This window comes from Oncorhynchus nerka, linkage group LG4 (genome assembly GCF_034236695.1).
Source record: "Oncorhynchus nerka isolate Pitt River linkage group LG4, Oner_Uvic_2.0, whole genome shotgun sequence".
NCBI classification, from domain to species: Eukaryota; Metazoa; Chordata; class Actinopteri; order Salmoniformes; family Salmonidae; genus Oncorhynchus; species Oncorhynchus nerka.
Window position 1 is genome coordinate 48,104,666 of NC_088399.1, and position 144,179 is coordinate 48,248,844.

General features: G+C 44.2%; 4 protein-coding genes and 1 pseudogene across 4 annotated transcripts in view; 2 read left to right on the top strand and 3 right to left on the bottom strand.

Moving 5' to 3' along the window:
• Positions 1-23,193: 23,193 nt before the first annotated feature.
• Positions 23,194-76,175, bottom strand: cwc27 (CWC27 spliceosome associated cyclophilin). Its single transcript, XM_029656219.2, has 14 exons — positions 75,924-76,175; positions 75,681-75,777; positions 75,354-75,466; positions 75,013-75,156; positions 74,816-74,914; positions 74,576-74,679; positions 74,384-74,453; positions 74,194-74,273; positions 74,037-74,073; positions 73,722-73,897; positions 55,964-56,070; positions 37,703-37,812; positions 37,234-37,346; positions 23,194-23,922 (listed from the first exon to the last, which is right to left on the bottom strand). Exons 1-14 carry the CDS (start codon positions 75,963-75,965, stop codon positions 23,760-23,762), a joined length of 1,455 nt encoding a protein of 484 aa, XP_029512079.1. The 5' UTR covers positions 75,966-76,175; the 3' UTR covers positions 23,194-23,759.
• Positions 76,176-76,416: 241 nt separating this feature from the next.
• On the top strand, positions 76,417-84,501 carry srek1ip1 (SREK1-interacting protein 1). Its single transcript, XM_029656231.2, has 5 exons — positions 76,417-76,738; positions 78,247-78,294; positions 78,492-78,650; positions 83,580-83,652; positions 83,750-84,501. The coding sequence occupies exons 1-5, from the start codon at positions 76,726-76,728 to the stop codon at positions 83,922-83,924; spliced, it is 468 nt and encodes a 155-aa protein (XP_029512091.1). The 5' UTR covers positions 76,417-76,725; the 3' UTR covers positions 83,925-84,501.
• Positions 84,502-91,907: 7,406 nt separating this feature from the next.
• LOC115128751 (peptidylprolyl isomerase domain and WD repeat-containing protein 1-like) lies at positions 91,908-93,895 on the top strand (annotated as a pseudogene).
• Positions 93,741-112,412, bottom strand: LOC115126595 (E3 ubiquitin-protein ligase TRIM23). The gene is given in 12 exon segments (XM_029656247.2): positions 93,741-94,913; positions 95,011-95,135; positions 96,256-96,366; positions 96,476-96,605; positions 96,711-96,845; positions 97,423-97,638; positions 97,906-98,088; positions 100,304-100,582; positions 100,797-100,918; positions 105,772-105,934; positions 112,304-112,363; positions 112,365-112,412. Coding segments are annotated over 12 exon segments (1,737 nt in total). The 5' UTR covers positions 112,398-112,412; the 3' UTR covers positions 93,741-94,733.
• Positions 112,413-134,965: 22,553 nt separating this feature from the next.
• LOC115128951 (LIM/homeobox protein Lhx5) overlaps positions 134,966-144,179 on the bottom strand; it is a 15,435-nt gene continuing 6,221 nt past the window's right edge. Inside the window, exons 4-5 of the mRNA XM_029659089.2 lie at positions 137,199-137,364; positions 134,966-135,486 (exon numbers count right to left, since the gene is read on the bottom strand). Of these exons, the coding sequence (XP_029514949.1) occupies positions 135,140-135,486; positions 137,199-137,364 (513 nt within the window). The 3' untranslated portion in view covers positions 134,966-135,139. The remainder of the gene's footprint in view (positions 135,487-137,198; positions 137,365-144,179) is intronic.

Genomic DNA, 144,179 nt, shown 5'->3' on the forward strand with positions numbered 1-144,179 from the left:
CTCTACCTGGCCTCTACCTGGCCTCTACCTGGCCCGTGGTGCTATAGAAACGGGTGCATTCACTCCCCACTACCATACAGTGACTATAGGCTGGATCTGTTCGGAGCAATATGAACACTAAGACAGTATCTATGTTTGTTAATGCCGGCAATGTTGCTGTTTGTTTCAAATGATCTCTTCTTACCTCACTCACACTGGCAACTTTCATTGATGGCGAGGTATCCGTGTAGTAACCTCGCACACCCAAACACAACACCGCCACCCCTGACCCCTGACCTCTATACATGGAATTCCAGCCAGTTGTATCCTGTATTATTCCTAGCGGTGTCAAACATTCTTCCAATGTAAACCTCACCCAAGTGACATTGCTGCTGGCGTTGGTTCGGGGGTTTGTGAGAAGGGACCGCCACTTGTGTGTGGAACTGACCCGCGGTTCCAGATGGCCCATATGGAGCCATGCTGCGGAGGATAAACCAGTAGGACTTAACGGGAACCCCCCCCCCCATACCATCGGGAAAGACAATTTAGGAGTCATAAACGGACCACGTGGGGACTGCCACAATCATACGACGAATCCGCTACTTTTGTTTTGCTGCTGCTACTTGTTTGGTAGCCACCTCCACGTTGAACCGGGACGTTTGGACATTAGTGGATACGACGAAAACGAAAGCATTTGACACGTATTGAACTCCACATGCTGGGGCTTCTTCCAGAGCTGTCTCCATGTCAAATCCGGAGGCTTGAAGTAACAGTTTATTGGCATTGGGACACAGAGCCGACAGACGGACAGAGAGACAGACTGACTTGACAGAGACACTCTAGAAGATGCTCATTCCAACTGGTACTCATAGCTGTGAACTTGGACGTTATGAATGTCACGTTGCTTTACCACCTTCAAGGGCAAGAGAGACATGAAAAAGAAGAAGCATTATTTGATTAGTTGCGTATATTTTATATTCAGTATTAATGTTGGTACACTGTTACTAATATTTTTTTTTTTTTACATTGTAAATGAAATGCTAATTTATTGCCATGTGTCACTTGTCATACATTTGCTTCACTGCATGCGAACATAACGTCAGTCTCGTGGAAAATAAATGCAGTGAAATAGGGCCCCTTCGCCGAACTGATTTAACGTAGATACATTACGACAATAAAAAGAGCAGCTTCCGAAGAGACTCTGCGTTAAGATGGCTTCTGTTTTTTCCCTGAAGTGTGTTAACAAACTGCTTGTGTGGTGTCTGTGTTTCAAAGGTCTGAAAATCTTCTAAGGACCTTCTACGACTCTTCCCGAGGCTCTAAAAAATAGTGTGGACAGATCTTCATTCTGAAGGTGCTTAGTGGCCTGAGTTTGACATTTCTTGCTCTGGCCCAGTAGTAACACCCCTGATTCAAGCAGTATGTTATTTCAACTCCGGCTGTTAAAAGCTTTGGCCACCAGATGCAATTTGAGACTGATCAGTCCATTCACCAAGTACTGGGAACCTGAGGCTCTTAACACCTGATGGCAGCACACCAGAATACTGAACCCCCGGTTAATAGCGATTAACAAGTGCATCTATTCACTGCAGTATAAAGCTACAGCAAGCAGAGCTGCGCTAACCAATCCTAGACACCCTTACTTCGTAGTGATACACGTGTGATTTCCCATACAGGTCACTTTGGTTACAATCGGGGTGGAACTCCAGTCTGTATGATCTGGCTACTAGTACCTTCACCCCCCCCCACTGGGACCTGCTGAGGCTTTCTCTAGGCCTCCTTGGTAATGAAGTCTAAATAAACCCCATCTACCCCAATTGGCTCATTAACACCTGCTCCTCATGATAATCCACAGCCTCCTGTTACACAGGCAGAAAGAAAGACGGGCTGTTATGTCTAGCGTGCGCGTCCCAAGTTTAAAATGCCTATGTGTGTGTCTGGCTAGGCTTCTGTCCTGCTGGCCAACTGCAGGGGTCTGTGATTACATTACCCTCGAGGAGGAGAGAGAGGGGGAAAGAAAGGGAAACGAGGAAGAGGAGCAGAGGAGAGCGAGGGATGAGGAGGACGAGGAGACGATTCGCAGAAAGAGGGAAAAAGGTGGTACGGTTCAGGCTGAGGGATTCAACAGCTGCTCTCCAACTGACACGTGATGCACGCCAGCGACCCCGGTTCGGCTGCTTACATGCCTGGGTTGTCAGCAGCCACAACAGAGAGGAGCGCCGAGGTCTACAGACAGAAACAATGACATTCCTCATATCACCATATCACTACAAACACCATATACGGCTCCTACGAAGCTGAAATACGATTGTATGTACAGTGCAGTTCTGGTGGTGCAATATGTTAGAGGGCTAGGGGCAAGCCCAGCTCCATTTTGGGTTTGTTTACTAAAGGACTGTGCTTGTATGAAAGGGATCCACCGTTGAAACAAATATGTGTGTTTTCCAGAAGCAGTCAACTGCATAGCGTGCGTCGTCAGGGCAACAGACATTCTCGACACAGATCCATGACACGATTGGCTTGTTGGTGATCCTTAAAACGTTATGTGCCATTGGGCACTCACCGGTTGAGTCAACGTCGTTTCCACGTCACTTCAATTCAATTACGTTGAACCAGTGTGGAACAGAAGCTGAGGGTGCTGGTGGGGGTGCTGCTCCAGGCATAGTATCGTTTAACATTTACATTACATTTACATTTAACTGGTTATACAGTGGCACGTGAGCGATGTGACATAAATCAACCGTTTTCATTCGACTGCCGGACAAGATGGCGCCTGGTTCGTCTCTCACACACACCTCACCAGATGCCAAGTTCCTCTCCTGGACTCAGTAGCCTGTGTAAAGCGGTAGTCTTACCTGATACAACAGAAACACAAGCATATGTTATGACACTCACAGACTCCCTCACAAACCCTGTAGGATGCCTACGTAAATGCTTCAGAACGTTCTCTCTCTCTCTCTCTCTCTCTCTCTCTCGCTCTATCTGTCCACGCCTGTTGTCAAGGCTATAATATTAGTCCCCGTGACATATTTTGTGTGTGTGAGAATGAACGTGCTGTGAAGAGGGGTTCCCAGCAGGTTGGCTGTCTGAGGTGACAGGGGTCTGTGGGAGATCTCTGGCGGCCGCTGACGAAGAGGTGCGCCATAGACTCCATCCTCATCCACGCTCTGCTCTGTGCATGAACATACAGTTACAGACAGTGAGAAAAGCCATTCCCCCTCGTTAGTTAAAAACACTCTTGGGGCATTTAGACACACACACTCACACCCCCCCCCTCCTCACACACATTGCTAGCACGCCTACAAGTGCATCTCCATCAAAGCCTCCAAGAAGGTATTTGTGACTTTAAGCTGCCTCTCCTGGCAGTGTTTGGATCAAGACCCGTGGCTGGTTCTAAGCCTCCTCACCTCTGGACCTGGGAAACATCCTAGTGCCAGATCCTTCCCTGACAGAAACATAGATCCTAGCCTGGCAGGGAGCCAATTACGGCAAAGAACAGGGGCCTGGATTCCAAAGCTGGATCTAGACAGCCGTCGTTTTCGCTGCTGTGTGTTAGTGGTTTTCTTCTCTACTAGACGGTGTGAGGATTAACATGATGACAAACGGCATCTCTTCTCAGAAAAGAGAGGACAGCAAGAACCCCACCGCCCCCCCCCCCCGCCTGGCTGCCTGCAATCAAAGCTACAGTTGAAGTCGGACGTTTACATACACCTTAGCCAAATACATTTTTCACAATGCCTGACATTTAATCCTGCTAAAACCTCCCTGTCTTAGGTCAGTTAGGATCACCACTTTATTTTAAGAATGTGAAATGTCAGAATAATAGTAGAGAGAATGATTTATTTCAGCTTTTATTTCTTTCATCACATTCCCAGTGGGTCAGGTGTTTACATACACTCAATTCGTATTTGGTAGCATTGCCTTTAAATTGTTTAACTTGGGGCAAACGTTTCGTGTAGCCTTCCACAAGCTTTCAGGTTGAGCGGCCTTTCAGGTTAAGTCGATATAGGACTCGTTTTACTGTGAATATAGACACTTTTGTACCGGTTTCCTCCGGCATCTTCACAAGGACCTTTGCTGTTGTTCTGGGATTGAATTGCACTTTTCGCACGATCATTTCTTTTGATTTCCCCATGATTTCAAGCAATAAGGCACTGAGTTTGAAGGTAGGCCTTGAAATAAAACCATAGCTACACCTCCAATTGACTCAAATGATGTAAATTAGCCTATCAGAAGCTTCTAAAGCCATGACATCATTTTCTGGAATTTTCCAAGCTGTTGAAAGGCAGTCAACTTAGTGCATGTAAATTTCTGACCCACTGGAATTGTGAAATAATAATAAGTAATAATAATAAATAAAAAATAATAATAAGTAAAATAATCTGTCTGTAAACAATTGTTGGATAAATTACTTGTGTCGTGCACAAAGTAGATGTCCTAACCGACTTGCCTAAACTATAGTTTGTTAACAAGAAATGTATGGAGTGGTTGAAAAACGAGTGTTAATGACTCCAACCTAAGTGTATGTAAACTTCCGACTTCAACTGTAGCTGTGATACTCCTGGTGTCGCCGATGAGAGTCTGAAGTGCTTTGGACACGATTCTACTTAAGCTAAACAGCTCCAAAAGGTGTTGGAGACCGGAGGCAGTGCGTGTGTGTGTATATGTTTGTTTCTGTGTGTGTGTGTATTAAGTCCAGCAGGAATGTATTTGGTTCGGGTAGGTCATCTGCCGTTGCCCAAGCCTGGCCTGGTCTCTCCTGGGGTTAGGCCCTGTTCGCTGCTCTCTCCCACAGCAGACAGCCGGCCAGACTGAGTTATTGTACAGAACAGCAAAGGATGGGATGTGGGGCTGTTGGGGGGGACATCTGTCTACCTCGTCCCCTCACCCCACATGCAAGGACAGTCCTGTAAGTTATATTCTATATTCTCAGCCATGAGGTGTACTGCAGGCAATGTCAAGTTTCAAGTTTTATTGTCAGATGCACAAGTACTCTAAAAAAAATACAAATAAAAGAAGAACACGAGAAAGCAAGTGAGCGTACCACACTGAGTGGACAAAACATTAGGAACATCTGCTCTTTCCATCACATAGACTGACCAGGTGAATCCAGGTGAAGGCTATGATCCCTCAATTGATGTCACCTGTTAAATCCACTTCAATCCGGGTAGATGAAGGGGAGAAGAAGGATTTTTAAGCCTGGAGACAATTGAGACATGGATTGTCTCAATTGTCTTATGTTCTTGTTGTTTCGTGCACTCAGTGTATAGGGTCAACACCTGACCCACCTGTTAGGGTCAACACCTGACCCACCTGTTAGGGTCAACACCCGGGGATAAATCTAAAAGCACAGCAATAACAAAGGATGGAAAACATCGGATAAGTGCTTTCTCACTCTATTATATAATGATACCACAGTATAGTATTAAAGTGATGCAGAATGCTGCTGAACAGAAACGTCTTTGTGTGTCTCTGCTGTAGAACCGAAAGTGAATCCGCACACTGGTATAATGTTCCCAAAGTGTTCAATAAGGACAACATTTTGACCCCAAACGGAGTCCTCGTCTCTCAGTGATTGCCCTGGTTCCTTTGCCCTAGCTGTCCGTACAGCAGTTCACCTTCAGAGACGTCCAGTTCCATCATGTCCCCTGTCCTATCATGTCCCCTGTCCTGTCGCCATGCAGAGGCAGCCAGGTAAGTAGATTAGGCCCACAGCGATTCGATAGCCAATCACTTAGCCCCATGGAGTTGTGCCAAGAGAGAGTGTTTAAGCAGCCCCGGGGGTAGATGAGGTGTGTGTGTGTCTGCGTGTGTGAGAGAGTATGTGTGTGTGTGTCTGTGTGCGTGTGAGTGTGTGCGCGTGTGTGCTATAGCCAGCAGTAAGGACTCTGAGTTCCCACAGTAGTAAAGGGACGTTTTTTTTCCTGGCCATCACATCTTTATCCCCATCAGAGATGAGTTATACAGGCCGTCCTCCTCCTCTACACAGCTAATAACAGACAGCAGCCTAATGGGGATGAATGATGATGATGGGACTTGGTGTACTGTACGGCTCTCCCTGCGTTTAGTGCTCTCGATTGCAGTTCTGCTTCACTGTTATGCTGCACTTGATCTGTGTCTAGTCCAAGCTGCAGCTTAGTGAAAAAATGTAGTATTTTCTTCCATCCTGGGAGTCTCAAATGGTTTTGATGAGACTGCATAGATAAAACAAAATGACACCATAGAATAAGCACTGCAGTGACACCATACATGGGGAGTGAATCCTAGGCACGTTTTCGTCCTTTGGAGGCTCCTTTTACCACTTCCATCTCCTTTATCGGTGTCTTTTGAATGAGGCTGATTCTATTGGCTAATAACAGAGCCAAATATAGCCTCCATATATAACTCTGGCTAATACTGTCACTTAGACAAAGTGAATGAGGCCATATAGCAGGCCATATAATTGTAATCAACTGATTAAGTGATTCAAACATAACAGTGGAGGAGTAACACTACATTTTATGGGGTACATGTGGACTGTTACCCTCGGTACTGTGTGTTAGAGATAACACCTGTCCTCCAGGTCTCTCTGGTTAATTCTGTTTCATTGTAATTACGATATATACAAGTGGGGCAAAAAAGTATTTAGTCAGCCACCAATTGTGCAAGTTCTCCCACTTAAAAAGATGAGAGAGGCCTGTAATGTTCATCATAGGTACACTTCAACTATGACAGACAAAATGAGAAAAAAAAAATCAAGAAAATCACATTGTAGGATTTTTAATGAATTTATTTGCAAATTATGGAATAATTTATGCCGACATGACATTTTCATGTATTTTAGAGTGGTCAATTTGCATGAAGTGTTGCTGGGAAAACCAGTTCTGTGGAAGAATATTAGGGCCAAGTGAAGAAAAAAAAAGGGCAAAGGGTGATGGGACTTGGATAGTTCTATTTTTTGCATGATAGTACTTTCAAAAAAGTGGGAATATTTTGAGAACAAACTGAAAATGTAATTTTGAGAATAAAGTCAAGTGGCAGTTGTATTTCAAGATTAAAGTAGGAGATTTGGTTAACTGCATGTCTCCCTGGCTCCCTGTTGCTGTGCCACCACTGATGAAAAATGCCTACAGTCAGATGACCTGGTGAAACTATCTATTGTCTAACAAGGAAATTCTTTATATTTTAGCACATAATAACCATATTATTATGAGTAGGCATATCAGGACCTGGAAGAGGTTATGCCACATATTATTTTCAGGAGGAACCATACTAGTCTTCGATGAGGTATTTCATCCAAGTTCATGTGGTTACATACACACTGTAGGTAGAGACAGCTGGGTTGTGTGTGTATGCAGATGTGTGTGTGTGTGTGTGTGGGGGGGGGGGGGGATTTCTAATACACTTGTTCAAACAGGCATCACACAAACACGGTATCCCCAAAGCGATAACCATTCTAACGGCCATGGTGCGTTGCCAGACTGTGAAGAGACATGGAGTTGCTACAATGTCATCCTCAATCTCCTGCGTATGCCAACACCATGCATAGTATATTTTAGATAGTTACAGCTAGACCAGCAGCCTATATGTCGAAACAAATGGTTAACTTAGACATGTATGCATCATGGCATGGTGTTTTATGTAGACTACGCTTCCGATGAAGTAGCCTCATAGGCCTTACAGATTGCATGGCAAATAATTGCCTATATAGGGGGACAATGACCCTGTTTTGGGTAAATCCATGCATCCATGCATCATTCCTCCCATCCTTGAAGACCAATAGATGAATAGTGAAAGGAGATATTATGCTGGGTTGTCAACCAAGTCATGTCAGATCAGTCAATGTTTCTTTATAGCCTATCATCAATTCTCTAACATGACTATATTAAGATCAATGATTATTTAAAGAAAGGGAGAATACATCCATTAATATATTCAAACAGGGCCTCAGATGAGCTGGTTTGCGCATGCAGTAGTGGTCCTTGAGTTGCCTCTCCTCCCACCAGCAGCCTCCCACAGACACTTGCATAAAACCCCTGCTTCATTGTTCATTCCACCCACCGCTGTTGCATAGGCCTATAATTTATGTTAAAAAAACAAACAAGCACGTGTTCTCAGTTGATGCTGACGTTTATCTCAACGACTAAGATCTCAAAATACGACGGAAACAGAACCACCAAATCCCCTAGTAATTTCCGATAAAGAACATATAAACAGAACATTTCCCCTCTTTTAAACGAGGCATGAAAGGAGGTGATAAAGTCTTGAAGGTGAGCAGGTCGAGAGCGCACTCTTAAGAGGCCGCAGAACGGGTGCTGCAGCGACAGCAACAGGTGACTGTGGGGCTGGCACTTGTACTTCAGTTGGGGCCAAGGGAGCATGTGCCACCGGTAGCGAACCACTCAAGGTGGCATCAATGGCAGAGTGAGGACATGCAGGAGGTGGCACCTTCCTCAGTCGGCTGGCATGCCAGACACATTTTGCTGGGCCCAGCTGACATTGAACTTCACAAGGTGTTGACAAGAAGGTGCAGAGCTTGTCTGCTCGGTGTGGTTGTTGAACCCTTTACATCACTTGGATTCCAGGAAGCTGTGCTCTCTTTTCATGTAGCAGTCCTCACTTTTACGCTGTTGGCTTTGCACTGCTGCTTTGACTGTCGAGGCTGTCGGGTTGCCAATAAAGGGACGGAGTCTGTGTAGGGGCAGCTCTAGTTCACATCCTAACATCAGCTTGACAGGAGAGACTCCAGTGGTGGAGTGGTGGGCAGCTCTGTCGTGCAGCAGAGTTTGTGACATATACTCAGTGTCGGAGCCACCTTGACATGAGCTCTCAGTCCATTTTTCAGGGTTTGATTGAAACCCTAACCCCCCCCCCGGGCCATTTTTCGTGGTCAGAGTTGCAGGCAGTCCCCAGCGATAAAAGAGCATAACCAGGGAGTGTATGTAGGCCCCTGATGTGACAGAGCCTCTGGTCATTTTGAATGTAGGTCATACAGAACCACCAAGAAGCGTTTGTGATGTGGCACATTGTGGAGTTCACCGCAGATGTCCAGTTGGATATGTTCCCATGGACGGCAGCGCCAGGCCAGTGGCTGCAGGGGTGTTGGTGGAGGTCTTTCCACTGACAAGGCATGGAGCACAGTCACGTACGAGCCTCTCTGCTTCTGCTTCACAATGCCAAGGTTTTCCTCATGAGCCATGGCCAACACTCATCCTCTGAGGCTGCTTGGTATGACGGTGCAGTTTCCGCGAGCCTGACATGTTTCATTCCAGCATGCCAGCTCATGTTTGGAACCTGGCATATGGTTGGAGTTCCGACGGGAGCTGTGGTCAGATCCGACGGTCAGATCTTGAGCGACACTCTGTGTGCGAGAGGTGAGTGTGGGAGCTGGATGAGGTCCTCCTCGGAGTCGACCTGAGCAGAGGTGGAGTCTGGGGGAACTGAGCGCGAAAGGAGGTTGGCTACCACATTGTCCCTGCCCAGCGTAAACTGCAGCTTAAAGTTATATTGCTGGAGGCGGTACACGCGGAGGGGCTTGTGACCCGACTCGGAGGTCGACATCAAGGCTGTGAGGGCCTGGTGGTCGGTGCATAGAGGTAAATGTGCCACCGCTCGCAGGCCCAGACGCATGTTAGTGCCTCCCTCTCTCCAACTGAGTACTTCTGTTCAGTGGGGCTCAAAGTGAAAGATGCAACACCGTCCTGAAGCTGACAGAGGACCGCTCCCACTGCTGTGGCTGACGTGTCACAGGTGACCAGGGGAGTTTAAAGTTGGCCAGGACAGGTGAAGTGGTCAGCAGTTATTTGAGAGAGGGGACAGCCTGTGCACAGTCGGGTGTAAAGACCCAGTACACCTGCTTCAACAGCTGAAGCAGGGGGGACGTGATGGCCGAGTACTGGGACAGGAAACGCATGTAATAACCCGTCATTCGCAGAAATGAGGCAAGTTGTGTAGCAGATGTCGGTTCTGGGACATGATGGATGGCTTCCACGCTTGACTGCAGCGGTGAGAGCCCTAGGGCTGACACGCAGAACCTGACAAAGTCAATCTCTGGCACTGAGAACAGGCACTTCTCAGTGTTGAGTGCGAGGTTGTATTGGCTGAGCGCTGCAAAGGCTGCTTGCAGATGTTCATCATGGACGGCAGAGTTGGGGCCATGGATGACGATGTCGCCCAAGTAGACAGCCACTCCAGAGACCCCGGCAAGGATGGTGGACATTATCTTCTGGAAACAGCTGGGGGCTGAACTGAGGTGTATGGAAACTCCCTCTCTGGGTGTAGGGGAACTTGCGAAAGTCCAGCTTTGTGAAGACCGTCCACCCGTAGAAGTGAGTGGTCAGTTCCTCCATAGTCAGCAGTGGGTACTGATCAGGTATGACGGCCTTGTTGGCCGCTTTCAGATCCAAGCAGACCCGCAGCTCTCCAGACTTCTTTTTAGCGATGACCAAGTTGGACACCCATTGGGAAGGCATCCACCAGCTCCATGAATCCATCCTCCAGCTGCTTCTGTAGATCCTTAGTGACCTCCTCACGTAAAGTCAGTGGAATACGGCGTAGAGGTTGAACGACTGGGGTCACCGTAGGGTCGAGGAGGGGATTATGTGTGAACGCTGTCAGGGCACCTACAACGTTGAAGAGGGTGGGTCATTGCTCTTGCTATGGAGAGGTGACGTGCAGGATTGTTGAGCCACTGTTGTCCAACAGAGAGAACCCCAGGCTGGTGAACAGGTCTAGACCTAAGATATTAGTGCCCTGCCGTGGGATGTGGAAGGGGAACCGAGTGCAGGTCTTGTTGCCATACTGCACTGGTGAGTGTATAAAGCCAACGTCATCAATCACTGAGCACCCATATTCGTACAGGCTAAGGCTGGGTGGCTGGAGAGGCAGGTGGGACAGGACCTGGTGGTAGGTAGCCTACATGTTAGAGTGCTCAATCTAGTAAACCGCTATAGTTTTAGTAGGCTGTTGTAGCCCATTATAAAATGTGGAGAGCAGCTTGACATGGGACACACACACACACACATAGCCCCCGGTCTCCAGGATCCCAAGATAATTTGTTAATGTAGCCTACTAGGCTATAGTCGTTAGAAGGATAGTTGTCATAAGGGGGAAACACTACTGTTAGTAAAGCATTATGGATAAGATTGTTAATAGTTGCCCTTATACACACATTTTTTTACAAGGTGTTTGCCTAGGCTACGCAGCATACCGTTGTAGCGAATTTAGGGGGCAGACTGACCAGCCTACGAAATGCTCTGAGACCAGGTTGCAGCGAAAGGGGACCCTAGTTTTATTCACATTCAGTGGCAGTGCGAAGAAGGTTTGCTGATTGTGTTCATAACACACCATGGCAATTAGAAGAGTATATGCCTGTAGTCTGAAATTGCCATGGGGAAACTTGGTGTGTGTGTGTGTGCAAGTTATTAGATTAGATTGATAAGAGTGGGGCGGCAGGGTAGCCTAGTGGTTAGAGTTTTGGACTAGTAACCGAAAGGTTTCATGTTCAAATCCCCAAGCTGACAAGGTACAAATCTGTCGTTCTGCCCCTGAACTGGCAGTTAACCCACTGTTCCTAGGCCGTCATTGAAAATAAGAATTTGTTCTTATCTGACTTGCCTAGTTAAATAAAGGTAAAATAAATAAAAAGAGTGAGTGCGCAGTGACGCCTGTTTGAACGAACGCATTAGATCATTCGATTGATAAGAGTGAGTGCGCAGAGACGCTTGTTCGAACGAACGCATTAGATCATTAGATTGATAAGAGTGAGTGCGCAGAGACGCTTGTTCGAACGAACGCATTAGATCATTAGATTGATAAGAGTGAGTGCGCAGAGACGCTTGTTCGAACGAACGCATTAGATCATTAGATTGATAAGAGTGAGTGCGCAGAGACGCTTGTTTGAGCTAACGTATTAGATCATTAGATTGATAAGAGTGGCAGTGACGCCTGTTTGAACGAACGTATTAGATCATTGGATTGATGTTTGTTTGCCCCCTACTTTTTACACACACACCTAACAACACACCTAACCAGCCCGTCTCGACCTGTATGCAACCACTTTCTCTTTCTGGAAATAATCTGCGGCACAACCTATTCCAGGTCCCAATACTTATAATAACATGGTTATTATGTGTTAAAAGAGCAAGGATTTCCTTCTTACTAAAGCCAATTCTAAAGTTTAGTTTCATCAGGTCATTTAACTCAGGCATTTCAACGGTGGCGTGCGCCAGCAACAGGGAGCCAGGAAGACATGCACTTAACCAAATCCCCTACATTAATCTTGAGATATAACTAAGACTTTATTTTCAACATTTTGACACTTATTCTCGAAATTACTTAGAATTGATTCCCGAAATATTGCCATTTTTTGCCCGTTTTTTTTCAAGTACTATCATGCAAAAAAAATTACAACCAAGCACTACCACCTGCTGCTGTTTATTTTCTCTTTTCTCTTCACTAAGCCCTAATAGTACATTTCAGTCATGCTGAACAAAAAGGTAAGTTCCTAAAAATAATTCCTCAAAGATGTGTCTTCTGAGGTGAAGTATCAATGTCTCTCACCATCTCTCTGAGGATGTATGACACTATCTCCTAACTATTCCAGGGGTGGATATAGGAATGGACCTGCTGCTGTCATGTGGGTGTAAATAAGGAAATGAAATACACAGGAGCTGGAATACATTGTACATTGGCAGGTACTTTCTCTACCTGGCAAACTCATCTTTGTTGATATTGTCTGCTCTTGTTGGACTCCTTCTGATTGTTGCTTCCGTTAGATGTGGAGACAAAGACCGTGGCAGGATGTTTGGTGGTGTCTTGAAAGGACATTAGGTCTTGAGGTTCACAAATGTATTCATATCACAGCAGGACTAGACTTTGACCCCATTTGGTACTGTGCAAAATACCAATAAATATGCATAAGATTTTTTTTAAATAAATTTTAAAAAAGAGATCGAGAGACGGAAAAAGAAAGAGGGAGAAGACAGAGAGCCTTTCCTTTAATGTACCTACCTGAATGAACATGACCAAAATACCACTGCCACACACTTTATGAAGGTGCGCATTCAGTCACAGTCAATATCATGTAGGCATCCACTCGCTTCCTGACCATCAATGTCTTTTATATCCTGGCTTGGTCCACCGCACAGGACTGCCCAGGTTACATACCTTAGATTCTAATCTGGACGGGGACCAGTCACTGGGAGACTGTGAGAGAGATAGAGAGACACCTGGCCAGTGTGCATAGAAAGAAGATCAATACCGATACTTTAGCAATGTTTCCGACTGGACCGTTTCAGCTGGCTCTTGTGAGAGTGACAGGCCCATGACACAACACTAACGTGGAATGGACATCTCCATTCCAGCCCCTGGCTTTTCCTACAAAAACAAGAACTATTTGCATTTTAGAGAGAAAAAGAAATAACAGCACACTGACTGCTGTAGCAATGTTTGGACCGGAAAGGTCAAAGACACCTGGCTGGCTAAGTGGAGAGTGATAGGCCCTCAAAGCACGGGCCAATGACACAACACAAACATCTCCAATTTCAGACATTCCCTGCATTCATGGAAATCCCAAACTATTAGCATTTTAGAGAGAAGAGCCATCGTGTTGGGTCACAAGGTGTTGTTGTTCTGCTAACTAAGGGACAGGTGAAGATGGGAGGGTTGGCCTACAGTACCGGCATGTCATCTATATTTGTTCCAATGAAAGGGTCCATTCCAGCATCAATAAACAGGACAGTCACTGATACAGTAGAGGAGAAACAGTTGAGAAACACAATACTGTGTTTAGAGATGCTTGATTACTAGCGTGGTTGGTGGACTGAAAGGTTAAAGAGAAGGCCAAATGTCATTTAAAAATACATTAAAATCATGACGGGGACAGACAGTTTTACAGGTGAACGGTTTTCTCTGAGTCCTGAGGCAGTAGTCATGGGTGGAGAGAGATCTTGCTGGCGCCACCACCCACACAGTACAAACACACCAAGTCCACAATCTCATTCAATCAAATGTTCAATGCAGTATTTAGGCCTGTTATACAATGTCCTCAACAGTGATTGCTGTTGTTAAAGGTCACAATAGTGTGAACCGATGCAATGATAAATGAATGGTCTCACCTGTTCAGCCGTTGTTAGGGGCTCAGAACAAGAAGGAGTCATCCTTTTCAATGAGCAGGATTCCTTTGTGGGTTCCTGACTTGGCCTTCTCCATTGGGGACCAGAGTCATACTCAGATTCCAACAGCCAGGTCTCATTTCTACAGACTTCCTTTCAGAGTTCAACACCATCCTCACAAAACAGCACCAATATAGTCATGTCAAATATAAATTCCCCTTTCCAAGAATCGTCTCTCGGATTTATGGAATAAATTCATGCATTACCTTAAATGGAAATATTTTTACAGTCTCCAATGGGTGGGTTAGATAACAACCGTCCAGCGTGTAATTTAATGCAAAATGCTCATTCAGTCCGAGGTAGAATATTTCTGAGGTTTCCTTTTTAGAGTTTAACCTTGGTCTTTGGTTGTAGTCTTGGGCTTAATTTATTGTTTTGACTGGTTCCTTTCTATGCTTTAAGATTTCGGGGAAATAGTCTTCATTCCTGATCAGTCTCGTCCAATACCTCTGGTTGTGGGGGTTTTCGTGTGCAGGCAGCCTGGCCTCTCTTGGATCCAGCGTCTGGAAAGGCCTTGCAGGGGGAATGAAGCTCTGTGTTTTTTGTTAAAGCTCCAGTACCCCCCCCCCCCCCCCACCCTCCCCTTTTCGAAGGGGAAACGCTTATGCTATATCACATTCCCCAGGTTGGCATCTCTCCTGACATATATGCCCCTCCAGTGTCACTTCTTTAACAAGGTGTCTGAGTCTCTGGGTCAAATGACACCCTCTGAGCCCTATCCCCCCCTCCTAGTGCATGTAGTCAACTAAGCCTTATAGGGACAATCTGAAGTTAATACAATACATTCTTGGACTTAACAAATTAATTACACAGTATATACCCATTGATTCTTGACGAATATAGCATATAAATGCCTCACGAGCTCAGTTCAACTGTCGTACCCCATCAGAACCCCAAATAGAAGATTGTTCTACTCCAATGTCTGTAAACATTGTACACGTAAACAAACACTATAGCCTCAAAACATGCTTAAAAATTATGTTGATATCTTGGATGGTCAGTGGTTATATTTCTCCAGACTCATCCCTCAGGTTTTAACCAGAAAAGAGGCAGTGGGACTGCTTTGTTATTGTTTCAACTACAGATTGCCCCTTTAAAAGGTCTCTGCTCAATAGTAGTACATTTACAATAGGGGATGTCGTCCAAATTATGTGCACTACAAGAAATAGTGGGCTCTGGTCAAAAGTAGTGCCCTATAAAAAAAAGAATAGGCGGTCGTTTCTGCCCGAGAAGATGAGGAAGGACAAGCAGCACAGGAGCAACAAACCCCAGGTCTCAGTAGCCCAGTCAGGCGTGTGGAAGAAGCCAGTGACTGTTTTCTAATACTTCATCATCCAGAGAGTTTCACCAGCGGCACACGCTCCCTTGGCTCCACTGTAAATGCAAGAACTCAACTCTGCTATATAGAGACTTTGATTGTGTTTGTCTTTAGTAAAAGAAAGTTCATACTATTTTCACATATGTCGGCCAAGCACTTCTGGACATCAGATCGACAGTTACTAATCTTGATTTCGACTTCAACTCCGACTTAGCTGTTCATACCGGACCCTATTCCTTGTTCCGTGGGCTACCAAAACATGAGAGATGAGGTGGAGTCCTGGTGAAATTGAGGCGAAGAGAAGAACGAACGACACTCCCCTCCGTTCGATTGACAAATGTCCAGTCACTTGTAGAACAAGACGAATGAGATTCGTTCAACATTCTCCTGTCAGAGAGACTTGAAAAGCTGCCATATTATATGTCCTACTGAAACGTGGTTGGATGATGGCGCTGTGCACGTAGTACTCTTGTGGATTCTCCATGCAGCGGCAGGATCGGACGGTGGCTTCGGGGAAGTCAAAAGGAGGTGGAGTGCGTTTTTAAATAAATAACAACTGGTGTGCTGCTTCAAGTGAAGGACATCTCAAGCTTTTGATCACCTGATATAGAGTACCTCATGGTAAGCTGCAGACCCTTTAATCTACCAAGAGAGTTCTCATCTGTAAATATCACCACGGTCTACATCCCTCCACAAGCCGTTTATGGAGCCATAAACAAACAACAAACCGTTCACCCAGAGGCAGTGTTTCTGGTGGGCGGAGACCTTAACGCGGGGAGACTTAAAACCGTTCCACCTCACTTCTACCAACATGCCTCTGCGCCACTAGGGGCGCTAAAACTCTACACCACTTTAATTCTACCCACAGAAATGCATACATGGCCCTCCCTTCGTCCTCCCTTCGGCAAATCTGACCATGACTTCATTGCCTTGTTTCCTGTTTACAAACAAAAGCTCAAAAAGGAAGTACAAATGATGCACTCAATACAGAAGTGGTCGGATGACGCAGACACGAGGCTACAAGACTGTTTTGCTAGTACAGCCTGGGATCTTTTTTTTTCTGGGATTCCTCTGATAGCATTGAGGAGTTTACAGTCACGGGTTTCATCAAAAACGTGCATACACGACGTAGTCCCCACAGTGGCGTATCCAATATGAACGTATCCAAACCAAAAAGCATGGATTACAGGCAATATATGGGCTAAAGGCTAGAGCAACCACTTACAAGGAACGGGACATGGGCACATACAAGAAAGCCCACTATGATCAAACATGAAAAAGGACAATATAGGATCAAAAAGGTGGAATCCTATTACACGGGCTCTGATGATCGTCGTATGTGGCAGGGTTTGCAGACGATAACCGATTACAATTGGAAACCCAGCAATGGGTCTCAATTGTATTTCACACTGCCCACTCCCACCTGGACAAGAGGGGAAGTAACTATGTGAGAATGTTGTTCATAGACTACAGCTCAGCGTTCAACACCATAGTCCCCTCCAAGCTCATCACCAAGCTGGGGAACCTGGGACTGAACCCCTTCCCCTCTGCAACTGGATCCTGAACTTCCTGACAGTACGGCCCCAAGTGGCGAGGGTAGGCAACTACACCTCCTTCATGCCAACATTCAACATGGGGGACCCTCAGGGGTGTGTGTTTAGTCCTCTCCTGTACTCCCTGTTCACCCACAACTGTGTGGCCACGCACGACTCCAACACCATTATCAAGTTTGCTGACTACACAACGGTGGTAAGCCAGATCACCGATGATGAATTAGTCTACAGGGAAGAGGTCAGAGACATAGCAGTGTTGTGCCAGGACAACAACCTCTCCCTCAATGTCAGTAAGACCAAGGAACTGATCGTGGACTACAGGAGAAAAAGGGGAGAGAACGCCATCCAGATCAACGGGGCTGTTGTGGAGCGGGTTGAGAGCTTCAAGTTCCTTGGCGCCCACATCTCTAAGGACTTAACATGGTCCGCACACACCCGCACAGTTGTGAAGATGGCACATCACAGCCTCTTCCCCGAGGAGGCTGAAAAGATTTGGCATGGGCCCTCGGATCCTCAAAAAGTTCTACAGCTGCACCATCGAGAGCATCTTGACTGGCTGCATCACCGCTTAGTATGGTAAATGCACGGCCAAAATGCCCCGCCGACACTATATATACAAAAGTATGTGGACACCCCTTCAAATAATTGGGTTCAGCTAATTCAGCTACACCCGTTGCTGACAGGTGTATAAAATTGAGCACACAACCATGCAATCTCCATAGACAAACATTGGCAGTGGAATGGCCTTACTGAAGAGCTCTGACTTTCAATGTGGCACCATTCAACAAGTCAGTGCCACCTTTCCAACAAGTCAGTTTGTCAAAAATATGCAATGCGAGAGCTGCCCTGGTCAACTGTAAGTGCTGTTATTGTGAAGTGGAAACATCTAGGAGCAACAACGGCTCAGCTGCAAAGTGGTAGGCCACACAAGCTCACAGAACGGGACCGCCGAGTGCTGAAGCACAAACGTAGCACTTAAAAATAGTCTGTCCTCGGTTGAAACACTACTACCAACTGTCAAACTGCCTCACAAGAAGTGTTTGTTTGGAGCTTCATGAAATGGGTTTCCATGGCCGAGCAACTGCACATAAACCTAAGATTACCATGTGCAATGCCAAACGTTAGCTGGAGTGGAGTAAAGCTCGCAGCCATTGGACTCTGAAGCAGTGGAAATGCTTTCTCTGGAGTGATGAATCACGCTTCACCATCTGGCAGTCTGATGGATAAATCTGGGTTTGGCAGATGTCAGGAGAACGCTACCTGCCCGAATGCATAGTGTCAACTGTAAAGTTTGGTGGAGGAGGAATAATGGTTTGGACTAGGCCCCTTAGTTCCAGTGAAGGGAAATCTTAAAGCTACAGCATACAATGGCATTCTAGACGATTCTGTGCTTTCAACTTTGTGGCAACAGTTTGGGGAAGGCGCTTTCCTGTTTCATCATGACCATGCCCCTGTGCACAAAGCGAGGTCCATACAGAAATGGTTTGTCGCGACAGGTGTGGAAGAACTTGACTGGCCTGCACAGAGCGCTGACCTCAACACGATCAAACACCTTTGGGATGAATTGGAACGGCGACTGCAAACCAGGCCTAATCGCCCAACATCATTGCCTGACCTCACTAATGCTCTTGTGGCTGAATGGAAGCAAGTCCCCGCAGCAACGTCCCAACCTCTAGTGGAAAGCCTTTCCAGAGACGTGTAGGCTGTTATAGCAGCAAAGGGGGGGGGGCAACCCCATATTAATGCCCATGATTTTGAAATGAGACGTTCGACGAGCAGGTGTCCACATACTTTTGGCCATGTAGTGTATCTACCTCAAAGACCTCTGACCTCTGGTATTCCCTGTATATACTGTAGCTCCATTGTGTATTTTATTCTATTCCTTGTGTTACTATTTTATTTCTAAACTCTGCATCGTCGGGAAGGGCTGGTAAGCAAGCATCTCACGGTAAAGTCGACACCAGTTGCATTCAGCGCATGTGACAAATCCAATGTGATTTGAAGAATCACATTTTCATTACAGAGAGGAGAAGACGAAGGAGGGGAAGAGAGGAAAAACCTGCTGGTGAAAAATACATCTCAGAAAGTGGCAGTGAAATATCGTCTGTGACACGTGTACATTTATACAGGTTAACCCTATTAAAAGAACAGGGGCCCTGTCTACCTCTGTTTGACTTTAACTACCCCCTCTTTTTTTCACCAAGAGGCCATTAGAATACGAAGACTCAGATGAGCAGATAGACTGTCAGCAACACAGCTCCGGTAGTAAGGAACAGGGCACTGTGACAGAGAGGGTCACAGAGACCTAGAAAGACAGACGAGGTAGTAAAAGCACAGTACACATGGCTCAGATTCAGCGAATGCACTCACCGTTTAATTCAGGCTATTGAAATAATAGTGCTGGATGTTGCACCAAGGTCATACTGCTTTATGATAGGCTACAGAGACCTAGAGTGGCATTTCCCCTCAGATCTCGCTCTCTCCTCTTTGAGCTCACTCTCTCCAACTCATGAATAACCCTAATATCAACACAAATGGGCTCCCTTCTTATGGACATGCTCTGGTGACCCTATTCCCATGGCCTATAGCAGCCCCCCCCACACCTCTTAGTTTTTGCCCTGGCACTACACAGCTAATTCAAAGAGCCAACTCATCATCAAGGTTTGATGATTTGAATCAGCCGTGTAGTGCTTTGGCAAAAAACTAAACGTGCACCCAGGGGGAGCCCCAGGACCGACTTTTGGGAAGCTATAGGGCAAAAGAGAAAGACAGTCACCAAGGGGCGATTAGGTAGGGTGCGCTATCCCATCCCTTCTAATTGGGCATGGACACAGGCACACACACACAGCTCCTGCCCCGTACTGCCAGGTTGTTCCTTCTCACACAGGGGACTTGGCCAGGTTGTGAGGACTCATGGCAAGGGGTTAGAGGTCAGACACGTGGCTCACTCCACATCCTGGTCCTCCTATGCCGCTCCACACCTCCCCGGCCACACAGGGTTAAGAGCACACAAGGAGGAAGGCTGTATTTCATAACATGTCAAATGGGCGGGGGTGAGGGTAGATCAGAAGCAAGGTCAAACTAAAATACCTTTACAAAGTCACTGGAAAGGGTGTGTGTGTATTGGGAGGAGGGGGGGTCACAGGTCATTGGAATGCTAAATGTGCAGTAAAACCATGGAGCAGGAGTGTGTGTGTGTTACAAATTATTTACATTATATGCAGCAGGAAATGGGCAGGAAAACTCATCTGAAGGGTTGAGGGAAGCAGCATCAAAGCCCTGTAGAGCCCAAGGTAAACTGTAATGTTATCCGACCCCTCCCCCCCAAAAAATAATAATATAGTAAAAGTAGCCATCCTTCCCAGCCAACCTGATGTAGCTCAGACACACGCATACTGTGTTTTTTAGGAGAGCAGAAGGATTAGTCTGCTAGTTGTAACCTCCGTCAGCCCGTCCACAAGGGCAGAGAACATGGCGGTGGTGGAGCATGATAACGTAATTACCTCAAATCTCATCCCCAGCAGTCACGTGACCGATGGATGGACGTTCAGACAGACAGCAGCAACCATGAGTAGTATTTCCTGCCCAGAGCTAGCCACAGCAAGGCCAAGCCAGGGAATGTTAAGTATTCTGCTGGTGTTGCTGGGCTGGAGAGAGGAGTGGCATCGTCTTGTCCGACCCTCTCCAACCACCGCTAGGATGTCTCCATGTTAAGGCTAACGGATTTAACCATAGTCCAAAACCTGTACACGTATGCACGGCAATGTTCTAGAATGTTGGATTTCATACTTTTCGAATTCTCAGTGCACTCAAGCAAGTATTCTCAGCTGATAATTCGATCAAGCTAATACAGTAGCTAGCTCCTTATATTTCAATGTCTTGACTGTTTCATGTCTATTTGTTTTTTGTTGTTCTGCACAATATTGTGAGAGCTTTTGTAAACAGAAATGATTTCTAGCCAAGAGACAATATTGATATCATCACAAGTCAAAAAGGAATCGGTTGTGACCAACCAGTGGTGGAAAAAGTACCCAGTTGTCATACTTAAGTAAAAGTAAAGATACTTCATAGAAAATTACTCATGTAGAAGTGAGTCACCCAGTAAAATACTACTTCAGTGAAAGTCTAAAAGTATTTGGTTTTTAATATACCGAAGTATCAAAATAAAATATAATTGCTCAAATATACTTAAAGTATCAAAAGTAAAAGTATAAATAATTTCAAATTCTTTAGATTAGGCAAACCAGATGTCACAATTATATATATATATTTGTTTTAATTTACGGATAGCCAGGGGCATGCTACAACAATTTACAAACGAAGCATTTGTGTTTTCGTGAGTCCACCAAATAAGAGGCAGTAGAGATGACCATGACCAGGGATGTTCTCTTGATTAGTGTGTGAATTGGACAATTTTCCTGTCCCGCTAAGCATTCAAAACGTAACGAGTACTTTTAGGTGTCAAGGAAAACATACGGAGTAAAAAGTACATCATTTTCTTTAGGAACGTAGACAAGTAAAAGTAGTCAAAAATATAAATAGTAAAGTACAGAAACCCCCAAAACTTGACTTACATAGTTTTAGAGTATTTTTACACCACTAGTTGTGACCCACCATTGGCCAGCCACTGGCACGGCTACAGTAGGTAGTCTAACTGAAGCATGGTGCCTCTCACCTGTTTTACATTAGCAGCAGCAGCAGCTCAGACTCGGGCCAGGCCGTGGCTGGGCGACCAGGCTCATAGTGGAACATTAACTCTCCTTCCTGTTCCATATGAGAAGTTAAGCATGAACCCAGAAGAGCAGTAAAAGGCGGCTTGCAGGCCAAACTCTGCTCCTGGTCACACACATGGCAAATCTACATCATTTACCCTAACAAAACCACTACATTAAAGCAGAGAGGCTAGTCTGGTCTTAAATGCCACCCTAATCTTTGTGTAGTGCACTACTTTTGACCAGAACCACCTTATTGCATCCCCATATAGTACACTATGACATAAGACCAGAACCACCCTATTTTACCAGAGCCCATGGCTCTCAGTTGATGGAATAGGAAAGGAGCGATACATTCAAAAAGAGAGGCAAGGAGGTTCGATTGTCACTAGTTCGATTTCACCACAGCTATGTGTTCCTTGCGTCAATCTGGTGAAATGACTGTGAAATGGCTGGGTGAAGGCAGATCATATCCTGCCTGACTGTTTTAACTGACAGGGTTGGAATGGAGAAGAGAGGAAGCCCTACAGACGGACTCAATGTGCATCCCAAATTTCACCCTATACAGTGCACTACCCATATGGGCCCTGGTTACAAGTAGTGCACTATATGGGGAAAAGGATGCCATTTGGAATACAACTATGGTGCTTAAATAAAGACAGAGTCAGGGACTTAATCGAGCTTTAATACCAGTTTTCACAACTTCTGCTGGAGAGCTGTTTTTATGATTCCAGTCATGTGAAGTCACACTGGCTGGCTCTGTCTAACTCAGCTGCTGTTATATCAGATATGAGGAAAAGTTGGCTTTGGGCACAGATACAGGATCAGCTTACCCTCTCCAGATACTGATATTAACTATAGGGGAACAACGCTAAACTGACCTTAGATCAATGTAAAGGGGAAACTACTGCAGCAGCTACTGTGTTCCATTGTCTCTCCTCCCTTTTCGGCTTACTGCTCATTCCTCACCATAGTCAAGGTTTTCATAACACATTCTGGGTGGATCTCTCTCAAGTTGTTTAAAGTAACTTCCTCTCATAATCTTCTCTCCTTAAATCTCAAAAGCATACGGTGGCGTGCTGGTTTCCTCTCCATCTCGGTAGTTGACCTTCTTGCATGAACAGTCACACTTGCCTTTGCTTACCAGCGCCGACTTTGCTGACCGCTGCTTTACTAAGGACATTCCTGTTGCTTATTATAACTTTGATGTGTGGTTGTCTCACCTACCTACCTTTAAGATGAATGCGCTAACTGTAAATCGCTCTGGATTAGAACATCTGCTAAATTAGTAAAAATAGTCAAATGTAAATAGTCGGAGTTGGGTTCCTCGCCTCCACGGACATTAAACAACTGGGACACGTGAAAATCCCAGTGTGCATCCTCCATGTTGCGTTCACCTGCCCAAGCCAATGGTTGAGGAGTTCTTAAAACGCAGCAAGCGCAGAGAGGAATACAAACACAGCTGCAAACATCAAAAGGAATTTGTGCCTTATGACAAAAAGGTACATTTATTATCCATACATGTTCACAACATTGGTCATCAGACATGTTGACGTCAATGACTTGGGACCATCATCCATCACCCTTACTACTTTACCTGGATCCCTGGGCATTTCTCAACCCTTTTCGCCTTTACTTTCCAATACTCCCGCAATCACAACATACAGTACTGTACGACAGAAAATTTACCTATTCTTGGAAATGTGGGTTCACATTCCAGTTCAAAATGACACTATGTCTTGATGATGGAAAGTTTTAGATTAGCAATAGCTGTCAGGTCATGTGCGTTTCCTTTTTATTGGAGGGATAACCCTGATGGGCTGAAGTCACATTGGCCCTGTGTTAGCCGTTCCCTTCGTTCAGATGTGAATGGATTCCGACAGCTTCTCACAAATAGCTTTGTTTTGGTTGTTCATGGCATTCCAAGGTTCAAAGTTCGCTCAGGAGAGACAGTTGTTTTGAAGTGGTAGGTTAGAGAGGAAGAGAGGAGAGGCCTGGTCAGTCACATGGCTGGGGTTAATCTCCATGCCTAATCCCTAACCCCTCACCTCTTGGCCTTCTTCTCCTTCATGATCTTCTTGCTCTCCTCTCTCCGCCGTTTGTTGACGGGGTTTCGTGGATCGGAGATCTCAAACGTGTCTTCGTCCTGCATGTTGGCATCCTTGACTTTCCTGGTTTGCTCGTCAAACTGGAGAACATGGGCCATCCTAAAATCAGAGAAAGAGGAGGTTCAAAGAACAGCAAATAGAGCACTGTGATGTGAACTCTGTAAATCACATCTGGTGATATGGAACTCTCCATCTCTCCATCTGTTCCTCTCCATCAATTCAAATAGAATCACATTCCCTTTGAAGCCGGTGTTCTGTCACAACAGGCATTTATGGTATCAAGATGCCATGGTGGTGAGTGATGGCATTGTATTGATGATAAAGGAATAGGCTACAACACAGCAACGCGCGCCCTATCACATTAGTGTAAGAATAAAAACATGGTACAAAATACAGGGTTGAAATGTTCTGTTCTCTTAGGGAGGAGCAGGAAGAGGATGGAGAGGAATATGAGGAGGAATAGGAATAAGAGAAGGAAGATGACTGATATGCATGTGGAAGCATCCTTGGCTGTTCTCTTGTCCTTTGTGGACTAGCAGCAAGCAGCACCTCCGCAAAACAGAGAAAAAGGGAGAACGGCAGAATCTGAAGAGATTGTTGGGTTTAAAAAGGCAACTGACTTCACGATTCAACCTCTATCAACACTGACGAAAAACCCCTGACATGTTACCTAGTAGGCCAAGCGTGTCAGTGTAACAGTTATCGATCAAACTCCCAGTATATAGATACAGTGAGAGCAGGAATCCCCGGGGAGACAGCAGAGAGTGGAGAGAGAGGACTTCAAGAGGGGTGAGGCAGGTCTCCGGTGTCCATCACGCAGACACATCTGCCCGGCGGAGAGGGATTTGCGCTACATGCATAACGCTCTGACAGTGTCTTGACACGCCCCACCTGTTTGGAGGGTTCTGATGAAGGCCATGCGTCACCAGGGGCCACGGGGCTGCAACCCCCGGGGAATTTAAAACAAGATAAAAGGGAAGATGCTATCACCAATTCACAGAAGCCGAGAGACGGAGACAAAGCCAAGCCAGACGAAGAGCTTCAGGCCCAAATCTCTTTGACTGTTTGCGCTATTACTGTGATGTACTACTATTACAGGTAGTTAGTTAAAGCCCTATCTTGTCCGAATCTGCCATATCTATCATTTTTACTTGGCGGGAAGATTATTATTCCAGTCCCAAAAACCTACCGTTTTTTAATATATATATTTTTTAATACAAACTCCCAGGTCCTTTGATAATATTTATCTAGTGTGAATCGTCATCACTGTATTTTGAGGGATATTACAGAGTTTTACGGTACTGCACCCAGTTTGGGCAAGAACATGAGAACAAATTGATGCAAAGAGCTATGTACAAAGTGCTACAAAGTGTTATGCAAACAAAGTCCTATCCGTTTTGTCATATATCAACGTTCCCAGTGACTATTTGTCTTTTTTGAAAGATTAAGTAAATGATAGTGTGCCAATGAATTGATAAATTGCCGAATACATCAGTTAATTAAAATGTCTGCATGCAGTTTATGGTTCTTATTGATACTATTTATACTTTCTCCTAACTGAAAGCCAATATTAGGCTATTCCTAGACAAGTTGGAATACACTACATGGTCAATAGTATGTGGACACTTGCTTGTCAAACATCTCATTCCAAAATCAAGGGCATTAATATGGAGTTGGTCCTCCCTTTGCTGCTATAACAGCCTCCACTCTTCTGGGAAGGCTGTTCACTAGATGTTGGAACATTGCTGCAGGGACTTGCTTCCATTCAGCCACAAGAGCATTAGTGAGGTAGGGCACTGATGTTCGGCGATAACCCCATTGAACAGGGGGCCTGAGGTCAGGGCTCTGTGCAGGCCAGTCAAGTTCTTCCACACCGATCAACAAAATATTTCTGTATGGACCTTGCTTTGTGCACGGAGGCATTGTTATGCTGAAACAGGAAAGGGCCTTCCCCAAACTGTTGCCACAAAGTTAAAAGCACAGAATCATCTAGAATGTCATTGTATGCTGTAGCGTTAAGACTTTCCTTCACTGGAACTAAGGGGCCCGAACCATGAAACACAGCCCCAGACCATTATTCCTCCTCCAAACTTTACAGTTGGAACTATGCATTGGGGTAGGTAACGTTCTCCTGGCATCCGCCAAACCCAGATTTGTTTGCCGGACTGCCAGATGGTGAAGCGTGATTCATCACTCCAGAGAACACGTTTCCACTCTTCCAGAGTCTAATGGCAGCAAGCTTTACACCACTCCAGCCGATGCTTGTTATTGCACATGGTGATCTTAGGCTTGCATGCGGCTGCTCGGCCATGGAAACCCATTTCATGAAGCTCCCGACGAACACTTCTTGTGCTGACAATGCTTCTAGTGGCAGTTTGGAACTCGGTAGTGAGTGTTGCAACAGAGGACAGATGAATTTTACGCGCTATGCGCTTCAGCACTCGGCGGTCCCATTCTGTTTGTGTGGCCTACCACTTCGCGGCTGAGCTGTTGTTGCTCCTAGACGTTTCCACCTCAAAATAACAGCACTTACAGTTGACTGGGGCAGCTCTAGCAGGGCAAAAATGTTGACGAACTGACTTGTTGGAAAGGTGGCATCCTATGACGGTGCCAGGTTAAAAGTCCCTGAGCTCTTCAGCAAGGCCATGTTTGTCTATGGAGATTGCATGGCTGTGTGCTCAATTTTATACACCTGTCAGCAACGGGTGTGACTGAAATGGCCAAATCCACTAATTTGAAGGGGTGTAGACATACTTTTGTATATATAGTGTATTTCATAGCGGTTTAGATGGTACAATGAATCTCTACACATTGCTTGTTTTGTCATATAAACTGACATTAGGCAAACTATTAGAATTTTAGCAACCAGGAAATGGCGGAGCGATTCCTGCATATTTCAACCAGTTTAGCTGGCAGCCGTTTTGCACCGTTCATGCCTAGAACAGCCTCCAGTCTTCCATCATAACAGTACATAAAAAGAATTTTAAAAAGATTTACAGGGGGCAATTTCATAAAAACTAATCCCGTCCGAATCGGACAATGGAAAAAACAGACAAGCCTGGGGTATTACTTACATAATGAACGTTCTATAGTAATAGAATATAAGCCAACCTATTGCTATACAAGTTCTGCTGTATGGTCCTTGGGAGAGATCCCCTTTAAATCAGCCACTAAGATCACATTGAAATGTGTGTCCTCCTTGTATGTGTGTGTTGGATGGCGTGTATCTGAGTGTGCACTTGAGTCTGTGTGCGAAGCGTACATTATGAGTGTATTTTTGTCAGATGTCTTGTCTGTGTGTCTATGTGTGTGTGTGTGTGTCTGCCCATGTGCTTCGGTGAAGCGTGTGTATATAGTGGTCCTTGGTGGCTCAGTTGGTAGAGCATAAAAACATCTGCTAAATGGCATATTATATATACACTGAGTGTACAAAACATTAAGAACACCTTCCTGATATTGAGTTGCACCCCCCTTTGCCCTCAAGACAGCCTCAGTTCCTCGGGGTGTGAACTGTACAAGGTGTTGAAAGCGTTCTAAAGGGATGCTGGCCCATGTTGACTCCAATGCTTCCCACAGTTGTGTCAAGTAGGCTGGATGTCCTTTGGGTGGTGGAGCATTCCTAATACACCACAGGGAACTGTTGAGCGTTAAAAACCCAGCAGCGTTGCAGTGCTTGACACAAACCGGTGTGCCTGGCACATACTACCATACCCCGTTCAAAGGCACTTTCAATCTTTTGTCTTGCCCATTCACCCTCTGAATGGCACACCCACACAATCCATGTCTCAATTGTCTTGATGCTTAAAAATCCTTCTTTGGCCTGTCTCCTCCCTTTCATCTACACAGATTGAAGTGGATTTGACAAGTGACATCACAGCTTTCACCTGGTCAGTCTATGTCATGGAAAGAGCAGGTGTTCATAATGTTTTATACACTCAGTGTATGTGCTTGTATGTATAGGGCTGCACAATACAGGAACATATCTAATTGCAATTTTTGTACCAAATACTGCAATTTTACTTGTGTATATAGATCAAAACACTTGGGAAAACGGTTGGAATCACAGAAATAGAATGATCATTCTAATTTCATGGTTGGAATACTGTGGACACTTGGAATGCAGTTTAGGTTGGCATGAAAACGAATGAAGAAAAATATGGGAGGAGATGGTTGTGACAGAGTAGGAACCAAAGTGTTGGTCAGTGTTTCCCAGGCGACCCTAATTAGATTTAAATAGATATGTATGTTCAGACAAAGATGTTAGAACATTCTTCACCTTGTCCTCTCTGATTAAGAAACAAGTTGTTGCACCACGGGTTCCGGCCTGTATTAGAGTAAAAGTTTGCTAGCAAGATTTGCCGTATCTCACTGGACTTAGCTAGCAAAAATGTGTCTTAGCTCCTAATGCTAATTGTTAGCTAGCTAGCTAACTCCAATGAGATACGGACACATTTGCAAGCTTGCTAAGACCAACTAAGTAGCGTGTTGCAGAGAGCAAGTTACACAAGCGAACAGTCAAATATACAAATGTTGATTTATGTTAAGGAGCAAAGTGGAACTTTGCCCACTGCAGTTCTTGTTTGGGGAAAATCTGTAGACTGCACACTGTGGTTTGGTCAATGGAGGCAGAGTGAATTCCCGAGCACAAGGAGAGTGACATGAAGGGCGGGGATTGAAGTGCATGGGATTGGGAAGCAGCCTTAAGAAGAGAGAGGGAGAGAGAATTGTGCAACCTTGTGTGTTTGTCTGCCTTTTAGTCTGCCTGGGTACATAGGTGAAGCATGTGTGTGTGCTCTGCAGTCCCCCCTCCTGTGTTCATGTGAACTGGGCAGTAGTAGTGACAGCTCATCCAGGACGTCATGGTGGCTCTACTCTGGCAGACTGAGGAGTCCTGCAGCGCGAGGCGGACCGCTACCATAATTTGTCTAGCAGCCTCAGTGATGACAGGAACACAGCCTCATTGCCCAGACTACAGAACAGTGTGTGTATGTGCGTGTGTGTGTGTATATGTATACACACAGTGCCTTCAGAAAGTATTCACACCCCTCAACCTTTTCCACATTTTGTGTTACAGCCTGAATTTAAAACGGATTAAATTGAGATTTTGTGTCAATAATCTACACACAACACCCCATAATGTCAAAGTGGAATGATGTTTTTCTAAATGTTTGCAAATTAATAAAAAATGTAAAGCTCAAATGTCTCGAGTCAATAAGTATTCAACACCTTTGTTATGGCAAGCCTAAAAATAAGCTTAAGAAGTCACATAATAAATTGCATGGACTTACTCTGTGTGCAAAAATAGTGTTTACCAAGATTTTTGAAAGACTACCCCATCTCTGTACCCCACACATCTGCAAGGTCCTTCAGTTGAACACTGAATTTCAAACCCAGATGCAACACCAAAGGCCATGGAGGTTTTCCAATGCCTCACAAAAGGGTACCTATTGGTAGATGAGTAAAAAAAAAACTTTTAAAAAACACAGACATTAAATATCCCTTTGAGCACGGTGAAGCTATTAATTACACTTTGGATGGTGAATCAATACACCCGGTCACTACAAAGATACAGGTGTTTTTCCTAACTCAGTTGCCGGAGAGGAAGGAAACCACTTCGGGATTTCACCATGACGCCAACGGTGACTTTTAAACAGTTACAGTTTAATGGCAGTTACAGGACAAAACTGAGGATGGATCAACAACACTGTAGTTACTCCACAGTACTAACCTAAATGACAGAGTGAATAGAAGTGACAATTAAATACATGGTTATTCCACTTTGTAACAACAAAATGTGGAAAAGGTCAAGTGGTGTGAATACTATCTGAAGGCACTGTATATGTGTATGTGTGCCAGGCTCTGGGCTCCCACCATTCAGCGCTCCAGTCTGCTTATCAAACCCACTCTCTACCCAGAAGCCTCAGAACTCAGAAGCCTTTCCTCCATTTGTTTTTCTTTCGCTTTCTGAAAAGAGGGAGGAAAGAGGGAGGGATGGGGGTGGGGCGACGGGCTCTATGGCTGGCTTCTTGGAGTGAGAGAGAGTGTGTGTGTGTGTGTGTGTGAGCAGAGCGATCTAGAAAGTATAACGTTTGTAGACCCAGACGGAATAGTTTACAGTCCCCTGGCCCAGACTTGACTTGGGGAGTCTGACCTGTAGTAACCCAATAGTTCCTGTACCAGAGCTCGCAGAGTGGCACAGACATCCTACGCTAGTGCGTGGCTGGCGGGTGTTGTTCTAGATTAGGTCTGCGGCCCAAATAACACCCTATTCCCTATATAGTGCACTACTTCTTACCAGAGCCCTGTGCACCATTTGGGACCCGGGGTGCCTTTTGGGACACCGCCTGGGACTGCTAGGCTACTGTGCCCATCTTCCCTCCTCCTCCTCCTGTCTCATACCTAGCTGGCTGGCGGGGGCCAAACAGTGAGACTGAGCTGGGGGCCTGGCTGGCTGAGACTAATAGCAACTACAGGTTTTGTTATTCTAAAATCTCTCACAGACACTTTCCTCGAAGTTCAAACACATGGGATTAATTTCAGCCCTGACTCTCTCTATATATTGAGGTCTGAGAGAGAGGTCTGTTGGTGGAAATCAGAATGGGAAAACACGGATGTAAAAGCTGATTTCCTGACTGTGGCTCTGTCTGCCCACTGAGGGAAATGGCAGAGAGACCAGGCTCTGCAAACACATACACACCGCTGTCTTCATTGCCCTCAATAAACTGGTATATCTGAATTATTGGCACGGCGTCAGGTGCCAATACACAGACACACGGGCCGTGTTTTAACTCCCAGCAGGAGCTGCTCCACAGGGCAATGTGTTAGCTAGCTTGTTTCCTGTAGGCTGGAGCTCGCCCTCCCTCCCCTCCGTGTCTCTGCGTCTCGCTCTCAGTGAGTCGTCAGTACTGCGGTGAGGCTCTCTGTTCTGGTCAGGACACGGCAGGACGTTGAAAACACATCAGCAGCAGAGAGGAGAAACGTCAATCCATCTGAGGAGGTCATCAAATTGAAAAATAGAACCGAAATAGACCATAAATGTGACCGGCCGGGGGAGGAAAAAAATGGAATTCCATATGCATCTGATTTGTCTGACAGAAGGAGCGGTACGAGCCAGCAGACTACAGTACTGAACAGTGTCCTCCTAACTGTAGTGTACATCCCATTCTATAGCTTCAGCCTGCGCGCACTAAAACCTTAGAGAAACATCCCTATACTTCCTAATGTGCTAGTTTCTTACACAGTGGCAACTCAATGTTGTCTTGTGTAAAACACACATTAGGGATGACAAAACCTTCAGTCCTGGTCTAGGCCTAGATGGTAGAGAAAGTGGCATCCACTATTACTGTAGAGCTGTGCGGAGGGTCGGGAACGGTCTTTCCAACACACGCATCCGTAAAGACCCACACACACACAGGTAGTTGCGCGCGTGCGCGCACACACACACACACACACACACACACACACACACACACACACACACACACACCACCATGAACCAAGCCTACTAAGACAAAACAAAAAATGTCAAAGTAAGAGAGAAATAAACATGCCCATGTTAGAGCAATCTTTTCACCTGGCTGGCAGTCTGTGTTTCTCTGAGAGTACGGAAACTAAAACCTAAGGCTGGCACCCAGGCAGGCCATAGCTACATCTACAGTGCGTTGGGGAAACTATTCAAACCCCTGGACTTTGTTCAATTGATTAAATACATTTTTTCCCTCATCAATCTACACACAATACCCCATAATGACAAAAAGTGAAAATGTAGAAAAAAACACCTTATTTACAAAAGTATTCAGACTCTTTGCTATGAAACTCAAAATTGAGATCAGGTGCATCCTGTTTCCATTGATCATCCTTGAGATGTTTCTACAACTCGATTGTAGTTCACCGGTGGTAAATTCCATTGATTGGACATGATTTGGAAAGGCACACACCTGTCTATATAAGGTCCCACAGCTGACAGTGCGTGTCAGAGCAAAAACCAAGCCATGTCAAAGGAATTGTCAAAGAGCCCCGAGACAGGATTGTGACAAGGCACAGATAAGGGGAAGGGTACCAAAACATTTCAGCAGCTCTGAAGGTCCCCAAGAACACAGTGGCCTCCATCATTCTAAATGAAAGAAGTTTGGAACCACCAAGACTGTTCCTAGAGCTGGTCGCCGGGCCAAACTGAGCAATCAGGGGAGAAGGGCCTTTGTCAGGGGGGTGACCAAGAAACCGATGGTCAGTCTGACAGAGCTCTAGAGTACCTCTGTGGAGATGGGAGAACCTTCCAGAAGGACAGCACTCGACCAATCAGGCCTTTATGGTAGAGTGGCAAGACGGAAGCCACTCCTGAGTAAAAGGCACATGACAGCCCGCTTGGAGTTTGCCAAAAGGCACCTAAAGACTCTCAGACCAAGAGAAACAAGATTCTCTGGTTTAATGAAACCAAGATTGAACTCTTTGGCCTGAATGTCACGTCTGGAGGAAACCTGGCACCATCTCAATCTAAAGTGAAGCATGGTTGTGGCAGCACGACAAGTCTCTGAATCCTTGAGTGGCCCAGCCAGAGCCTGACCTTGAACCCAACCGAAAATCTTTGGAGAGACCTGAAAATAGCTGTACACCAACGCTCCCCATCCAACCTGACAGAGCATGAGAGGATCTGCAGAGAAGAATGGGAGAAACTCATCAAATACAGGTGAGCCAACCTTGTAAGCGTCATACCCAAGAAGACTTGAGGTTGTAATCGCTGCCAAAGGTGCTTCAACAAAGTACTGAGTAAAGGGTCTGAATACTTATGTAAATGTGATTTCTATTTTATAGTGTGTACGTAGTGCGTACAGCCCAGTACATTACTGGGGCTAAGCTTCCTGCCATCCAGGACCTCTACACCAGGCAGTGTCAGAGGAAGGCCCTAAAAATTGACCACCGCAACCCCAGTCATAGACTGTTCTCTCTACTACCGCATGGCAAGTGGTACCAGAGTGCCAAGTCTAGGACAAAAAGGCTTCTCAACAGTTTTTACCCCCAAGCCATAAGACTCCTGAACAGGTAATCAAATGTCTACCCGGACTATTTGCATTGTGTGTCCCCCCCCAACCCCTATTTTTCACGCTGCTGCTACTCTCTCTTTATCATATATGCATAATCACTTTAACTATACATTAATGTACATACGACCTCAATTGGGCCGATCAACCAGTGCTCCCGCACATTGGCTAACCGGGCTATCTGCATTGTGTCCCACCCCCCACCACCCCCTCTTTTACGCTATTGCTACTCTCTGTTCATCATATATGCATAGTCACTTTAACCATGTCTACATGTACATACTACCTCAATCAGCCTGACGAACCGGTGTCTGGATGTAGCCTCGCTACTGTATATAGCCTGTCTTTTTACTGTTGTTTTATTTCTTTACTTACCTATTCTTCACCTAAATACCTTTTTTTTTTGCACTATTGGTTAGAGCCTGTAAGTAAGCATTTCACTGTAAGGTCTACACCTGTTGTATTCGGCGCACGTGACAAATAAACATTTGATTTGATTTGCAAACATTTCTAAAACCCAGTTTTTGCTTTGTCATTATGGGGTATTGTGTGTAGATTGATCAAGTTTAGAATAATGCTGTAAAGCATCTAAATGTGGAAAATGTCAAGGGGTCTGAATACTTTCCGAATACACTGTATGTAATCTAGAGCAGTCAGAGTGTGTTGATGCACTGTATAAAGTTCAACAGTGTGTCAAGTCGTTAAGGAGCAGCTCCTCAGGCCTGTGTTATGACTGGGCATTAACAGACATAACATATCTGTTACAGAATAGGGGGGGGGGGGGATGGGCTGCTCTGGCTGGCCTATTAGAACTGGCTCGTCCTGAATGGCACCCTATTCCATCAATATCATGACGTTGAATCAACGTGGAAAACTGGTTGGAGCTGCAAAAAGTCCTCGACGTAAGGGCATTTCCATCTTTTCATCCCCAACTTTTAACCTAAATCCAATGATATGGTGACATTTTTTGTTGATTTCAAGTTGAATTCACATTAGTTGACAACTCATCCAAATGTAAATCAAAACTAGATGTTGAACTGACTTCTGTGCCCAGTGGGAAACTTTGCTTAGGACTTATTGCAAGTAAGGCTGTTCCCGACTAAAAAAAAATCTTGGTTGACCGAGAGTCGTCCTGACAGACCATGTGTGTTTGAATAAAATCAACTACATATGCACTGAGCTTGTTTGATGCTTTAAGCACACGGTTTGATTAAATAATGGAGACACAAAAATGACTCAAGAAAGAGCCCGATGGTCACACTGTGTTAAAAAAATAGTAGCGAGACCTGCGTGCATATTATGTGTGACAAACAGGTGCTGTTAGATTACAGTATTCTTTTTCTGCCTGTTGGGAACAGTGTAAACAACACTAAATAAATTGTAAGTAATACAAGTCTGTTCTAACGAAAAACGTTTGTAAAGCCTTAATTACAGCATAACAAAATCAAAAAATAGCCGAATCTGTACAATTGCTTTATCCAACATATTGCTGTTGTATATTAAACAAACAAAACAGGCAACAGAAGCAAGATCTGTCATATTTATGTAGATATTTGTGACTAATTTCAGGAAACTAGGCATATGCCACGGGTCACTACTTCACAGGAACACATTTGAACTAAAACTTTGTGTTTTTTGGGGCAGAAATGCCTTCTGGAACATGTGAACTTTCATGTGCCTTAATAACAAACTTGTACGCCATCTGTAAATACGAATACAATTGTTAAATTATGAGCCTAGTTGGTTTAGCCACAGAAAAAGCCAGCAACCTTCCCGCTAACTATGATTGGCTGAGATAATGAATGGCTGGACATGCCGAGTTCGGATTGGTCTGCCATATGGCCCTCTTCTGTCTATTTGAGCTGGTAGGTAATCCTGTTTTTTTTTTAAATCCTTAAAAAAAAAAAAAAAAACATATTCTGTAGTGTTGCATAAGTGTTGCTCTTCATAATCATGATTTGGGATTATGGTTCATTGTTTAGCTAACTACATGTCTTATCAAAAGACTCCACTATGCAAGTATTAATTTCAATAGAATGTCACTGTTAGCTACATTTTCAAATATTACACGTTTCTAATTTGGCAGAAAGTCATATTCATTTCAAGTTAAAGTGTAAAATGTACTGTTAGCTAGCCAGCTAAAATTAGCTGGCTGGCTCGCTAGCTAACGTTACGTGTATGATCTTATTATTCGTATCTCAGAGCCATTTGCTTTGCTAGTTATAGCCTAATGTTAACTAGCTAACATTGAACCTGGTTGGTTAGCTACCTGCAGATTAATGCAGGGTAGTAACGTCATGAGTTAGAATTATGGTTCATTGTTTACCTAGCTAGCTAGCGACATGTTTTAACAGAAGATTCCACTTTGCAAGTAACCATTTCAACAGAATGTCACTGTTGATAGACATAGCTGGTAAATTCACTCTGGCTATCTACTCCGATTTCAGAAAACTCTCGTCCGAGTGTGCCAGAGCGCAGAATAACTGATGAAATTTACGAACGCTCAACACCTGTTAAATATGGCCGGTAAATATGTCAGTAAACGTTGACAACAAAAAAAACTTCAATTGTTGCAAGGTCTGGATAACATGAAAACAGCCTAACCAGCTCTGCTAGGGCGAGTAAAATGGTCAGTGAGCTGTTCTGTTGTGTCTGGAAGTACACTAACATTAGCCAGTTAGATCGGGTGCTTGACTGATGTTGTTAGGACCGAACGCTCAGATCAACCCTTCTTGGTGACAGAGGGCAGTATTTTCACGTCCGGATGAAATGCATGCCCAAATTCAACTGCCTGCTACTCATCCCCAAAAGATAAGATATGCATATTATTAGTAGATTTGGATAGACAACACTCTGAAGTTTCTAAAACTGTTTGAATCATGTCTGTGAGTATAACAGAACTTATGTATAAGGCGAAACCCTGAGGAAAAACCATTCAGATTTTTGAGGTCATTTCTCTTTTCATTGGGAATCCAGATTTCTAAGGGACCTTCTTGCAGTTCCCACCACTTCCACTGGATGTCACCGGTCTTTAGAAATTGGTTGAGGTTTTTCCTTTGTGTAATGAAGTAGCCCTGTTCAAAACGAGAGTCACTTCAAGTGTACTGTTTGTTAGAGGCGCGTGACCAGAAAGGTAGCGTCAGTTTGTTTTCTTCCTGTATTGAACACAGATCATCCAGTCTTCATTTTTATCGATTATTTACTTTAAAAATACCTAAAGTTGTATTACAAAAGTAGTTTGAAATGTTTTGGAAAAGTTTACAGGTAACTTTTGAGATATGTTGTAGTCACGTTGCACAAGTTGGAACCAGTGTTTTTCTGGATCAAAACGCGCCAAATAAATGGACATTTTGGATATATATCGACGGAATTAAATTGAACAAAAGGACCATTTGTGATGTTTATGGGACATATTGGAGTGCCAACAGAAGAAGCTTGTCAAAGGTAAGGCATGATTTATATTTTTATTTCTGTGTTTTGTGTCACGTCTGCAGGGTTGAAATATGTTTTCTCTCTTTTGTTTACGGAAGTGCTATCCTCAGATAATAGCATCGTTTGCTTTTGCCGAAAGCCTTTTTTAAATCTGACATGTTGGCTGGCTTCACAACACGTGTAGCTTTAATTTGGTATCTTACATGTGTGTTGTCATGAAAGTTTGATTTTTATAGTAATTTATTTGAATTTGGCGCTCTGCATTTTCTCTGGCTTTTGGCCAGGTGGGACGCTACCGTCCCACATATCCCAGAGAGGTTAAAGAGAGTTTGTATCGCAAATAAAGCTGCATAAATAACTCTAAATTAAGCATATAGGAGGAACTGTTTCTTTGTTAAACGCTCAACAGAGAATAGTCGCTTGTGCGAACTTCCTCGTAAATCGTTTAGAAAAAATTGCCTTTATTTATTCAGCTATGTTCAATTGTATTCTTATTACCATAAAATAATACCACAGGAATTATAAGCAAATATTGCCTGCTAAATTAACTAGTGTAGCCCACAGCCATATGGCATAGCCAGAGCAGGGTCTAACATGAGGACGACTCAGAATATGCTATTCTGTTCTTCTGAAATAGGGTACATTTTTCTTCTTCATTTCTTCAAATCATGTTTCTTTAGACCTGCCTAAAATAAATAATGGTTTTATTGTGATGGTGTAGGCTATATTAAATGGATTTATTAAACTTTTTCAAATGTAGATGTTCCAAAAGGTCCACATCATTGGCTTGTAGGCTATGTGTGGTAGCCCAGAGATGCTAAATGTCTGGGATATTTTATGTTAAATAACGGTCAATTACCTTGAGACCGGCATTGTCATTTGCATGACAATCACCGGCTGACAAAATATCATGACCGCCAGAACGCTAACCATAACGTACCATCCTTTGTCGTCGTCCTCTGCCAGCTCCTCAGGGGCCTCCTCAGGGGCCTCGGAGGTCTCAGTGATGGCTGAAGACAGCTTGGACTTGAATCGGTCCAGCAGCGCCATTGTCTACAAGACAATCAGCTTAACGGTCACTGGGAGATCTGGGTCACTAACAAAACAAACTCTTAAGATCTAACGCTCATCTAAGTCTCAGACTTTCACCTCAACCCCCTGTTGCATCAAGAAAAAAAATGCACTGCTGGTAATTTATATGCGTTTGACTGAAAGATGTCATCATTAATGTCATCAACACTCTATAATCCCAGAGCTCCAATTGACCACAATGAGGACCAGTAGGAAAATGTACACACTAACTACTGATAGTCGCTCTGGACAAGAGCTTCTGCTAAATGACTCAAATGTAATGTGTGTAGAGAGTAAATGACAGCTGACACAGTTTTGAGTAATGACTCCTCTGTTACCTGCGCTTCTCTGCTGGATCCCTTCTTCAGTTTCTGTTTCCTCATGTCTTCATATTTCTTCTTGCCCTCCAGGTACTCCGCCACCGCCTCGCTGCCTGGCTTCTTCTCTTCTATAGGGACGCAGTAAGGTACTAGTTAGTTAACAGTCAGTTAATTGTTAGTTAATAGACGGTTCGCAAACTTGGATATATTAAGGCATTGCCCCGCTGTCTGTCTGTCTTTTTGTCTTCTACATTGAAGTTGATACAGTTAGTTATTTAGCAGTTCATTTACAGTTAGTCTAGTTAATGTATCACATTAAGCAGTGACAATAGCAAAAAACACTATCAGACACAATGCAGAGGAAAAAACATCCAACATGTAAAAACCATCTGACGCTCTGCCTCGTCATTAGTAAGAGATCAGCTCAGAGAGAGGGACCCGTCATCGGGTCACAGTGACAAACACAAATGGAATTGATCTGATTTGAGGGAAAGATCCACTACTGCATGGCTAACAGATCCAGCAGGATGACTGATGGGCTCCAAGTTTAACAAGGAAACCCCTTTCCTTCTGCCATGAGACCCCTCTCTTTCTGCTCTGCGTCAGAGCCAGCCACATCCAACATATTGTAAATGTTCCCAATGAAAAAAACGGGAAAAAAACGTCTGAATTCTTCAACTTCAGCCTTGAGACTGGATAGAGACAGGGAAAGTATACCTCTGGGCAAGGAGAGTTTAAATGAGAAAACCAAGTGGCTCTACATTTTTGCCTCAAATAAGTGGATATACCTTGTATTATTCAAGCACAACAATACTTACAAAAGCACAGTAGTAGGTCTACTTAATACTTTAATTCATTATCTGTACACTGAAATTAACCTTAGTAATTCGCCAAGTGAGGATACAAAATACAACATCAAAACACTGTAGAATGTAGTGCCCTTAATCCACCACCATATTTTACATTAGGTATGGGGTTCTTTTATGCTAATGCATCCTTATTTTGACACCAAACCCACCACTGGTGTGGTGACCAAAGAGCACTAAATTCATGTCATATGACCATAGCACTGTTTCCAGTCCAAGTGCCAATGCCTTTTAGCAAACTCCAGGCATTTACATTTGCTGGATGACATGAAAAGTGAGCTCTTTGGCCACGCACACCAGTGGTGGGTTTGGGGTTGAAATAAGCATGCATAAGCAGAAAAGAACCCCATACATACTGTACAATATGGTGGTAGATCTTTAATGTCCTGGGGCCCTTGTTAAGGCCAAAAGCATCATGAGCTTTAACCAGTAACAGGACATTTTTGCCCAAAACATGGTTGCCTCTGCCTGGAGGCTGAAACTTGGCCGCAAGTGGATCTTCCAGCAATAACCCCAAGCACATATCACAATTCCTAAAGAAATGGTTAATTGATCCCAAAATCACACCTTGATCTGTTTCACATGTCTTTGTGCTCGTCTCCACCCCCCTACAGGTGTCGCCCATCTTCCCCAGTATCCCCTGTGTATTTATACCTGTCGGTTTGTATGTTGCCAGTTCGTCTAATCTTGTCAAGTCTTACCAGCGTTCTTTCCCGCCTTCCTGTTTCTCTAGTTCTATTTCCTAGTTTTTCCCGGTTCTGACATTTCTACCTGCCTGACTCTGACCTGATCACGAACCTCTGCCTGCCCTGACTCTGACCTGATCACAAACCTCTGCCTGCCCTGACTCTGACCTGATCACAAACCTCTGCCTGCCCTGACTCTGACCTGATCACAAACCTCTGCCTGCCCGGACTCTGACCTGATCACGAACCTCTGCCTGCCCGGACTCTGACCTGATCACGAACCTCTGCCTGCCCGGACTCTGACCTGATCACGAACCTCTGCCTGCCCTGACTCTGACCTGATCACGAACCTCTGCCTGCCCTGACTCTGACCTGATCACGAACCTCTGCCTGCCCTGACTCTGACCTGATCACGAACCTCTGCCTGCCCTGACCTGATCACGAACCTCTGCCTGCCCTGACTCTGACCTGATCACGAACCTCTGCCTGCCCTGACTCTGACCTGATCACGAACCTCTGCCTGCCCTGACTCTGACCTGATCACGAACCTCTGCCTGCCCTGACTCTGACATGATCACGAACCTCTGCCTGCCCTGACTCTGAAAAAAACCATCCTGCCCTGACTCTGACATGAACTGTACTATCCGCCTCCCATGTCTACATGATCACGGGTCATCTGCCTGAGTCTGACCTGATAATCTCAGTCTGCCCTGGACTGTGACCTATCCCCTCCCATGTCTACATATGGGTCATCTCCCTTGCCCTGACTCTGACCTGATCACGATAATCTCCTGAGTCTGCCCTGACCTGGACTGGACTGCCTGCCTTCTAAAAAATCATCTGAGAACTGTACGCCTCCCATGTCTATGTCTACATATGGGTCATCTCCTGAGTCACGATGATCTCAGTCTGCGGACTGTACTATCCGCCTCCCATGTCTACATATGGGTCATCTCCTGAGTCACGATAATCTCAGTCTGCGGACTGTACTATCCGCCTCCCATGTCTCCCATGTCTCTCCTGACATCTCATGGGTCATCTTCATGTCTACATAGTCACTCCTGAGTCACGATGATCTCAGTCTGCGGACTGTACTATCCGCCTCCCATGTCTACATATGGGTCATCTCCTGAGTCACGATAATCTCAGTCTGCAGACTGTACTATTCGCCTCCCATGTCTACATATGGGTCATCTCCTAAATCACGATAATCTCAGTCTGCGGACTGTACTATCCGCCTCCTATGTCTACATATGGGTCATCTCCTGAGTCGCGATAATCTCAGTCTGCGGACTGTACTATCCGCCTCCCATGTCTACATATGGGTCATCTCCTGAGTCACGATAATCTCAGTCTGCGGACTGTACTATCCGCCTCCCATGTCTACATATGGGTCATCTCCTGAGTCACGATAATCTCAGTCTGCGGACTGTACTATCCGCCTCCCATGTTTACATATGGGTCATCTCCTGAGTCACGATAATCTCAGTCTGCGGACTGTACTATCCGCCTCCCATGTCTACATATGGGTCATCTTCTGAGTCACGATGATCTCAGTCTGCGGACTGTACTATCCGCCTCCCATGTCTACATATGGGTCATCTCCTAAATCACGATAATCTCAGTCTGCGGACTTGAACACTATTGAAAACCTGTGGTTTGAATTGAAGAGGCCAGTCCATAAGCGCAGACAAAGGATCTCAAGGATCTGGAAAGATTCTGTATGGAGGAATGGTCTAAGATCCCTCCCGATGTGTTCTCCAATCTCATGAAACATTTTAAAAAGGCTCAGTGCCGTTATCGTCGCAAGTTAAGGTATTGAAAACAGGGGTGTCAATAATCCCCCCCCTATTAAAAATACATCTATTTCTCTGAGCAATTGTGTTAGTATAAAATATTATAATTTTCTTTTTAAGCATACAATATAGCTTAGTATTTGTTTTATTTATTGTATACAATCTTTTTTGCTCATCTTTATCAAGGGTGCCAATCATTTTGGACCTGACTGTAGATCATGGATCTAGGTCAAATTCCACATGCAGGCCTTGAGAGTGAAGGAGAATCTCCAAGCAATTCTATAAGCTAAAGTGGGCAATCCGCAGTTGAAACAATAAGCTGAGGGATGGGACTGAAGAAATGTAACCACTCACAAATTCATATACAAAGCTATGGATGCAAGGACTGATCATCCATGATATCAAAATGATAGTTTGAACAATGTTTTAAGGATATATAGTATGCTTACATTTACTTTATTGACAAACATTGGAGTAAAACAAGCTTCTATGTGGGGTTCTGATGGGGTACGTAAGTAGAACTAAGCTCATGAGGAATTTATTAGCAGTGGTGTAAAGTACTTAAGTAGTTTTTGGTTGCATCTGTACTTTACTATTTATATATTTGACAACTTTTAATTTTCTTTAGGAATGTAGTGAAATAAAAATATCTACTTTTCTCCATACATTTCCCCTGACACCCAATTCAAGCTATCACTCCTGCATCTGATCTGGCAGGCTCACTAAACTCAAATGCTTCATTGTAAATACAATTTAAAAAAGACAATTGTGCCGGCTGGTTTGCGGAATATAAGGAATTTGAATTTGATTTATACTTCAGTACATTTTAGCGATTATTTTCCTTTTGATGCTTACGTATATTTAAAACCAAATACTTTTACTCAAGTAGTATTTTACTGGGTGACTTTCCCTTTTTTGAGTGATTTTTTTATATTGGTGTCATTAAGTATGACAATTGGATACTATAAGTTATATTCTTCAATAATCAAATGGGTACATATCATTAACTTGTTCTTCCAATGGTTCATGTCTTTGCTTTGACATACTTGTGGAAATGAACCGTTCCCGACATGAAATCATTTGAAAGCTTTGCTGACTTATGTGACTGACTGGGGAGGTGAAGTGCAAGGCAAGCATAAGCAGGGCTCTGCCAAAGGTGCCTCCACAAAGTATTGGCTCAGGGGTGTGAATAATGAGATCTTTCCGTTTCATTTCATTTTCAAGAAATTTGCAAAAATGTCGAAAAACATGTTTTCACCTTGTCATGATGTTGTCAGGTGTCTTTTATACTGATAACAAGTTCAAACAGGTGCCATTAATACAGGTAACAAGTGGAGGACAGAGGAGCCTCTTAAAGAAGAAATTACATGTCTGTGAGAGCCAGAAATCTTGCTTGTTTGCAGGTGGCCAAATACTTATTTTCCACCATAATTTGCAAATAAATTAATAAAAAAATCCTACAATGTGATTTTCTGAATTTCTTTTTCTCATTTTGTCTGTCATAGTTGAAGTGTACCGATGATGAAAATTACAGGCCTCATCTTTTTAAGTGGGAGAACTTGCACAATTGGTGGCTGACTAAATACTTTTTTGCCCCACTGTAGATGGGTGAGCAAAGAAAAACATCCCTACCTAGTTCATCTGCACACTTATTTCCACAACAGCCCTCTGATGTCACAGATGGAGATGGCAGGCAGGTAGCCTCAGTCACCTGGCTTCTGGAGATATGTTAACTCTAACTAGCGGGTAATGTCCCCAGGCCCCGACAAGACAGGACACACAGAGGGGACAAAACAAACAACGTAACGCGTCATGGACATACCTCCTGCGTCTGGGCCTGTCATCTATTAAGAGCTGCCATAGTACTGTACGAATGCTGCTGGCTGGAACACTGGGCCATTGTCTGAGAGAGGCTGGTATGTTTGCGACTTGATCATCCAGAGGGGAGAAATGGTATTCAGCACGTGTTACACAAGTATGAGGCCTATTCTTCAGAGCAATTTTTTTTTTGTAAACTAGCTCATCTTGAGATCATGATGCTGTAACTGTACTTTACCTTTCACTACTTGGTGTGTATGGCCAGTGGGATTTTAGCATGTAAATCTTGGTGGGGTAAAACAAACAGCATGTGGGATGCATGCCAGCAAAGTCAACACACAACATTAAACAATAAATTCATTGCGCTATATAAACGGTGACAAACAGTGGCCACAAACTGTTAGGACCTACATAAAGCTGTCCCAACACCTTACCACTCCTACACCTGCCTATCAGCGGAGTCGTGTCTGGCAGCGAAACAGTTCATTCAGCCTCATTTACTGACTTAAAAAAAAACATAGCTGATATGGCTGATTTGCTTAAACAAATGTACATCTCAATTGTCAGTAGAAACCACAAACTGTGGCATAAGGGGACGACAAGCAGATAAGAAGGAAATAGGTCATTTCGAATAAAACATTAATGAGCGAGCTAGGATGGACAAAGTTAATATAACTATTTGTTTAGCACTTTTGAAATGTACAGCAACAGAATTCAGAATTTCTCTAAAACAGGTTATAGCCTCTAAAACAGGCTATATGTGCACAACCAAGTCAGAACAGTAGGTGAAATGAAGAGGTGTATACAGACCAAATTATTAGGGGGTACATGGGCTACTAACATCTAACTACACAACATACACTTAATTTACTTTCTTAGCTACAGTATACATACCTCCCTGGCATATTACATCATTTATGCCTCAGCATACAAGACAGTTTTGGACCTTGTTGTGCTGTGCTCACTTGAACAGGAAGGTGGCACAGCAGTCCTTCGTGGGCAAATTGTTAAATGAAAGTCTGGCATTATCTGGATTTATGGTGTTTTCAAGACAACTGGGAACTCTGAAAAAAACGAGGTTGAATCATGATGTCAGTGATTTTCAGGTCGTAGCTCTAGAAACATTGACCTCATCCCGTCAGTTGAGGATGCCTGGTCATTCTTTAAAAGTAACTTCCTCACCATTTTAGATAAGCATGCTCCGATCAAAAAATGCAGAACTAAGAACAGATATAGCCCTTGGTTCACTCCAGACCTGACTGCCCTCGACCAGCACAAAAACATCCTGTGGCGGACTGCAATAGCATCGAATAGTCCCCGCGATATGCAACTGTTCAGGGAAGTCAGGAACCAATACACGCAGTCAGTCAGGAAAGCTAAGGCCAGCTTCTTCAGGCAGAAGTTTGCATCCTGTAGCTCCAACTCCAAAAAGTTCTGGGACACTGTGAAGTCCATGGAGAACAAGAGCACCTCCCCCCAGCTGCCCACTGCACTGAGGCTAGGTAACACGGTCACCACCGATAAATCCATGATTATCGAAAACTTCAACAAGCATTTCTCAACGGCTGGCCATGCCTTCCGCCTGGCTACTCCAACCTCGGCCAACAGCTCCGCCCTCCCCGCAGCTACTCGCCCAAGCCTCTCCAGATTCTCCTTTACCCAAATCCAGATAGCAGATGTTCTGAAAGAGCTGCAAAACCTGGACCCGTACAAATCAGCTGGGCTTGACAATCTGGACCCTCTATTTCTGAAACTATCCGCCGCCATTGTCGCAACCCCTATTACCAGCCTGTTCAACCTCTCTTTCATATCGTCTGAGATCCCCAAGGATTGGAAAGCTGCCACAGTCATCCCCCTCTTCAAAGGGGGAGACACCCTGGACCCAAACTGTTACAGACCTATATCCATCCAGCCCTGCCTATCTAAGGTCTTCGAAAGCCAAGTCAACAAACAGGTCACTGACCATCTCGAATCCCACCGTACCTTCTCCGCAGTGCAATCTGGTTTCCGAGCCAGTCACGGGTGCACCTCAGCCACGCTCAAGGTACTAAACGATATCATAACCGCCATCGATAAAAGACAGTCGTCTTCATCGACCTTGCCAAGGCTTTCGACCCGGTCAATCACCATATTCTTATCGGCAGACTCAGTAGCCTCGGTTTTTCGGATGACTGCCTTGCCTGGTTCACCAATTACTTTGCAGACAGAGTTCAGTGTGTCAAATCGGAGGGCATGCTGTCCGGTCCTCTGGCATTCTCTGTGGGGGTGCCACAGGGTTCAATCCTCGGGCCGACTCTTTTTTCTGTATATATCAATGATGTTGCTCTTGCTGCGGGCGATTCCCTGATCCACCTCTACGCAGACGACACCATTCTATATACTTCCGGCCCGTCCTTGGACACTGTGCTATCTAACCTCCAAACGACCTTCAATGCCATACAACACTCCTTCCGTGGCCTCCAACTGCTCTTAAACGCTAGTTAAACCAAATGCATGCTTTTCAACCGTTCGCTGCCTGCACCCGCACGCCTGACCAGCATCACCACCCTGGATGGTTCCAACCTTGAATATGTGGACATCTATAAGTACCTAGGTGTCTGGCTAGACTGTAAACTCTCCTTCCAGACTCATATCAAACATCTCCAATCGAAAATCAAATCAAGAGTCGGCTTTCTATTCCGCAACAAAGCCTCCTTCACTCACGCCGCCAAACTTACCCTAGTAAAACTGACTATCCTACCGATCCTCGACTTCGGCGATGTCATCTACAAAATTGCTTCCAACACTCTACTCAGCAAACTGGATGCAGTTTATCACAGTGCCATCCGTTTTGTCACTAAAGCACCTTATACCACCCACCACTGCAACTTGTATGCTCTAGTCGGCTGGCCCTCGCTACATATTCGTCGCCAGACCCACTGGCTCCAGGTCATCTACAAGTCCATGCTAGGTAAAGCTCCGCCTTATCTCAGTTCACGATGGCAACACCCATCCGTAGCACGCGCTCCAGCAGGTGTATCTCACTGATCATCCCTAAAGCCAACACCTCATTTGGCCGCCTTTCATTCCAGTTCTCTGCTGCCTGTGACTGGAACGAATTGCAAAAATCGCTGAAGTTGGAGACTTTTATCTCCCTCACCAACTTCAAACATCTGCCATCTGAGCAGCTAACCGATCGCAGCAGCTGTACAGTCTATCGGTAAATAGCCCATCCATTTTTACCTTCCCCATACTGTTTTTATTTATTTACTTTTCTGCTCTTTTGCACACCAATATCTCTACCTGTACATGACCATCTGATCATTTATCACTCCAGTGTTAATCTGCAAAATTGTAATTATTCGCCTACCTCATGCCTTTTGCACACAATGTATATAGACTTTTTTTTCCTACTGTGTTATTGACTTGTTAATTGTTTACTCCATGTGTAACTCTGTGTTGTCTGTTCACACTGCTATGCTTTATCTTGGCCAGTTCTCAACTAGCCTACCTGGTTAAATAAAGGTGAAAAAATAAAAAATAATAAAATAAAATAAAAAAAGAGGCCAGAGTTCTCAATCTACAGTTCCGAGTTGGATGACTGAAACATATTTCCCTGTCGGAGCTTGTTTTTTCCGGAATTCCCAGTTGACTTGACTTCATTGAGTTCAAGACTTCGCAGATCCGAGTTAACAGTGGTTTGTTTGCACAAATCATGCTTCATTGACCGCAAGGCCAATGTTGAATGTTTATCATTTTAAACTAGGAAGAGAGCCACTTAATCCCAGATTTGGGACCACACAGCCACTGTCACTGATTCCTTCCAAATCACTCATTGTTGAATTTGCGATTTCCAACTTGTTTTGTAATGTTCATGTCCAATGGCTGATGAGCATCGATACGTTTTATCTATAATTTCTCTTCATTATTTCTCTTCATATGACAAGGATTAAAAAGGATTTGCCAGTAGACTTGATTCATGATGACTGCTAGCTAAGATTTTGAAAGTATGATGTTGACATGATCAGTCCAATCAAAGCTACTGTACATATAACGTGATATGACGTCATTTTATCTGTCGCCAATGACCTTCAGCTTTCTTGGATGGGCACTTCTAATGTAACTCTATGGCAGCACCCAAGGGGCTAGAATTTTAGAGCTCTACCCTTAGACTTGGCAGTGACGTAGTGTCCCCATGAGAGACGGAACACTGAGCCAATCACGGCGCAATGCTCCGTATTTCCTACTGGCTTGCCCCACCACCACATAAAGCACTGAGCAAGGCTGAAACACCTGCATTTTGTAGCTGCCTTACTCAAGAAAGCAAAAAAGAGACCATGTTTGTATGTGGCTTTGAGAAGTGCTCAATGACAAATATATATATATATATTTTTTTACATTGTTTGCAAACTGATATGTATTAATGTCAAAATAACATGCAAAACAAATAAATAAAATATATATACACTGGGGCAAAAAATTATTTAGTCAGCCACCAATTGTGTTCCCGATTTGTTTGACCAACAGTTGTTCTCAACCAATCTTAAAAAATGATGAAAAAAGTAGAGGCCTGTAATTTGAGAGAGGCCTCATCATAGGTACACTTCAACTATGACAGACAAAATGAGAAAAATAAATCCAGAAAATCATATTGTATAATGTGGTATTACTGTCTGGTCATTATAGTGTTTATAGCAATGCACAGGCATTAAGGTATCACTGTATCCTACCTGGTATAAGCTATTCCCGAGCACTCATACAACGTTATGCAGTATGTGCATGTGCATTATGTCTAGCTGACTAAGCTCAACTCCTCGGCGAAGGAAGTTTGATGAACTCCACCAAAGGAGTTGAGCAGAGGACAGGCTTTGTGGAATTCATCTCCGGCTACATCGATTCGCCCAAGGTCACCTACATTATAGCCTGCCTATACTGCTATTCCGGAGATGCCCTGTATTTGTCATTTCTTTCTATTCCTGCGTAGAACCACTTTTGTACGCTCCCACTACTCTGTGAGAAGTCAGTACTCAACCTCGTGTGGTAAACCCAATATCTGCCATAAACCTGTTCTGAAGACTTCTGATTAGTTCTTGCCGGACAGCCCTGTGGCAGCCGAATCCTGTCCACTGCTACCTATATAGTTCTCTACTAGCCTTTAGTATTATTCTGTAATAATGTTGTCTGTTTAGAGTGAAAAGGCTTTTTTTTTGTCAGTTCACTTTATGAGGAACCTAATTGAGTAACAAAAAGCTTAAGCCCCACAGGGTATTTGGGTTTGGATGGCTATCATTATAAGTCCAGAAAACCATGCAGTTACTCATTTCACAAGGTATTTAGGCCACAAATACACCAAATTTGGAGCAATCGTCTGAATTCCCTAGCAAAGACTGGGGCCACACTCTCTCTCACTCTCTACAGTCCAGGCCTCTTCCCCAGAGTCAACATGGAAGTCTGCTCTGCTGCTCGAGGTGCAAATCTTTCCCTTTGATTTACGATAGCAAGAAGTGATCCCTTTCCATCTTTCCCGTTCACCCCTTGCACTCTGCCCCCTCGCAGCAGCCCGGGACTTGCAGGATGCTGAATGATGATTCCCTTGGGCACTAACACAAGGAACACACGTTGCCCTCTCCAGCTGTTGTCACTAACTACTATCTTTGAGTTTGATGGCCATTCTAACCACATTCTTCCCCCTAGCTATCACCTGGGCCAGAGAGATCTACAAATCACAGGCCTGATGTGGTAGGGGGGGGTTGTTGTGAATGACACTCCTCTTCGTTAGGGGAGGAAGCACCTCCATCTCTCTTTTCCTCTTTAACCAATCAACGCTTGTTCAAGACGAATCAGAGGAGCATCGCTTTCAAAGGCCTGGAGCAGTCAAAGCAGTGTCAAAAGAAACCCTGTTTCACATCGATCAGCACACTCATCAGAAATAGTTCCGAAAATGTGTGTTGTGAAGCCGGCTACTCCTCCCGCTTTCTATCCATCATAGTCATTGCCGTCACAACAATAAAATAATGCAGATTCCAGCTGTGAACTGAGTGATGTGGTTCTGAGTTTCCTACAGATTGCCTCCCAAAAGAGGTCACAACAGGGAAACCCAGCACCACCACTATATCGTCATTGAACCTTAATTTCCTTCCAAACAGAAATTTTGAAATGAAGGTTTCTGCCAGTTTCTTTTTGCTCAATATGCTATGTCCTCTGACATAATTTGGCTTAATAACTTTGACGAATAAATGTGTAAATCTCCATTTGAATGTATTCTTCAAAAAGGCCAAAAGAAATTACAACACAATCCTTGACTCAACAGCCAAATTGAATCCCATTCCAAAATATTAGAAATTCTCGAATGAAGCCACACGATTCATAAAATGTCAAACTGAACTGCCTTTGTCAGAAACGTGAACTGATATTTTGGAGGAAAAAAATAAACCTAACTGCAACATATAATCATAAGTCAATTGACGTTTCAAAGATCAGTCTTTGTTTCTTCCACATCAACAATTTGACTGACAAGGCGCCATTGAAATAAAACACGCTGTGCACACAGGCATAACCTGTATAAATAACTTGGAGTGGTAGAAAGAATGTTGCCACATCATTGAGGGTGGGTATAAAATGGACAGTGTTTTCAGCCTGTCTTTCTTATTTTTGGCTCTCAGAACCAACACTTATGCCAAGAAAGAGAAAACCAGACTAGAAGAACATGCTATAATTTATGTCTTGAAAATGGAAGCGATGTCTGTTGAAAATAATAACTCAAAAGGTAACTCAAATGTCTCTTTTAGCTCTCTGCTGGGTGAGTTCTGAGGTGACAATTGATTTTTTCCCCCTGATTAAGTTGCCGCATGCCAAGTTAGTGGCTGCTGCTGTTGTTAGCGCATGGAGGAGGAATATGTTTGCTTCTGGGACTGAGCACAAAGATGTGTATAGCGTAGGACGTCCAGGGAGACCAGATTCAAGGCCTGCTGCAAGAAACCAAATGATGAAATCAGTTCCCAGCAAACAGGGGACATCCTGAGGACATCCGGCGACGTTCCCATTAGGCCCCTTAAGGGCTTCGGTGCGACGTTATCTTATTGATGTTCTAAGAACGTCTAAGAACATTGCATGATGGTCCCAAAGGGAACGTTCTCTGGTGGACCTTTGTCTAGTTCCCTGTAAGAAACCAGGACATCACTGAGGACCATGTCAGGAACTTTTTAGGACATTCAAGACTTTCCTTTTACTAGTCCTTAGGATGTCACGTGACGGTCCCAAGGGTCCCACATTCTCTGGGGAACCTTTTCATAATTCCCAGTTTGTCCTTGGGGCGTTTTTAGGACGTTGTGTCATGGTCCCCTGAAGGTCCCCCGAACGTTCTTGGGAATTTGTGTCATGGTCCCCTGAAGGTCCCGCGAATGTTCTTGGGACATTGTGTCATGGTCCCCTGGAGGTCCCGCGAACGGTCTTCGGACATTGTGTCATGGTCCCCCGAAGGTCCCGCGAACGGTCTTGGGACATTGTGTCATGGTCCCCTGGAGGTTTTGTCCCGGGGATGTTTTTAGGACATTTTTGGGACGTTGTATCATGGTCCTGTGAAGGTACCCTGAATGTTCTTGGGAAGTTGTCATGGTCCCCTGATGGTTTAGTCTAGTTCCCCGTTTGTCCCGGGGACATTCCCAAGGATTATTTTAGGACATTCTTGGTACGTTGTGTCATGGTCCCTGGAGGTTTTTGTCACATGATGAGCCCAGGTGTCCCAAACCATTATAAGTAAAGTAATGAAATGGTATGGGGCTTTTAAGGTAAGTGATATGCTGTTCAGCTAAAACGGTTTAAAGATATTTAATCAATGACAATAGGATTACATTTGACATGAACACTTAGTACTGTCTATTCAATATGACCCCAACTTGGATTTGAACTCACAACTTCTTGATTTGGGGAATACTGATCTTTCTGTCGTGCCACAAAGTCTATATAATTTCCCAGCCTCCCGAGTGGCGCAGTGGTCTAAGGCACTGCATAGCAGTGATAGCTGTGCCACTAGAGATCCTGGTTTGGGTCCAGGCTGTCGCAGCTGGCCACGACCGGGAAACCCATGGGGCGGCGCACAATTGGCCCAGCGTCGTCCGGGTTAGGGGAGGGTTTGGCCGGCAGGGATGTTCCTGTCCCATCTTGCACATGGACTCCTGTGGCGGGCCGGGCGCAATGCAAGCTGACCACGGTCGCCAGGTGTACAGTGTTTCCTCCGACACATTGGTGCGGCTGGCTTCCGGGTTAAGCGGGCGTTGTGCCAAGAAGCAGTGTGGCTTGGCTGGGTTGTGTTTCCGAGGACGCACGGCTCTCGACCTTCTCCTTTCCCGAGTCCGTACGGGAGTCGCAGCGATGGGACAGGACTGCAACTACCAATTGGATACCACAAAATTGGGAAGAAAAATGGGTAAAAAATAAATAAATAAAATATATAGATTCAACACAATTACAATAATTCAGCAGTCCCCTACACATTCATTAATTATAATCAATCACAGCACTTAATTACAATAGCAGTGCAGATGACACTCTTTTGTTATTAGTTATTTCCGACTATTCTCTCATTGATTTAATTAACTTATTTCAGCAATGTGAGGGTTTTCTGTATAGTTGTCTAATGTTGGTGGGGGAAATATTATTCTGTTTTAATGTTTCTCCTGAATCACTATGATAAATATAATCGTTTTTTTCTTCAGTGCATTTTTTAACAGAGCTGAGATTGACTTTGAAGTACAAAAAGTGTAGGAAAACCCCTACAGATGAAATCAGTCATTGATACAGACGTGGTGGCATAGCAGGAAGATCAGAATTCCGTGAACCAAGACACGAGTTCAAATCCCATGTGAGGAAATGTTAAATAATAATTACTGTATGAATAAACATATACAATGCAATCATGAATGTCAAAGAGAGTCAAATATGTAAGTTGAAAAGACTATATTAAAAGCACCTTTGGTGTGTTAGTTCCCGGGACCAACTGGGAACTATGCTAAATCTTTAGCGGACCATGACACAACGTCCTGACGACTTTAGTTGACAATTTCTTGATGTCCTAACGACTCATTATTGTTTGCAGGGTTAGTGGCTGGGATCAGATCAGTAGCCTGTCAAAATAGCTTCCACTCATACTTAGAACAATACCTCATTTAGAACAATACCTCATTTAGGACAATACCTCATTTAGAACAATACCTCATTTAGAACAATACCTCATTTAGGACAATAACTCATTTAGGACAATAACTCATTTAGGACAATAACTCATTTAGGACAATAACTCATTTAGGACAATAACTCATTTTAGAACAATACCTCATACTTAGAACAATACCTCATACTTAGAACAATACCTCATACTTAGAACAATACCTCATACTTAGAACAATACCTCATACTTAGAACAATACCTCATTTAGAACAATACCTCATTTAGAACAATACCTCATTTAGAACAATAACTCATTTAGGACAATAACTCATTTAGGACAATAACTCATTTAGGACAATGCCATACATGGCAATAGGTTTTTAGCTCATTTCAAATAAACATTAACTTAATATACAATATTTTCCATGATAAATGAAAGCGACAAGTTCAAACGGTTTAAATGGGAATCTTACTGCTAGATATAGGCAAGGCATTTCTGATCAGAAAAAATGACATTTTTATTATATTCTGACAATTACAAACTCAGTGATTATACTTCAGGCTCTCGTCTGCTACTAACATTAACCTAACCGTCCCAGATAGATATGATGGAGCTCCCTTTTCTTGTTTTTTCCTGGTATTTCGTTGGCGATTGCTGAGTACATGGTGAACATGCCTCCTCCAAACGGTCCATGACCTGTCTTGGCCAAGTAACAGAGGGGTGTGCGTCCCAATGGCACCCTATTCCCTAAATAGTGCACTACTTTTGGTCAGAGCCCTTTGGGCTCTGGCAAAAGTAGTGCACTATATAGGGTGCCATTTGGGACGCCGCTGGAGGACTCCATCCAAGCACAACATGTGCACAAGCAGGATCAGAATTCCATCCTCTGCAATTTCATTCTCATAAAAAAATAGGACAACGAGGAATCTAGAGCACTTCAGTCTTCTTGTGTGTATTTATCAATAGTGTGTTTGGCAAGCTAAGAAAACAATCTAGATTAGATGTTTTTTTTCTTTCGCAAACCGTTCGGTCACACTTTAATTAATCAAAAGCGCTTAGAAAACATTTGAGGGCAAACGGCTTTGCAAACACACCAGTCTTCTGCTAACAGAAATTCAAAACGTCTATGGGTCTAATGGTCCTGTCCAAATGTCCTGTCTCTATTGAAAGCGTAAAAGAACAATACCCATTTTATTTGCCACATGAATGTGAGGAATGTTGAGTGTATTGAAGTGCACGTCCGTGTACGTATGTTTTGGAAGTGATGTCTCTGTCTTAATAGCAGACCGATGAGGTAATGATGATACAGAAACACAAAGTCAGCAAGTTTACCCTCTAAATTCCCTTTCCCAAGAGACTACAGTCAAACCTACCACAGCTGCATCTGAGCTTCTTTGGAATTGACCGCTGCTCAGAGGTCAGGCTGTGGGGGGTGAGATTTTTGGCCCCATCGAGGCATTCAATGTGAGGACAGTGACGTACAACAGCCTCCCTATTCAAAGCTGTTTGAAGGTCAAAAGGTTTTCCTGAGCCCACACTAATCCTTAGAGAAAGTAGGGCAGAAACCTGCCTGACCAGGCAGCTTTAGAGTGAGTAGATTTTATTAATAAAACAAGACTTACTGACCTTTACTAGGTCACAGTGATTTCGTTTTTTTAGTAACAGCAAAGTTAAAAGTGAAAACAAAATCTGTATCCGAAATGGCAACCTACGAAATGGCCCTATATTGTGCACTAGACCAAATAGGGCTCTGAGGTCAGTAAACCATATAGGGCCAGGGATCAGAACCGGTTAAAAAAACTGAAAATAATTATTTTTCAAGGAACAGAACCAGAACAGGGAACGAAAGTGATCTATACCGTTCTGGAAAATAACTTATTTTTGAAAGCATAGGATCCGGTTAATAACATTTTATGTTCCGGGTATTTTTTTCTAGTTTCACAAAGAAAAACGCAACAAAGCGCCTATGCAAAGTCATGCCTCTGTCAATCAGAAACGTCATCCAGTGTCTGCCTGCCAGCTGAACATCTTTGCCAGTGTGTGTGTAGGCTACCTGCCCCTCCCACTCTGTAGCCTACTAATGTTGCAAGTTTGATTCAGAATATAGGGAGAGATTTTTAATGAGAGAAGAAAGGGTTTAACTTTTTCAACGTTAGTTAGGGATACTATAGTTATCACATTTCACGTGTTATTGATTCTGGTGCCGCTGTGCACACACAAGCTTGTTAGCTAGATAGCTCTGGTCCAACGTTAGCCGACTCTGAAGTTCAAAGACATTCAAAGTTCCTCCATAGAAGCCGCTCCTCCGTAGGTATAGCTCTGTGGGCCTAATTCAGATAATGCATGTCATAACAAGATTCCCAGCACTTCAAGCCAAGCCTCCTCCTCCACCCTCTCACTCTCCCCACCTGCAAAATGTAAGTTGTATATCATGTTCTACACTTCTCTTTCCATCGCGTATGTAAACAACTCACTGAGCTATAGCTTGCCTGCTCCATAGCAAGCCTCTAATGGGGGGGTTCGAACCGGTTCAGAGCATTATTTTGCTGGTCGGAACAGTATATATATGGTTCGGTTCAGAACTAAACTATTGGAGATTCATTTAGGTTCCAACCTCTGTAGGGCGCAGCCAAAATGTGAAGCAGTAGCTGTTTCACCGCTTTAAACCCAAAGTCACCATCCACCCAGAATGATGAGAATGAGATAAAACCACCTCCTTCCGTATCTAACCCACCACACCACGCAACAGTGCATTCCTCTCCCTCAGCCGAGTCTCAGGATTCAGTGTTTAAGCAGACATCTGCCCCCCTGCAGAGTCCGCTGGCCCGTGACTTCTCTTCTACACATTCCATCCTACTGAATGAAGCCTCACGTCCAACACATTCACGTAATGAGAGGAGCGTTCAAAGAGGCTGCTGCCCAGCCGGAGACACACATAAAGGCCTCCTGGTTAACCCCGGTTACAGCATCCGGGGCTGGATAACCACATCTACACTGACCTACCTGTTGTGACTTACCTGAACTGAAGCTTTTGTGTTTCCCTGTGACCTGCCAAGTAGGCCTAAACAGAAACGGCTCTAGCTGGGATCCAGTCTCAGTTGAGACCTAATAGTGGGTTCTGAGTCGAGTACCCACCATGTGGTAAGCACTGAGTAAGAGGCGGTGTCGGGGGAAAAAAGACAAACAGTGTCTAGGAGATGATGAGAGCATCTCAATATCTCATGAACTTAAACGCGCCTTGCGGTGACCCCCCCTGTTCAGTTGGCATTTATGCCACCACAAGACCACATGGACCATTGGTTTTGTTGCAAAACAACGTTTTGAGCTTCTCAGTCGTACCTAACTCTGAGCCAACGTGGTTTTCATGATTGTCCAAAAATATGTGTTTCTTTATCGGTGGGTGTACCGACAAAACACTCGGGAGACAGGCGGTATTATGGGAGGCTGCAGGACTGTGTGGTAACGAAGGGGGGAAAAAACACCCACTTAGTCGCCTTGTCACTTTAAGCAAAGCTGAAGACCAACCTACGGCAAGGGCTTTGGTTTTTAACCAACGGGGGTAGGCAACTCAGTCATTTGTTGCTCAAGCAATTTACGCAATTAAAAAAAAAAAGAAAAAAGCAGAGCCTTGGGTAGAATAAACTAGACGTTGACGTCCGCCTTAATTGTCAGAGACGAGAGGACTGTCTGGCTACATATACGTAACCATTAGAGGAGAATGTGGCCCAGAGAAGAAATACTGTACCTCATGGAGATGGAGGATATCCTCTGTGTTAGATCACAGAGAGAAAATGACTTTGGGTAACACTTCACATATAAAGAGTATAAAGGGTGAGTAGGTAAGTCGTTTTTTTTTTTTTAACAGTCTATAAAGTCTGTAGAAAATCCTTTCATAAACCATTTAACAAACCATTTATAAAGTGGTACCTGCAAGGTATTTAAAACAGTAGTTGATGTAGTGACATACCCTCGCCTTCCTCCTCCTTCTTTGGAGGATTGGCGATGTCTTCCCTCCTCTTTTTGATGGCCAGTAGGTCCTTCTTCAACTGGCGAGCCTCTTGACGCAGCTCGTCGCTGTAAAGGGAACAGAGGAGTTAACATTCAGGTAAACCACAGATCAAAACAAGGTATACCGCAGGTGACAGCCTCAAAATGTACCCGGAAAATAAATAAATAAACGAAAGTCATCTGAATTACTACAGATGGCTCTACAACAAATCAGACTGACTGAAGAGAGCAAACGCTACTGCGATCGGGGAACCAAGGTGCATTTGACTTTTCAGTGACGTGGTCAAAAGTCATAGCTTAAATTCCTGTTTATTTATCCAGAACTTTCTACAGCAGTCCACTGTTCTGGGTCTTGACAAACAAACACGTATTGTTCCAAGTTACCTACTTCAAGCTTCTCACAACGCAATTAGCATGTGGAGTGTGTGTGAGAGCACTGAGCCGTCGTAAAATGAACATTTAAATGTTTTTTAAAAAACACACAAAAAAAACCCCACAATGATCATAGGCAGCGCTTCTATACAGTTTGAGGGTTGAAATATGTACACTAAAAAACGAGCTCCAATAAATCGAGTGGCGCCTTATTATGAGGAGTGTTCATGCGGCCTTCCAGGCAGGCCAGGGTTCTGGCACCACTAGAAGGGATGTTGTGGTTGAGTGGGTACAACACAGCCCCATAAAACCCCTGCAGAGAAAAGTCCATCTCTCTCTGAGTAACAAGTCACTGATCCCTACTGCGGCCGTGGACCAAATGAACTCGATGAAGTGCTTGAGACTGGGGAAACTGGCACCAAGTTGCCTCCAATTTGTTCCCAGTTTAAAAAGGCATGTCTTCGGTTGGTTTTTAAAAACTGTGGCTGGCTGGCTATAGTCATACCCTTCGCAAAACAATCATTTATTTGAGTCGCTTCCTTTATCATAACTTGTTTCCTACATGTATTTATATAGACTGCAATTACAGTAATACAACACCGAGGGGTGTTACCTTCAGATGGACTCAAATGTGTTTCAATTTCATGGGAGGCTATAAACCTGAAATGACACTTACCAATGATACAGTAGCCCAAAATACTCAGACCTCAGACAGAGGGGAACAGACTTCAAGAAGACATAAGCAGCGGGAAGTAGTGGATCTATAAATAAAGTGTATGCCTCAATTACTGTGCTGAGCACGAATGCACATTCATACACTGCAAAATGTTCAAGTGTGATTGTCCGGCCTTTCTGACCCTGAATGAGGAGACCTGGAACAGTGATTAAAGTCAGGCCATTGAGGCCAAGGCATGTCCAGACCCAGGTCCAGAAATCCTGGGTGTGAGCGGAGGTCTCTGCTGGCTGGCTGCCCAAAGCCCGGCTAGGAGAGGGAGAGGAGAGGCTAGAGAGGAAGTCTGCTCCCCGTGCCAACAATCCTCCTCATACTGTTCTCTTTAACATGACTGACAGACAGAGGCTGCTAAGTACAGACCAGCTATCTGATGTTGGGAGATAATAATATTTATACAAAGCCTGACAGCTCTGTTTGGGTCCTTTTGCAGAGCACAGGTAACACGGGTAGGCAACACAGGTGAACTCCAGCCTGGCAGAAACACGTCCAGGAAGCCTCTCCAAACAATGGCTGCCTTTGTTTCTCTGAACACCTTTTTTTACTCTCTCTCTCTCTCTCCCCACCTTCTGTTCCTCATTCTGTACTTCCCCAGCTCTCCTTCACCCCTCCATTGCTCCTTAGAAGCTCTCGGGGGGGGGGGGGGGGGTCATCAAACTTAGCGACGTCTGATATATTGACCTTGTAAAATGTATTATTGTGTTCGACTAGATCCCGCTGTGTCTCTTCCATGTTGGGCTCCCTGCTGTCTCTAAGTAGGGGCTCAGGTATTGGAGGCCTATAAGGTACTGTATGCGTGACCCAGACACAGCTAGACATGGTGTTGGTTCGTTCAATGTTATTTCTCCTCTTTAGGGGCTTAGGTATGTGAGTCTCAGACACACAGCCAGCCAGACATGGTGCTGGTATGTTTTCCCTTTCTTGGAGCACAGGTATAGGAGGTACTTGAGCTCTGTGAGCCTCAGACACAGCTAGGCATGGGGTTGTTGGTATGTTTCCCCTCTCTTTCCAGCAGAGACACTGTCAGAGCTGAGGTGGTAGACAGGAGACATCCTGGAACTCTGCCGGAGGCCTTTGAAGTCTGTCGCCTGCTCAGTGTCCCGTCTCAGTCTCACATCCACCTCTCTGTGTCTCCCGGTGTCTCAGAGCTCGTCTAAGAGCTCGTTTTGGGGAGCCGGGCTGAGTGGACTACGGCATGAGGAGTTAAGTAAGGGAAGGTCAAAGCTGAGGAGTTAGGTAAGGTAAAGTACTGTATGTAAACAGGTGTAGCTAAGGCAGTGGGTAAGATCAGAACACATGAGCTCAAGATGGAGGAGACGAACGAACAGTATAATTTTTGCTGACCATTTTAACCTTTCGAATTTGCTTTGTTTTGTACACCTCGATAACAATCAGCTTAACTGGGCAAAACAGCTCTGGGCCTGCTAGCTGTTGATATGGTAACTACACAAGCTCAGATTTATCAGCACAGAGATCTATGGAGTTTGAAATGAAGACAGACCATAGGCTATATATTTTACTGGGAGGGAGGGGAGGACACACTTCTGACTGAGTGATCATTTTCGGCTTGCCTTGACACGCTGCAATTTGCAAAACAAGAGAGACATCTCCAAGGCAACTGCCAAACAATGGTGCCGCGGGCAGACCCCCGTGCCAATAAAGGAGAGGGGCCAGAGAGGACGGGAACGAGGAGGGAAGAGAGCCAGCCAGCAACACCTGTTCATTCACTCCTGGGGGCTCAGCACATTCCACACAGAGCCCTCCAACACTGCAACACACTGATAGACTGACACTGGAGATTATATTGTTTCTGTCAGCAGCACAGAGGTAAACTAACTACTCTGCCCCCATCCGCCTGTCTGTAGGGATGACAGTATTGTAGGGCGTGTTCCCGACAAAAATGTTTTTTGTTTGACCAACAGTCGTCTGTTCTTTCAACCAATCGATTGGTCACAATTTTAAAATGTGTATTTTATATACAGTGGGGCAAAAAAGTATTTAGTCAGCCACCAATTGTGCAAGTTCTCCCACTTAAAAAGATGAGAGAGGCCTGTAATTTTCATCATAGGTACACTTCAACTATGACAGACACAATTAGGGGAAAAAAATCCAGAAAATCACATTATAGGATTTTAAATTAATTTATTTGCAAATTATGGTGGAAAATAAGTATTTGGTCACCTACAAACAAGCAAGATTTCTGGCTCTCACAGACCTGTAACAACCTCTTTAAGAGGCTCCTCTGTCCTCCACTCGTTACCTGTATTAATGGCACCTGTTTGAACTTGTTATTAGTATAAAAGACTCCTGTCCACAACCTCAAACAGTCACACTCCAAACTCCACTATGGCCCAAGACCAAAGAGCTGTCAAAGGACACCAGAAACAAAATTGTAGACCTGCACCAGGCCGGGAAGACTGAAATACTGCAATAGGTAAGCAGCTTGGTTTGAAGAAATCAACTGTGGGAGCAATTATTAGGAAATGGAAGACATACAAGACCACTGATAATCTCCCTCGATCTGGGGCTCCACGCAAGATCTCACCCCGTGGGGTCAAAATGATCGCAAAAATCCCAGAACCACACGGGGGGACCTAGTGAATGACCTGCAGAGAGCTGGAACCAAAGTAACAAAGCCTACCATCAGTAACACACTACGCCGCCAGGGACTGAAATCCTGCAGTGCCAGACGTGTCCCCCTGCTTAAGCCAGTACATGTCCAGGTCCGTCTGAAGTTTACTAGAGAGCATTTGGATGACAATGATCCCAAACACACCGCCCGGGCAACGAAGGAGTGGCTTTGTAAGAAGCATTTCAAGGTTCTGGAGTGGCCTAGCCAGTCTCCAGATCTCAACCCCATAGAAAATCTTTGGAGGGAGTTGAAAGTCCGTGTTGCCCAGCAACAGCCCCAAAACATCACTGCTCTAGAGGAGATCTGCATGGAGGAATGGGCCAAAATACCAGCAACAGTGTGTGTGAACCTTGTGAAGACTTACAGAAAACGTTTGACCTCTGTCATTACCAACAAAGGGTATATAACAAAGTATTAAGATAAACTTTTGTTATTGGCCAAATACCTATTTTCCACCATTGTTTGCAAATAAATTCATTAAAGGTCCTACAATGTGATTTTCTGGATTTTATCCCCCTCATTTTGTCTGTCATAGCTGAAGTGTGCCTATGATGAAAATTACAGGCCTCGCTCATCTTTTTAAGTGGGAGAACTTGCACAATTGGTGGCTGACTAAATACTTTTTTGCCCCACTGTGTGTGTGTGTGTGTGTGTGTGTGTGTGTGTGTGTGTGTGTGTGTGTATGTGTGTGTGTATATATATATATATATATTCAGATTAATCAGTATCGGCTTTTTTTAAAATCCTCCAATAAATCGGTATCGGCGTGAAAAATCATAATGAGCGTATTATTCGCCTACCTCCTCATGCCTTTTGCACACATTGTATATAGACTGCCCCTTTTTTCTACTGTGTTATTGACTTGTTAATTGTTTACTCCATGTGTAACTCTGTGTTGTCTGTTCACACTGCTATGCTTTATCTTGGCCAGGTCGCAGTTGCAAATGAGAACTTGTTCTCAACTAGCCTACCTGGTTAAATAAAAAAATAAAAAAATAAATAAAATGGGTCGACCTCTAATAACCATATACAATTGAATGTGCACATGTCTTACAGTGATGGCCCGTGTCATCCCCATGACCTCCACAATGATTTAGTTCACTCAGACAGGCGCGAATCAGACAGGTGTCTTGTACACCATGAAAATACATATTTTCTTTGCTACTGCTCGACTAAAGAAATATTGGTCGACCAGCAGCCTATCAACGGCCAAACGACTAAACAAACGGCCAAACGACTAAATGGAATCAGGCCTTACAGTATTGATGAAGTCACTATTTTTTGACAAGACTGGTTGACTTGACAGCCGTCTGCATTGAGAGTCCTAAGACAAAAGTGCCCGGAGGATACTCCAGTTACAAAGAGGCACTACTGACCCTGTCCCGACCACAGCTTCATGGAAGAAGGACACAGCTAGGCACCGAATTCGCTGTCAGCCTCCTTAACGTTCCCCTGACTGAACAGAGGTGACAAAACCAACTGACAGTACCTAAGTCAAGAACGGATCGGTGAAAGAGGTCACCCGCACTGCTGTCATTTAATTAATGAGTCACTTTGAGTTAAGATCGCTGGAGACTTCTTCAAACGCTCATGGAATTCAGTTTCTATTGACTGCTATGTGAGTGTAATAAAACATTAAATGAATTCTATATTATTTTATGAAAAGTAGAAATAAAATGTAAAACTTCTGAGCCTATACTATAGCCTCATAAACGCAACTGCCAAAATAAAGGAGACACTTGAGTAAACACAAAGTACATTGAAAGCAGGTGCTTCCACGCAGCTAGAAGAAGAGTTCTCAGAGGTCTCAAAGGAGCATAGGGTGTTTAAAGGGTAAGGTAAAGGGGGACACCAAGTCAGTTTGTACAACTGAATGCGTTAAACTGAATGTGTCTTCCATATTTAACTCAACCCCTCTGACTTCATCGGCATCCACCTCATCGGCGCCCCGGGGAGCAGTTAACCCCAAGTTAACTGCCTTGCTCAGGGGCAGAACAAAAGAGTTTTACCTTGTCAGCTCTGGGATTCGATCCAGCAACCTTTGGGTTACTGGCCCAATGCTTCTACCCGCCAGGCTAACTGGTGTGTGTGTTTACACAGGCAGTCCAATTTTGATCGTTTTATCACTAATGGTCTTTTGACCAATCAGATCAGCTCTGAAAAAGATTTGACATGAAAAACATCTGATGTGACCAAATTATGAGGGGGAAAAAAAATCAGAAATGAGCTGCCTGTGTGTCTCAGTCACCAGATCTCAACCTAGTTTAACACTTATGGTGCCTGAGACAGCTTTTTTCACCACCATCAACAAACCACCAAATGATGGAATTTCTCACGGAAGACTGGTGTCACATCCCTCCAATAGAGATCGAGACACTATGTCGGTGCTTGCTTTATATTGGCGGTAACTTTTATCAGGGCCGTGGCTACACATGAGGAAAAAAAGTGAGAATAGTAGAATACACAAGGTGCAATTTTCAAAACTTGGTTGTGCATCAGCAGTCTGCTATTTGTCATTCACTGACAGTCACTCAATTAGCCCATGTCAGTTAAGATGTTTAGATTGTTAAATTAGTCTAGCCAGCCATCTAAACTTGTAATCTTGGCCGAATTACAGACCGGGCAGTCAAGGCACGCGCCCAGGGGCCCTAACCTCCAAGGGGCCCCCATTGATTTTGTTTGTCACGCTCCCTCAGATATCATATTAACATGCCCTAAGTCATGGGAGAATGTGTAGAATTGCAGTAAATCAGCTTTTAAAATAGCAAATATTACTCCCCAATCCATGACAAAACGTGTAGAAATGCAGGAACTTAGTTAAACTGCAACAACAACAAAAAAGTTATGCAAAGCAAACGTATTTGTTTACCTTTTGTTAAATAAGAGTCTAAGCTCTGTCTTAAGCGGGGGAGGGTTCTACTAAACCATATGGAATTGTTTACATTTTGCTCCTTGATTTTGAATTCACACCCCTTGAAGTATACCTTTTTGTATTGAAAAAATGATTTGATGAACATTTATTTTTGGCTCGATGAACATTTATTTTTGGCTTTACTGCTATTAGCCCATTCAAATTCATTGAAGAACAGATTCACTACATGGAACAACAGATAGCCCCCCCCAAAAAATCCAAAAAGAAGTTTACTGTAAAGTGTCTGTCCTATATCTGAGCAATTTTACATGTATTTAACCACTTATTTGACACTAAACAGTTTCCATACTGTATACATTATACTTCCATTCATTTTCTTTCCATTGGTACCAGGGGACCTTCAGAGGAGTCTTGTGAGGCCTAGAGATGTGCGTGCACGTGAGTGTCTCGCCTTTCCACAGAGGGGTCATATTAGTGTGTAGCCCAAACTGTTGGGACGCTAACAGACAGAAGTTGGCAGATTGGCTGTACAGACTTCAGACAAGTCCCAAGACACTTGTGGGGGTCGTAGAGCAGAACGGAGAACACCATCGTCTTCGTGAGAATCTCATCTTTCCATAGAGTCATACTAGTGTGCAGGTCAAACCGTTCGGACGCTACAGACGATTTTGTGAGAAGAACCGATTTTCGGGATGTCTCATGGTCTGAAACGCCGCTCTCGCTCTGTCACCTTCCACCGCAGATGCGGAAGTGAGACCTAGACGGATGCGGTGGACTGAGACGCATGCAAAGCAAAACAAATATTTGAACAGGGATTTATTTTATTATGCTAATTAGATTTCCACTGGGGCGCGGACATCGCCATTAGCAGGAAAAGTATTTTATTAACCCCCTCATAGATCTCTCTGTACGTATTAAAATGATTGATTAAAAACTAAGTGCTGAGTTCATGTGAAGCGGCTAATCGTATAGCTAATAGGCTATGTGTTTGTAGATGGACTGAGGTGGCTGAACGTGATAACGTTACCAATGTGAGGCTCCCATCGGACCTCACTGAAACTCAGACCCTGGCTACGGCCCTGTTGCCTGCATAGAGGCTATATATAAAAGCGGATATAGTCGGAGTAAATACGCAAAATCAGATTTCAAGAAGTGGCAAGCTGTCACAAACGGCCTCCAAAACAGAACTGCTAATAAATGAGAATGAGCCAGAGCAGAGCGGTACCGTTAAAAATAGCAGAAACACCACAAGGTGAGCACTAGTTTCAACCAGCCCAAGGGGAGGTCTCCATGGGTATTCATTTAGCCAGATGAAAAATAACACAGTAGTGAATACAGTGGCCTTCTGTTAGCAGGACCATCCCAGCCTCTCTCTCTCACACACGCACACACACAGAGCGTGTTAATGAGACCAGGCTTTGACGAGATGCTAGAGTGTGCCCTCTCTCTCTCTCTGACTCCCTCCCTCCTTCAGATCTCTCAGCTGGGGGGGCATGGGGGGGGGTCAAGAGACATCCATCCCCTCCTTCCCAACCGGAGCACAATGCCAGCCATTCAGCAGCACCTCCCCACCTGCCAGCAGGGAAGGAGTGGGACTGTCAGGAGGAGAAGGAGGGGAAAGAGAGAGAGACAGAGAGGAGAGAGAGCGAGAGACGCATGTCTAGGACCAGCCTATCTACATTAAATGTCCTCCCTCTCCTCTTTTCTGAGCAGATTGAAGTAGGAACAGGTCTTCGTCATTCCTCTCTGCTGGGCCAGGCGGCTTTCGGCCTCTCAGGGGCTGCCAGCGATTGTCGCTCATTCAGACAATTCAAATAAGCGAAACCCAGGGTGCTGTGGATGATTTACTTTTCATAAAGAAAGCACACAAAGTGACTGGCTACGGCCCAGTCAGTCAGTCACTCGCTCTCTCTCTCGAACCCCGCCAGCGCCGGAGAGGAACCCACAGCACAGCACAGCACAGACAGACAGAGAACGGGAGGGATCCCAATCCCTCAGCGCAGCAGTCTAAACCAGGCCTCTGGTATACCAGAGATATTGGGATGACAGACAGTGGGATGACAACAACATCTAAACCTTTACATTCAAGTCATCCAGCAGACACTCTTGTCCAGCAGACACTCTTGTCCAGCAGACACTCTTGTCCAGCAGACACGCTTGTCCAGCAGACACTCTTGTCCAGGTGCGACTTACATTTAGTGCATTCATCTTCAGATAGCTAGGTGGGACAACCACATATCATAATAAAGTACATATGATGATGTCTTATTTAAAAGATATATTCTTTGAAGAGTTAAGGCTTCGGACACATCCTTAACACGGACTCTGCTGTCCTGCTGTCAGGGGAAAGCCCTTTCCGCCACTAGGGGGCCAGGACAGAGAAAAGCTTGGACTGGCCTGAGCGGGAGCTGACCCCCGTGTAGGGGTTGGACGCCCTAATCTGGTGGTCCCAGCGCGCACGACCCACGTGGAGTTCCAGGTCTCCGGTAGCCTCTGGAACTGCCGATCTGCGGCCAACAAGGCAGAGTTCATCTCAGCCTATGCCTCCCTCCAGTCCCTCGACTTCTTGGCACTGACGGAAACATGGATCACCACAGATAACACTGCTACTCCTACTGCTCTCTCTTCGTCCGCCCACGTGTTCTCGCACACCCCGAGAGCTTCTGGTCAGCGGGGTGGTGGCACCGGGATCCTCATCTCTCCCAAGTGGTCATTCTCTCTTTCTCCCCTTACCCATCTGTCTATCGCCTCCTTTGAATTCCATGCTGTCACAGTTACCAGCCCTTTCAAGCTTAACATCCTTATCATTTATCGCCCTCCAGGTTCCCTCGGAGAGTTCATCAATGAGCTTGATGCCTTGATAAGCTCCTTTCCTGAGGACGGCTCACCTCTCACAGTTCTGGGCGACTTTAACCTCCCCACGTCTACCTTTGACTCATTCCTCTCTGCCTCCTTCTTTCCACTCCTCTCCTCTTTTGACCTCAACCTCTCACCTTCCCCCTACTCACAAGGCAGGCAATACGCTCGACCTCATCTTTACTAGATGCTGTTCTTCCACTAACCTCATTGCAACTCCCCTCCAAGTCTCCGACCACTACCTTGTATCCTTTTCCCTCTCGCTCTCATCCAACACTTCCCACACTGCCCCTACTCGGATGGTATCGCGCCGTCCCAACCTTCGCTCTCTCTCCCCCGCTACTCTCTCCTCTTCCATCCTATCATCTCTTCCCTCTGCTCAAACCTTCTCCAACCTATCTCCTGATTCTGCCTCCTCAACCCTCCTCTCCTCCCTTTCTACATCCTTTGACTCTCTATGTCCCCTATCCTCCAGGCCGGCTCGGTCCTCCCCTCCCGCTCCGTGGCTCGACGACTCATTGCCAGCTCACAGAACAAGGCTCCGGGCAGCCGAGCGGAAATGGAGGAAAACTCGCCTCCCTGCGGACCTGGCATCCTTTCACTCCCTCCTCTCTACATTTTCCTCTTCTGTCTCTGCTGCTAAAGCCACTTTCTTCCACTCTAAATTCCAAGCATCTGCCTCTAACCCTAGGAAGCTCTTTGCCACCTTCTCCTCCCTCCTGAATCCTCCTCCCCTCCCCCTCCTCCTCTCTGCAGATGACTTCGTCAACCATTTTGAAAAGAAGGTCGACGACATCCGATCCTCGTTTGCTAAGTCAAACGACACCGCTGGTTCTGCTCACACTGCCCTACCCTGTGCTCTGACCTCTTTCTCCCTCTCTCTCCAGATGAAATCTCGCGTCTTGTGACGGCCGGCCGCCCAACAACCTGCCCGCTTGACCCTATCCCCTCCTCTCTTCTCCAGACCATTTCCGGAGACCTTCTCCCTTACCTCACCTCGCTCATCAACTCATCCCTGACCGCTGGCTACGTCCCTTCAGTCTTCAAGAGAGCGAGAGTTGCACCCCTTCTGAAAAAACCTACACTCGATCCCTCCGATGTCAACAACTACAGACCAGTATCCCTTCTTTCTTTTCTCTCCAAAACTCTTGAACGTGCCGTCCTTGGCCAGCTCTCCCGCTATCTCTCTCAGAATGACCTTCTTGATCCAAATCAGTCAGGTTTCAAGACTAGTCATTCAACTGAGACTGCTCTTCTCTGTATCACGGAGGCGCTCCGCACTGCTAAAGCTAACTCTCTCTCCTCTGCTCTCATCCTTCTAGACCTATCGGCTGCCTTCGATACTGTGAACCATCAGATCCTCCTCTCCACCCTCTCCGAGTTGGGCATCTCCGGCGCGGCCCACGCTTGGATTGCGTCCTACCTGACAGGTCGCTCCTACCAGGTGGCGTGGCGAGAATCTGTCTCCTCACCACGCGCTCTCACCACTGGCGTCCCCCAGGGCTCTGTTCTAGGCCCTCTCCTATTCTCGCTATACACCAAGTCACTTGGCTCTGTCATAACCTCACATGGTCTCTCCTATCATTGCTATGCAGACGACACACAATTAAGGGTAGCCTAGTGGTTAGAGCGTTGGACTAGTAACCGGAAGGTTGCAAGTTCAAACCCCCGAGCTGACAAGGTACAAATCTGTCGTTCTGCCCCTGAACAGGCAGTTAACCCGCTGTTCCTAGGCCGTCATTGAAAATAAGAATTTGTTCTTAACTGACTTGCCTGGTTAAATAAAGGTAAAATAAATAAAATAAAAAAATCTTCTCCTTTCCCCCTTCTGATGACCAGGTGGCGAATCGCATCTCTACATGTCTGGCAGACATATCAGTGTGGATGACGGATCACCACCTCAAGCTGAACCTCGGCAAGACGGAGCTGCTCTTCCTCCCGGGGAAGGACTGCCCGTTCCATGATCTCGCCATCACGGTTGACAACTCCATTGTGTCCTCCTCCCAGAGCGCTAAGAACCTTGGCGTGATCCTGGACAACACCCTGTCGTTCTCAACTAACATCAAGGCGGTGGCCCGTTCCTGTAGGTTCATGCTCTACAACATCCGCAGAGTACGACCCTGCCTCACACAGGAAGCGGCGCAGGTCCTAATCCAGGCACTTGTCATCTCCCGTCTGGATTACTGCAACTCGCTGTTGGCTGGGCTCCCTGCCTGTGCCATTAAACCCCTACAACTCATCCAGAACGCCGCAGCCCGTCTGGTGTTCAACCTTCCCAAGTTCTCTCACGTCACCCCGCTCCTCCGCTCCCTCCACTGGCTTCCAGTTGAAGCTTGCATCCGCTACAAGACCATGGTGCTTGCCTACGGAGCTGTGAGGGGAACGGCACCTCAGTACCTCCAGGCTCTGATCAGGCCCTACACCCAAACAAGGGCACTGCGTTCATCCACCTCTGGCCTGCTCGCCTCCCTACCACTGAGGAAGTACAGTTCCCGCTCAGCCCAGTCAAAACTGTTCGCTGCTCTGGCCCCCCAATGGTGGAACAAACTCCCTCACGACGCCAGGACAGCGAAGTAAATCACCACCTTCCGGAGACACCTGAAACCCCACCTCTTTAAGGAATACCTAGGATAGGATAAAGTAATCCTTCTCACCCCCCCCCCTTAAAAGATTTAGATGCACTATTGTAAAGTGGCTGTTCCACTGGATGTCATAAGGTGAACGCACCAATTTGTAAGTCGCTCTGGATAAGAGCGTCTGCTAAATGACTTAAATGTAATGTAAATGTGGACGGCCAAGAGGCAAGAGGTGGCAGAACGGAGTGCTCGGGATGGGGTGTAGGGTTTGAGCATAGACTGAAGGTAGGGAGGGGCAGTTCCCCTTGCTGCTCCGTAGGCAAGCACCACCGAGTGGATTCGAGCTTCGGCTTGGCTCAAAGCCAAGCAGGACGGTGAGGAGGAATCTGACCACAGCACCAGCAGCAGCACAGACAAGAATCTGCATGACTGTGCAGAGAAGGAGAGAAGCAATGTGTCTATCCCTCTCCTACCAAGTAGGCTAAATTCCCCACAGGTTCTTCATTCCATCCAGCCCATCAAACACATAAAGAGTCCTAAACACACACAGAGAGAGAGAGACAGACAGATGGAGAAAGAGGGAAGAGAGAGAATGCAAGAGAAAGAGAGCGAGAGAAAAACGAAGACAGAGAATGCTCCGTGCTGGATAGACATGCAAGGTCGGGCCTGCAGAGATGTGTAGACCTGTCAGTTCCAAAACACACAGGACCCTGCTGCCAGGAACTGGATTGTCTACAGCGGTTCTCCACTAGAGAGTCCAGTGCTTCCTGATTCCCATTACCTTTCTCTGAGAGACCCCCTGGGTTATGACCAATCACAACAAACAGGTGCAGCCAATTAGCCACACCGTGTCACTTTTGTGTGTGTGTGTGTGTGTGTTTGGTGTCCAGGGTAAGACCACTTGGGCTTAGATAATTGGTGTCTGTTGTCCCAGTTAATTGCGAGTTCCATTGTCTGCTGAAGGACCGTCTAGTGAAACAACAACGGTCTGGCCAACCCTCCTTTGGGAGAGGTACTGGGTCGTCTTGGTGACCAGGTCGTCAGTCACCTAGTCAGTCAGGGAAAGGCCACATCTCAATCTGTTAAAGATCAACAGTGATTATAGACTTTTCTTCACACACACACACACACACACACACACACAGACACACACAGACACACACACAACCCCCTGGACTGGCTCACAGGCCTAGACCTTAAAAGGCCCAAACAAAGATATTTCTCAGTTAAAACATGATTAAGATTGGAAAAAGACTGGTCATGGTTAAACGTTGGGCCTGACAGGAGTTGTTTCTTCCTGATTTGGGGTTGAATTCAGGGCTAATCTCTCAAGAACAACCAGGCAATGAGAAGAGGGGAAAGACAGGAAGACATAGATAAGAGAGATATACACCGAGTGTACAAAAGATTAAGAGCACCTGCTCACTCCATGACAGACTGAAAAGCTGAATCCAGGTGAAAGCTATGATTCCTTATAGATGTCACTTGTTAAATCCAATTCAAATCAGTACAGATGAAGGGGAGGAGGCTTGTTAAAGAAGGATTTTTAAGCCTTTTTTAAAACATAGACTGTGTATATGTGCCATTCAGAGGGTGTATGGGCAAGACAAAAGATTTAAGTGCCTTTGAGTAGGTGCCAGGCACACCGGTTCGTGTCAAGAACTGCAACAACGCTGCTGGGTTTTTCCCGCCCAACAGTTCCTGTGGAATGCTATCGACACCTTGTAGAGTCCATACCCTGACGAAATGAGGCTATTCTGAGGACAAAATGGAAAGGGGGGGGGGGGGGTGCAATTCAATATTAGGAAGGTGTTCCTAATTTTTGGTAGACTCGGTGTAAATGGAGAGAGAGAAAGGCAGAGAGAGTGCACGCCTGAGAGAAAGAGAAGAGAAAGAGAGAGCCAGGGTCTTGTTGGCAGAGCCAGTCAACTAAGGCTGTGTCCCAGAGCCATATGGAAGCGTTTTGCTTCCCCAGTCATGCCCCGTCGGGTTTTAACAAAAGTGGCGGCTAGTCGGCTACCACATGCACTGCTTTTGGGACTCACTTCAATATATATATATATATTTATTTTTTATTTTTATGAACTCCCGCAAAGAGGCCCCAGGCACTTCATATAGAGACCGGATTTAATCAATAGGAATGGTGACGAGGTGTTGAGCTCAGATCCCTCTCTGGTGAATGCTGTAGAGGTGAGACGGATTGATATATAGCTATATATAGCTGTATCATGGGGTCGATATACAATAACGGATAATGATGTGGTAAGTATATACCGGTGTTGTAAAAACTGTCCGCACCCAACCAAACAGTCCGAGTATTTCTAGAGAGATTTCCAGGTTTATTACCCTCTCCTTTAATGGACGGGACCAAATTACAGTTCCCTCTTCAATTCCCATCCTGTCATAGTAAATATACATTATGATTTGAGATCTCTCGTGAAAACACCTCAGACTGATTACGTCACTTGATGCTGAGGAAAATGGAATGTTGTCTGGTCGCTTGGCACCTACGGGAAACAAATGCCTGGCAATATGGTAAAGAAGTTTTGTGTAGATCTGAAAAATATTTTCCCGCGAGATTCCTAATTTTCGCGGTCGTCTCAGACTTGACTTTTAACGTCTCCACCTGAGACCTGCTGGATAGCACCCACGACCATCCTTCAGTTTTATCCCCTGCAGTTGAGCATAAAGGAATTACTCAGCGGGCCAAACAATAAAAATACACTCTTGTGGTCTGAAACAATATCTCAGAGAGAAAGGGGGAAAGAAAGAGAGAGAGACAGAGAGGAGAGATTCTTCAACAATGCCCCCTTTGTCCCGGCCCAACACTGTGCTCTACCTACCAGCCTTCCCTTTGACTCTGTGCCAACACAAACCACGGTGCTGGGGTACAGGCCTACAGCCAAACAATCTACGCTTGTGTTTAATATACTACAGTCGGTCTGCATCGGCCTTACCTGTCAGTCACATGCACACACGCACGAGCGCACACACAGCTGACTGGTTGGGCCGGTGCAGAGTCCTTATCCCATTGGGTAATTGAGAGGTAACACAACACACTGCTAGATAACAGTTTATGATAAGGCTGGTGCTGTGTGGTAATCAGCAGTGGCATTGAGACAAACATGTCACATGCTTTTAAAAACACTATGTTTCCTCCACCGGTAACTGATTTTGGACGACAACTTTGAGGTTACAAAAACTGTCACAGCCTTTTTCTCTGCCCGGCTCGATCTGTCTGTCTGTCTGACTCTCTTTCAGTCCTGTTTGCTTGCTCGCTCTCACACAGTGTTGGCAGACTGATGCCTCTACTACAGCGGAGTAAGGCATGTGGTGCGGGTGACAGCATTTCTCTTCCACCTAGCGGGTCCTGGCTGCAGTGGACAGGCTGAGTTCATTGATGTGGGGCCAGTGGCCCGAGGTGAGTGCGTGTTAGCAGCGAGGGGGTTCTGCTTGGCTGAGAGGGTGTCACTAGTCCTCATCAACACCCTAGCATGGTGATTCCTCATGAGACTAGAACAACAACAAAGAAAGACCATGATTTGGGGGATTTTCACAAAATGTAATTCCTAGAATGGTCCTTTAGAGGAAGGAATGTTGACATATTTGGCATGTGTATCTTGAAGCCTAATTGAGAAAGAATGAATTTAAGTTTTGTGACCACATTTGGAACATTTGTGACATGTTGGCCTTACCCAGGCCTCCTTTAAAGATTCCATGATGTTTCATCTGTAGGTGCTACAAAGCAAACATTGGTGTCATATGAAGCTTTACCGTAATATGAGTAGCATTTAGACTTCAATAACAATTTTCCTACATGCATTTATGAATATTGAAAAACAAACATGAATCGAAAACACCAAATCTTAGATTTGGCAAAAAACAAAATGATATACATTGTTGAACATAATATACTCTACGGGCAGATCAACATTCCACAGTGGGATCTCTTCTACTTTTAGAGTTACGATCCAATATGTTAAGCATTAACAACAGCGTGAATGTCAAAATGATCATCCTCTACTGGTGATACAGGATGTGCTATGATACGAGTAAGAAGGAGGGCTGTGATTGGTTACATTGTCTACTATGCCAATTTCTCTGTATAAAAATGGGCCACATCTTTAAAACTAGCAGAGATCCTCACTGGAACTTCGATATGCCAATAGAGTCTTTTATGTTCAACAATGTGTAGCTTTTTTCTCTCTAAATCTAATGGCATACGTCTAAATTGCTCATGTTAAATATTCATGTGAATATTTCTCAATGATAATTAATGGAAGAAAATTGTTATTGAACTGAAAATACTACGCATATTACAGAGCAAGAGGTAAAGCTTCATATGACACCAATGTTTGCTTTGTAGCACCTGCAGACGAAAACATTATGGAATCTTAAGAGATGCATTTTGCAGAAATCACTATGCCATTTCCTGGTTGCAAAAATTCTAACAGTTCACTTAATTGTGTAGATAATCATTCACTGTATGTAGATAATCATTCACTGTACCATCTAAAAAGCTGTGAAATATCATTTCCATAACCAAAAATATTGTACTTTCAGCTGGTGTTCAAAACCGTAAGTAAAAGACGCAAAAACTTAACTTAAGAACGGGAAGCATAGAAATAGCACACATAGAACAGATTCACCGCTTCTTAGACTTGCTTTCAATGAGAATGGCAGATCTATAACACACATTTCTATGTTACATATTGCAGCTTTAAAAGGCGGCCTAGGTAAGGCCAAATGTACCAACTTTAATACCTTTTTCCACAATTATGCTATAAATATACAAATGTCAAATATATGTCAACAATCCTTCCTACAAAGGACTCTTCTATGGATTACATTTCTCGAAAATCTTAAGAATCATGATATTTTTTGTTATATTGTCATGAGGAATCACCCAGCATAAGTACCTCCGACTCTCTTGATTCATTCATTCATTCATTCATGGTCACCAAAAGTAATTGCCATTAAAATGTATTTTTACAACAATCAGTGTTTAATCAGAGATGGCGTTGTAATTATCTTGTCAAGACTGTAGTTAGTTACAGTAGTGAGCGAGGAGTAAGGAGTCATTGTTGAGTTATCAGTGTTGGTATGTAGCCTGATATAGCCAGTCCATAGGATTAATGATGGCCATTACATCAAAGCAACTGAATCACACTGCTCTATCTCTACGACGAGGTCCTTTGGTATGTTCAGTCATACTGCATCATCTCAGTTATCACAAGATACCTTCGAAAACCTAATCGGAACAGATTGAACGAAAAGCTCTGTCTCTTTAATCACGGATTTCCTTGTGAACTGAACCAACATGTCACCTAGCTGGACATTGAGTTGGGGCTTTTAAAGCAGTAGTATATCCAGTGCATAGACAGACTGAGCTCCCTTGTCCATGCAGTGCTACAACGCCTCCCCATGACCAGTCTAAAGAATTACAACTACTGTATCACTGATTTGACATCACTTTCTCTTGTAGCTACCGCCACCTGCTGGGCACCAAGTCAGGTTTCTAATCAAAGATGTTGTGGTAAAGAGAAAAAGGGGCCTAAACTCAGAACACTGACGAACGATTAATGTAAACGATAACACCGCTATTAGATTAAACAACAATACCCAATTAAAAAGGTGCAGAAATGGCCATGGATGGCATGTCATTTTAGTGTAATCTACCTGCGGTTGGCCCTCTTTCCTCTGTCCTCCTCGCTGGGATCGGTACTCTTCTTCTCATCCTCCTTCATCTTCTTCAGCTTCTTAGAGATCCTCTCCCTCATTTCCTGCCTCTCGTCAGAGTCATACTCCTCTTCGTCACCATTCGCATCCCCCTCCGCAGCCTCATCATCCTCACCCTGAATACGAGAGAGAGGAGAGAAGGCATGAAGAACGCTCAAGAGAAAAGGTGTTCCCCAACAAGCGGAACGGAGTGCATTATACACGTGGTGCATGGTGTGTTGATTAAACAGACCCCATGAAGGTATAAGAGCATACCTCTGCTGCTTCTCCAGCCCCACCTCTGGCTTTTTTCCTTCAAACACAAGACAAATAGATTCAGAAAAACATGAATAATATATCCATTCATTCACTCTCCAAACAAGATAAGTTGAGGCAGCAGAGCATGGTGTCTCTACGGTATCTTAGTGTTTACTTGTTGACCGCTGGGACAGAGCTCAGCAGCGGATCATCCTTCAGCAGGTCATGACTGCTTTTGCTTTTCCCCTTCAGTGTCTGGGTGAAAAGAAACAATGTGTGTAATGTATCTGATTGACACGGATGGCATAAAGATGGTGAGTTTGATTTGACGTGCAGAATAACAAGACCGCTCATGTTCTAATTACCTGGCTGACTTGAGTTACCATTTCCTCTTCCTCCTCAGCTTCCTCTCCAAATGACAACAGACTGAAGTTCCTGACAAAATAAATAGGTCCAGAGTCCGACTGTTCATAACTGCAGTACCACGCTTCCGAGTCAGCAACAGATTGAGAGTGAGGAGCAGAGAGAGTGTGTATAATAGTCAATTAAACACTTACTTTGTTGCTTTGGACTGAGATTTCTTTCCCTCTTTTTTGTCTTCATCCTTTTTGGATTTTTTTCTTTCACGTGGAATGATGTCATCAAAGGGAGAATGTAACACCTGCAGAGAGACATTTGAAAAAAAAAACGTAAAGTAACAAGAGTCTGACAGAATTGGTACACATGTAAAAACAAATGAATGGTCAAAGTGATAAAATATTACGGTGTGATGTAAACCCATAACAAGACATACATACCTCAGTGGTTCGTATCTTGTGTGGATTTAAAGGTCTTTCCTCCTGATCACATTCCACTTCGGATAACCTGAGCATGTTGTACACTGTATCACCCGTCACCTGCATTGGGGAAAGGAAGATGAACTTACAGGACAAATGCTGCATACTAAAAGCTTTCCAAACATAAAAGATGCATTGATCTTCTTTTGGCATTTTACCTTTCCAAAGATGGTGTGTTTGTTGTTGAGCTCATCTGCCCGACCCAGGGTGAAGAAGAACTGGCTGCCGTTGTCATGGGGCCCTGCGTTGGCCATGGCAACCAGACCACGTCTGTTGAAACGCAGTCTGGAGTGGAACTCATCCTGGGAACGGGGGACAGAGCCAACAGCAAAACCAGAATCAGCCCCACTGTCACATTGTTAGTGGAAGTCTGAAACCATAGTAATGGGTGAGTTGACAAAGGTTCCATGTAGAAAAGTTGAGATTATGTCTAGCCTATAATTTTGGGGGGGTGACCATGATGCGAGTTAATAAGGTGATGGAGACAGTTTAAGTTAACCTTGAATGGGCGTCCATAGATGGACTCTCCCCCCGTCCCGGATCCTGTGGGATCTCCTCCTTGGACAATGAACTCTGGCACCACTCTATGGAATGGTGTTCCATCATAGTAGCCTGTGGAAGAGAACAGTACACATTTACAATAAGCTGGTGTGCAATGTGAAATGGTGAGTATACTAATCTCTTGAGGACAGACTAAACAAAATCGGACAGAATTCCAGTTTCTGGGTTAACCAAGATTGAGTATACATTATAAGTACATCAGTAATGTTGAGTGACCTTGCATTTTAACCTGCTAGTAGATATAAATCAGGCACCCAGTCCTTACCTTCCATGCATAACTGGACAAAGTTTCTGGCGGCCTTGGGTGCCTCTTTGGACCACAGCTCAATATCGATGTCACCAGCTGAGGTCTTGATCAGAACCTGAGAAGGTAGAAGCATATCACTTTATACCAAGGCCACACGTCTGCTTGGCAGAACGTTAGCTAGCCAGCTTACTGTACTTCGTGCAGACTGTGATCTTCAGAGGAACTAATTACAGGAGCCCTGGCAAACAAGCTGGCGCTCACCTTTCCGTTTGTTGGAGGCTCTTGAATGTAAATGTTGCTCATTTTGTTGTTGACGTTAACGGACAACTCGACACCGAAAATCTGTTATCTATCTTTCAGCAGTATGAAAATATATATTTTTCCGAAAATGCAGCACTAAATATTTGGCAAAGACTGCAAATTAGAGATTAATGTCTAAACGTGTCTCCAGCACAGCTCACTGAACCGCCATGTTGTTAAACCATGAATTCGTTGTTTACCTCGAGGCAATGGGGTGTGAGCGGCATTTACCAAGTCGATGCGTGGAAGCAGCTTCCCTAATATTTGTTTGAAGGGTGATATGTCAAATATCAATGAACTTGTTAAATATGTGTATGGAAATATATTATAAATAAACATCTGTTAAAACATTGATGGATTATCATTTTCATATACACCCCTAAAATGTGTGGTTTGGTCCGTGTGTTACATTGCGATCAACCCCCTCTCCGCCCCCCTAAAACGTTACACAGAACAGTAGCTAGCTAGCTAAAGGGAGGCTGACGAATTTATGTCGCGAAAACTCTAATTATTAAAGTTTTCTGAATAAATAAGAGAGTCAGAAATATTAGTATGAGCGAATTATTTATCAAGTAATCAGTCAAATCAGCTCCAAATGTGTTTAACCATTTTTTTTTGTAAATAATGTTTTAACCAAAGATGGTAGTAACCACTAACCATTTTATGTTTCCTATCGGACCTGTTTTGTAGAGGACCCACAGGGAAGTGTTTCGAAATTTATCAACGCAGCAAGGTTGTTGTTTTTTTGCAATAAAGTGTGATAATGGCTGCACCAGGTATGTTTGCTCTAACATAAGACTCATCGGTATTAATATTTTAATGGAAATTGGAGGTAGCTAGCTGTAACTATCTTTTAGTTGCCTTTTGGCAGAACTTATGGACTGCTAGTTAGCTAGCCTAGCAACTATGATCCGATTGGCTAGTATGATTGTGTTCAATGTTTTAAATAGCTAGCTCGTGTTATTTTGATAATAATCTGTGTATGACATTTTAGTCTCTCCATTCGTCTGATAACAGCTGTGTTACGTTATCTCAATGTGAATCATATACACTGAACACAAATATAAACGCAACATGTAAAGTGTTGGTCCTGTGTTCCATGAGCTTAAATAAAATATCCCAGAAATGTTTTGTACGTACAAAAAAGCTTATTTCTCTCATTGTGTGCACAAATCTGCTTGCGTCCCTGTTAGTGAGCATTTGTCCTTTGCCAAGGTCAACCATCAATCTGACAGGTGTGGTATAATAAATAAGCAGATTGAACAGTATGATCATTACACAGGTGCACCTTTGGGGACAATAAAAGGGCACTCTAAAATGTGTAGTTTTGTCACACAACGCCTCAAATTTAGAGGGAGCTCGCAGTTGGTATGCTGACTGCAGGAATGCCCAGTAAAGCTGTTGCTGGAGAATTGTTCATTTCTCTACCATAAGACACCGTTTTAGAGAACTTTGTAGTCTGTCCAACCAGCCTCACAACCACAGACCCTGTGAATGGCATTGTGTGGGCGAGTGGTTTGCTAATATCAACGTTGTGAACAGAGTGCTCCATGGTGGCGGTGAGGTTATGGTATGGGCAGGCAGGCATAAGCTATGGAAAAACAACACAATTAGCATTTTATCGATGGCAATTTGAATGCACAGAGATACTTTGATGAGATCCTGAGGCCCATTGTCATGTCATTCATCCGCCGCCATCACTTCATGTTTCAGCATGATAATGCACGGCCCGGATATGATGCACGGATATGTACACAATTCCTGGAAGCTGAAAATGTCCCAGTTCTACCATGGTCTGCATACTCAGACATGTCACCCATTGAGCATGTTTGGGATGCTCTGGATTGACGTGTACGACAGAGCGTTTCAGTTCCCGCCAATATCCAGAAACGTCGCACAGCCATGAAGAGTGGGACATCATTCCACAGGACACAATCAACACTAGGCGAAGGAGATGTGTTTGCGCTGCATGAGGACAATGGTGGTCAGACCAGATACTGACTGGTTTTCTGATCCACACACCTAACCTTTTTTTTTTAAGGTATCTGACCAACAGTCATGTGAAATCTTAAGATTAGTGCCTAATATTATTTTTTGTCAATTGACTGATTTCCTTATATGAACTGTAACTCAGTAAAGTCTTATACATTTTTTGCATAATGTGTTTATATTTATGTTCAGTATAAGAAGGAATCAGAATATACCGGCCTACGTTTTTGCGAGACTTCAACAAAGCAAAAATTGTCCCATTTCACAATGATTACATTTGTCAATGAATTTGCAGGTCCCAATAAGGACAACATCAGAGCTGGGTGCAAGAAATGTGGTTACCGTAAGTCATCTTTATTGCTTATATTATGTCTCTAGTCTAACTCTACATATTCAAGCCTTGTGAATACAATTCCAGAATGCTTCTTGTTGTCCCCTGACCCCTGAGTGTGCCATAATCATTCTGTGCTAGATACACTTTCATTCTAAAGTACTTCCCTTCTTCACTCACTTTTGTACTTACTCTGGTCATTTTATCAGCGGGCCACCTGACGTTCGAGTGCCGTAACTTTGTGCGTGTGGACCCCCGGAAAGACATTGTCCTAGATGTAAGCAGTACAAGCAGCGAAGAGAGTACAGAGGACGAGCAGGAGGATCTGCCTCATGACAAGCTGGGTCGGGAAGGAAAAGACTCAAAAGGTCTAAACCTCTTTTACATTTTGGAATCTCTGCTCAGCATGTTGTTAGAATGATCTGAATTCCAACTGGTTACTGGTACAGACATGAATGCCATTCTGGACATATGGAACAAATCTAATGAGACCAACTACAATCCATAAGCAACCAAGGCTCTTCATGTACTCTCTGATTACTACCTCATTGATGCCTGGCGAGCTCATAACCCTAAAGCAAAAGAGTACACTTTCTATTCAAACAGGCACAAAACATTCTCCCAAATCGATTTAGTACTATGACGTGCCTACGCTTTTATTTTCTTTATTCAAGAAAATAGAAATTCGACATATGAGCATATCTGATCGTCATGCTTACTACTGCCAGATACACATTCCAGATTCTCCTACAGGAGCCACAAGATGGCGCTTTAATATTTCCTCACTACAAAATCAAAATTTTCTGTGACCAATTTGAAACTGAATTGAATGAATTTGTAATTATTAACAAAAATTCAGTTGAGGATCCTGACATTTTATGGGACGCCATCAAAGGCGTTATTAAAAACAAAAACAATGAATTTGCCATCCAACGAGTTAGACTCAACCAATTTTATCCATGGTAATTGACCCAGTCATCTACTTGCTAACAAGCTTCGCAGCAATGATCAATTACTGGATATTGCAACGATTGAATCTGAATCAGGTGAATTACTATACCCAAAGTCAAATTAATCAACTAAAAAATCTCCCGTTGCTATAAAGAATTGTACACCTCTGATTTGTAAATCCACACCAAGCCAGATTGATTCCCATTTAAAAGATCTAAGAACTCCTCTTCTCTCAGTTGAGGAAGCCAGGCTTTCTGGGAGCCCAAATCTCTTTCCATGAACTTAAAAGGGCATTAGATAACATCAATAGAGGCACATCACCTGGTTGGGCTGGTATTCCTGGTACTCTATTAAAAATGTTGGAACCAATTAGGTCCACTGTTGCTTGAAATGATTAACACAGTCGTTTACAAAGATTCATTTGGAAGGGATGTTAGAACAGCACGAATTTCCCTTTTATATATATATATATATATATATATATATATATAAAGGTAAGGACGCCATTTTCATTTGCTAAATATAGATATTAAACTTTTTTCAAAAATTCTGTCGTCTTGTCTTGCTACTTACCCAAATATTATCTGAAGATAACATCTGTTGTGTATTACATATCTCACATGCTTCATCATAAACCAAAACTCCTTGGGCTGTTCTGTCTCTCGATGCAGAAGAAGATTTTGATAGACTAGAATGGTCATATCTTTGTGACTTGGCTCGAATTTCATTAATATGACTAAAATACTAAATGACAATCCCCCAGCCATAGTAATAACAAGCAATACGTGCTTTGTTCTATTCAGTATAACTAGAAGTTGCAGGCAACGTGCCCTCTTCATGACTATCTTGGTGTGTTTGGACCATGATAGTTTGTAGGTGACGTGGACAGCAAGGAACTTAGATCTCGACCCGCTTCACTACAGCCCCGTCGATGTGAATGGAGGCGTGTTCGGCCCTCCTTTCCCGTAGTCCATGATCAGCCTACTATTGTTGTGTCGTCAGCAAACTTAATGATGGTGTTGGAGTCGTGCTTGGCCACCCAGTCGTGGTTGAACAGAGAGTACAAAAGGGGACTAACCACGCACCCCTGAGGGGCCCCCGTGTTGAGGATCAGTGTTGTTGCCTACTCTTATTGTCAAAATGAATATATAACTCCATAATTTCTGGAGTTCAGTGCTTTCCTTGTCTCCCACTACTGGCTATTGTGAAAAAAAATCCATAGTGCGGTTTCAAAATGTATATGGCAAGGTAAGTGATCCCGAATAAAATGATCAATCTTACAAAGAGGGAAAGACATTGGAGGAATATCCGTACCAAACTTTAAATTGTATTTCCAGGCACTAGCATTTCATCCCATCGTAAATTGATGTGATTTCTTCCGGCCCCTGGCTGAGTATGGAGAGAAATACAGTGTATCCTATTGCCCTGGAAGAGGTGCTCTTCACTGATAGACTATATATACACTGCTCAAAAAAATAAAGGGAACACTAAAGTAACGCATCCTTGATCTAAATGAATGAAATATTCTTATTAAATACTTTTTTCTTTACATAGTTGAATTGTGCTGACAACAAAATCACACAAGTTATCAATGGAAATCAAATTTATCAACCCATGGAGGTCTGGATTTGGAGTCACACTCAAAATGAAAGTGGAAAACCACACTACAGGCTGATCCAACTTTGATGTAATGTCCTTAAAACAAGTCAAAATGAGGCTCAGTAGTGTGTGTGGCCTGTATGACCTCCCTACAACGCCTGGGCATGCTCCTGATGAGGTGGCGGATGGTCTCCTGAGGGATCTCCTCCCAGACCTGGACTAAATCATCCGCCAACTCCTGGACAGTCTGGTGCAACGTGGCGTTGGTGGATGGAGCGAGACATGATGTCCCAGATGTGCTCAATTGGATTCAGGTCTGGGGAACGGGCGGGCCAGTCCATAGCATCAATGCCTTCCTCTTGCAGGAACTGCTGACACACTCCAGCCACATGAGGTCTAGCATTGTCTTGCATTAGGAGGAACCCAGGGCCAACCACACCAGCATATGGTCTCACAAGGTAAAAAACAAGGGGCCTGAGCATCTCATCTCGGTACCTAATGGCAGGCTACCTCTGGCGAGCACATGGAGGGCTGTGCGGCTCCCCAAAGAAATGCCACCCCACACCATGACTGACCCACCGCCAAACCGGTCATGCTGGAGGATGTTGCAGGCAGCAGAACGTTCTCCACGGCGTCTCCAGACTGTCACGTCTGTCACATGTGCTCAGTGTGAACCTGCTTTCATCTGTGAAGAGCACAGGGCGCCAGTGGCGAATTTGCCAATCTTGATGTTCTCTGGCAAATGCCAAACGTCCTGCACGGTGTTTGGCTGTAAGCACAACCCCCACCTGTGGACGTCGGGCCCTGCCCTCATACCACCCTCATGGAGTCTGTTTCTGACCGTTTGAGCAGACGCATGCACATTTGTGGCCTGCTGGAGGTCATTTTTCAGGGCTCTGGCAGTGCTCCTCCTGCTCCTCCTTGCACAAAGGCGGAGGTAGCGGTCCTGCTGCTGGGTTGTTGCCCTCCTACGGCCTCCTCCACATCTCCTGATGTACTGGCCTGTCTCCTGGTAGCGCCTCCATGCTCTGGACACTACGCTGACAGACACAGCAAACCTTCTTGCCACAGCTCGCATTGATGTGCCATCCTGGATGAGCTGCACTACCTGAGCCACTTGTGTGGGTTGTATACTCCGTCTCATGCTACCACTAGAGTGAAAGCACTGCCAGCATTCAAAAGTGACCAAAACATCAGCCAGGAAGCATAGGAACTGAGAAGTGGTCTGTGGTTATCACCTGCAGAACCACTCCTTTATTGGGGGTGTCTTGCTAATTGCCTATAATTTCCACCTGTTGTCTATTCCATTTGCACAACAGCATGTGAAATTTATTGTCAATCAGTGTTGCTTCCTAAGTGGACAGATTGATTTCACAGAAGTGTGATTGACTTGGAGTTACATTGTGTTGTTTAAGTGTTTATTTTTTTGAGCAGTGTACAAAGTATGTGGTATGTCCCTTCAAATGAGTGGATTCTGTATTTAAAGCACACCGCCATGCAATCTCCATAGACAAACATTGGCAGTAGAATGGCTCAGTGACTTTCAATGTGGCACTGTCCATAGAGCTGCCCTGGTCAACTGTAAGTGCTATCATTGTGAAGTGGAAACGTCTAGGAGCAACAATGGCTCAGCTGCGAAGTGGTAGGCCACACAAGCTCACAGAACGGAACTGCCGAGTGCTGAAGCGCGTACTCATAAAAATCGTCTGTCCTTGGTTGCAACACTCACTACCGAGTTCCAAAATATTTGTTTGTCGGGAGCTTCATGAAATGGGTTTCCATGGCCGAGTATTTGCGCACAAAAGCCTAAGATCTCCATGCGCACTGCCAAGCGTCGGCTGGAGTGGTGTAAAGCTCACCACCATTGGACTCTGGAGTGATGAATCACGCTTCACCATCTGGCAGTCCGACGGACAAATCTAGGTTTGGTGGATGCCAGGAGAACGCTACCTGCCTGAATGCATAGTGCCAACTGAAAAGCTTGAAATGTTGACTCAAATGCTGCCCACAGTTGTGTCATGTTGGCCGGATGTCCTTTGGGTGGCGGACCATTCTTGATACTAACGGGAAACTGTTGAGGATGAAAAACCCAGCAGTGTGTCAGTTCTTGACACAAACCGGTGCGCCTGGCACCTACTACCGCACTTAAATATTTTGTCTTGTCCATTCACCCTCTGTATGGCACACATACACAATCCATGTCTCAAGGCTTAAAAATCAGTCTTGAACCTGTCTTGAACCTGTGGTATGGTAAGGATTTTTCTGTGGGGGGTGGAAAACATGGTTTCTGGGTGGGGGGCAGGCGGGAGGTGGGTGGTTGGTTGGAGGGAGACATGTTGATTGGGGGAAGGGGTTAGAGGCAATCTTTTTCCCCCCCCTTTTTTTCTCTTTACTTACATTTGTTACTTTTTTGGCTCTGTGATGCGAGCTAACCATTTAAAGTAGATGAGTTTGTATATTGTGCATTAGCCCCCCCCAAAACTAGAAAATACAAAAATGTATAAAGGTTTGGTCACAAAGAAAAAGGTCAATACAGTACAACCGACAATAGTTATTTTATAACAGACTACTTAGCACTGCTCTGGTCACTGTTATAACAGGCTCTGCTGTGTTACTATGTTATAACACAGTTACATGACCCTGCTTAGTTGTCTATCAATCCTTGGCTTCCATCAACGGTGTTGCTCTCACTTTTATTCAAGTGTTTTTGTCTGAATGGCTTTGTGCATTTGTCCTGATTGCTGTAGGTCCCCAGGAGGACACCAGGAAAGTTAAACACAAGAGGAGGAAGAGTAAAGACAGAAAGTCTGAAAGAAAGAGGTACGTCACATTCGTTTCTCTCCGGTATGTATGAGAAATAATTATGCATGGTGGTAGTGTTATGTTTAATCACTGTGGATGGCACAATCTCCCGTAGGTCTTATTCATCGAGTGACGAAGAGGAGAGCAAGAAGAGAAAGAAACACAAAAGCCACAAGAAAAAAGGCAAAAAGGAAAAGAAAGAAAAGAAGGAACGTCACAAGAAGAAGCAGAAGAAGAAAGGTGAACCTTCCTCGTCTGACAGCTCCAGCGGGTCCTCTGACACTGATTGAGAAGATGGAACGTTCAGGGACAGATTTACTGAAGTGTTTGCTACTCGTCATTTTACGGAGGAATCGATCGAGCTAAAGACATTCGATTGTATTTCGATTCACTTTACCTTTAAGATATTATTCCTTTTTCTTCAACTTTGATTTTCTTTTCTTTGATGTTTTATGTCCTGTGGAAAGTAATAGGTGCAGACACTGAGTATATCTGGCCCTCCTGTGTCACAGAATCAAGGACCATCTGTAAGGCTGGTCAGTATAGCCTCTGCTACAAATGAAACAATGGACCCAGATTTACTGTCACTGGTTTGACTTTGGTGAACACTGAAATGTTTGGATGGAATTTGTTTTTAAAAGGCATTATGTAGATTGATAGCGTCTAGATTTGACCATTTATTAGTGAACCATCTGAACTTTTTATTTTCCAAGTGTTGATCTTTCAAGTTACCAGAATGGGATAGGCAGATGTAGTAAGCAAGACATTTCTGTATTTTCCATTTTTAGGAAGGTATTAAGGTGGTAATGCTTCCAGATTTGATGTCATTCATTTAGTAGAAAACTGTAATAAAACAATCCTATTACATTTCTGTGTCTGAGCTCTTTGAAGTGAAAGTGATTATTATATTCAATATACGATGGGAAAATATATTTTGCTGTTTGAGAAATGCAGAGACATTGAGGAATTGACTTCTTTTCAATCTTCTGATATTTATGAAATGGCTTTTGGAGGCAAGACGTGCAGAAGTGTGTCTCCATCCTACACACAGTACCCCTGGTGTTTTGCGGGTACTATTTAATGAAACTGCCAGTTGAGGACTTGTGAGGCATCTGTTTCTCAAACTAGACACTAATGTACTTGTCCTCTTGCTCAGTTGTGCACAGGGGCCTCCCACTCCTCTTTCTATTCTGGTTAGAGCCAGTTTGCGTTGTTCTGTGAAGGGAGTAGTACACAGCTTTGTACGGGGTCTTCAGTTTCTTGGCGATTTCTCAGTAATTTCTTGCATGGAATATCCTTAATTTCTAAGAACAAGAATAGAGTGATGAGTTTCAGAAGAAAGGTCTTTGTTTCTGGCCATGTTGTGCCTGTAATTGAACCCACAAATGCTGATGCTTCAGATACTCAAGGCCAGTTTTATTGCTTCTTTAATCAGAATAAGTTTTCATCTGTACCAACAATTGCAAAGGGGTTTAGCCTTTTAAAATTATAAACTTGGATTAGCTAACACAACGTGCCATTGGAACACAGGAGTGATGGTTGCTGACGCCTATGTAGATATTCCATTAAAAAACAGCCATTTCCAGCTGCAATAGTAATTTACCACATTAACAATGTCTACACAATTTCTTTGCTTTTCTTTCAAAAACAAGGGCATTTCTAAGTGACCCCAAACTTTTGAACGGTAGTGTGTGTGTGTATATACAGTGCCTTGCGAAAGTATTCGGCCCCCTTGAACTTTGCGACCTTTTGCCACATTTCAGGCTTCAAACATAAAGATATAAAACTGTATTTTTTTGTGAAGAATCAACAAGTGGGACACAATCATGAAGTGGAATGACATTTATTGGATATTTCAAACTTTTTTAACAAATCAAAAACTGAAAAATTGGGTGTGCAAAAAAATTGGGTGTGCAAAAAAAGTATTTAGTCAGCCACCAATTGTGCAAGTTCTCCCACTTAAAAAGATGAGAGAGGCCTGTAATTTTCATCATAGGTACACTTCAACTATGACAGACACAATTAGGGAAAAAATCCAGAAAATCACATTGTAGGATTTTAAATTAATTTATTTGCAAATTATGGTGGAAAATAAGTATTTGGTCACCTACAAACAAGCAAGATTTCTGGCTCTCACAGACCTGTATCTTCTTATTTAAGAGGCTCCTCTGTCCTCCACTCGTTACCCGTATTAATGGCACCTGTTTGAACTTGTTATCAGTATAAAAGACACCTGTCCACAACCTCAAACAGTCACACTCCAAACTCCACTATGGCCAAGACCAAAGAGCTGTCAAAGAACACCGGAAACAAAATTGTAGACCTGCACCAGGCTGGGAAGACTGAATCTGCAATAGGTAAGCAGCTTGGTTTGAAGAAATCAACTGTGGGAGCAATTATTAGGAAATGGAAGACATACAAGACCACTGATAATCTCCCTCGATCTGGGGCTCCACGCAAGATCTCACCCCGCGGGGTCAAAATGATCACAAGAACGGTGAGCAAAAATCCCAGAACCACACGGGGGGACCTAGTGAATGACCTGCAGAGAGCTGGGACCAAAGTAACAAAGCCTACCATCAGTAACACACTGCGCCGCCAGGGACTCAAACCCTGCAGTGCCAGACGTGTCCCCCTGCTTAAGCCAGTACATGTCTAGGCCCGTCTGAAGTTTGCTAGAGAGCATTTGGATGATCCAGAAGAAGATTGGGAGAATGCCATATGGTCAGATGAAACCAAAATAGAACTTTTTGGTAAAAACTCAACTCGTCATGTTTGGAGGACAAAGAATGCTGAGTTGCATCCAAAGAACACCATACCTACTGTGAAGCATGGGGGTGGAAACATATGCTTTGGGGCTGTTTTTATGCAAAGGGACCAGGACGACTGGTCCGTGTAAAGGAAAGAATGAATGGGGCCATGTATCGTGAGATTTTGAGTGAAAACCTCCTTCCATCAGCAAGGGCATTGAAGATGAAACGTGGCTGGGTCTTTCAGCATGACAATGATCCCAAACACACCGCCCGGGCAACGAAGGAGTGGCTTCGTAAGAAGCATTTCAAGGTCCTAGCCAGTCTCCAGATCTCAACCCCATAGAAAATCTTTGGAGGGAGTTGAAAGTCCGTGTTGCCCAGCAACAGCCCCAAAACATCACTGCTCTAGAGGAGATCTGAATGGGCCAAAATACCAGCAACAGTGTGTGAAAACCTTGTGAAGACTTACAGAAAACGTTTGATCTCTGTCATTGCCAACAAAGGGTATATAACAAAGTATTGAGAAACTTTTGTTATTGACCAAATACTTATTTTCCACCATAATTTGCAAATAAATTCATTAAAAATCCTACAATGTAATTTTCTAGATTTTTTTTTCTCAATTTGTCTGTCATAGTTGAAAACACAGCGTGGGAATTGTAGTTCGCATGGCGCCATCAGTGGGCGAATGTAAGCACTGAAAACCCTACATACGGAGAAGGGGTTCTGAGAGTTAAACCCTAACCTTAAAGAGGAACTGCACCCGATAACTTGGCCTAGTTTTTTGGGTTGCTCTTCAAGAAATGCTAGCGGCCATGACAGAAGCCAAACCTGAGTTGGCTTGGGGGAGGAGTTCCCTGATCCTGGTGCAGAATACACAGGGTTTTCCCCTCCCCATATTGACTGATACCATTCAATTCAATAATACAAAAAGATGATACAATAAACGTTTAATGCCGAATGGCAGGTCTCTCTCCATTTAGAGACATCAGCATCAAGCCGTCTGTCAGTCTGGACTTCATCACATCATCTTGCAAGTCTCCATGTTCTGGCTCCATGCATGTTTCTGTGAACACAGTCACAGTTCTAATACCATTGGCAATTAGATTAGATCATATCTGACACAAACAGGTACTTTGTTGAGGTTTGAAAAAGTCACACTAAACCTATATAATTCTGTTCTCCCCATCGACGGCCGTTGGTGAGCAAGCAAGAGGTGAGGCTGGAGGTAAGGTCTTTGCCAGAGCCCCATTGATGGGTATAGCAGCATAAATCAGCTCCTGGCCCCTCGTCAAAGATACTCGTCGGTCACACACAAAAACACACACAGAGCACTGATCATATTATCAATTGTGGTTATGAATAGCCTGGTGGAACCAACCTGATCGCCTTTCTATTTCACTTCAGATATCATCAACTGTGAAGTGAAATAGAAATGGTGAACACAGCGATCAGGCTGGTTCCACCAGGCTAGGTTATAACCATGACGTTATTTGCATCTAAGTGGAAATTAATCAACAAATAAGGTCAGTTTACATAAATTATGTTTCAAATGTGTCAAAGTAATGACGTTACTTTCTGTATTTAAAAAAAATGATGAGCCTGCAAAAGCTGTTGCTGCTGACGGATGAAGGTTGCTGGCTGGACACTTGCCAACATGTGGATGACTGTTCCATTCATGGGAATGCTCACAGTGAGCATTGATGCGGATGAGGGCCCCTTCACTGAATGTTAGGCTGCAGACCGAACATCTCTCGAACAACTGCAGCAGGCAATCTTATGAGATGGTGTTGACCGGAAGGGCCTTTGAAAGGGGGATTTTCACATAACGCGCATTACCTGTTGTTGATGAAGCCGTCTGTGTCATCAAGGCAACAACTCGGGTCATTATCAGAGGCCTCATGATGACGTGTCCATTTCTTAGGAGTCGAGGGAGACTGGCAACAACAGAGGAGGTGTCACAAGGGTACTTGTGTCGCATGACACTTTTCTTCTTGAGGTCTTGCCTGACAAGTTGTGAAAATAGCAGGTAAATAGTGAATGAAATGATTTTTGGAGGTGGCTAAACCATTGCAATCACATTGCTGGACATGTTATGATACCCACCTTTGCTCCTTCTGGTAGGTCCCGGCATCCATTCATGACCAAGGGGATCAGTCTGGCACCCAACGGTATACTTTGTTAAACAGAAAAACAGGGTCAACGATTGTCATCTTTCAATTATAAACATTGTTTGAGAAATAACGTATCTAATTTAATTTGGAATCATATTATATGCTTTACAGATGTAAACTGACTGGCTCCAGATTGGATTAGATTGAGGCCTGTGACGCCGTTACTCGCAAATTGGTATCTCCCTAGCGAGTGGGTATCTCCCTAGCGAGTGGGTATCTCCCTAGCGAAGTTGGTAGCTCTGCTAGGGACGATAATGATCTCACTACCGGTAAGATCACCACCACTGGGGACCAACATATTGGGGTTTTCAGTCTCAAACGGCCGTGATCCTTTGAACGCATTGGTTGGTGACGATGAAACAAAGGAGCCCCATTCAATGAAGGGAAGCGGAGGGGCGATTTGCATGCGGAACTTGGTTGGTGACGATGAAACAAAGGAGCCCCATTCAATGAAGGGAAGCGGAGGGGCGATTTGCATGCGGAACTTGGTTGGTGACGATGAAACAAAGGAGCCCCATTCAATGAAGGGAAGCGGAGGGGCGATTTGCATGCGGAACTTGGTTGGTGACGATGAAACAAAGGAGCCCCATTCAATGAAGGGAAGCGGAGGGGCGATTTGCATGCGGAACTTGGTTGGTGACGATGAAACAAAGGAGCCCCATTCAATGAAGGGAAGCGGAGGGGCGATTTGCATGCGGAACTTGGTTGGTGACGATGAAACAAAGGAGCCCCATTCAATGAAGGGAAGCGGAGGGGCGATTTGCATGCGGAACTTGGTTGGTGACGATGAAACAAAGGAGCCCCATTCAATGAAGGGAAGCGGAGGGGCGATTTGCATGCGGAACTTGGTTGGTGACGATGAAACAAAGGAGCCCCATTCAATGAAGGGAAGCGGAGGGGCGATTTGCATGCGGAACTTGGTTGGTGATGATGAAACAAAGGAGCCCCATTCAATGAAGGGAAGCGGAGGGGCGATTTGCATGCGGAACTTGGTTGGTGATGATGAAACAAAGGAGCCCCATTCAATGAAGGGAAGCGGAGGGGCGATTTGCATGCGGAACTTGGTTGGTGATGATGAAACAAAGGAGCCCCATTCAATGAAGGGAAGCGGAGGGGCGATTTGCATGCGGAACTTGGTTGGTGATGATGAAACAAAGGAGCCCCATTCAATGAAGGGAAGCGGAGGGGCGATTTGCATGCGGAACTTGGTTGGTGATGATGAAACAAAGGAGCCCCATTCAATGAAGGGAAGCGGAGGGGCGATTTGCATGCGGAACTTGGTTGGTGATGATGAAACAAAGGAGCCCCATTCAATGAAGGGAAGCGGAGGGGTGATTTGCATGCGGAACTTGACAAAAGGGGGCATGATTTCAAATCAAATCAAATGTTATTTGTCAAATGTGCCCGAATACAACTTTTCCATGAAATGTAAATAATCCTGTGGCCATTTGGTTATCAGTCTTATGGCTTGGGGGTAGACGCTATTAAGGAGCCTTTTGGTTCCACCGCTTGCCGTGCGGTAGCATAGAAAACAGTCTGTGACGGGAGTCTGAATTTCTTTTGGTCTTTCCTCTGACACCGCCTAGTATATAGGTCCTGGATGGCAGGAAGCTTGGCCCCAGTGATATACTGGGCTGTACGCACGACCCTCTGCAGTGCCTTATGGTCAGATGCCAAGCAGTTACCATACAAGGCAGTGATGCAACCGGTCAGGATGCTCTAGATGGTGCAGCTGTATAACTATTTGAGGATCTGGGTACCCATGACAAATCTTTTCAGTCTCCTGGGGGGGAAAATGTGTTGTTCTGCCCTCTTCACAACTGTCTTGGTGTGTTTGGACCATGATAGTTTGTTGGTGATGTGGACACCAAGGAACTTGAAACTATCAACCCGCTCCACTACAGCCATGTCGATGTTAATGGGGGCCTGTTCGGCTCACCTTTTCCTGTAGACCACGATTAGCTCCTTTGTCTTGCTAATATTGAGGGAGAGGTTGTTGACCTGGCACCACACTGCCAGGTCTCTGACCTCCTGCGGGGCCAGATGGATTACCAGGACGTGTACTCAAAGCATGCTCGTACCGTACCACCTGGCAAGTGTCTTCACTGACATTTTCAACTTCTCCCTGACCGAGTCTGTAATATCTACATGTTTCAAGCAGACCACAATAGTCCCTGTGCCCAAGGAAGAGGAGGTAACCTGCCTAAATGATTTACCGCCCCGTAGCACTCACGTCGGTAGCCATGAATTGCTTTGAAAGGCTCCCGGATACCATAGACCCACTCCAATTCGCATACTGTCCCAACAGATCCACAGATCCACAACAGATCCACAATCTCAATCACACTCCACATTGCCCTTTCCCACCTGGACAAAAGGAACAGCTATGTGAGAATGTGGTTCATTGACTACAGCTCAGCGTTCAACACCATAGTACCCTCAAAGCTCATCACTAAGCTAAGGAACCTGGGACTAAACACCTCCCTCTGCAACTGGATCCTGGACTTCCTGATGGGCCGCCCCCAGGTGGTGAGGGTAGGTAGCAACACATCTGCCACGCTGATCCTCAACACTGGAGCTCCCAAAAGGTGCGTGCTCAGTCCCCTCCTGTACTCCCTGTTCACCCACGACTGCATGGCCAGACACCATCATTAAGTTTGCAGACGACACAACAGTGGTAGGCCTGATCACCGACAACGACGAGACAGCCTATAGGGAGGAGGTCAGAGACCTGGCCGGGTGGTGCCAGAATAACAACCTTTCCCTCAACGTAACCAAGACTAAGGAGATGATTGTGGACTACAGGAAAAGGAGTACCCCAGCCATAGACTGTTCTCTCTACTACCACATGGCAAGCGGTACCAGAGTGCCAAGTCTAACCCGGACTATTTGCATTGTGTTCACCCCCCAGCCCCTCTTTTACGCTGCTGCTACTCTCTGTTTATCACATATGCATAATCACTTTAACTATACATTCATGTACATACTACCTCAATTGGGCCGACCAACCAGTGCTCCCGCACATTGGCTAACCGGGCTATCTGCATTGTGTCCCACACCACCCGCTCTTTTTATGCTACTGCTACTCTCTGTTCATGATATATGCATTGTCACTTTAACGATACCTACATGTACATACTACCTCAATAAGCCTGACTAACAGGTGTCTGTATATGGCCTTGCTACTCTTATTTTCAAATGTCGTTTTACTGTTGTTTTATTTATTTTCTTACCTACACACACACACACACACCTTTTTTTCACACTATTGGTTAGAGCCTGTAAGTGAGCATTTCACTGTAAGGTCTACTACACCTGTTGTATTCGGCACACGTGACATTTAAACTTTGATTTGATTCCTCTGCTCTGTGTGTCTTGTGTAGTTTCCACCCGGGCCAGTGTGAGTGGATCTACAACCCAGATGATGCTATCTGCTGCGTGGCTCAGAGAAATCCACCGGGAAGATCTTCGCCTACGACGGACGGGGAAGCAACGAGAAGCTCCATACCTTCGACAAGATACACTCCTCTCCGCTGTCCCAGGTCCGCCTCAACACCAGATACAGGGTCATCATTTCTGCAGAAAAGGCTGGAATGCTGGAGTATTGGACCGGCCTACCCAGCGAGGTCAAATTCCCCTGGCACGTGGACTGGGAGTATAAGACTGGCACAGACTTGTATGAGTTTGCCAAAAACAAAACCTAACCAACCAGCCTGGTCTTCTCCCACGACGGTAAGATGTCTACTATCGCCACCGACAGGAAAGTCAGAATCTTCCCGCTTCCTGACGGGGAAACCGATGAGGGTGTTTGATGGGTCGTTATCGGTAAGTTCCTAACTTTCACAATCGGGTCTTTACTTTATTTCACATTGCTATTAATAAACTGTGCTATATCTTATAATCAAGAGATTTGTCATTTTAAGTCACAAGATACTGACAAATTGGTAGCCAATTCACTGTTTCCCACATTTCCCAGTGCATTTATCTGAACTGTGGTCATTTCTCTGACCTGGTCCTTTTAGATGGCCAGAGCTGCAGCAGATGAAGCAGCAGCTACCAGACATGGAGTTTGGTCAGCGGATGGCGGTAGAGAGGGAACTGGAGAAGGTGGACGAGATTAGGCTCACCAGCATCATCTTTGACGAGACGGGTCACTTCGTCCTCTACGGAACCATGCTGGGCATCAAGGTCATCAATATGGAGACCAACAGGTAGCGTTTGAATGGTCAAAATGCACTTCACAGTAATACCCTCTAAACACAGTGGTTGTCAGCCTTGGAGAGCTACAGAGTGAGCAGGCTTTTGTACCAGCCCTGCACTAAAAACCCTAAGTCGATTTATCAAGCTCTTGATGATAAATTGATTAGTTGAATCAGTTGTTTTTAAGGCTGGACTGAATCAAAATGTATTTGTCACCTGTGTGTGGTCAGGTGTGTGCGTATCCTGGGGAAGTTAGAGGACAGCCGTGTGGTGAAGCTCAGCCTGTTCCAGGGGGTTGCGTGCAACACAGCTCCCACCATCGAGATGAAGGCATCAGACAACCCGGCCCTGCAGAGCACAATGCCAGACCCCACAATCTTCTGCACTGCCTTCAAGAAGAACCGCTTCTACATGGTGAAAATTCTGTCAACTTTTTTTGTCCTGGAAGGGCAATTGTAGCCCCTGTAAAAGAGAAACGGTATATTACTGTTGCTCTCTTGTAGTTACATTCTTTGATATATTTTGATCCGCATTCTATAATTTGTCACTACAACTTCCTTTCTCTTGGTAGTTCTCCAAGAGGAGAGCCAGAGGACACTAAGTGTGCAGAGTCAGAAACGTGTTCAACGAGAAGCCGTCTGAGGTGGTGATGGCTGCTACCCAGGCTGAGGGCCCCAATTTGCAATGCCAAAGGCTCTGTCTGTTAACTCTCCTCAGAACCTACAGTGTTGCATTTGATTGTCTCACCAGTCGGTGTGCTATTATTACATTCCTTTTTTTAAAGTAAAAGTCTTGGATTATTCAAGAATGCATCTTGCGGTCTCTCATTCCATGTGTCCTCTTTTCTTGGACGTGTGAAATGAATAAAGCAGGGTCTTATTTGGGACCATTCAGGGGAACATTACAGAACGTTCAGATAGAAATATCTAACATGATTCTATCTGCAACTTCTCTGGATGGGTCAGACCATATTCAGACATTCATCAGTTTGTTTTTATTTAATAGCGTCACATTATGAATCATTTACAAAAAACATCAAGTCCGAGTAACAAATGTGCGGCTGTGCACTGTGCTTCTAAACGTTTCAAAATCACATCAGAAATGGAAGATTTCGCAAATCAAGAGATCCGTTAAGAGTAGAGGGAAAGGTTTCTTCACATGTGCATTTTTGCTTTTTTTTTTACACATAGAAGTAGTAAACACTATAGCAATAAGGAAAGTTAATTCTAACCAAAGGATGGTTCCGCGATACAACAAGAGGCATTGAAAGAGCGTTACTACAGGTGGGTAATGTAGTATGTTACTAAAAATGCAGACTGTGCTAAAACAGAAAATCGAACAAATGTTATTACAGAACTCAACCTGGAGTCCTATAGTCGACAGCAGATATTATTTTTCATTTGGTTTCAAACGAAGCCAGGGTCACATTCAGTAGGGCACAAAATTATGGTACATTCAGATAAATATTGTGTGAAAATCATCCTGTCAATTAATGAAGGAATCATGTCAGCGCTAAACATTTATCTGCAACGTTGCACCGTCCTGAACACAACCCACATGCACCAATGCATTCTTCACAACAACAAAAAACACTCCACAAAACAAGAGGCAAAAATTTAGCTCAGATGTTTCACCAGAGATACAATATCTCGGTTGTTTCAATCAACTCAAAATGGATTGATACAGATTTCAGTAAACTGCATTATTTAACGTAACAGACACTTCTCAACCAAAGTAAATAATAGCTGAATCCAAACCTTCACCGCTTGTGTTATTTTCAGACCGTATGCTGCATTACATAAAATCATCAGTCAAGTGCATTGGTACCGAAGATCGGGTAAGCATCAGGTAAGAAGTTTAGGTAGGTATTTGGTGAAACTGGTCTCTAGGGTATCAATGGGTTATGGGGTAGTTCTAGGGTAAGAGGATAAGGGGTGAGACTGGGTAACAGAAGTTAGTCATCAGGGGAGGTTTAGGCCACGTCCAGTACGCCTGCAGCCACCAGTTGTCGGGACAGCCAGTCCAGGCCCTCGTAGAGCCCTGTGCCGCTGCGGGCGTCACAGCCTTGGATGTGCCAGCTCCTCCCACAGCACAGCTTGTGGAGGCTCAGAAGCTCCGTCATCTCCTCCACTGACTCAGCCCCGGGGACATCCTGCAGATGAGGATAGAGGAATCAATGACTTAATCATCTTTGTGTGTGTGTGTGTGTGTGTGTACTTGTTTCTTGGACCAGAGGGCTGCGTGTGTACCTGTTTGTTGGCGAAGATGAGCAGCAGGGCGTCTCTCAGCTCTTTCTCGGTCAGCAGTTTCGCCAGCTCACTGTGGGCCTCCATCAGCCTGTCTCTGTGACAGCTGTCAATCACAAACACCACCGCTGGAGAGAGAAACTGAGAAAGTCAGGGCCCTATTCATTCATAACCTGTTTCCAGGTTTCCTGGATGAGTAAAAAAACAATTTACTGAAAAGGTTTTGTATAACATACTGGATTTTCAAATTCTCTCTCTTCAAAAGCAGTACATTTGTCATATTTATTGATACAGTAAGGGAAGCAGGTAATATGAAAGAAAGAGGATAGACAGATACACTATTTATATAAAGTATGTGGACACCCTTTCAAATTAGTGGATTGGGCTATTTCAGCCACACCAGTTGCTGATAAGTGTATAAAATCGAGCACACAGCCATGCAATCTCCATAGACAAACAATGGCAGTAGAATGCCCCGTACTGATAAGCTCAGTGACTTTCAATGTGGCACCGTCATAGGATGCCACCTTTCCAACAAGTCAGTCATCGTCAGACAAGAACTGTTCGTCGGTAGCTTCATGAAATGAGTTTCCATGGCCGAGCAGCCACAAGCCGAAGAGCACCATCCGCAATACCAAGCGTCGGCTGGAGTGGTGTAAAGCTCGCCGCCATTGAACTCTGGAGCAGTGGAAATGCGTTCTCTAGAGTTATCAATCACGCTTCACTATCTGGCAGTCCGACAGACGAATCTGGTTTTGCGAATGCCACCTGTCCCAATGTACAGTGCCAACTGTAAAGTTTGGAGGAGGAGGGTCTGGGGCTGTGTTTCATGGTTCGGGCCCCTTAGTTCCAGTGAAGGGAAATCATAACGCTACAGCATACAATGACATTCTAGACGATTCTGTGCTTCCAACTTTGTGGCAACAGTTTCAGCATGACAATGCCCCCATGCACAAAGCGAGGTCCATACAGAAATGGTTTGTCGAGATTGGTGTGGAAGAACTTGACTGGCCTGCACCTTAACCCCATCGAACACCTTTGGGATGAATTGGAAAGCTGACTGCGAGCCAGGCCTAATCACCCAACATCAGAGCCGACCTCTAAATGCTCTTGTGGCTGAATGGAAGTCCCCGCAGCAATGTTCCAACATCCAGAAGAGTGGAGGCTGTTATAGCTGCAAAAGGGGGACAAACTCCATATTAATGCTCAACAAGCAGGTGTCCACATACTTTTGACATTGTAGTGTACCTTGTGTGTTCAGGTAATAGTGCTTCCAGAGAGGTCGTAGCTTATGTTTCCCACCAACATCCCAGATGGTGAACTTGAGATTCTTATACTCCACTGTCTCCACATTAAAACCTAGAGATGACAAGAAGGAATGGCTAATGTCAATAGAATTCAGGTAAATGTCATGTAAAAATGCATAATTTGACACATGCCTACATGACAACGACTGTTGTGGGTTTACCTATGGTAGGGATGGGCTGCATAAACTCGTCCTGTTTCAGCTTGAAGAGGATGGTGGTTTTCCCGGCACTATCCAGTCCCAGGGTCACCACCCGGATCTCCATCTTTGGACCAATGTGGACCCGGTTGTCCTGGAACAGAGAAAAACCATGTCGTCTAAAGGAGGTAACTAATTATCTTTCAATGGAGAGTGTGCCAAGTCTTGAATTCCTACAGAGTAGAGCAGAGTGCTGTACCTTGGTGAAGGTGACGGGGATACCAGCGTCTAGCTGGATGTGGTCGGCCAGCTCAGTGAACTGCTGCTGCTGTTTCTGCAGAGTCTCCAACAGTCTGTTGATCTCCTGCTTGGCCAGAACCACCCTGCAGTCATCCTACCGAGAGAGACGGGAAAGACATCAGTCATGATTACTGGGATGTTTTGTGATACTTGCAGGCAAGAATGCTTGATCTTGCTGTGACAATTCTGACATTTTATATGGCAATATGCAATGATTTTGTCCAATTTTTCACAAATGCGCTGACAAGGGAAAGTGGCTTGACGTGTGACTTGATTGAACCATATTATGTGGTAAATGTGCAGTGATTGGTTGAGAATGCGAGCCCTCTTTTTGTGCTGCGGGGGATGAGTCAGTTATGTCCAATAATATTGCGATGAATTGACTGTTTTATGCTGAAATAGTGCAGTGATTAGTGAAACTGGCAAGCCCTCTGATAATATTGTTGATTTTGGGCATTGTTGATTTTGAAGAAGAAAACAAAAACATTTGCTATCGTAGAATCCAGGAGGGACTGTCCAATTGAACACGCACACAGAAGATCCCAGGAAGAACATAGCGGTGCAAAGCTGCTTATTGAAAACGACGGCACCTTCCGGTGCAAGCAAAGACTGCGTTCCTACGGTGTGCTCTAGATGCTATCCCCCATTGGTGCCCCCTTTTTGGCTCCTACCTGCTGCAGAGTTCTCTCACAGTGCAGGCAGGCAGTGGAGACCTGGGAAAGCAGGATGGCCATGTCCTCCTGCTGCTGCCGGAGCCAGATGAGTCTCTCTCTGACGTGGGCGTCCACTACGCTGAGCGCCATCTCCTCCTGTCTGCACAGTGTCTCGTGGAGGTCGGCGAAGTAGGCCCGTACGCAGGACCGGGCGCTCTCTGCCGTGCCTGGGACCTGGGGAACACCCACAGACGACTGAGTCCATCAGGAATACACACAGCATGAGGAAAGATACACTAGGATTAAACGTCAGCTATTTCACAACTTTTTTTTAAGGAAACAACGTTTGAGGACTTTTCAAATGTAGCCATTGTAAATTGGTAAACACAGTAACAGCTTTACATTGATTATACCTCAATTGCCTAGCTATCCTCTTTGACAACTAAAAGTTATTCTGTTGTATAGAATGCAAAAAAATCATCCACTGCCAGCTGTTCTTACATGTTCAGTGTGTGCCATGCCGATGCCGTCATCCACGGTCTGTTCCCCTCCCTCGATCTGCTGTACGATCCCAACCAGCTTCCTGGAATACTCCGACACCTCCTCTGTGAACGTCCGGATACAGTGGGCCATGTCCAGGATGGATGCACGGATCTGATTGGCTTCTGCCTCCAGAACCACATGCTACAGGAAGGAAGCAATCAGTAAGGAGAAATTAATCAAATCATAGCAGTTGAACAGCCTCAACCTTCCTGCCTCAACACCATAGTACCCGCCAAGCTCTTCACTAAGCTCAGGGCCCTGGGTCTGAACCCCTTCCTGTGCAACTGGGTCCTAGACTTACTGACGGGCCGACCCCATGTGGTGAAGGTAGGCAATAGCACCTCCGCCACGCTGATCCTCAACACGGGAGCCCCACAGGGGTACGTGCTCAGCCCACTCCTTTACTCCCTGTTCACCCATGATTACGCACCAGTGTTTCCATTAGCTGGCAAATGCCGGCAAAAAAAAGAAAAGCGGATAAATAAAAAAAAACTGTCGCCGGCCAAATTGTCCCGGAGAAGAAACTAAACTACTCCACTACAGAGTTGTGAGTCTCGCTCTTCCCTTTCATCCTTGAGCTGTTTCTACAACTCGGAGTCCACCTGTGGTAAATTCAATTGATTGCATGTGATTTGGAAAGGCACACACCTGTCTATATAAGGTTCCACAGGTGACAGTGCATGTAAGAGCAAAAACCAAGCAATGAGGTCGAAGGAATTGTCAAAGAGCTCCGAAACATGATTGTGTCTAGGCACAGATTTTTATTTTACCTTTATTTAACTAGGCAAGTCAGTTAAGAACAAATTCTTATTTTCAATGACTGCCTAGGAACTGGCTGTTCAGGGGCAGAATGACAGATTTGTACCTTGTCAGCTCTGGGATTTGAACTTGCAACCTTCCGGTTACTAGTCCAATGCTCTAACCACTAGGCTACCCTGCCGCCCCAAGATCTGGGAGTAAGGGTACCAAAACATTTCTGCAGCATTGAAGGTCCCCAAGAACACAATGGCCTCCAACATTCTTAAATGGAAGAAGTTTGGAACCACCAAGACTCTTCCTAGAGCTGGCCGTCCGGCCAAACTGAGCAATCGGTGGAGAAGAGCCTTGGTCAGGGAGGTGACCAAGAACCCGATGGTCACTCTGACAGAGCTCCAGAGTTCCTCTGTGGAGATGGAGGAACCTTCCAGAAGGACAAACATCTCTGCAGCACTCCACCAATCAGGCCTTTATGGTAGAGTGGCCAGACAGAAGCCACTCCTCAGTAAAAGGCACATGACAGCCTGTTTGGAGTTTGCCAAAAGGCACCTAAAGGACTCTCAGACCATGAGAAACAAGATGATTCTCTGGTCTGATGAAACCAGGATTGAACACTTAGGCCTGAATGCCAAGCGTCACATCTGGAGGAAACCTGACACCATCCCTACGGTGAAGCATGGTGGTAGTAGGGAGGGACACTAGTCAGGATCGAGGGAAAGACGAACAGAGCCAAGTACAGACAGATCCTTGATGAGAATCTGCTCCAGAACGCTCAGGACCAGACTGGAGCGAAGGTTCACCTTCCAACAGGACAACGACCATAAGCACACAGCCAAGGCAATGCAGGAGTGGCTTCGGAACAAGTCTCTGAATGTCCTCAAGTGGCCCAGCCAGAGCCCGGACTTGAATCCGATCGAACAACTTGCCACCCCCATCTAGCCAGCTAACTAGCTGGGTGAGAGTACTTGACGTCATTCACTGAGGGTCAGTGCTACCTGGGAACCTTGGGACATCCCTAGGCAAAACACTGACCTTAACCCCTCCCATAACCCTGAACCTTGCCATTTTAAAATGTCAACTTCAATGGAATGGCGACGTCCCAAGGATCCCAGCTAGCAAGGACCGTTTACTGATGCAACGCGTAGGGCGAGTGCCAGCACCACATTTTGTGATTGATGTTTTTCTTTTCAAATGACAACAAAATACCAATACATTGAAAATGTGTCCAATGCGGTGTTCCAGCTGGCTAGCATGAGGCAGCTCAGTCTTCAGAGTCTAGGCATTTTGTTTGCTGGAATCATTGCAGTTTATCCTCCCATTCGCTAGAGTAACAGTTTTTCTATAAAAAATATAAAAAAGTATTTCTGGTGCTCTTAAATTGTATTTGGTGCTTACATTAATATTCTTTGTAGGGCTGTTTTTAGCACAATCAATACAAAAAAAGGTTTTATTGGTCATCTGTGAATATTGCCACTCTAAAATCGGAATTGTATCGGATCAAAAAATTCCATATCGGTCGGGTTCTAATAAAAACATATTGTTGTCTCTAGTGGGTCTCGTTGCAAGGAATTCTCCAAGCGGACTCATCCTCCTGCCGTACCTTGTGTCCCTGGTGCTTGCCGTACTCTTTGCACACGCAGCACATGAGCGGCCCAGGCTGGCAGATCTCCTCCTGACAGACAAACTCGATAGCGTGGACCTGATGCTGCGGGCACAGAGTCTTCTCGTGGGGCTTGTCTGCCAGGGGTACCCGCCGGTGCTTGGCCAGGGTGCGGGTGGAGTGGGTGAGCTGGGAGCAGTTGGCACACAAGTGGGTGGCACACACCGTGCAGTACATAGATGCCGTGTGGCTCTCGTCCTCGTCACAGCGGATTACACTCTGGAAGGAAAGGGAAGAACATAGGATAGTGTTACTTCCTTAATGACAACGCATGAAATGTATGTTTGGCTGGATGATGAAATGTGAATAAATAAATAAATAAAACAGGCAGATCAAAGCAAAGTCCCATGTTGCCTTCACCTATCCTCTGTGTTTTCAGATAGTTGCAGATGACAGATGGGAGGAACCCAGGGCAGGGGTAACAACTGCCTACCTCTCCCATGCCTTTGAGGGACTCCTCGGCCACGCCCAACTGGCTGGACGCTCCATTCTGCAGCCTCTCCAGAAGTTCCAGCAGAGCAAAGTTCTTCTTCAAACCCCACACACCAGAGTCACCTGGGAGAGAGAGATGGATGTCACATCACCGTCACACAGACCAGAGTATGTGAGCCATTGGAAATCCCACTCATCGCTCGTGGAGCGGTCTTTGCGCACCGCTCCGTGGTTCAACGCCCATTCCCCTGCTCTGCAAAAAAAAAAAAAAAGTGATCAGCGCTCACAATTTTTTTCCTTTAAAATGTAGCTCAGACTAAGACTCCCCTTTTTGTTTAACAATAGCCTATATAGAAACCAAAACGTGCCGCATGGGCTGATTAGTTGTCTTGCTATCAATTACACAGGCTGTGTGACCTATTTCTTTGTTGACTCATAACATCTCTGCGCATTAGTGGTGGGGTAGGCTAAATAAATACAACAGAATAGGCCTTATTAGGGGAATAGTGGTGAAATGAAAAATGCTGGGCAGAGAACGCCCAGAGCTCGTGGCTGAGCAGTACCGGAGTGAAATTGGAGCAGGAGAGAAGGCAGAATCGATCCATTACAGCCAAATTACACACGCTCCACTAACACAGGTAATCCCAAACTGGGGCATGCACAACGCCGTCGGGGGGTTAAAAATGTGATTCACATTACAAAATATATACAGTTGAAGTCGAAAGTTTACATACACCTTAGCCAAATACATTTAAACTCCATTTTTACTCATTTAATCCTAATAAAATTCCTTGTCTTAGGTCAGATAGGATCACCACTTTATTTTAAGAACGTGAAATGTCAGAATAATGGAGTGAATGATTTATTTCAGCTTTTAATTCTTTCATCACATTCCCAGTGGGTCAGAAGCTTACATACACTTAATTAGTATTTGGTAGCATTGCCTTTAAATTGTTTAACTTGGGTCAAATGTTTCAGGTAGCCTTCCACAAGCTTCCCATTGATTTGGGTGCATTTTGTCCCATTCCTCCTGACAGAGCTGGTGTAACCGAGTCAGGTTTGTAGGCCTCCTTGCTCACACATGCTTTTTCAGTTCTGCCCACACATTTTCTATAGGATTGAGGTCAGGGCTTTGTGATGGCCACTCCAATACCTTGACTTTGTTGTACTTAAGCCATTTTGCCACAACTTTGGAAGTATGCTTGGGGTCATTGTCCATTTGAAAGAGCCATTTGCGACCAAGCTTTCTTGAGACTGACTGTCTTGAGATGTTGCTTCAATATATCCACAATTTTCCGTCCTCATGATGCCATCTATTTTGTGAAGTGCACCAGTCCCTCCTGCAGCAAAGCACCCCCACAACATGATGCTGCCACCCCCGTGCTTCATGGTTGGGATGGTATTCTTCGGCTTGCAAGCCTCCCCCTTTTTCCTCCAAACATAACGATGGTCATTATGACCAAACAGTTCTATTTTTGTTTCTTCAGACCAGAGGACATTTCTCCCAAAAGTACGATCTTTACCCCATGTGCAGTTGCAAACCGTAGTCTGGCTTTTTTATGGCTGTTTTGGAGCAGTGGCTTCTTCCTTTCTGAGCGGCCTTTCAGGTTATGTACATATAGGACTCGTTTTACTGTGGATATAGATACTTTTGTACCAGTTTCCTCCAGCATCTTCACAAGGTCCTTTACTGATTTGCACTTTTCGCACCAAAGTACGTTTATCTCTAGGAGAAAGAACTTTCTTCATCCTGAGCGGTATGACGACTGTGTGGTCCCATGGTGTTTATACTTACGTACTATTGTTTGTACAGATGAACGTGGTACCTTCAGGCGTTTGGAAATTGCTCCCAAGGACAAACCAGACTTGTGGAGGTCTACAAATTTTTTTTTCCTGAGGTCTTGGCTGATTTCTTTTGATTTTCCCATGATGTCAAGCAAAGAGGTACTGAGTTTGAAGGTAGGCCTTGAAATACAGCCACAGGTACACCTCCAATTGATTCAAATGATGTCAATTAGCCTATCAGAAGCTTCTAAATCCATGACATTATTTTCTGGAATTTTCCAAGCTGTTTAAAGGCACAGCCAACTTAGTGTATGTACACTTCTGACCCACTGGAATTGTGATAGAACTCACTGTGTCTAAACAATTGTTGGAAAAAATACTTTAAAACAAGAAATTTGTGGAGTGGTTGAACAACGAGTTTTAATGACTCCAACCAAAGTGTATGTAAACTTCCGACTTCAACTGTATATATAAATGTATTTTCTTCACATTTTCAAACAGTCCATTTATATTTATCAATGACAACCTCACATTCGGGTGAGGTTGTTTCTCACCTGAGTAGCCTCGTTTCACTGCCAAAAATTAAACCATCTAGTGTTCAGTGACACAACAACACAATGTCAAATACATGTAGCCTAGTCAAATAACTAACACAATAACCGCTACTCTCTAGCGGGAATTCCACTAACGGTCCGTATGTAGCCAAACGTAGCTGCTGCTCATGTTGGTATCTGTACTGATGGAGTCAAAGCCATGATAGGGAAACATAGTGAAGTGGTAAAGCGCGTGCAAGCAGTTTCTCCCGACGCCACTTGGGTACAGTGCAGCATCCACCAAGAGGCTCTTGCTGCCAAGGGAATGCCTGACAGCTTGAAAGAGGTTTTGGACACTACAGTGAAAAGGGTTAACTTTGTTAACTTCTCTAGGGTAGGGGGCAGCATTTGGAATTTTGGATGAAAAGCACGCCCAAATTAAACTGCCTTCTACACAGGCCCAGAAGATAGGATATGCATATAATTAGTAGATTTGGACAGAAAACACTCAAGTTTCCAAAACTGTTAAAATGATGTCTGAGTATAACAGAACTGATTTGGCAGGCGAAAACCAGAGAAAAATCCATTCAGGAAGTAGGAATATGTTTTGTTGTAGTTATCTATCCAATGCCATTATAGTATCCATTGACTTAGGACTCAAATTGCAGTTCCTATGCCTTCCACTAGATGTCAACAGCCTTTAGAAATTGTTTCAGGATTGTATTCTGAAAAATGAGGTCGTAAGAGCAGTCTGAATGAGTGGACCCTGCCATGCCACAGAGCTTTTTCCATGCGCGCGACAGAGAGAGTGCCTTTCTTGTTTACCTTTTATATTGACAACGTTATTGTCCGGTTTAAATATTATCGATTATTTAGGCTAAAAACAACCTGAGGATTGAATATAAACATCGTTTGACATGTTTCTATAAACTTTACGGATACAATTTGGATTTTTTTGTCTGCCTGTTGTGACTGCGTTTGAGCCTGTGGATTACTGAAGAAAACGCGCAAACACAACTGAGGTTTTCGGATATAAAGAGAGACTTTATTGAACAAAAGGAACATTTATTGAATAAATAAATGTCTTCTGAGTGCAAACATATGAAGATCAAAGGTAAGTGATTAATTTTCTCTCTATTTCTGACTTGTGTAACTCTTCTACTTGGCTGGTTACTGTTTGTAATGATTTTTCTGCTGTGCTATGTTCTCAAATAATTGTAAGGTATGCTTTCGCCATAAAGCATTTTTTAAATCTGACACAGTGGTTGGATTGACAAGAAGTTCATCTTTAAACCTATGGAAAATAGTTGTATCTTTTCTGAATTTTTATAATGAGTATTTCTGTATAGGAATTTGGCGCTCTGCAATCTCACTAGATGTTGGCCAGGTGGGACGCTAGCGTCCCACATACCCTAGAGAGAGGTTAAAGCAAGGCCCCTGAACTCATGTGTATTTTCTGCACTATGCAATGATGTGAGAAGAGACCACGTAATGCTTTTACAACATACAGAAGTGCGCTGGTTATCAAGGGGCATTGACACTTTTTTATTGAGAGACGAGCTGAAAGTTCTTTACTGACCATAACTTTCACTTGTCTGACTGCTTGCATGATGACAAGTTTCTCACACGACTGGCCAATCTTGGTAATGTTTTCTCTTGCCTGAATGATTTGAATCTAACATTACAGGGACTCCGTAACTATATTCAATATGGGGGACAAAATTGAGGCTATGATTAAGAAGTTGGAGCTCTGTGTGTTGTCCTTGTTAATGCAGACACAGGTCTTTCCATCATTGTATGACTTTTGTTGTGCGCAAATGAACTCAAGCTTACGGATAATGTCAAATGTGGTATAGCGAAGCACCTGAGTGAGTTGGGTGCGCAATTACGCAGGTACTTTCCAGAAACAGATGACACAAACATCTGGATTCGTTATCCCTTTCATGCCCTGCCCCCAGTCCACTTACCGATATCTGAACAAGAGCCTCATCAAAATTGCAACAAGTGATTGTGAAAATTTTATTTAAATCAGAAGCTACTGCCAGATTTCTGAATTGGGCTGCGCTCAGAGTATCCTGCCTTGGCAAATCGTGCTGTTAAGACACATATGCCCTTTGCAACCACGTACCTATGTGAGAGTGGATTCTCGGCCCTCACTAGCATGAAAACTAAATACAGGCACAGACTGTGTGAAAAATGATTTAAGACAGACCCTCTCCAATACAACCCACCATTGCAGAGTTGTGCATCCCTTCAAGCACACCCTTCTCAATAACCTGTGGTTAGTTATTCACAATTTTCAATGAACAAATAAGGTTTTATATGAAAGATGGTTAAATAAAGAGCAAAATGATTTATTATTATTTGTGCTCTGGTCCTATAAGAGCTCTTTGTCACTTCCCACAAGCCAGGTTGTGACAAAAACTCACACTCATTCTTATGTTTAATAAATGTATCGTATAGTGTGTGTGTGGCAGGCTTACAATGGCAAAAAAACGATTTTTGAGAGTGTGCTAACCCTGGTGCTAGAGGGGTTACACAGCTGGAGGTGGAATGTTTGAAGGGGTACGGGACTATAAAAAGTTTGGGAACCACTGCTCTAACACATACACAGGAAAACAATAGGCCTGTATAGAAACCAAACCCTACAGAACTCACCCAGTTCAGTGACCTGTCTGTCAAAGGGGCAGCGGACGGCTCTACCATGCAGGGGCAGTCGGGTCAGACAGTCATGGCAGACCGTGTGACCGCAGAGCAGCAGCCGGGGGACCTTGTCCCCTTGGAGAGAGAATACATCCTCACACACACCACACTCCAACACCTGGGAACCACAACAACAATAACACAAAGACAGGTTTAGCCAGACACCCACACACTTGGATGGATCACTCTTCATTGCATATCATCTCAAAATGTATTCATTTGTCCATGGCCTGAGATTAGAAATATGCCTTAGTTATTCTATAATTATCTTCAAAGTAATGACTCGGGATGTCGGGTTTGAAATGAAAGATTATTTTAGTAATACTACTTGTTCACGTTACATTTAACAACTTTAGATTCTACAAAACAATAAAAGAAAGTTGCTAACGAAGGTCAGGATAATCACTTGTCACTTGTACAGAACTGGTGCGTTCTCCCCTCTTTCGACTACCTGTCGTAAAGACATTCTAGAATTTGCAGTCAATGGCGTAATCCAATACAATAGAAATATGTACAGTTGAAGTCGGAAGTTCACATACACTTAGTTTGGAGTCATTAAAACTTGTTTTTCAACCACTCCATAAATTTCTTGTTAACAAACTATAGTTTTGGTAAGTCGGTTAGGACATCAACTTTGTGCATGACACAAGTAATTCTTCCAACAATGGTTTACATACAGATTATTTCACTTTAAATCACAATTCCAGTGGGTCAGAAATTTACATACACTAAATTGACTGTGCCCTTAAACAGCGTGGAACATTCCAGAAAATTATGTCACGGATTTAGAAGCTTCTGTTAAGCTAATTGACATAATTTGAGTCAATTGGAGGTGTACCTGTGGATGCATTTCAAGGCCTACCTTTCAAACTCAGTGCCTCTTCACTTGATAACATGGGAAATTCAAAAGAAAATCAGCCAAGGCCTCAGAAAAATTTTTGTAGACCTCCACAAGTCTGGTTCATCCTTGAGAGAAATTTCAAAATGCCCGAAGGTACCACGTTCATCTGTACAAACAATAGTACGCAAGTATAAACACCATGGGACCGCTCAGGAAGTGGTATGACGCTTTCCGTCTCCTAAAGATTAATGTACTTTGGTGCGAAAAGTGCAAATCAATCGCAGAACAGCAAAGGACCTTGTGAAAATGCTGGCGGAAACCAGTTACAAAAGTATCTATATCCACAGTAAAACGAGTCCTGTATTGACAATAACCTGAAAGACCGCTCAGCAAGGAAGATGCCAAAACCGCCATAAAAAAAAGCCAGACTACAGTTTGCAACTGCACATGGGGACAAAGATTGTACTTTTTGGATAAATGTCCTCTGGTCTGTTGAAACAAAAAGAGAACTGTTTGGCCATAATGACCATCATTATGTTTGGAGGAAAAGGGGGAGGCTTGCAAGCCGAAGACCACCATCCCAACCGTGAAGCATGGGGGTGGCAGCATCATGTTGTGGGGGTGCTTTGCTGCAGGAGGGACTGGTGCACCTCACAAAATAGATGGCATCATGAGGACGGAAAATTGTGGATATATTGAAGCAACATCAAGACATCTGTCAGTCAGAAAGCTAAAGAGATGACTAAGGAGATGATTGTGGACTTCAGGAAACAGCAGAGGGAACACCCCCCTATCCACATCGATGGAACAGTAGTGGAGAGGGTAGCAAGTTTTAAGTTCCTCGGCATACACATCACAGACAAACTGAATTGGTCCACTCACACTGACAGCGTCGTGAAGAAGGCGCAGCAGCGCCTCTTCAACCTCAGGAGGCTGAAGAAATTCGGCTTGTCACCAAAAGCACTCACAAACTTCTACAGATGCACAATCGAGAGCATCCTGGCGGGCTGTATCACCGCCTGGTACGGCAACTGCTCCGCCCTCAACCGTAAGGCTCTCCAGAGGGTAGTGAGGTCTGCACAACGCATCACCGGGGGCAAACTACCTGCCCTCCAGGACACCTACACCACCCGATGTTACAGGAAGGCCATAAAGATCATCAAGGACATCAACCACCCGAACCACTGCCTGTTCACCCCGCTATCATCCAGAAGGCGAGGTCAGTACAGGTGCATCAAAGCTGGGACCGAGAGACTGAAAAACAGCTTCTATCTCAAGGCCATCAGACTGTTAAACAGCCACCACTAACATTGAGTGGCTGCTGCCAACACACTGTCATTGACACTGACCCAACTCCAGCCACTTTAATAATGGGAATTGATGGGAAATGATGTAAATATATCACTAGCCACTTTAAACAATGCTACCTTATATAATGTTACTTACCCTACATTATTCATCTCATATGCATACGTATATACTGTACTCTACATCATCGACTGCATCCTTATGTAATACATGTATCACTAGCCACTTTAACTATGCCACTTTGTTTACTTTGTCTACATACTCATCTCATATGTATATACTGTACTCGATACCATCTACTGTATGCTGCTCTGTACCATCACTCATTCATATATCCTTATGTACATATTCTTATCCCCTTACACTGTGTATAAGACAGTAGTTTTGGAATTGTTAGTTAGATTACTTGTTGGTTATCACTGCATTGTCGGAACTAGAAGCACAAGCATTTCTCTACACTCGCATTAACATCTGCTAACCATGTGTATGTGACAAATAAAACTTGATTTGATTTGAGCTTGGTCGCAAATGGCTCTTCCAAATGGACAATGACCCCAAGCATACTTCCAAAGTTGTGGCAACATGGCTTAAGTACAACAAAGTCAAGGTATTGGAGTGGCCATCACAAATGGCCATTTCACATTCTTAAAATAAAGTGGTGATCCTAACTGACCTAAAACTGGAAATTTACACTAGGATTAAATGTCAGGAATTGTGAAAAACTGAGTTTAAATGTATTTGGCTAAGGTGTATGCAAACTTCCGACTTCAACTGTATGTAGTTCTCTCAATCTCTAATACAATTACATATGTAAATAACTGAAGAAAATATCTTTAGATACAGCTCAATGACTTACCTGTAAACATTAACTCTGTAACCCATTAAAAGTTACAACATTAATGTCCACCTCCTGCCACTATAATTGTCATGGCATACTTTTAAGATTGAAAGCAATCAAATTAAACAAACTATGTTTTTTAACCAGTGGATTTTGTCCATCCTCCACCGATTCAGAATGCCATTTTCATAGTCATGGCACACTGTGTGTGAGAGCCAATGATATATACAGTACCAGTCAAAAGTTTGGACAGCTAGTCATTCTAGGGGTTTTCTTTAGAATAGTGAAGGCATCAAAACAATGAAATTACACATCAGGAATCATGTAGTAACCAAAAAAGTGTTGAACAAATCAAAATATATTTTCTGTTGTGAGATTCTTCAAAGGTAGCCACCCTTTGCCTTGATGACAGCTTTGCACACTCTTGGCATTCTCTCAACCAGCTTTGTGCTTTGTTAAAAGTATTTATTTTGAAAGAAACCACTACTAAAGGACACCAATAATAAGAAGAGTCTTACTTGGACCAAGAAATACAAGCAATGGACATTAGACCGGTGGAAATCTTTCCTTTGGTCAGATGAGTCTGAATCTGGGATTTTTGGTTTCAACCGCTGTGTCTTTGTGAGACGCAGAGAAGGTGAACGGATGAAGCATGGAGACACTGTCAGTGATATATTTAGAATTCAAGGCACACTTAACCAGCATGGCTACTACAGCATTCTGTAGTAACACACCATCCCATCTGGTTTGCGCTTAGTGAGACTTTTCAACAGGACAATGACCCAACACACACACCTCCAGGTTGTGTAAGGGCTATTTGACCAAAGTGGGTGGTGGTAGATGATGCAGGGAGGTCGGCCTCCACAATCACCCAACCTCAATCCCAATTGAGATAGTTTGGGATGAGTTGGACCGCAGAGTTAAGGAAAAGCAGCCAATAAGTGCTCAGCATATGTGGGAACTCTAAGACAGTTTGAAAAGCATTCCACATGAAGCTGGCTGAGAGAATGCCAAGAGTGTGCAAAGCTGTCATTAAGGCAAAGAGTGCCTATTTTGAAGAATCTAAAATATATTTTGATTTGTTTAACATTTCTTTGGTTACTACATTAATCCATGTGTGTTATTTCATAGTTTTGACGTCTTCACTATAATTCCACAATGTAGAAAATAGTAAAAATAAAGAAAAACCCTTTTGACTGGTACTGTATATACACTGGATGACTGATAAGGGGCACTGCCACCGTGACTCCATCTTGGCAAAATATGTTTTACAAATGGTGGGGAAGCTCTAGAAATGCATTTATACACATTCATGCTCCTACTGGGGAGTGCCGGTGGCTTCAAAGCCTTTCAAAAGCCAAGACATAGCATCAGCAATCCAGGGTTTATATACACTGAACAAAAATATAAAAACGCAACATGTAAAGGGTTGGTCCCATGCTTAATGTGCTGAAATAAATGATCCCAGAAATGTCATACGCACAAAAAGCTTATTTTTCTGAAACTTTGTGCACAAATTTGTTAGTGAGCATTTCACCTTTGCCAAGATAATCCATCCCCCTGACAGGTGTGGCATAACAAGAAGCTGATTAAACAGCTTGATCATTAGACAGGTGCACCTTGTGCTGGGACAATAAAAGGCCCTCTGTGGTGTTGTGTTGAACAACGCCACAGATATCTCAAGTTTAGGGAGTGTGCAATTGGCATGACTGCAGGAATGTCCACCAGAGCTGTTGCCAGATAATTTAATGTTAATTTCTCTACCATAAGCCACCTACAATGTCATTTTAGAGAATTTGGCAGTATGCCCAACCATCCTAGCAACCGCAGACCATGTGTAACCACGCCAGCCCAGGACCTCCACATTCAGCTTCTTCATCTACGGGATGGTCTGCGACCAGCCACCCAGACAGATGAAACTGTGGGTTTGTACAACCGAATAATTTCTGCACAAACTGTCAGAAACTGTCTCGGAAGCTCATCTGCGTGCTCGTTATCTGCACCAGGCTATTGATCTGACTGCAGTACGGCGTTGTAAACGTCTTCAGTGGGCATATGCTCACCTTCGATGGCCACTGGCACGCTGGAGAAGTGTGCTCTTCACAGATGAATCCTGGTTTCACCTGTACTGGGCAGATGGCAGACAGCGTGTATGGTGTCGTGTGGACGAACAGTTTGCTGATGTCAACGTTGGGGGGGTTATGCTATGGGCAGGCATAAGCTAGGGACAACGAACACAAATGCATTTATCAATGGCAATTTGAATGCACAGATACCGTGATGAGATCCTGAAGCCCATTGTTGTGCCATTCATCCACCGCCATCCCCTCATGTTTCAGCATGATAATGCATGGCCCATGTCGCAAAGATCTGTAAACAATTCCTGGAAGCAAGCTGAAAATGTCCCAGTTCTTCCATGGCCTGCATACTCAGACATGTCACCCATTGAGCATGTTTGGGATGCTCTGGATCTGTGTGTACAACAGCGTGTTCCAGTTCACACCAATATCCAGCAACTTTGCACAGCTATTGAAGAGGAGTGGGACAATGTTCCACAGGCCACAATCAGCCTGATAAACACTTATTTTTATTTATTTAACTCGGCAAGTCAGTTAAGAACTAATTCTTATTTACAATATCTATGCGAAGGAGAGGTCTCAAGCTACATGAGACAAATGGTGGTCACACCAGATACTGACTGGTTTTCTGATCCACACCCGTACTACATTTTTTTGTTTGCATCTGTTTTCCCTGTCATGTGAAATCAATAGATTAGGCGCTAATGAATTTATTTCAATTGAAGTAACTCAGTAAAATCATAGAAATTGTTGCATGTTGCATTTATTTGTGTTCATTGTACATCAATGGTAATAGCTATTGAAGATTGAAATCTTATGAAATAGACAAAAAAGGCTTGGATTTTTCTCCATCCACCCGATTCAGAAAATACCATATTCATAGTCATGGCAGGCTTGGTTTGATAGTTATTGAGGAGCGTGAACCGAATATCCAATATAAAACACATTTTACCCCTACATTTAACCTTCTTCTTCTTGAACTGCACTGTTTGTTACGGGCTTGTAAGTAAGCAATTCACGGTAAAGTCTACACATGTTCTATTCGGCGCATGTTGCAGATAAAGTTTGATTTGGGTTCAAGAACTGAATAAATTATGCGGTATCAAGCCAGCTACAGTTAATGTTAACATACAGCTATGCTAATATATGCATCCAAGTGACAGGTGAAGTTAACGGATGCAATTAATTGCAGACAGAATCACCATCTGGGTTTGGTGGATTTCATGTCTACGCAGACACAAAAACTGCAGGCCGATCGTTTGACACTGCAGTGACGCCCTGGCCGCAGAAGCATACGAGAAGCCAAGAAGGCAGAATTGAGCGCCCTTGCTGGCCGTTTGAATAAACCGCCGGATTCGACCGGTAATATCGCCCACAAATATTGTTCATATGCTTCTTCAGACGTATAAGTATTCAACCAACCTTCACCGTGTTGCCTGTGGCCCCTCTACCGTGCCGAACACAGACGTCCATCGTTGCTGCTGTCCGGTTTGTTCACACCCATAGCAACCGCCATCCGATGACTAAACCATTCCCACGGTGTCAGTGTGAATCCGAAAATGTCTGTGTGGAATATCTGTAGACCGCCAACTAAATTTGAGAAGTTGTATTTATGAAATGTAACTTTGGTGTTTTGTATCGATAAGAAAAAACTAATAGGTTTGGTTATTTACATTTTAAAAATCAATAATGAAACTGGCGATTATTTATCACCCCTAATATGGACATGGAAGAGTCCGTCAGCTTTTTCCGTCAGTTCCACGGGTTGTGAACTTAGCGCCCTCTTGCGTTCTTTCTGCAACACTAAATTCACAGTTTCTAAACCTGTACAACAATTTCATGCTGTTACTGTCTTTGCCTGTACTGTCGTAACCCAGTCTCTCATTAACTATGTACTATATGTACAAATAAGCACAATGGTAAGTATCTCATTAACTATGTACTATATGTACAAATAAGCACAATGTTTTTATGTACTAATAGCACAAACTCATGATGCATTGCGCTCACAACCATAACACCAGAGACCTCTGATGCCACGCCACTTCTCAATATCTTTAAACTTGATGCGCACCGAGTTTGCGTTATTAGTACAAATAAACATAACTGTTTATTTTAGCTATTAGCTATTTTACGGTGAGAACGCGAGGTAAGTCATTTTTAGGACATTTTTAGGAAAATTCTGTATTTCGGCCCGCATAACTCTAATCTCTTATTTTATTTCAGTCAGTTATGTATATTGGTTTATCTTGTAGACAGGACCTGATATTTATTTGCTCTGGACAACAGTATCTTGTATTTTTTTTATTTTGTACATTTAACTAGGCAAGTCAATTAAGAACAACTTCTTATGTACAATGACCTACCAAAAAGGCCTCCTGAGGGGACGGGGATAAAAATTAAAAATAAACGTTTTTTTTTTTTTTGTGAGGGGGTTGCCTGCTTTCCGTGTACATTTTGCCATTAATACGTGTCACATATCAGTCTGCAAACAATGTAAAAAAATTAAACATCATAAAGCCAAACATGGTCTCCTTTTTGTTTTCTTGAGTAAGGCAGCTCCAAAATGCAGGTGTTTCAACCTAGCTCTTTCTGTGGTGGTGGGGCAAGCCAGCAGAAAATACGGAGCATTGTGCAGTGATTGGCTCAGTGTTCTGTCACTCATGGGGACACTACGTCACTGCCAAGTCTAAGGGTAGAGCTCTAAAATTCTAGCCCCTTGGGTGCTGCCATAGAGTTACATTGGAAGTGCCTATCAAATAAGGCTCAAGGTCATTAGCCACAGATAAAATGACGTCAAATCACGTTATGTCTACAGTAGCTTTGATTGGACTGATCATGTCAACATCATACTTTCAAAATCTTAGCTAGCAGTCATCAATCATCATGAATGAAGTCGACAATCTACTGGCAAATCCTTTTTAATCCTTGTCATATGAAGATAAATAATAAAGATAAATTATAGATAAAACGTATCGTGCACATCGGCCATTAGACATAAACATTACACAACAAGTTGGAAATCGCAAATTCAACAATGAGTGGTTTGGAAGGAATCAGTTGCTAACTGCAAGCATTGCAAGTCAATTTTTAGCCTGCTATTCAGTGGAGTGGCTGTGTGGTCCCAAGTCTAAGATTAAGGGTCTCTTTTCCTATTTTAAAATTATTAACATTCAACATTGGCCATGCGGTCAATGAAGGGTGATTTGTGCCGTGTTCAAAACAACTATTAACTCGTAACTGCAAAATCTGACTTTAGTGAGTTCAAGACATCTGAGAACTCTGGGAAAAACGAGCTACGACTGGGAAAACACGTTTTGAACTTTTATCTAACTCGGGATTGTAAATCGGGAACTCTGGTCTCTTTCTAGAGCTATGCCCTGAAGATCACTGACGTCATCATGATTCAACCATATTTTTTTCCGAGTTCCCAGTTGTCTTGAAAGCACAATAAATCCAGAGAATGCCTGACTTTGATGACAACATTTGATGACAAAACACGCCACCTTCCTGTTCAAGTGAGTCCAGCGCAACAAGGTGAGTCCAAACATGTCTTGTATGCTGCTATATAAATGATGTAATATGCCAGGGAGATATGTACACTGTAGCTAAGAAAGTAATACTAAGTGTATGTTGTGTAGTAAGCTGTTAGTAGCCCATGTGCCTCACCCTAATACTTTAGCCTATATTCACCTCTTAATTTCACGTACTGTTCTGACTTGCTGGTGCACATGTAGGCTCTAACTTGTTTTTGAGAAACGTAATCATTGAATATTGTAAGAGCTTTCATTGGCTGCTTATATGCCCCCTTTATTTATCCTGCGGTTCTGACTTGGTGTACACTGTAAGAACGGCCCATGATTTGAATTCTGTCGCTGTACATTTCAAAAGTGCTGAACAAATAATGATATTGACTACATCCATTCTAGCTCACTCTTATCCTCTTGTCGTCCCTTTGTGACATAGTTTGCACGTCTCACTTGTCATTAGAAACCACATTTGTTTAAGCAAGTCAGCCATATCAGCTATTTTTTTTTAAAAGGCAGTAAATGAGGCTGAATGAACTGTTTTGCTGCCAGACAAGGCTCTGCTGATAGCCAGGTGTAGCAGTGGTATAGTGCAATTAATGTATTGTTTAGAGTTGTGGCTTTGCTGGCTTGCACCCCACCTTTTTTTATTTTGCCCCACCAGGATTTATATGCTGAAGTTGCCACTGTGTATATACTGTATATATAGGACAAAACACACACCATGACAACACAGCATGGTAGCAACACCACATGACAACAACATGGTAGCAGCACAACATGGCAGCATCACAAAGCATGGTACAAACAGTATTGGGCACAGACAACAGCACAAAGGCAAGGTAGAGACAACAATACATCACGTGAAGCAGCCACAACTGTCAGTAAGAGTGTCCATGATTGAGTCTTTGAATGAAGAGATGGAGATAAAACTGTCCAATTTGAATGTTTTTTTTGTGTGTTCTTTTTGCAGCTAGTTCCAGTTCCAGAAGTGAAAAGAAGAGCGACCCAGGGATGTGCGCGCTTGGGGACCTTTAACAGAATGTGATTGGCAGAACGGGTGTTGTATGTGGAGGATGTATGCTTTTTGGTTCCCGCCATGAGCCAGTGAACATTGGGCCTTTTTAGCTAACTACTCGCTGTTATTAATTATGTAAAAACACAATATCAGTCGTGGAAGCACATGAACATATTTTTTAAATTAATTATTGAGCAATTCATTTCATGAGTGACGGACTGTGAAACTTAATCTCCCATGATTCCGTAGTACCGGAATTGACACAAACAGACAATCATAACATGTGCTAGGGGGTACAACAAATGACCGATTATACAAAGGCCTTGTTTTAACAGGTTTCTTATTGGAAGAATGTAGTATGGTCTTAATGTACAGCTCAAACTCCTTATAGAAAACAAGGAGAGTGTTTTTGTTATTAGTGAATTTACATTTATGAATGTTACATTTTTCCATTAGCACAATTAGATTTAAGAGGTCAAATTTGTTTTCTTTGTCCTTATTACAGTTGCCCTTATTGTAGTTAAGGCAACCTAGCAGCATATTCTCACATAATAAACAAAAGTCATCAAGAATATTAACAATTATAAAACTATAAATATCTTGCCACATTTGCTTTCCATGTAGACAATGCCAAAATAAATGTAAAACTGTTTCTGTTTGCTCAACACAAAAACTACAGTTAATGCTATTGTATTTTTTTGAGTTTCTTCAGATAATGATTTGCAGGGTACGGTAACTGACCGTGTTGTGTTTGTTCTTAGTATACGTCAGTGGTTGTGTTGATACCTCACCCAACTTAAAATAAGAAATTACTCTGCATATAATACATAACATATAATAAACAGAAGAAACTATTTAGCATTTTAATTAGATCTTCGATGGTGTAGTTAGTTCATTTATTGCATGTATGTGACCCATAGAAATATTAATCATATTTCTATGGGACAATACAGGCCATAAATAAACTAGCTACGCTGGTGTCTGCACATGTTAAACTGTAATTCTCTTGTTGCTGTCTGTATACCAATTGTGGACATGTGAATATTCAAATACACTTCATAAAAAGTAATGCCAGCATTACTCACCTGTGATTTAATGAATTAAAACAGATCGATAACAAAAACGTTTGAGTGTTAACTGTGGAGGCTTTGCATTTGCACAACATAACGCAGTCCCCACAGTAATGAAAATCAGCCATCCACAATGTACCCCAAGGGTGATGTCCAGATTGAGATCTCCCTTGGGGGATTTCTCAACAGATTTCTCAATGCTAGGATCGTTACACTACTCCCTCGATTCAGAAAACACAACCTGTGCTTCTCTATCACAAATCCCTCACGCTTTAACAGGACGTGCTTTTGACCCTCGCGCACTCTCCTACTACTGCGCATCAGAGTAGCAAATGGTAGGAGGGGGTGTTAACCTGGGGTAGGCTTGAAGCCAAAGGAAATCACACAACACACAACAAACCCAAGAGAGTAAGGGGCTCATCAAGGCTAGCATCGTTCAACTGTCAGGCAGCATGACTACCTTGTTAGGACATTTCTAACTAGTACTAAATGCCGTTTTTAGCTGTCTCACTGGCTTTCATTTCAATGTGTGATTAAGTACAAAGTGGTGCTATAAAACGTTCAAATCCTCAGACCGCTTGAATGTAACCTAAGCCTCTGTCTTGCAGGCATGAACTCTTAGGTTGCATGTATTGACAATAGATTAAAAGTGTTATATTACTCTCAAATTAAGAAGAACCACTACTAATGTACATTAAAACCACATAGTTATGTACATGTAATTTAATGACATATCTAATATAATGACCTACAGTATATCATCATTTTATGACATACAGGGCATTCGGAATGTATCCAAACCCCTTGACTTTTTCCACGTTACATTACAGTCTTATTCTAAAATTGATTCAATCGTTTTTTCCCCTCATCAATCTACACACAATACCCCATAATGACAAAGCAAAAACAGGTTTGTAGAAATTTTTGCAAATTTATGAAAATTAAAAACATATCACATTTACATAAGTATTCAGACCCTTTACTCAGTAATTTGTTGATGCACCATTGGCAGCAATTACAGCTATGATTCTTCTTGGGTATGATGCTACAAGTTTGGCACACCTGCATTTGGGGAGTTTCTCCAGCTCTTCTCTGCTGGAGAAGCTTTGTCAGGTTGGATGGGTAATGTCGCTGCACAGCTATTGTCAGGTCTCTCCAGAAATATTAGATCGGGTTCAAGTCTGTGCTCTGGCTGGGGCACTCAAGGACATTCAGAGCCTTGTCTCAAAGCCACTCCTGCGTTGTCTTGGCTGTGTGCTTATGGTCATTGTCCTGTTGAAAGGTGAACCTTCACCCCAGTCTGAAGTCCTAAGAGCTCTGGAGCAGGTTTTCATCAAGGATCTTTCTGTACTTTTCTCCGTTTATGTTTCCCTCGATCCTGACTAGTCTCCCAGTCCCTGCCGCTGAAAAACATCCCCACAGTATGATGCAGCCACCACCATGCTTCACTGTAGAGATGGTGCCAGGTTTCTTCCAGCCGTGACATTTGGCATTCAGGTCAAAGACTTCAATCTTGGTTTCATCAGACCAGAGAATCTTATTTCTCATGGTCTGAAGAAAGTTATTTAGGTGTCTTTTGGCAAACTCGAAGCGGGCTGAGGAGTGGCTTCCTTCTGGCCACTCTACCATAAAGGCCTGATTGGGGGAGTGCTGGAGAGATGGTTGTCCTTCTGGAAGGACTCTGGAGCTCTGTCAGAATGACCATCGGGTTCTTGGTCACCTCCCTGATCAAGGCCCTTCTCCCCCGATGGCTCAGTTTGGCCGGGCGGCCAGCTCTAGGAAGAGTCTTGGTGGTTCCAAACTTCTTCATTTTAAGAATGAGACCACGGTGTTCTTGGGGACCTTCAATGGTGCAGAAATTATTTGGTACCCTTACCCAGATCTGTGCCTCGACACAATCCTGTGTCGAGCTCCACGGACAATTCCTTTGACCTCATGGCTTGGTTTTTGGTCTGACATGTACTGTCAACTGTGGGGCCTTATAGAGACTTATATCTCCAATGAATTGAATTTACCACAGGTGGACTCCAATCAGGTTGCAGAAACATGTCAATGATGATGAATGGAAACAGGATGCACCTGATCTCAATTTCGAGTCTCATAGCAAAGGGTCTGAATACTTATGTAAATAAGGTATTACTGCTTTTTATTTTTAATACATTTGCAAAAATGTTGAAAAACCTGTTTTCGCTTTGTCATTATGGGATATTGTGTGTAGGTTGATGAGGAGAAAAGGTGCATTTAATCCATTTTAAAATTAGGCGGTAACGTAACAAAATGTGGAACAAGGGAATGGGTCTGAATTGTTTCCGAATGCACCGCATATCTGTATACCTGGATTCTGGTTTCTACTCCCAAAAAACACAGTTATACTAATGCCTTTAGGTTATATACAGAAAACACAATTGGATTTAATAGTTTCCATTACCTGTACCCATCCTCCTGCAGTAGCCATGCTCCTGCACCTATCCCCACAAGATACAGGTACAGAATGCGAAAAACAAATTCCATGCCAAACTTAAAAATAGCTGTATGACATTTTGTTTAATGAATTCTGTCATTACATTTATTTTTATTTTTTAGATTCCCTGATGCAGGACCTACAGGACCTACATGACCTACAGGACCTACAGGACCTGCAAAAGTGACTTGGGTAGAGAGGCAGGCCTTGTGTGCACAAACGTGGCAGTGGTGATGGTGGACAGCATGTTCTCTGCTGAAGGTACTGTGATGGGCCAGTGTCAGTATTGCAACAGGGAGGATGCGGTTGTGTGGTGCTAAGATTGCCTGCCCAGGCATCTCCTCTGTACCACATGTGACATAGCCACCCATAGCACCAAGGTTTTGCACAACAGGGAGTCTCTGTTTGAAGGGTTTTATCGCCCCTTGTCCCCAACCTCCGTAATTCATCAGGATGATGAGGGGGGTCCCTTACCTTCCAGGAGAAAGGTGTGTTTATTGTTTAGGTGTTTCAAATCAAATCTGATAGCCCCTCCTGCAATATCCACTTTTTAGTCATGCTGCACAATTTTCAATGCATCAGTATTTACAGTCCAATATATTTAACAATTTAGTTGTGATTCTTGTCACATTTTGGTTTGTAGTTTTTTTCCCATGGCAGTGCCACAGCTGTGTGGTTGCCCCTCTCCAGCGCCCTGACAGTGACGAGTGGCAAGCAGGACATCGTGATTGGAATAAATGGTAAATATGTGTTTTTTAAGGGCTTTACTTTTATTCACATGTTTTTAAAGAATGTAATTAATGACTTCCTAAGAATTACTCCTGACTCACAGGGCTACAATCTGTCCGTTCCTGCTCTGAATTGCTCCGGGTGTCTAAGACATTGGACAGTGGGCTGGACAAACCTGTAAAGAGTGGCTACTAGCCAGCCACCGTGACTCACCAGACCATCTTCACAGTGGACCTCTTCAAGTCCTTTGAAGACATGAAGGGGTTGGCCGCGGGATGCTCCCGTCAAGCCTTTGTGGGAATGATTGACGGAAGAACAAAGCACTTTGGCAGGGTAAGTGTGAATATACTAATCAAATGATAATTTCAATGAATTAGTGGTTAATATTTGTCCCCAATATAAACATTGCACCCTACCCCTGTATGTCTTGCATTTGATCAGAGTGGAAAGATATGTGGCGACACATTCCAGAAGGCATTCCTCGAGTGGACGTACGGGCAGTTTGAAATAGACACGTTTTGTGGAAGCGATCTCCTCCATTGTCCTGCCTGCTCACAGGAAATGGATGCTATATCAGTTGATGGGAATCGCAAGCAATACCGCTTCCGGAAAGCCTCAGGGTTTGTACTACATCTTATGTGTTGATGTTTTGTTCAGGATATAATTATACCTTCTTAAAGTGCATGCTGGTCTTCTTTTTGTTATGAAGTATATGTTTGTGATGTTATCCGGTCCCTTTTTTAGCAGAAGATGAACTGGCAATTAGAAGGTCAATCTCCATGAAGACAGTGATTCGTTTTTTTGTTTGTTGCATTATCCAAACCCCTCCGAGACACACACACAGACATACACAGAGAGGTTGGAGCTTCCTTTCATCTCTCCTCTCCTTCTTCTCTGATAACACAATCCCTTGTCTTTCTGTCTGAGAGTGTACACCGTACTCTTAGTTTAATCGCTGCCCTGCCCTCTCCTGTAGGATCATTGTGGGCCTGTTGTAGATGAACGTGGCTCCACTGGCTATGTTCCAGACCCCGAAGGCCATGTGTTCTGGCCAGAGGATAGCTGACACCTCCACGGGGGACTCCTCCACCGCCTCCTACTCCACCACAGCCCCCACAGAACCCAGAGGTCAGCCAATGTCCAATATCAGGGTCTGAGGGAGCTAGAGAAGAGAGTTTGTGGTTTCCCCTGTCCTCAACAATACTGCTTTCTCACTGGTAGTCCAGCCAGAGTTTATAGGTCATTGTTTCGTCTACCATAAACAGGACATGTCTCTCGGGTAGGGACAGGCAGAGAAGAGGGTTAATGTTTCTACAGCCTCGGAAGCCCAGGCTTCTCATGTTCTTAAAAAAAAAAAAATCTGGGGAAGTTCCTCTCAGGAAGACGATGAAAAAGGGCCAGGTATGGATTGTATTGACACCATATGAAATATTTAGCATGGGTGGAGCTCCGAACAGAGAAAAATGTTCCAATTTACAACAAGCCTGCATGCATAAGATACAAAACTAATGCTGTATAGGCTACTAAAACATTGTCTGATAAGGTAGGAAAAGAGAGAGACAGACAACTGAGGGGAATGTAATTTCAACTCAAAGCCAGTCAAATGCAAACGTTGGATGCCAGCGTCCTCATTGCAACTCAACATCCCAACCTAAAGTTCTCCAGACTTCTACTCGTTGATTCAACAAGACAAGATGCTGAGGAGTATTTCTGTCTGTAATGAAGCCCTTTTGGGGGGGAAAACTCATTCCAATTGGCTGGGCCTGGCTCCCCAGTGGGTGGGCCTATGCCCTCCTAGGCCCACCCATGGATCCGCCCCCTGCCCAGTCATGTGAAATCCATCAGATTAGGGCCTAATGAATTTATTTCAATTGACTGATTTCTTTATATGAACTGTAACTCGGTAAAATCGTTGAAATTGTCGCATATTGCGTTTATATTTTTGTCAATTATTAGTGGGTCTTATGGTTGTGGAAGGCTTGTATTTAGCGTATTGACCTTTTTAATTGCGCAACAAAGCTTATTTCGAGAAAACGGCAAAATAATCGAGATGTGTATTGTGAATCGCCCATAAGTTTGAAAAAAATTGAGATGTGAGTTTTAGGTCATGTGGCCCAGCCCTAGTTGAGGGGAAGGGGTTTACCCTGTAGGGGAACTGAATACTGTGTTCCATCTTCCTTGCTGTCAGTCATGCTCTCATAAGTGTCTCATTGGTCCCTCATCGGAACATGCTCATCTGCATGTTCTTATCCTGCCCCAAACACTGCCTTTTTGGCTTGCATGACACACACCGATCGCTGCCTGCACCTGCCCGCCCGTCCAACATCACTACTCTGGACGGCTCTGACTTAGAATACGTGGACAACTACAAATACCTAGGTGTCTGGTTAGACTGTAAAACTCTCCTTCCAGATCCACATCAAACATCTCCAATCCAAAGTTAAATCTAGGATTGGCTTCCTATTTCAAAACAAAGCATCCTTCACTCATGCTGCTAAACATACCCTTGTAAAACTGACCATCCTACCGATCCTCGACTTCGGCGATGTCATTTACAAAATAGCCTCCAATACCCTACTCAACAAATTGGATGCAGTCTATCACAGTGCCATCTGTTTTTTCGTCACCAAAGCCCCATATACTACCCACCATTGCAACCTATACGCTCTCGTTGGCTGGCCCTCGCTTCATACTCGTAACCAAACCCACTGGCTCCATGTCATCTACAAGACCCTGCTAGGTAAAGTCCCCCCTTATCTCAGCTCGCTGGTCACCATAGCATCACCCACCTGTAGCACGCGCTCCAGCAGGTATATCTCTCTAGTCACCCCCAAAACCAATTCTTTCTTGGCCGCCTCTCCTTCCAGTTCTCTGCTGCCAATGACTGGAACGAACTGAAACTGGAAACACTTATCTCCCTCACTAGCTTTAAGCACCAACTGTCAGAGCAGCTCACAGATTACTGCACCTGTACATAGCCCACCTATAATTTAGCCCAAACAACTACCTCTTTCCCTACTGTATTTATATTATATTATTTATTTATTTTGCTCCTTTGCACTATTTGCATTTCTACTTTGCACATTCTTCCACTGCAAATCTACCATTCCAGTGTTTTACTTGCTATATTGTATTTACTTTGCCACCATGTCCTTTTTTTTGCCTTTACCTCCCTTCTCACCTCATTTGCTCACATCGTATATAGACTTGTTTATACTGTATTATTGACTGTATGTTTGTTTTACTCCATGTGTAACTCTGTGTTGTTGTATGTGTCGAACTGCTTTGCTTTATCTTGGCCAGGTCGCAATTGTAAATGAGAACTTGTTCTCAACTTGCCTACCTGTTAAATAAAGGTGATTTTTTTTTTTTTTTAAACACACACACACACACACACACACACACACACACACACACACACACACACACACACACACACACACACACACACACACACACACACACACACACAAATCAAATCAAATCAAATTTTATTTGTCACATACACATGGTTAGCAGATGTTAATGCGAGTGTAGCGAAATGCTTGTGCTTCTAGTTCCGACAATGCAGTGATAACCAACAAGTAATCTAACTAACAATTCTAAAACTACTGTTTTATACACAGTGTAAGGGGATAAAGAATATGTACATAAGGATATATGAGTGAGTGATGGTACAGAGCAGCATACAGTAGATGGTATCGAGTACAGTACATACATATGAGATGAGTATGTAGACAAAGTAAACAAAGTGGCATAGTTAAAGTGGCTAGTGATACATGTATTACATAAGGATGCAGTCGATGATGTAGAGTACAGTATATACGTATGCATATGAGATGAATAATGTAGGGTAAGTAACATTATATAAGGTAGCATTGTTTAAAGTGGCTAGTGATATATTTACATCATTTCCCATCAATTCCCATTATTAAAGTGGCTGGAGTTGGGTCAGTGTCAATGACAGTGTGTTGGCAGCAGCCACTCAATGGTGGCTGTTTAACAGTCTGATAGCCTTGAGATAGAAGCTGTTTTTCAGTCTCTCAGTCCCAGCTTTGATGCACCTGTACTGACCTCGCCTTCTGGATGATAGCGGGGTGAACAGGCAGTGGTTCGGTGGTTGATGTCCTTGATGATCTTTATGGCCTTCCTGTAACATCGGGTGGTGTAGGTGTCCTGGAGGGCAGGTAGTTTGCCCCGGTGATGCGTTGTGCAGACCTCACTACCCTCTGGAGAGCCTTACGGTTGAGGGCGGAGCAGTTGCCGTACCAGGCGGTGATACAGCCCGCCAGGATGCTCTCGATTGTGCATCTGTAGAAGTTTGTGAGTGCTTTTGGTGACAAGCCGAATTTCTTCAGCCTCCTGAGGTTGAAGAGGCGCTGCTGCGCCTTCTTCACAACGCTGTCAGTGTGAGTGGACCAATTCAGTTTGTCTGTGATGTGTATGCCGAGGAACTTAAAACTTGCTACCCTCTCCACTACTGTTCCATCGATGTGGATAGGGGGTGTTCCCCTCTGCTGTTTCCTGAAGTCCACAATCATCTCCTTAGTTTTGTTGACGTTGAGTGTGAGGTTATTTTCCTGACACCACACTCCGAGGGCCCTCACCTCCTCCCTGTAGGCCGTCTCGTCGTTGTTGGTAATCAAGCCTACCACTGTTGTGTCGTCCGCAAACTTGATGATTGAGTTGGAGCGTGCGTGGCCACGCAGTCGTGGGTGAACAGGGAGTACAGGAGAGGGCTCAGAACGCACCCTTGTGGGGCCCCCGTGTTGAGGATCAGCGGGGAGGAGATGTTGTTGCCTACCCTCACCACCTGGGGCGGCCCGTCAGGAAGTCCAGTACCCAGTTGCACAGGGCGGGTCGAGACCCAGGGTCTCGAGCTTGATGACGAGCTTGGAGGGTACTATGGTGTTGAATGCCGAGCTGTAGTCGATGAACAGCATTCTCACATAGGTATTCCTCTTGTCCAGGTGGGTTAGGGCAGTGTGCAGTGTGGTTGAGATTGCATCGTCTGTGGACCTATTTGGGCGGTAAGCAAATTGGAGTGGGTCTAGGGTGTCAGGTAGGGTGGAGGTGATATGGTCCTTGACTAGTCTCTCAAAGCACTTCATGATGACGGAAGTGAGTGCTACGGGGCGGTAGTCGTTTAGCTCAGTTACCTTAGCTTTCTTGGGAACAGGAACAATGGTGGCCCTCTTGAAGCCACACACACACACACACACACACACACACACACACACACACACACACACACACACACACACACACACACACACACACACACACACACACACACACACACACACACACACACACACACACACACACACTGCCTGCCATCCCTCTCACCCTTCTCTGTATGTGTGTAGAAAAGCAGACAGAGAGAAGAGCAGAGAGGGTTCCAGCCAGAGGGCGTCATTCCAGCCCAGCGCCACCAGGAGGCAGAAAGCAGCAGTTCCTCCTCACAGATCACCCCAACTACCACTAACTAGACCCACACGGGACTAAGGACTGAGGGGCCACCTGACAAGTCTTAAGATGCTTCCTCAACTCATCTTCTTTCTTTGGTGGCTAATTCATCTCCTCTCCTCCTTAGTTGAATAAAGGTGAATGACTCTAAGAGTGAAAGTATGTACCTAGTCTGCCATGTCGCTTTCACCTCAAATCAAAATCAAATCAAATCAAATCAAATGTATTTGTCACATACACATGGTTTGCAGATGTTAATGCGAGTGTAGCTAAATGCTTGTGCTTCTTCTTCCGACAATGCAGTAATAACCAACGAGTAATCTAACTAACAATTCCAAAACTACTACCTTATACACACAAGTGTAAAGGGATAAAGAATATGTACATAAAGATATATGAATGAGTGATGGTACAGAACGGCATAGGCAAGATGCAGTAGATGGTATCGAGTACAGTATATACATATGAGATGAGTAATGTAGGGTATGTAAACAAAGTGGCATAGTTTAAAGTGGCTAGTGATACATGTATTACATAAAGATGCAGTAGATGATATAGAGTACAGTTTATACGTATACATATGAGATGAATAATGTAGGGTATGTAAACATTATATTAAGTAGCATTGTTTAAAGTGGCTAGTGATATATTTGACATCAATTCCCATCAATTCCCATTATTAAAGTGGCTGGAGTTGAGTCAGTGTGTTGGCAGCAGCCACTCAATGTTAGTGGTGGCTATTTAATAGTCTGATGGCCTTGAGATAGAAGCTGTTCTTCAGTCTCTCGGTCCCAGCTTTGATGCACCTGTACTGACCTCGCCTTCTGGATGATAGCGGGGGCAATCTACCTGCCCTCCAGGACACCTACACCACCCGATGTCACAGGAAGGCCATAAAGATCATTATTTACATTTACATTTAAGTCATTTAGCAGACGCTCTTATCCAGAGCGACTTACAAATTGGTGCTTTCACCTTATGACATCCAGTGGAACAGCCACTTTACAATAGTACATCTAGGTCTTTTAGGGGGGTGAGAAGGATTACTTTATCCTATCCTAGGTATTCCTTAAAGAGGTGGGGTTTCAGGTGTCTCCGGAAGGTGGTGATTGACTCCGCTGTCCTGGCGTCGTGAGGGAGTTTGTTCCACCATTGGGGGGCCAGAGCAGCGAACAGTTTTGACTGGGCTGAGCGGGAACTGTACTTCCTCAGTGGTAGGGAGGCGAGCAGGCCAGAGGTGGATGAACGCAGTGCCCTTGTTTGGGTGTAGGGCCTGATCAGAGCCTGGAGGTACTGAGGTGCCGTTCCCCTCACAGCTCTGTAGGCAAGCATCAAGGACAACAACCACCCGAGCCACTGCCTGTTCACCTCTACTATGCTTCCACATCAGTGCAAATGAGGAGAGGAGGTACCTTGTTTAAACCACAGTATTGAGATTCTGATTCCTAATCCGTGTGACCACTAATGCTTACCTCTTGGTCACCAGAAACGGATCCTAGAACAGTACCATGCGCTCGTACTTTAGACAGGGTATAAACCAGGGCTGTCATCTTCTAATACTAATGTATAGTATTGATATGTATTGAAATGGATTTTTTTATACCATGAACACAGCAACAAGGAGTGGTCTGAAGTGCTCACCATCACAGCACTTGTGGAACCAAAAATGTTTGCACTCTCTTTTGGGACGTCCATAAAAGCTGTGTGTGTGTTTTGGTTGTTGATGTCCACCATGCTGAAATCCAACACAATACTGTGTCCTTTGTATGTTTCCTATTGTTTTGGCTTGGAGAGAGTTACTAGAGTACAGCCAATTCAGTTGTCCACCATGCTGAAATCCAACACAATACTGTGTCCTTTGTATGTTTCCTATTATTTTGGCTTGGAGAGAGTTACTAGAGTACAGCCAATTCGGTTGTCCACCATGCTGAAATCCAACACAATACTGTGTCCTTTGTATGTTTCCTATTGTTTTGGCTTGGAGAGAGTTACTAGCTTGACTAGTTGGGCCCAAGCTTGCTGTACAACATTAAAACCTATTCAGTCTGTCTACAAACAGGCTCTCAAAGTGCTTGATAGGAAGCCCAATAGCCATCATCATTGTCACATCCTTAGAAAGCATGAGCTCTTGAGTTGGGAAAATCTTGTGCAATACACCGACGCATGTCTTGTATTCAAGATCCTTAATGGCCTGGCTCCCCCTCCACTCAATATTTTTGTTAAACAGAAAACCCAGACATATGGCAGCAGATCCACAAGGTCTGCCATGAGAGGTGACTGTATAGTTCCCCTAAGGAAAAGCACCTTTAGTAAATCTGCATTCTCTGTGAGAGCTTCCCATGTCTGGAATACACTGCCATCAGACACACATAACTGCACCACATATCACACTTTCACACAATGCTTGAAGACATGGCTAAAGGTCAATCAGATTTGTGAACATGGTCCCTAGCTGTGTGTTGCCGCTTTCCATGTTGTCTGTTGTCTGTAGCTTGTGAGGTGTGGAAACACTTTGTTGCTTTTATGAATTTTGTGTTGCTGCTTTTTGTTCTATGTTGCTCTGTCTGTATGCTACGTCTTGCTTGTCCTATGTTGCTCTGTCTGTATGCTACGTCTTGCTTGTCCTATGTTGCTCTGTCTGTATGCTATGTCTTGCTTGTCCTATGTTGCTATGTCTTGCTTGTTCTATGTTGCTATTGTCTATATTGTAATTGTTTTTAATAACCTGCCCAGGGACTGCGGTTGAAAATTAGCCGGCTGATTAATGTGCACTGTCCCTGTAAAAATAAAAAATAAACTCAACTCAACTCAAACTAGAGTACAGCCAATTCGGTTGTCCACCATGCTGAAATCCAACACAATACTGTGTCCTTTGTATGTTTCCTATTGTTTTGGCTTGGAGAGAGTTACTAGAGTACAGCCAATTCGGTTGTCCACCATGCTGAAATCCAACACAATACTGTGTCCTTTGTATGTTTCCTATTGTTTTGGCTTGGAGAGAGTTACTAGAGTACAGCCAATTCGGTTGTCCACCATGCTGAAATCCAACACAATACGGTGTCCTTTGTATGTTTCCTATTGTTTTGGCTTGGAGAGAGTTACCAGAGTACAGCCAATTCGGTTGTCCATCATGTTGAAATCCAACACAATATACACTGTGTGTACAAAACATTAGGAACACCTACGCTTTCCATGACATAGACTGACCAGGTGAATCCAGGTGAAAGCTATGATCCCTTATTGATGTTACCTGTTAAATCCACTTTAATCAGTGTAGATGAAGGGGGGGGGGCATGTTAAAGAGTGATTTTTTTAAAGTAACAATTAAGACATGGATTGTGTATGTGTGCCATTCAGAGGGTGAATGGGTAAGACAAGATGTGCCTTTGAGCGAACTGCCTTTGAACGGGGTTTGGTAGTAGGTGCCAGGCGCACTGGCTTGAGTGTGGGATGAACTGCAACGCTGCAGGGTTTTTCACACTCAACAGCTTCCCGTGTGTACCAAGAATGGTCCACCACCCGAAGGACACCCAGCCAACTTGACACAACTGTGGGAAGCATTGGAGTCAACATGGGCCAGCATCCCTGTGGAACGCTTTCGACACCTTATAGAGTCCCATCCCCCTGGAGAATTGAGGCTGTTCTGAGGGCAAAAGGGGGTGCAACTCAATATTAGGAAGATGTTCCAAATGTTTTGTACACTCAGTGTAGCCGGCTGTTTATTCTGCCTGATGCCCCAAGAGTCTCTCTCTCAGGAGAGAGTGAGTGAAGGAGCCTAGGCTGCAGACTCTTGTTCCAAAATATTGTCACAGAAACACTTGAGAGCTCGACAAGCTGTTGCGGGTTATTTTCTCTGTCCACCATTTTGAAATCAACACACTGTGGTGTGAACAAAATACTGTCTCATTACAGTATGTGTGTTCCTCGGAGATCGTGAGTAAAGTACATTGGAGTGGGGGGGGCTTTGAGTGAGTTCATTCCTGTTCTGTCTACGGTGATGCTTCAGCTGTGAAGAGGCAGAATACAGCACCCTACAGTTTTTAGTCACGTGCACAAGTACAGTGAAGTGCCTTTCTTGCTTGCTCTTTCCCAACAATGCAGTAATCAATATCAGTAGTACTACCATTATTCTTATTCTTAAAAAAACAAAAAAAAAGTCGAAACAAAAACAAACGAGAAGTAGAAATGAGAAGAACACGGGAAAGTAAGTAAGCTAGCTATATACAGGGTCGGTTCCAATACCATATATACAATGTGTAGGCGTACTGGAGGGATGGAGGTAGATCTGTATAGTGGTCAGGTGACTAGGCATCAGGATATATGATAAACAGAGTAGCAGCAGCGTGTATGGTATGTGTGTATAGTCAGTGTGTGTGTGTGTGTGTGTGTGTGTGTGTGTGTGTGTGTGAGATAATGCAGATAGTTTGTGTAGCTATTTAGCGCTCTTATGGCTTGGGGATAGATGCTGTTCAGGAGCTTGTTGGTGCCAGACTTGTAGCTCCGGTACAGTGCGGACAGCAGAGGTTGCAGAGATCGCAGTCTATGGCTTGGGTGGCTGGAGTCTTTTACAATTTCCCAGGCTTTCCCTTCACACCGCCTAATATAGAGGCCCTGGATGGCAAGGAGCTCGGCCCCAGTGATGTACTGGTCTGTCTGCGCCCCCCTCTGTAGCGCCATGGGATCGAGGGCGGTGCAGTCGCCGTACCAAGCGGTGATGCAGCCAGTCAAGATGCTCTCAATGGTGCAGCAGTAAAACTTTTTGATGATTTGAGGGCTCATGCCAAATCATTTCAACCTCCGGAGGGCCAGGAGGCGCTGTCGCGCGTGTGGACCATTTTAAGTCCTTGGTGATTTGGACACAGAGGAACTTGAAGCTATCTACCTGCTCCACTTCTGCCTCACCCATGTCCCCCCCACCACCACCACCACCACCATTTTCTGTAGTCCACGATCAGCTCCATGGTCTTACTGACATTGAGGGAGAGGTTGTTGTCCTGGCACCATACTGCCAAGTCACTGACCTCCTCCCTGTAGGTTGGCTCATCGTCGCCGGTGACCAGGCCTAACACCGTCGTGTCGTCAGCAAACTTGATGATGGTGTTGGAGTCGTGCATGGTCACGCAGTCATGAGTGAACAGGGAGTACAGGAGGGGACTAAGCACACACCTCTGTGAGGCCACCATGTTCAAGGTCCGCGTGGCGGAAGGGATGTTGCCTACCCTCACCACCTGGGATCGGCCCGTCAGGAAGTCCAGGATCCAGTTGCAGAGGGAAGAGTTCAGTCCCAGGGTCCCTAGCTCGGTGATGAGCTTAGAGGGGACAATGGTGTTGAACGACTGAGCTGGTATTCCTCTTATCTAAATGGGTCAGGGCAGTGTGGAGTGCAATTAAGATGGATCTGTTGGGGCAGTATACAAATTGTAATGAGTGTCTGAGGTGATGGAGTTGTTTGCCATAACCAGCCTTTCAATGGGGCAGTATGCAAACTGTTCATCGACTATTTGACTGCAGAAAGGCCAGTTCAACATTGTCGGTTTCATGTGTCTATTCAATGCCGCAGAACACAGCCTGTTATTGAGTTAAGACTGTAAGATATGTGGTGACCTTATGACCTTATTGTCCTTCAAGGCTGGCGTGGTGTGACAATGGAAGCCAGTGTGTTATCTTCTCTCTTTCGGGGAGAGACTCGAGCGTTTACTGAGATGTCTCTAGGTTGTTGTTTTTTCTGTGGCCTCCAGGGGGAACTGAAGGCACACTACAGTCACTGCCCAATCATACAGCCCACTTACACCCAGGGATGGAATGGAAAGATTTTGGGCAGTGGCCAGCCGGGCTTGTACACCGCAATATCTACTAGCCCGGCTGGTATTCTTTGCCATGCGATATTGTCAAACGCCAAACTTTAGCTAAACACATTTTCTACTAGCCCATTCTGAAAAGTACCAGCTGCGGTCTAGCTTAATGTCCGTCCCTGCTTTACACCCCATCTCAAATGGACCGCTAGCTAGCTTCCCCCCCCCACCCCCCTAAGCATATTATGTAGATCTATGACGTATTCAATGAGATAAAACGTTCAGAACATTGCAGATGCGGTAGCCAACACGGTTGCCTATTTTTACATGACAATCATTCCACACAATATATTTCTATCGGAACATTCTATGTCTTTGTGACTTCATGATCAGTCTCCTGAAAGTGTTGGACAGGTCTCAGAACAATGGTGCTAGATACACCGTCAGACTTGACACTTACCGTTGCTTTGAATCTACATTTTGTTGTCTGTGTATGAGGAAGTAGTGTTGGTTTGTTTGTTTACACATATTTGTGTTTCAGTGAGACACATTCTTATTGTGTGTGTGTAAATAGAAGTTGTGTGTGTAATTAATGATGTGTCTCTCTTCATAGGGTAATTGGATTTCCCCATTCCAGGCGGCAGGGATGAGAGAGGGGAGTAAGAGAAGGGTACATCCTCAGGCTTGTGTGTATGCTGATGGGAGAGGGGGGGTTAGGGACACGGAACCCCAGTGTAGCTGTGCTGATGGGGGCTGAAGGGGGAGGGGTGGGGGGGGAAGTTGGGTGGAGGAAGGGAACAAGCAGGTGATTTATAGCAGTTCCACCAGGCCACCTCCTCTGCTCTCTCCCAAAACAGCAGAGCAAGGAAATCCATTACAAATGAAGTACTGTGTTAATGGGCTTTGGTGTGTGTGTGTGTGTGTGTGTGTGTGTGTGTTCATGGTAAACAATTGATGTTTGGGTGAAAAAAAGGTGAAGGTTATTTGAGGTGTTTGTTTCTGTGCAGCAGGTCAGCCTCTTTGCCCCCGGTGTGTGTGTGTGTGTTTATATACAACAATGTTTGTGTTTGTGCTCCTATATAATCAGCTGCTTCCTATTGGCTCCTATGCACCCTCTATCCATCTCTTTTCTCTCCATCCCCCCTCTCTAGTTCTCTCACATGACCCCACCCCCCTCTGCTCTCTCTCTCTCTCCCTCACTTTCTGAGAGATGGAGTGATACAGGCCTGTGTTCTAGGCAGAGGAGAGGAGAGGCTCAGGGGAGAAAACAGAGGAGTGAAGGAGGAATAAATAAAGAGAATGGAGGGATGCTGGTAATGTACCAGCGGAGGGTGAGGACCACGTTCACTGCTGTGGTGTGTGTGTGTGTGTGTATGTGTGTGTGTGTGTGTGTTTGTGTGTGTGTGGATCGCGGCTTGCCCCAGACTCCCACAGGGGGGAGTTGTGTGTGTGTGTATATGTGTGTGTGCAGAGCCTGTCTCCTCTCACATTACCCCTTACATTAAAACCAGTCAGGGGGAAAATTACTGCAGACCTGGGCCACCCTGTCCACCTGGGCCCATGGAGAGAGGGATGAAGCCGGAGGAGGGGATAAAGATGTGGAATAGAGGAAGGGGGGGATAAGGATGGAGCCCATTAAGAGTGGGATGGAATACCCTCTAGATGCTGACATAGGCCAGGTTTGTTGTTTTCCCCCTAATAGATCAGGTGACGATTTGGGGAGGGTGCACCGATCCTACAAGACCTGTACCTTTAGGAACAAATTGTACCCTGAGCAGGTGGAAGATAATTCGGTTGTTGATAAATCTGGTAAGACGCCCCCGTCCACAAACTACCCCCTACCCCCTCTGCAATTGTGTGGATCCGAAAGGTTTGGATAGGTGTTAGTAATAAGGCAAAGGTGGGGCGACTATTCCTTCAATGGGATTGGTAGAATCCACGGGCCAAACAGAATCAAATCCCCTCGGGTCAGTGAGTAATACGTGGGCGACTCCATTCCTTGTATCAAACAGAGGTTTGATAAAGCAAGAGAGAACATAGCGCAAGAGACGATGTGTTTTATTATCAGTGGTATTTACATTGGCACAAAACCCCCACAACCCAACGCTGGAGAGAGCGACTAAAATATGACTTCAATAGCAGGATAGGGGTGATAACATCGTAGGGAACAGATGGTATGTTGGAGGTCCTCGACGGTGCCTCTGCAAAGCTAAGAGGTAGCTGGATGGGTGCAGAGCTGAATTCAGGAAATAATAACAGGCGAATACATCCGACTGTCATGCCTGAATGGAAGGAACTGACCTTGACTGTGTTTCTCTGTTTGTACCAAAGGCCATGTTGGAATAGCGTGGTATGACCGTGAAGTCTTTACAGCGATAAAACTCCTACTCCTACAAGGGCATGTTCTTCAGTCAGAGACCTAGACAGAAACACAGTATTCAGGTAGATGCTGAAGTGGCAAACATCATGGCCCTGCATACAAACCTTTAGCATTTCATCTTTAAAACACAGGTTGTGAAAGGTATTCCTGAAATATAACGGCATTGTATTATGATCTATCCTCCACATACTTAGCCTTGCATTGCCAACTAGGCTCACCTGCTGTATAGAAACAGTTAGAAAATAACTTCATTTGTTGATATCCCTACTCTCTGTGTGTGTGTGTGTGTGTGTGTGTGTGGTATTTGCTCCATCATTTGCCCAGACAGTGTACATGTCATTTTTGGCAAAGTTGTTGTCCTTCATTTTGGCTGCATGTGTGCCTGAAACCAAGTGCTAAGGATCACACACACACACACACAGAGTTTTCCTATCTGGCCACTAGGTGGCGATAGTTGCCAGGCTGCCAAGCAGACAGACCCGGTAGCAAGTCACAGATGTTGTCTGGCCCCTCCTTTTGTTTTCTGCCTATTGAAGAAGGAGACCTCAGCTGCTGAAGGACATTCTCCATTATGGCATCAATGTTCTTTTGAAAATAATTTCCATTAAAACATGCTTTCCCCCCCTTTTTTTAAAGGGACAGTAACAAAGGGAAGGCCAGGAAAAGTAGAGGAGGAGAGAGGGACTGACAAGGGGTGCCTGGATGGGAGTGAGGGATATAAAGGGGGCCTTGATTTAGAGAGGTTTGTGTGTGTATATGTATGAGTGGCTTGTGTATGGGTGTGTTCTGAATAACCATGTACGAGAACAGCAAGACCATCTATCGGGTACACATCACTAGAACTGACGGTCAAAATGATGCCAACGTGTGGGTGAAAATGTGTGCAATGGGTAGAAATTCCAGAAGGAGTAATGTATATCACTATGAGGCTTTTAGATCTGCAGTACAGTGACTCAGAGTCTATCGGAGGGTCACCATGAATGTTGTCAATGAGCATTTCTTTATCTAATAACAGAATGTTTCATGGCTGCCATCAACGAATCCCCTGACTTCCCACCGAGCTCGACTGTTCTCATCTCTGCAGTCGAGACGATATCGGCTAAAAAGCAAAGGTGGTTGTGCATAGCAACAGTTAAAACACTGAAAATTGTATTTGTCTGTGTTTGAGCATTGTATTGGAAGCAATATTACAATAGGAGAACGAGTCAAACATTACGCAGAAAGAGGAACCCGGCCAGTTAGGCCTACAACATTGTGCCTTTTTAAGAAACAGTAGAATGAAAAAACCAAGACAGTTCTGAAACCAAAAAATAAAATACATCAAACGTCCCTTTTCGCTTGTATTCTTTCTGGATCTATCTCTTCAATATCACGTGTCCTTAGTCTCCAGCGATGGATACCTCTACTGCTTCTCGGAGTGAGAGGGGAAGATACGGGGGCGAGAGGAACCGCCTAAGCATGTTTTCTTCTTCTTTTCAATCCCAGTTCATGGTTCCCAGAGGTGGGTGGGGGTGTATTTCTACTACAATCCAGGGCTGAATGGGGCGGCGAATAGTACCACAAAGTTCATCTTTTTCCAGCAAAGCCGCCCCATCCTGGATCCTCAGTCCTTCACGTATGGATCAGAGTCGAGGGGGGCATTCCATCAATTCAGCAAGCCAATTCAAAATCCCAATGAACAAATACATAAACGGCACTTTTCAATTCATAATAACTCATTCATAACGTCTTCAAGTTCATCTCCTGAATTGACTGGGAAGTTCACACCCACCCCCAAACCCTGATCCCAGATCTAGACGTCCCCCCTCTAGTCTACCAGACGGTGGTCTCTCCCATCTCCTGTCCGGGGTGGGACATGGGGGCGCTGTAGCTAGAGTTACTAGCCAGGGAGAAGGGTGGGCTGGGCCCCCCTCCATACACCTCCCCAGGGACGGGCTGCAGGGAGCTGGGCAGGCCGGGCTCAGGGCTGGGGGTGTCTGCGTGGGAGATCATGTCCGTGAACCTCTGGTCATCAGAGGGGTGGTGGGCTGACACAGAGCCCTCCATGGCCCCTCCATGGATATAGGGGGATTCTGCTGGAGACTGAGCCTGAGAGGAGGGAGGGCCGTGGGGGAAGAAGTCATAGTTTCCCCCTCCTCCGTAGTAGTCGCCCTGGTACTCTGTGGGGGGAGAGAGATACGATTATTCAAATAGAAAACAAATCATCTAATTCATTGTGCAGCACACAGACAAAACAATCTATATAGCTACATTCAAAAATGGAACTTCACACACTTTTAAAAAAAGGACCTGCATAAAGATTCAAGATCTTTTAAAAGAATTGCAGTGTTGAGTAGCTTAAGTAACATTTCCTGGAAGGGAGGAGAATGGAGTTCCCTGTTATAGCTGAAAAGTGAAAGAGCAAAACACAGCTAAACTTCTAAAATTCATACGGGAACTCCTTTTTTTAGTCCTGACACTCGTCCTTTTGTGAGTTCGTTTGAGGATTTTTCTTATTTTATTTTTCAAAGCGCCTCAACTTTTAAAAAGGAAATGAAAATCACACTTTCTACTCTGCATTTCAGTTAAACGCCATACACTTTCGCTTTAAGTGTGAGTGGGTTCGTATTTCAGTACCACAGAGGGAAAGAGCAAATATAACTAAGCAAACACAAATTCAATAATGTCTTGTTTAGTGTACAGTTTGATGTTAAACAACCATTCTTCCTAATCCAAACGAAATCAACAATCTGGAAAACCCACACGTTGTTTCAAGATCAGTTAAATGTAGTCAGACAGACAATCAGCATTTCATCAGGCTTTGTTCCTAACTTGACAAAGAAACATTTCCCCTCTACATAACTAAATCAGCAGCACACCAACCTTATGTTACAAATTGTGCTAATGAGGGGAAGGAGAAATCCACTTTCAATGCAATGAAATCCACTTTTTTTTTTTCTTAAAAAAAAAACACAAAAAAACAATAAACAAGCTAATTATTGAGTCGCACAAACAGAACCCTGCTAGCTACGACAGACCTTGAGAATCAACCTGCTCCTGGGGCGGCCGGGGGGAGGGACGGGGAGGGGCAGAGAGAGACGCACACATGTACACGCATGCACACGCATAGACACACACACACACACACACACACACACACACACACACACACACACACACACACACACACACACACCCTCCTCTCTAAGCAGCAGCAGTAGTAGAGGAACAGAAGGATGGAAGGAAGGAGTAGTCCTGCTAATACAGTAGAGCTCCCCGGCTCCACCGAGGCACAAAAGGGTGTGAAAAGAGGCATGCTGAGAACGGAGGGAGCTAGAAGCAAGAGATGAAGGTTTTGTCCTCCTCTCCCCTCCTTCCCTCCCTGTCCGTTCTATCCTTCACGGCTCCCTTTTAATTACTGTGGATGGAGGCTGCTATGGTCCCAGTATATGACTGATTCCTCAGCAACATCTCTCTTCAGCTTTGTCCTGCTGGGATGATCAACTGGCAAACTGGCTTTTGTTTTTAGAATTCTGTGGTTGTTCACTTTCAGCCCATTCCGGAATGATCTATGTCTTGATTTCAACATTTGACTTTTCTATATTTCAGAATCGTCTATGCTGTTCCAGTAGGCCACTTGAGGAGCAGTCAACACCCTTGTCTCCCTGCAGTTTAGACAGAGCTGGGCAGCACAGAGGCGAGCAATGGCATACCTGACGAAAACCATGTCACTAAAATCTTCACCAGAGATCACCTGTGAGCTTTAGCGACAGGTGACGGCGTTACTACGCGTTGCACAGTCCTCAACCGAGTCATCATGCTATCTGACGTAAAGGCAATTGACGGCGAGTGTATTTTACCAATATATAATCAAACCGTGAGTGTGTCTTACCTGTGTAGTATCCATAGGCCCCAGGCCCCAGTATGTCTGGGTCCTCCAGTCGTCCTCCCAGGGGCCTCATCCTCCGGGGCCCTCTGAAGAAGGCGTGCCGCCGGGCCCCCAGAGCACTCAGCTGCTTCATCCTCCTCTCCTTAGATCGACGGTTCTGGAACCACACCTATAGAGAAAGAGATATGAGATGCGTTATCAGGCCACATCCCATCTATAACGACCTATGACCCAGAGAAGCATCTAAGATGATCTATCAGATCAAAGGAAGTGAAACTATTTTAATAGGTTTAAGATTTCCTTTTCCTTTTCACGGACAGAAATAAAAAAAATTGTACTGCATTTTTACACAGGCACACATAGTGTCGCAATCAAACTCACATCTAATCTAGCTTCATTTCTTGTCCATTACTTGTCTACAATGGACAGTAACGATCGCCAGATGTATTCATTATCCATTTCACATTAAGTGTTACAACACAAAAAGCAAATGGGAAAACTACAAGGTAGTTGAAATGACAAGGCCCCACTCCTAATCATCAACTAAATCAAATCACCCTCAAATTAAATCCACCTTCATTTCAGACCTTAATAGTTTTTGTCCATTTTTACTTTGTCCATTTCACAGACTTGGGAGTGCTATTTAACTAGGCTTGTTATGCTCATATAGGAGTTTGAATTCTGTAGTGTAATGAGTACTGCTAGCTACAACAGAATAAATGAATTTTGGACAAGGGATCTGTGGGAAAGGTTTAGAGAGTGCAATACAATGTAATGTTAATCATTCACAACGTGTGTTCTTAGCCCTTGGATGTGCCAAACGCATTTCACAGGGACTGCACAACATCAATGATTTTAAAAAATTCAACTCAATTCTTCTTGTACTCAAAATGTTTATTTTGAACATAATGCACTGTAATTTAAGATTTAAAACTACAGAATTTTCTCTCAGCCCGGAGGCAAAATGTGTAGAATAGCAGGAAATTGGCTTTAAAACTGCTAAATGTTCACTTTGATGACGAGAGGGAGGCCTTTAAAAATGTTTTCCAGTGCACCGAACTTGATTAGTTCGGCCATGCACCGCAGAAGTCATAGTAAAACTGCGTGTCTGCTTTTTGTATCGGACTGTAAAGGTAGGAGTTCTGTTATTATGACGGGTTGGTCCCTGATGAATTTTCTCATCTCAAAAAAAAAAAATTATTTTTTAATTATTATTATTTTGCTGTCTTGAGACCGGTATAGAAAAGAGTTCTTCTTAGGCACATGGCCTGTAGAAATAACTTAATAGAATTAAAGGGCTCCGCTATAAGGAATATGGATAATGTGGGGTGGAGGCAGTGAGGGTAAACTAACAAACGTGGATGAACACGGTCTCTACCTCAACGTCCAACCCAGACACATTGAAATAAGATATTCAGCCTCTCCACTTTGAGGACTATGGCTGTATGTGAGAGGCAGAGTGGAGGTTCACTTTCAACCAGGACTCAGGCGTTAGAGGGAGACACCATAGCCACCAACAAACACCCAGTGGTGTCCTAGAAACAGAAATCACACTGGAGCTGTTTTGTAACCAGTGATATGGACGTCGACATGTTTTGAAATGATCCAATAAAATCAATGAATCAGTCAGCAACACAAAGGAACACGCACAGAGCAACACATTCATTTCGATAGGTCACTATTTCCCATGTGCCCCGGCAGGCCTCAACACAACAACACAGCTGAGAGAGCAGAGACGTTAAACACAGTCGTCGCTCCTCCTCGGAGTCAAATAAACTGCCTTTGTACAGGAACAAAGGCGAATAGGAGATATTTCAACATATGGAGGACTTACTTTGCATTCTAAAAACATAACACATTGCGCGTTGTCTCTGCGTCGGCGCTGCATAATAAAACATGTTAACACCAGCTAGGCTACACCAGAGGCACAATTCCCACTGTGTCGGAGATTAACCAATAGAAAAAAACGCAGAGAAAAACAGCTAAAACCACTTAGGCATTCCTCTCCATGCTTTTCCTAGCAAAGACGACACCTGCCTATTGAGAACAATAGTCTTAACTGTAAGGTTCCATTTTTATGGAAACGCTTTCGCTCCCGCCTCGAGAGAGCGTTGCTTAGGGATGACTACACACGCGCGCGCACACCAGACCTGGGTTCAAACACTGTTTCAGGTATTTCAATACATTTCACAACAAGTATTTAGAATACCTTTATTTGAAGAAGAAAAAAAGTAGTTGAATATTGGAATGTATTTTAAAAATACAATTTGGTAAGCATTAGCATGTAATCACCAGTACTACAAATACATATCCTTGGAAGTATTTGAAAGACCGCATTTTCAAAACAATATGTATATATTGTTTGGGCGTATTTGAAAAAAGTTTTTAATGTACTTACTAGTTTGATTTGAATTAACAAACATATCATTTCACTTTTTAATCCAAATACGCAGCCTAAGCTTTACACCGGTGTCTCATGAAGGATGACAAGATGCCATGTTACATTCAATAATAAAACATCAGGGTTTCAAAATGCTCGCCAGACATGGAGCAGCGATCTGGTCTGAAGATATGCCCTGCAATGCTGAAAAGCTGCTCCACAGCTGCAGAGGATGCTGGGACATGGATATAGGTACTCAGCAGCAACTATGTGCGGTGTTGGATGTGTGTGACTGTGTTTCTTGCAGAATGTCAGAGGATGGTGGAAGATATGAGGTGATGAGGTACTCCTCAAGGTTATTTATAGTAAACTAAAACTCAAACTAAAACAAACATTTAAAAAAACTTCAACTACACTGAAACTATTATCTTTGATTGCAAAACAAACTAAAATAAAAAAAAACGTCAAATTACGTTAAGTTTTTTAAATTCTAAACTTCGTGCCAAAAAATGTAATGGAGTTTTCAAGCTTTTTTTCTATGCTGCCAGGAGATGCCGGTTTCAAATAGGCCTCGCTTGTGCATCACTATCACTAGCTATCAATAGCTAACAGGGAAGAAATAAGAGGGCGGGTGTTTGAGTGAACATTGGCGACAGCAAAAGGTGAAGCCCTGTATGGGATTGTCTTGAGTACATTGCTGGAAAGGACAAAAGTAAGTGTATTGTGTGTCAGCAGCGTGTGTGGAACAGAGATACACTGAACAAAAATATAAATGCAACATGTAGCTGTTCCCATGTTTCATGAGCTGAAATAAATAAAAGATCACGGAAACACAAAAAGCTTATTTCTCTCAAATTTTGTGCACAAATTTGTTTACATCCCTGTTAGCAAGCATTTCTCCTTTGCCAAGATAATCCATCCACCTGACAGGTGTGGCATATTAAGAATCTGATTAAACAGGATGACCATTACACAGGTGCACCTTGTGCTGGGGACAATAAAAGGCCCCTCTAAAATGTACAGTTACAGAGATACCATGGTGAGATCCATTCATCAACCGCCATCATCTCACGCTTCAGCATGATAATGGCCGGTCCCATGTCGCAAGGATCTATACACAATTCCTGGAAGCTGAAAATGTCCCAGTTCTTCCATGGCCTGCATACTCACCAGACATGTCACCCATGGAGCATGTTTGGGATGCTCTGGATCGACGTGTACGACACTGTGTTCCAGTTCCCTCCAATGTCCAGCAACTTTGCACAGCCATTGAAGAGGAGTGGGACAACATTTCACAGGACACAACCAATTTGGTCACACCAGATACTGACTGGTTTTCTGATCCACACCCCTACTTTTCTTAAAGCTATCGGTGACCAACAGATGCGTATTTGTATTCCCAGTCATGTGAAATCCATAGATTAGGCCCCAATGAACATATTTAAATTGACTGATTGCCTTATATGAACTGTAGCTCAGTAAAATCATTGAAATTGTTGCATGTTGCATTTATATTGTTGTGCGGTGTAAAAAGGAAAACCCAACCTCAAAGTTGAACTGAACAGCGCCCACAGAGAATCATACAAACCATTTCAGGATGAAGACAACGCGAGACAGCCACCAGCTCTTAGTAGCTGCACGCAAATTGCAACGTTAGGACAATCAACTTTAGCAGTTGGAATGAAAAGAGCAGAAACATGGCAACCTAATTCAAACGAGTAAAAAAAAAAAAAAAGAAAGAAGCACTGGTTAGTTTATTGATCCCGTTGTGCGTGTCCATGGGCGTATCCATGAGACTGTACGATGAGCCAGCCTTCAGAAAGTTCAACCAAACACTTCATCCCAAATTTAGAACTCCCGGCGCTGCTGGAGTAAATGTCTTGATTGCTTCGCAAATGGACACAGCAACCCAGAAAGTGAAGGAGATTCTGAAAGAGGCATAGAAAATAACCCTGTGTGTAGACGGACCGATAAAGAAAGGATCGACTGCTTTGCTTTTGTACATATCAACCTGCTTCTATCACCCCTCCTTCAAGAAGGCACGGCATGCGTTGCTCAAGCTCCGTCGGATTTAGCATCCACACACCAGGGAGGTGGGACAGGACATTGGGAGCATGGGACATACCAGAGAAGATCCTACTCGTCGTAACTGTCAATGGGGCGAACATAGTCAAGACTATCAAGTTATTACAGAACAGGCAAGGGAATACCCTTGACCCACAACAACCAGAGATGGCCATAGCTTTGAACGGTGCGGCAGAAATGTCTGAATCTGAGTCAGACAACCAATAATTATATTTTTTCATCCAAGTCACATTAAGATTGATTTGTAACTTAAAACATAAGCAAATGTATGACCTGAACCCTCACCGTATGTATTACTGCCCCCCAGTGGCAAGAAGTAACATGCCAAAATAACGCAAGCTTTAGGTCTCAAGACATAAATGGCTCCTAACCTCCCACACATAGGCTACTCTCTGTCTCTAACACGAAAAAGTACAACTGAAGCAAAATAAAAATGATTTGATCAAATTTGAACGAAATAAAACCGAGTGAATCATGTCTGAAAACTAAACGAAATAAAACCGAGTGAATCATGTCTGAAAACGAACTGAAGCTCAACTGGATGTCCATCGCATCAGAAAGGACATACTCATGCATGGATAGCTTGGTGACAGGCAGTGTGTCAAGCCTTCATCCGCATTGAGAACTGATGTAATAATGTGATTCTGAGAGCAAATGTTGACTTGCGGTTGTCAGTGGCGTAGAGAAGTTTCACAGGGACCCCCCACAGTTTTATAACTAATCTCATGCTTTACATTTTTTATTTTTTTTAACATATTTTGCCTTGAGGCTTAAATAATATTTATCTTATTAATATTAGCAAAATATGAAATGTGTATTTTTATAGACAGAAGAGTCAGCTATCACTACATTTAAATTAACAACAATATCCAGAATTGGCAGAATTTCAAACACTTTTTTGGAAAGTTTGAAGTACGGTATACTTTGCTCCGAACAAGGGCATTTCCAGGCATAGAGCCGACATGGAAATTAATAATATTGAAGGTATTTCAATTTTTTTTTTTAAATGTGGGGGGGGTCATGAAACTGTCCACCATCTTGGTTCTATTTACAGTGCCTTCGGAAAGTATTCAGACCCCTTGACCACCATCTTGGTTCTATATTACAGTGCCTTCGGAAAGTATTCAGACCCCTGAACTTTTTCCACATTTTGTTACGTTACAGCCTTATTCAAAATGGATTAAATACAAACATTTCCTCAGATATCTACACACTATTCCCCATAATAACAAAGCGAAAATGTATAAGGTCCCACAATTGGCAATGCATGTCAGAGCAAATACTAAGCCATAAGATCGAAGGAATTGTTCAAAGAGCCCCGAGACGGGATTGTGTCGAGGCACAGATCTGGGGAAGGGTACCAAAACATTTCTGCAGCATTGAAGGTCCCCAAGAACACAGTAGCCTCCATCATTCTTGAATGGAAAAAGTTTGGATTCACCAAGATTCTTCCTAGAGCTGAGTAATATGGGGAGAAGGGCCTTGGTCAGGGAGGAGTTCCTCAGTGGAAGAGTTCCTCTGTGGAGACGGAAGAACCTTCCAGAAGGACAACCAGCTCTACAGCACTCCACCAATCAGGCCTTTATGGTAGAGTGACTCAGTAAAAGGCACATGACAGCCCACTTAGAGTTTGCCAGTAGGCACCTAAAGACTTTCAGACCATGAGAAACAAGATTCTCTGGTCTGAGGAAACCAAGATTGAACTCTTTGGCCTGAGGAGGAAACCTGGTACCATCCCTACGGTGAACCATAGTGGTGGTAGCATCATGCCGTGGGGATTTTTTTCAGAGGCAGGGACTGGGAGACTAGTCAGGATCGAGGCAAAGATGAACGGAGCAAAGTACAAAGATATCCTTGTTGAAAACCTGCTCCAGAGCTCTCAGGACCTCAGACTGGGGCGAAGGTTCACCTTCCAACAGGACAGTGACCCTAAGCACACAGCCAAGACAACATAGGAATGGCTTCGGGACAAGCCTCTGAATGTGCTTGAGTGACCCAGCCAGAGCTCTGAAAATAGCTGTGCAGCTACGCTCCCCATCCAAACTGACAGTGCTTGAGAGGATCTGCAGAGAGGAATGAGAGAAACTCCCCAAATACAGGTGTGCCAAGCTTGTATTGTCATACACAAGAAGACTCGAGGCTGTAATTGTTGCCAAAGGTGCTTCAACAAAGTACTTACTAAATGGTCTGAATACTTATGTATATGTAATATTTCAGTTTTTTATTTTTTATACATCTGTAAAAAAATCCAAACCTGTTTTTGCTTTGTCATTATGGGGTATTGTGTGTAGATTGATAAGGGAGGAGAAAACTATTTAATGCATTTTAGAATAATGTTGTAAACGTAACAAAATGTGGAAATAGTCAAGGGGTCGGAATACTTTCCGAATGCACTGTACAGTATACCACAGTGCATTATGTTGTTGCTAATCAGAGACAAATGGGATCGATTCAGTGTTGTGGAGACATGAAACTGAGAAGATGCTCCAAGGCCTGCTACAAGGCCTGGCCTGAGAGGA

What these genes read in the sequence shown, in the direction of transcription:
- cwc27 (XM_029656219.2), bottom strand. Translation starts at nt 75,965, where the DNA reads ATGAGCAACATTTACATTCAAGAGCCTCCAACAAACGGAAAG. An exon ending in TGTCCAGTTATGCATGGAAG is followed by an intron (nt 75,467 to 75,680) that starts GTAAGGACTGGG and finishes TCTCTTCCACAG; the next exon opens with GCTACTATGATGGAACACCA. An exon ending in TGGTAACTCAAGTCAGCCAG is followed by an intron (nt 74,274 to 74,383) that starts GTAATTAGAACA and finishes CTTTTCACCCAG; the next exon opens with ACACTGAAGGGGAAAAGCAA.
- srek1ip1 (XM_029656231.2), top strand. An exon ending in GTGCAAGAAATGTGGTTACC is followed by an intron (nt 78,295 to 78,491) that starts GTAAGTCATCTT and finishes TCATTTTATCAG; the next exon opens with CGGGCCACCTGACGTTCGAG. An exon ending in AGAAAGTCTGAAAGAAAGAG is followed by an intron (nt 83,653 to 83,749) that starts GTACGTCACATT and finishes AATCTCCCGTAG; the next exon opens with GTCTTATTCATCGAGTGACG.